Genomic DNA, 143,423 nt, shown 5'->3' on the forward strand with positions numbered 1-143,423 from the left:
GGGGCTGTCGCTCTCTTCTCCCAAGGCACGAGGGACAGGACAAGGGGAAACGGCCTCAAGTTGCGCCAGGGGAGGTTGACAGGGGAGACTGGGAAAGAGTTCTTCCCTGAAGGGCTTGACAAGCATTGGAACAGGCTGCCCAGGGAAGGGCTTGAGGCACCCTCCCGGGAGGGATTTCAAAGACCTGTAGATGTGGGCCTTAGGAACGTGGTTGAGCTGCGGACTTGGCGGTGCCAGGCTAACAGCTAGACTCCATGAGCTTCCATTTCTTTTCCAACGTAAACGATTCTGTGATTTCTCTTTCAGAGCCGCGGGGAAGAGGCGAGGAGAGGGGCTGCCATCTTCGGGCCGGCAGCCCCATAGGACCAGGAGGAGTCCCTTGGAGACGGCTGAGACTGCTGGAGAGCGTCGGAGACCACCAGAGACCGGCGGAGACCACAGGACACCATGGGAGACCACCGGAGAGGATCAGACACTGGCGGTGTCCTGCGGCCTCCGGTGGTCTCACACTGGAGACCGTCGGAGTCCGCTGGAAACCGCCAGAGTCCATCGAAGACCACCGCAGACTGCCAGCCACCGGTGGCCTCCGATGGTCTCCAGCGGTGTCCGGCGGTCTCATCAATGGAGACCACCGGACACCGCAAGAGAATGCTGGGGACCATCGGAGACCGCCGGACACCGCTGGAGACCGCCGGAGAACACCGGAGACCATCGCAGAACACCAGAGACCGCCGGAGACCGCCGGAAACCACTGCAGATCGCCACAGCCTGTTGGACTCCCCTGGAGCGCCACCCAGGTTATTGGGGCCTGGAGTTGGCATTGTTTCAGGCTGAGGATGAGAAAGCCAGTGGCAGGGGGCTGTCCTCAGCCAGACCTCGCCTCAGCTAACGCATGGGTGGGGGAAAAAAGCCAGACCCACCCTGGCCCTGCGCAGAGAACAGCAACAGATCATCAAAGACAGCAGATGCCAGAAACATTCCAGATGCAGAGACAGCTCTTCCTTTGGAGAATCAGAAGAGTTCCCTTCCGAGAGAAAGAAGTTTGGCCAAGACTGGCCAAGAAACAATACAAAAACCAATCAAATACAATAAAGAACCGCTAAAAACACAATCAAAAAGCCAGGAGAAAGGGTCAGCCCTTGGCATTGCACAGCTTCCTCCAAAGCATCCCCACCAAGCTCCTCGTCATCGACCTCTATGAGGACTGGATGCCAGCCATGGAGAGGAGGAGCAAGCAGGCCGACGCGGGAGAGCTGAAAGCGTAAGTGTGGGCAGCAGCCTGCCTGTTGAGCAGGAGCCCTGAGCGCTGGCTGAGAGCACCTGGAAAGCTGCGCAACACAGCCGCTGCTTCCCACCTGCCTTGGGCAAGCTTTGGCCATGGCTGTGGGCAACGTCTGCTTTCTTCACCTTGTGCTCCTGTTCCCTCAGGGTGGCCGAGAACTTGACAGCAGCACATGTCCTCCTCCTGAAGCGGCTACTCCCCGTCCTGCAGCACATCGGCCACAACGCCTGCACCAGCAGGATGAGCTGCAGCAACCTGGCCATCTGCCTTGGGCCAAACCTGCTGAGCCCACCCAAGGAGGACCTGCTCCCGCTGGAGGTCCCGCTGGAGGGCACTGGGAAGGTACGCTGGATGGAGCAGCCGGCTGCAGCCTTCCCGGCCCAGCAGAGCTTGGCGGTTGAGAGGTGCCTGGCTGCCTCCTTCCTCTCTATTGAGCAAATGCTGGTGGGGAGGGCTGGGCTGGGGGGGGGGTGGCTGCCTGGAAGAGCAGCCCCACAGCCACAGCCTTCTGCGTGGAGGCAAGGGTGAGGAGTGGGAAAGGCTGCTTGCCACCTTTTCAGCCACCTGCCCTGCAACCGAGGCTGTGACGTGTGCAGCTGAAGGTGCTGGTGGAGTTCCCCATGGAAAAGCCCTGTGAAATCTTTGGGGAAGAGATGGCCGGCCCTTCCAGTCCTTCAGCTGAGGAGTCGCCAGCACCCACGCACACAGCCACAGGTAGGAGGAGGGACTGAGCGTTGTTACAGCCCGAGCGGAAAGCTGGTCTAGGGCTTTGGGTGGCTTTGGCTTTAGCTGTTGTCCACTTCCAACAAGTCACTTTGCTGCATGTGCTTTTGCTTCCCAGAGCTGCCTTTGGAAGAGCAACGGGACCACGCAGGCGAGGCAGACGTGGAGCACGAAGCAAAAGCCTTCCTGGATGCACCACCCTCTCTGCTCGTCCTCCAGAAAGCAGCAGGGGTAGATACGGTGGAAGGATCGCCAACGGCAGAGGTAGGGCAGGTCCACAAACTCTGGGACAAGGCGTCTCCTGGAGGAGGAGTTCCTGAGGAGTCCAAGTAGCTGCTCTGCCTCTTCCTGGTATTTCAGCTCTTGTGCCTTTGGGTGGGGCTTGTTCATCCCCCTTGGAATGGTGCCTTGTAAGTAAAACTGGAAGGGGTCTTTCTCCAATGCGTTAGGCACGTCCTCAGCCAAAGGACAGGCCTACAAAAGACCTACAGAAGGACAGCTTCCAGAAGCAAAGCCACCACAGAAGGTGCTGTTGCACCAAAGGGACATGCGCAGAGCTCTGTCTCAGGAGGGTGAAGAAACTGCAGCAGAATGAAGCGGGCAAGGCTCTTCTTGCCTGGAGGGGGACCGCAGGCTCCCTGCTGAACGGCCCCCCAAATGAACTGAGTGTCACACCCCGCTGTGAACACTGTGTTCCCCCGGGAGGCCCCTGGGAGAAAGGGCTAATGCAAACCAGACCAGGGATCTTCTCTAGCGAGCGATTCGCCCAGCAGTGGCTTACTCCTCCAGGACGTCCCTTGTCACCTGCTAACGCCAACATTTCTGGTTTAGGCACCCGCCGCTTTGCCTCCAACCGCCCCAGAGACCACGCAAGACTCCCTGGGATGCGCCCAAGAACAAAGAAGGAGCCTTTCAGAGGAAAGAAGGTAAAAGGAGTCAGCTTGGGTTCAATCAAGAACTGGTTCACCCAGCTGATCCCGGCTAGAGCTATCTAACCACGCTGTGGGATGGAAAGGTTTGCAGGCTCCCTCCAGGAAACTGAAAACCCAAGAAAAAGAAAGAGAGAAGAGGCCTGCTCAGGGGAGAGGGAAGAGAAGAGACAGGAAGGAAGAGAGAGAAAAGACGGGCACTGCAACAAAGTGGCAAGGTCCAGAAGGTGCAGAAGCCCAGGTGTGTCCCAGGCTCTGCTGCTGCCCATCTTTCCCAACTCTGAGAACTGCTCCAAGGCAGTGCAAGTCCGCTGGCAAGGGAGGGCGAGGGATGGTGCTGCGCAGGGTCGGGAAAGAACTCCATGGCAGCTCCCCAGGGGCTCCCGATGGAGCCCTGCTGCGTGGCACAGGGCCACCGTGCATCTCCCCACACGCACAGTCTCTGAGGGCACTTCCCACGGGGAGAAGGTGCCAGAGCCATCCCCTGCTCCATGCCCGCAACAGCTCTCTCTTCTGGGCTAGAAACAGCTCCCTGTCAAGGGTGTTTCCCACAGAAAGGGGAAGCAAGTCCTGCCTCTTCCTGCCCTTGGGCTTTCATCAGGGCTTTCTGACTCTGTCCTTGTAGGTGCCCATTTCCTGTCACCGGCTGAACCCCTGCAACTCCTGGGCTCCTGCACCTGATGTCCCGCACCATTCCTGGGGTTCGGGTGGCAGCGAGCACTGGCCGTCATGAGCTGAGGATACCCGCTGTGAGAGTGCAAGAGTGGGAGACTGAGGAGAGCTGCTGGCGGTGAGTGACAGCTTCCCCTCCCTTCCTCTCTGTAGTGACCAGACTGTTATGCCTGGAAGAAGCCACCTGAGATGCCTCACCTCAGCTGAGGCATCTCAGCTCCTGAGATGCCCAAGGAAGGGAGGGGAAAGCGATGGATGCGAACAGCAGTGAAGGGAACACAAGAAGTGGACTAAACATTCCCTTTCTTCTTCAGGGATCCCTCCCCAGGCAGGCGGGAAGCCACAGAAGACCACAGCCTGGAGAAAGCCCTGCCTCAGGTGGAAGAGGAGCAGCAAAGGCAGAAGGAAGAAGCGTTCCCTCCTAGTGGGTGTCCTGGCTGCTCCTGGAAGGCAGGGAAAAGCTGTCAGTGCTCCCCAGTGGCCCCAAGGGAAGCGGTGGGGCAAGCCCTTTTGGAAGGAGAAAGGTCCACAACCTGTTGTGTGGGGCAGTAATAGGGGTGCTGCATGGCTCTGTTTTGAGCAGGGGGTTCCTCCGGCTGAGCTCCAAGGGTCCCTTCCCAGCCTAAGTCATGCCCTGGAGCAGTAGGTGAGGGAGTGGGGACAAGGCCAGAGAAAGGGGATGCATCCAGTGATGAGGCAGCACGAAGGGGAGGCAGCCGTTACCTGTGGGCATGGTCCGAGTTGAAGAGGAAGGGAAAGCAAAGCTGTAGAAGGACACGGAAGGCTAAAGGAGGAGCACATGAGTTTGCCAGCCCTGAGAGATCTCAGTTCATGCGAGAAAGCGCTTCTCCTGCCTCTCAGTTTGACACCAACGTCAGTGTTGGGGGAGCCGGGAAATCCCGGGGCTGCTGCTTGTGGACGGGGGTTGTTCAGTGACCTCCTGGCTGTTCCTCCCTTCCCAAGGTGTGAGGATCTGGCCAAAGGGAATGCTCTCCTGCGGGAGCACCTCGAGAAAGCGAGTGAGGTGACTTCAGCCCTTAAAGGAGATGTTGGAAAACTGAGGGCGGATTGGATGAGGGCGCAGGAGGAGCTGGAAGCGAAGGAGAGACAATGGCACTGGGAACGTGAGGTGAAGAGGGGCTGCGGGAATGTCCGAGGTGATGCCAGCGTGGCCTGAGAATGCGTTTTATTTCTGGCCTAGACACCTCGCTGTGAGAAGGTTGTGGCTCTGATGAGGATGTACTGGTGTTGAGGAGCAGAAGACGGGACTGGGTGTCAGCACCCAGTGTCAGCAAATGGGTCAGGAGGGGTGTCAGCAAATGGTGGTGATGGAAGAGGCCCCCCTGCTGTGGCCGTGCTGCTCGGTCCTAAAGGCCAGTGCTGCTGCTGCTGGGCGCTGTCGGGCAGTGACACAGGAGCGCTCGTCTCTCTGGTAGCTCTTCAATCTCCGCCTGGAGCCGTGAGAGCAGAGAGGTCTGTGTGTTTTCAGATTGCGAGCAGCCAAGGGAAGACCAAGAGGGGCCTCCCTCACCCACAGCAAACGTCTCAGCCATTTATCTTATTGCATTATAAGCCTTCCTTAATGCCGTGAGTGTGCCTGACCTACTGTTGAATGCTCCTCTTCTTTGTGCTGCTTTGTGGAAATCATCCCAACTGCCCTTTCTGGGCCATAGGATGTGCTCTTGGGTTTGGAAACGAGAATGTTTTTACATTCAGACCTTGTTTGTCTGGAGGGGCTTCTGTTTCTAAGCGAAGGCGTGTTAAGATCCCTCCTACGCTGAAATTCAAAGGGTTTAAGGTCAGTACAGTCAGAACCACCGGGCTGGTTTTCTACCACCTTCCCTGAGATAAGTGCTGCTGAGCCTCAAACAGGCTGGATTCCAGGTTCTCGTACACAGAAAGCCCGTTTCTGCCATTTCAAATAGCAACGTGGGCCCCTCGGAGGGAATGGCCGGGCTTCCCTTGTCACCTGGCAGAGCACAGAGAGCCCAGCCCAATGTGATGGCAATAACCGCATCTGAAATTGCTGCTCTCTGATCCCTGGCACACGGGGAGCTGCGCCCACACCCTCTGTGCCAGCAAGAAAAACAATGGATGGACAATGGAGGCTGTATCTTCCAGGAGGACAACAAGCCCCTGGTTCTGATGACACCACTCTCTGGCCCTCCAAAGTAAATATGCCAAAAAGGAGGCCAACACAGGCACAGCTTCACCCAGACAAGCAGCCAAACGCCCACCCAGAAGCACCAGCATTTTGGTCCCACCTGGATGAGTTTCTCTTGGCTTTCTTCCTTCTCCTCTGCCCGGATCCTCAGCGCTGCCCGCAGCCCCTCTTCTTGCTCCTCTGCTTCCTTCAGCAGCTGCTCCAGGGGGGCTTTCTCTGCGCAGAGCTCTCCATCTGTTCTTCTACACAAGCGCAGCTTCTCCTGGGCAGAGACCTTTGCTCTCTCCATCTCCTCCACTTTACCCGACAGAGCTCCATTCTCTTGCTCCAGCCACCGCCACGGAAGCACAGAGGAAATAAAATACAGTCAGGTTTACAGTCAAGAAGAGAGCAGCAACTCCCCATCCCCTGCGTGTCTCTGACATACTCCCAGTTCAGCGCTCCCAATCAGCACGTGAGGACAGACTGCCCCAAAGACCTGCCTGCTCTCACCACCATTTCCCAAGAAGGAGACCAACATTGTACTTAAACAACAGTGGGAGAACAGAAGAGGAGCAACACGGTAGTGAAAAGACGGGCAGAGGTGGAGCTGAGGGACAGGGGTCAGTGGAGGATTTGGCGGTGTGAGGGTAGCGGTTGGACTCGAGGACTCGAAAGGTCCCTCCCAACCTCCATGATTCTATGCGTCTATGATTGTCCCTGTCTGCTGCTGCCAGAAACAGCATCTGTGGTGGCCTTGCTATCACAAGGTGACCATACCTTCGCCAGGGCCATGGTAAGCTCATCTCTCTTTTGCTTCAGCAGATCCCTCTGAAGGTGCGATTGCTCCAGTGTCTCCCTCATGACCACCAACTCACGCTGTAATGAGGAATGTTTTTCTCCAAGTGCCTCCGAGTCCTTCAGTCTCTGCGAAGGGGAGAGACAAACAAGGTTTGAACATAAAAACATTCTCGTTTCCAAACCCAAGAGCACATCCTATGTCCCAGAAACGGCAGTTGGGATGATTTCCAACCCCTTTCTATTTACACCTCAAGAACGCTGGCATTTCCTGACCAGACCTGCATCACTCTTTGTCCTTGATGGAGGGGAAACATTCAGCACTGAGAAAGTAAAACAAGCTTCCAGAAATCACAGAACCTTTCCAAAACATTCAGGTGCTCACAAATTAACAGCTTCCTGCCTCCTGGTTCTCTCTCTCCTCTTTCCTACGCTGGATACCAGCCTGGCCAAAGTTCTTCTGGGGGTCAGACAGACGTTGAAAGTCCAGATGACTATTCCCACAATCACTTTTGCCTTCAGCGGGGAATGGATCAAAGAGCCTGCAAGCTCTTTGGGGAGACGGCTATGAATTTCCCATCCAATAATCACAGGATCACAGGATGATTCAGGTTAAGATGCTTCATGCTGCAAAATGGCCCTTCTTGCCCCCAAGGCCTTCTGCACTCAGGCTTGCAAGGAACACCCCGGCAAGTGGCTGCTCAGAGGCTGACGACAATATCTACAGAACAAACATTTCAGGAAGGTGGTGTGAGAATAAACCGAAAATGTTGTACCAACAAATCACAAAGAGGAGGAGAATTAAACAGTAGGTCAGGCACACTCGCGGCATTAAGGAAGGCTTATAATCCAATAAGATCAATGGCTGACGGTAACCCAGACTTTGAAATTGCCTCCTGACACCGGAGGCTGTGCTACTTCTGTTTGCAGAGAGAAAGGAACCCCAGAGAGATCTGAAGGGAAGCCACATTTTTTCTGCAGACATCTGGCCTCAGCTTCTACTCACCGGTGCGTGGCAGTCTTCATTTCCAGGAAACGGCGGCAGAAGGTGTCCACCTGATGCCACAGGCCGAGCAGACGGCCACGTTCACCCCTTCTGAACTTGTCATAAAGCTACAGATGCAAAGAGAAAAAGAAATGCCAGCTCAGCCTTCGCCGTCACTGCACAAGTCTTTCAGCTGGGAGAGGGTCACACCACCGTGGCCAGGTCTCCTTCAAGAACTACTCCAACAGGGCACTGGGGACTGAAGAGCCACCACAGGAGCAGCCTCAGCAGAGCTGCCACCCGACTGCACAGGAGGGAACACCCACCCTTGTCCTGCAGGAGGGGACATCAGCAAAGCAAGTGACCCTCATTCAGCATCTCCCCTTGCAGAGGTGTCTCACACACAGGTGTCTTGGGGGAGGACGACAAAGACAAGCCCCTCCAAGGCCACTCTCACATTTGCTGTCGGTGAGGGAGGCCCCTCTTGGTCTTCCCTTGGCTGCTCGCAATCTGAAAACACACAGACCTCTCTGCTCTCACGGCTCCAGGCGGAGATTGAACAACTACCAGAGAGAACTACCAGCAGCAGCAGCACTGGCCTTTAGGACTGAGCAGCACGGCCACAGCAGGGGGTACTCTTCCATCACCACCATTTGCTTCCATCACCACCACCCCTCCATCTCCCAGCCCTGTCTGCTCCTCAGCACCAACACATCCCCAACACCAGCACATCCCCAACACCAGCACATCCCCAGCACCAGCACATCCTCAACACCAACACATCCCCAACACCAGCACATCCCCAACACCAGCACATCCTCAACACCAACACACCCTCAACGCCAACACACCCTCAACACCAGTACATCCCCAACACCAGCACATCCCCAACACCAGCACATCCCCAGCACCAGCACATCCTCAACACCAACACATCCCCAACACCAGCACATCCCCAACACCAGCACATCCTCAACACCAACACACCCTCAACGCCAACACACCCTCAACACCAGTACATCCTCAACACCAGCACATCCCCAGCACCAACACATCCCCAACACCAGCACATCCCCAGCACCAACACATCCCCAAAACCGACACAACCTTCTCACAGGGAGGTCTCTGGGCCAAAAATAAAACACATTCTCGTGCCACGCTGGCATCACCTCTGACATTCCCGCAGCCCCTCCTCACCTCACGTCTGTTGTGTTAATAGGCAAAATAGTTTTGGCAGAAAATAAACCCCCTTGCGTTCTAACACTCCTCACCGAGGTGGGAGGCTAGGTGCGGCTAGGTTTAAATCCTGAGGGATGCCCAATTCACCACTATCAGTCCAGTCGTGTTTAATATATTTAACTGTCACGAGTCCAGATACAGTCATAGTGGACTGCACCTTCAGTCTAGTCGTGCTCATGAACTAGCACGGCCGCACTCTAATGTTTGGTGGCGTTCAATGGGAAACCGAAACGGCTAGCTACTTAAGCAGTGCAGTTTATTTCAGCAACAGATACAAAGGTTCTTATGGTTTGCCGGTGATAAATACACTGTCTGCAAAGCACGTGCAAGTAAAATATGGTTTGTTCATGGTACAAAGCGTGCGACAAAGTTCCAAACAATACAGCCTGGCTATAAATGTAACAAAAATAACCCTCTAGAGAGATTTCTAAGTTTCCCGAGGAAGCACTCGGTATAGTCTAAGTCTTACCCAAAGGCCTCCCTATGGGGGGGGAAGAAAGGCTCAGCCCCTCGACTGGTCCGGCAAGTCAAAGGCAGTCCGTGACGGGGTCCTCCCTGACCTCTTCACGATGGGGTCTTCCCTAGCATCCCCCCTTTCTTGGGCTAGTTTTATACTATGTTTTACCTTCAAGGTGGAGTTTGAGTGACTCTAGTCATAAATACCTTTATTAGGCTTGGTGTAAAATTCTCTCGCCTCGCTTTTAAAGGTATAGTTTACGAAAAATTCAGGGCGCAGACTCAAGGACGAGTGGTTGCACCTTGGAGGCGGGTAGCCTTTGGGCTGGAGGTGTGTTTTGGTATTATAATGACATTATAATGAGCAAAGTTCGCACAAAGGACAGCATTTCATCAAAATCTGACAGACTGTTGGCTCAGGGTAGCAAATATGCAGCTTATCACTTCCATAGGATCACCTCGTTCCCGTATCTGCTGTATTCTACCCTGGAAACGCTTCCATTTTATACCTTTCCTTAATGTGTGAACAATGCTATATTTTTAATAAAATTTTTATTTTAGGAATTATTCCACACACGTTCCCGGTGCCATTCTCTCTCCTTCGCTTCCAGCTCCTCCTGCGCCCTCATCCAATCCGCCCTCAGTTTTCCAACAGCTCCTTTAAGGGCTGAAGTCACCTCACTCGCTTTCTCGAGGTGCCCCCGCAAGAGGACGTTCCCTTTGGCCAGATCCTCACACCTTGGGAAGGGAGGAACAGCCAGGAGGTCACTGAACAACCCCCGTCCACAAGCAGCAGCCCCGGGATATAGCAGGAGGACCCCTGGGATCAAAAGATACTCTATACTGTGAAATACCACAGGATAATGAAACATGGGAAGGCCCATTCGCTAACGGGAATGGCTTTGGGCTTTGAAGGGCCATTACTGGATTTGTGGGCAACACGCCTACCAAAGGTTACCTCCAAAGCGCTCAGGGATACGTTCTATAGGATATATGAGACCGTTATTTTCCTTATTACCACAAGTTCAAGGAAACGAGTTAGGGGTTAATGGATAGGATGATCTGATAAGAGAACGACGAGCAACTGATAAATCCCTAACTAAAGGGGGTTCCCAATCATGGGGAGAAGATGAATTATACATCAGATGAACCTGAACGAATTATACGGTATTCTGGACCAGCAGCACGGAATCCCCACCAGGTGATTTCTGGAGCAAGAGACCCCATTTATAATTTAAATAGGATAGTTAGATTACAAGCCGGTTTTTGCAATTTTACCTAACCAGAGCGCTGAGGCTCTTGACTTTCTTGCAGACCAATCTGCTCAGATGAGGAATGCAATTTTCCAACACCCAAGGGTCCTAGATTATTTGCTAGCAGAAGAAGGGGGAGTTGGTGGAAAACTAAAGGAACCCAGCTCCTGTTTACAAATCCATGATCACGGGGCGGTAGTAAAACAGATAAGAAAAGGAATGAGAAAACTAGCTCACGTGCCAGTTCAAACCGGGAAAGGATGGGAATTAGACATGTTCTCGTGGTTGCCTGGTGGACCATGGGTTAAACGCATGGTGGTTTTCTCCCTTTGTGCGGTAGCAGCTCTGATTTTTGTACCATGTAGGATACCTTGTTTCATGCAGCTCATTCAGCATGGAGTCAGAAGAATGCAAGTCGTAGCTGTGCCCAGTGACCCAGAATTAGCTACAAGGGGACCGAAGATGATGGCTCTGCAAATAGCTCCAAAACCAAAAAGAAGACAAGAAGAAAAGGTCCAATGAACGGTGACTAAAGGTTGTAAAGACAAATAGTGAAATAAACAGAGGAGGGGCTGATAAGAAAATAGGGATAAGAGTGTCTCCACAAACAGGGAAGTTAACGGAAATGGCAGGAGTGAGACAACCAAAAGAAGAGGAGAGTTAATTGAAGCTGCAGGAGTGAGGTAACTGAAAACTAGGGGAAATAAGTGAAACCGCAAAAGTTGGACAATTAAAACCGGCAAAAGTTAAACTTTGATGTAATAGGCGGATCGAGAAGTCTGTACCTTCCAAGTACCTCAGCCAATGGGGAAAGGAAGAGGGTTACGTGCGGCCGGGGAATTAGGATAAAAGGGAGGCTGCGTCCTCCGGCAAATGGAGAGACCCCACAGGGATATGCCCCAGGGGACTCTCCCTTTATTCGAATAAAGCCTTTGCAGGACTCCTCTGTCTCCTTTGTGAACATCGACCTCTGGCAACGGGATCTTCTGCACATTGTCTTGTTCCCTTTGCTGTTCTGTTAAACTGCCTTTGTGCCAACCCACCAGTTTCCTTTTTTTCCTTCCAACTCTCCCCTCATGGCCGTGGAGGGGCCGAGAGCGTGGCTGCCACGTGGTTCTTTGTTGCCGTCTGAGGCCAAACCACGACAGTCCTTTTTGGCGCCCAACGTGGGGCACTCGGAAGGTTGAGAGAACGACAGATCTGACCAGAGCGTGTTAAAATGGATGTGTTATATGCATTTATGATATTAGTCAATAGTACTGGTCACAATGTTGCTTCGTTTGTTCCCACGGCCGTGTTATGTAAATTCTGACATGCTCTATGTACTCCCCGTGATGATGTTTATCACCTCTGGGAGAGGGATCAGCATCATAATTTTGCCGTCCTGTGTGATATCAACTTATGATACGATAGCATCACTGTTCAGATGGTTACGTTGGGCCATTTATGCAGCACCGCTGTCCTGCTGTGACCTCGGACACCGTCTCTCAGAATTTATTAATAATCACACTCAGTCTATGGGGGAAGCGGGGGCTGGTGGTGTTCCTTTCCCCAGCTCTTTCACCTCCCTTTTCTATTTTGGTCCAGCTATGCCAGTTTTTGAGAATTTTGAATACTCTTGGGACATGCAAACCAGCTTGGTCCTATTGCTAGGTCTCCTCAATGTGTTTCAGTTCTTGTTTAGGGTTAAGCAACTATTTAAGACTCCCACCCAGAGATCTGTCCCGAGACTGGAGAGTCATGGGTGGCACGGGACGTGGGAGAATACGGACAGGTACCTAGAGAGCTTTTCACCGCCAACGGTTTGGGGCTTCACCCCCGAACAATTACAGAACCCGTTTGTATTTCTGGAGTGACAGGGGGATCCCAAGAGTTGACTGTACCGTTTTTAAATCTTCTTTCAGCTTCTAATTTTCTAACAAGTCCCGATCAATCAAGGGCTTCGGTGCCCCTGGCAAGTCCAAAAGCTGATGTGTCACCCCTTGCTTTCCACTCTTGAATGTTAAAGGTTTAAAGAAAGGTCTGGTTTCTGGCTTCCCTCTCGCACCAATAACTCTTCCTTCCAGTGTCATAACCTCATTCATAGCTCTTTGTATTTAGAACTGAAGAGGCAGCTCCTGGATCAACCGAGCATTCTGCCTCTGTTTCATCTTCCCCAGCTTAATTTGAACCAGAGGTTCTGTGGGGGAAGATTCCTCCGGTCCCCGTCAATCTCTAGCTTCTCTAGCTAGAGGGAAGAGTCTGGTTCCCCAGATCTCGGTAAAGATGGGCATTCGCGTCTCCATCCTAACTCCAGAGAAGTTAGGGAATCCTCTGCCTCTGGGCTCCTCATCCTCATCCTCCATCATCCTCAATCCTCATCCTCTGGGCTGTGTCCAGTTTTGGGCCCCTCACGACAGGACAGACGTTGAGGGGCTGGAGCGTGTCCAGAGAAGGGCAATGGAGCTGGTGAGGGGTCTGGAGCACGAGTCTTGTGAGGAGCAGCTGAGGGAGCTGGGGATGTTCAGCCTGGAGAAAAGGAGGCTGAGGCGAGACCTTCTCGCTCTCTACAACTCCCTGAAAGGAGGGTGTAGCCGGGGGGGGGGGTCGGTCTCTTCTCCCAAGGCACAGGCAATGGCACAAGAGGCAACGGCCCCATGTTGCACCAGGGAAGATTTAGGATGGATACTAGGAACTATTTCTTCACACAAAGGGTTATTGAGCATTGGAACGGGCTGCCCAGGGAAGTGGTGGAGTCATCATCCCTGGTGGTATTTAAAAGACGGGTAGACGTGGTGCTGAGGCACGTGGGTTAGTGGTGGAGTGGGCAGTGTTAGCTCTATGGTTGGACTCGATGATCTTAAGGGTTTTTTACGACCTAAATGATTCCATGATGCTGTGACTTCTGTGACTGCGCCCTCATGCTGAGCTCCACCCGGCTCTGCCCTGGCCCTGGAAGCCAGGATGAGGCCCAGGGGACAGGGGAGAGGCAAAAAGGTGAGGGGCCATGAGGAGACCACACTCCCGGGTCAAGAGGGTGTCCCCACACAGACAGCAGTGACCCTGAGCTCTCAGCAACAGTTGTCCCATGGGACTGAGTTACGGGCTTTGTCCATCCCGCTCTCTTTAACAAGGATGAAGCGTGACAGCCATTTTCCCCAGGAAGCCAAGGCCTGGGCCTTCCATCACCCCTGGACAGCCTGTGCCCTGACACACCGATAGAATGCTGGAGGTGGCCATGTCACAAAGGGTTGCTGGGGAGGAACGGGCGGTGATCTGTCACAGCCTGGAGCCGAGCAGACCGGTGAGCAGCCAGACAGCCAGAGATTCTCTACCTTCTAAACGTACGCGGACACTAAGGTAAGGATTCAAGAGGGTGGCAGAGACCTTGACAGGGGTTCTCCGTGGTGAGGCACGGTGGATGCCCCATTGCTTTTATCCTCTCTCATAAACCACAGGCCCCTAAAAGCAGAGGAACAGACGATGGCACACAGCCACGCTCAGCCAGGGAGCAAGAGATTCTCTACCTTCTACAAGGACACAGACAAAAGTTAAGCATTCACGAGTCTGGCACAGATCTGGGCACAAGTTGTCCATTTTACTCATGCTCTCTGCTACCTTTCTTTGTTCATAATCTTCTGCCTTTTAATGCAGCAGGCCCAGAAACAAGACGGACAAGACCATGAGGAACTCCCATCCTCAACCACGTGGACAGTCTCTACCTTCTACAAAGACACAGACAAAAGATAAGGATTCAGGAGTCTGGCACAGACCTCGCAGGGCTTGTCCGTGCTGAGTGAGGATGGCTGACCTCTTGTTTGTTATCCTATCTCCTTACAAGAGCAGGCCCAGAAAGGGACAGGACCAGACCATGAGGAGCTCCCATCCTCAGCCACACACAGATTCTCTACCTTCGACAACGACACGAACACAAAGTTAAGGATTCAAGAGGGTGGCAGAGACCTGGGCAGGGGTGTCCATCGTGATTGACTGTCTCTAATGCCTTCTTTTTTTCACACTTTCCTGTCATTTACAGCTGCAGAGAGAGATGGGAAGCGGAGAAGAGCATGGTGCACTCCCATTCTCAAACACACACAGATTCTCTACCTTTTAAAGGACACGGACACAAAAGTAAGGATTCAGTAGGGTGGCAGAGACCTGGGCAGTGGTGTCCACTCTTATTGATCGTCTCTAATGCCTTTTTTCTTGACATTTTCCTGCCTTTTACAGCTGCAGGGAGAGATGCGAACCAGAGCAGAGCATGATGAACTCCCATCCTCAAACACACACAGATCCTCTACCTTCTACAAGGGCACAGACACAAAGTTAAGGATTCAAGAGGGTGGCAGAGACCTGGGCACAGATGTCAATGGCCACTGAGGGTCTCTGCTGCCTTAGTTTGCTCATATTCTCCTGCTTGCTATGGCAGAAGGCCAGACAGGGAAAGGACAAGACCATGGGGCACTCTCATCTTCAGGAACAGCGAGAGACATTCTCTACCTTCTACGAGGACACAGACAAAAGTTAAGCATTCACGAGTCTGGCACAGACCTGGGCAGAAGTTGTCCATTTTATTCATGGTCTCTGCTACCTTTCTTTGTTCATAATCTTCTGCCTTTTAATGCAGCAGGCCCGAAAACCAGAACGACAAGACCATGAGGAACTCCCATCCTCAACCACACGGACATTCTCTACCTTCTACAAGGATACAGACAAAAGTTAAGGATTCAGGAGTCTGGCAGTGACCTTGGCAGCAGTGTCCACTCTTGTTGATGGTCTCTAATACCTTTTTTCTTGACATTTTCCTGCCTTTTACAGCTGCAGGGACAGACACGAACCAGAGCAGAGCATGATGAACTCCCATCCTGCACGACACACAGATTCTCTACCTTCTACAAGGACACGGACACAAAGTTAAGGATTCAAGAGGGTGGCAGAGACCTGGGCAGGGTTGTCCATCGTGATTGATTGTCTCTAATGCCTTCTTTTTTTCACACTTTCCTGTCATTTACAGCTGCAGGGAGAGATGCGAACCAGAGCAGAGCATGGTGCACTCCCATCCTCAAACACACACAGATCCTCTACCTTCTACAAGGACACGGACACAAAGTTAAGGATTCAAGAGGGTGGCAGAGACCTGGGCAGAGGTTTCAATGGTGTGAATCAAATGGTCTTAAAGCTGTCGCATCTACTATCACTTCATTAAATCACTGTTTTATATCAAGAAATATAATGCTGCTTCTCTCCTATGAGTGAAGGCTATCGCTCTCCAGCTAGCGCCCTGCACACTCACCCCTCCTGCTTCCAGCTGCTGCTCCAGCTCTCGGCAGCGAGTCCGCTCCTGCAGGAGCCGGGGGGAGACTCGCCATGGAGAGGAGCGAGCGCCCCTGGGGACAGAGCCGGCTCCTCCGGCACCGGCTTTTCTCGGGCTCTCTGCAGCCCAAGCTCAGCACATAGAATCATACAATCATAGAATCGTCTAGGTTGGAAGAGACCCTTGGGATCATCGAGTCCAACCATCTACCCTACTCTACAAAGTTCTCCCCTATACCATATCCCCCAAGACCACATCTAAACGGCTCTTAAACACATCCAGGGATGGTGACTCAACCACCTCCCTGGGTAGCCTATTCCAATGCCCGACCACTCTTTCTGTGAAAAATTCTTTCCTAATGTTCAGTCTAAACCTACCCTGTTGGAGCTTGAAGCCATTCCATGTAACTGGGGAGGTTACACGCCACAGCGCTGCCCATCCCAGCCCGAGTCCTTACGGCACCGGGAAGCTTCGCTTCCCCCGAGCCCGCCCAGGCCCCGGCCAGCGGCTCGGGGGGGACGGCGGCCGCGGCGGCTCCCGGGGGGGGCCCCGCCGGGGCCGCGCCTTCGCCCCCCGAGGGCTCCGCCGCCGAGTCCCCTCTGCGGGCGGCGCGGGCGGCCCGGGCACCCCGGCCCCGCCACCGCGGCCCGGCCCGGCCCCGGGCAGCTCCCCCCGGGCAGGCGCCCCCGCTCCTCACCTTCGCCTGCAGCTTCCGCACCAGCACCGCTTGCCGGGGCCGCGCCTCCTGCCAGCTCTGCCGCCGGCGCTGCAGGGAGCCCGGGCCCGGCGCCGCCATGCCCCCGCTCGCCAGCCGGGCTCCGCCGCCGGACGGGCCCCGCGGCGGGGGCTGCTCCGCCGCCTGCCCCGGCGGACCGCGGCCCGGCGCCTGCCGGGGCGGGCGGAGCGGCTGCCCCTGCCCGCCGGGCGCCGCCGGGAGCCGCGGGGCGGGAGGGCCGGACTCGCTCGGGGCCGCTCTGCGGCGGCGCTGCCCTCGGGGCTGCGGGGCTGCCGCGGGGGAGAGGCCGCCCCGGCCGCGGGTGGCTCCGGCAGCTCCGCTCGGAGACCGGCCCCGGCCCCGGCCCCGGCCCCGGCCCCGGCGAAGGTTGGGGGCGGGAGGGGGGAGCGGGGGGAACCGGTCCCCGCCAGCGGGGGGTCCCCCGGGGGGGAGGGCGAGAGCCGGCGCCGCGGGGACGGGCCGCCGCCCGGCGAAGGCAGCGGCCCCGCCGGAGCCTCTGCCGGAGGCTCCAACTTCAGCCTCGGCTGCCGCGGGAGCGGGAGGCCCGGCCCGGTGCGAAACCCCGACGGGCCCGGGGGCAGCTCCCGAACCTTCTCCTCCCCGATGGGCAGCGGGAGGGGCCCCGGCTGCCGGCAGGGAACAGGGGGGTGGCGCTGTGCTCTCCCCTGCTTTCCCCCTCTGCCCCTCCCGGCTCCTGCTCAAGCCATAACCACCGGTGGCAGATGTGATGAGTTGCCCCCGCACTTTGCTGGGGGGGGACGCAACGGGGGGGGACGTGCTGGCAACGCAGCCAAAACACTGTCTGGAGTGGGGACCTCGGTGCTTGGTTCCCGTGGGAATATGACTCTAGGTCAGTTATCTCACTCCAGAAATAGCGGACAGCCCAAGAGCCCCTGGAGCTCTCCTGCAGGGCAGCGGCTGCAGGCCAGGATCTCCCCTTGAGTGGGGACGCTCGCTTAAGGTCCTGCCCCTCGAGGTGCAGAGATTCGTTGCCGCAACAGATTCTCGGGAAGTGACTACTAGCATGCTAAACTCTGAAATCTTAGCCAAGCGATAGAAAGGACGTGTGCGGAAAACCCCATAGCCAGAGGTCGATGTTCACAAAGGAGACAGAGGAGTCCTGCAAAGGCTTTATTCGAATAAAGGGAGAGTCCCCTGGGGCATATCCCTGTGGGGTCTCTCCATTTGCCGGAGGACGCAGCCTCCCTTTTATCCTAATTCCCCGGCCGCACGTAACCCTCTTCCTTTCCCCATTGGCTGAGGTACTTGGAAGGTACAGACTTCTCGATCCGCCTATTACATCAAAGTTTAACTTTTGCCGTTTTTAATTGTCCAACTTTTGCGGTTTCACTTATTTCCCCTAGTTTTCAGTTACCTCACTCCTGCAGCTTCAATTAACTCTCCTCTTCTTTTGGTTGTCTCACTCCTGCCATTTCCGTTAACTTCCCTGTTTGTGGAGACACTCTTATCCCTATTTTCTTATCAGCCCCTCCTCTGTTTATTTCACTATTTGTCTTTACAACTTTTAGTCACCGTTCATTGGACCTTCTTGTCTTCTTTTTGGTTTTGGAGCTATTTGCAGAGCCATCATCTTCGGTCCCCTTGTAGCTAATTCTGGGTCACTGGGCACAGCTACGACTTGCATTCTTCTGACTCCATGCTGAATGAGCTGCATGAAACAAGGTATCCTACATGGTACAAAAATCAGAGCTGCTACCGCACAAAGGGAGAAAACCACCATGCGTTTAACCCATGGTCCACCAGGCAACCACGAGAACATGTCTAATTCCCATCCTTTCCCGGTTTGAACTGGCACGTGAGCTAGTTTTCTCATTCCTTTTCTTATCTGTTTTACTACCGCCCCGTGATCATGGATTTGTAAACAAGAGCTGGGTTCCTTTAGTTTTCCACCAACTCCCCCTTCTTCTGCTAGCAAATAATCTAGGACCCTTGGGTGTTGGAAAATTGCATTCCTCATCTGAGCAGATTGGTCTGCAAGAAAGTCAAGAGCCTCAGCGCTCTGGTTAGGTAAAATTGCAAAAACCGGCTTGTAATCTAACTATCCTATTTAAATTATAAATGGGGTCTCTTGCTCCAGAAATCACCTGGTGGGGATTCCGTGCTGCTGGTCCAGAATACCGTATAATTCGTTCAGGTTCATCTGATGTATAATTCATCTTTTCCCCATGATTGGGAACCCCCTTTAGTTAGGGATTTATCAGTTGCTCGTCGTTCTCTTATCAGATCATCCTATCCATTAACCCCTAACTCGTTTCCTTGAACTTGTGGTAATAAGGAAAATAACGGTCTCATATATCCTATAGAACGTATCCCTGAGCGCTTTGGAGGTAACCTTTGGTAGGCGTGTTGCCCACAAATCCAGTAATGGCCCTTCAAAGCCCAAGCCCCGTTAGCGAATGGGCCTTCCCATGTTTCATTATCCTGTGGTATTTCACAGTATAGAGTATCTTTTGATCCCAGGGGTCCTCCTGCTATACTGAAATCGCCATAGGAATCGCAATAATCACATTCAAAGGCTCCCGCATCTGCGTGCCCTTTACAGTTACATCCCCTACCATTCTTAGTTCAATTTGTAGCCGACCAAAATTTTCTAAAATAGGTCCTAGTTCCACTTGAGTTTTGCCAGCCCCATTGATAAACCCTTATTACATGATTCTTGTTAATGGTATTGTCCCACTGACAAGCCAGGAATAAAGAATCTCTAAATCCCCCTTTTTGCATAATTTCTCTCGCAACTGCTTTGCATCCACTGTGCCAAGGTTCTTTGAAAGAGCACTTTACCCAGGTGCCACCTATAAGCTTAACATGCGTTTGGTTCCATCTTCCTCGGTACCTAAAGCAATTATAAGGTCTACAATATGGATCGTAACAACCCATTCCTGGTGACAATGTCCACTCACATTCGCTTTTACCTACATTTTTCCCTCCCAGCTTGGTTCTGTTCAGACAGTAATTTCCTTTTCCTGGGTACTGTATTTTCCATGTACCTCCGTCTTCCTTCCAGAACCCAGTTCCATTATGCACTCTACTTAAGTCACTCACCAACCATTTAGGCTGGACAGGCTGGGCTACCCACAGCCAATCTTCAGCTCCTCCTGGACCTCCACGGACCCAGCAATTACTGAGGTTAAAAGCTTTGGCTACCTCGTCCCCTAGAGTCAAAAATCGGTTTTCCCATCCCAGACTTCGATTTTGCCAATAGTATAGAAACATGATCATTACTAAAAATTTCATCTTGAGCTTATCATCTTTCTACACTTGATGTGGCAAGTGAATATACGGAAACAATTCAGTTAGTGTCTGCTCACCAGTTGCTGGAAGTTAAATAAGGGGCCTCTTTTCCTTATGGATCTATACCGTAGATCCTTTGGGTAAACACACGGAACTCCTCCCGAGGTCTACCTGATGGCTACCGGTCTGACCCACTCCTTGTAAGAGTTAGTTCTAGTCTCCCACCCTAAACTTCCATTTTTCACTTTTTCAAATCAAGGTCTGGTATGGCATGTGCTTCCACTGCTCAACGCCTACTGGGTTGCAGCCAGTAACGGAGTTTAGAATTTCTTATTGTGGCAATTGACAGAGGTCAATCCAGCCTTGCCCTTGATTTTTAACTTATCAAATACTACTAATGGAGTCTTTTTCTACGGAAGGCTAGCTGCAGTTTCCCCTCCTCTTCCTTTAGCTCCCAAGTCCAGTTTTCCAGGGCCTTGGACGTCTTGACTCGAATATGACGAGTCCACCCGTGTTCGAATATGACGAGTCCACCCGTGTTTGGCCGTCTTAACTGCTGTTTCCGCGGTTAATAACGCTTGGTACGGTCTCTGCCACTTTGCCACCAGTGGTGCTTCTTTCCATTCTTTAATTAGGACCCAACCTCCCCGTTGGATGCTCTAGACAGCAAAGTCCAAAGGCAGGGTCTGTGCCAGCTGAGCTTCCTGTCAAAGAGATTTCACAAGAGACAGTATCCCGGCCACATATTGTTTCAAGTAGACGTCACTTATTTCTACCTCCCCACTAGGTCGAGAGTTAGCAGGGTAAGGGATTCCAAACATTCATTCAAAGGGGGATAGTTGAGTATCTCCTCTGGGTTTGGCCCCTATGCTAGCTAAAGCTAATGGTAGAAGACATATCCATGGCATTTTGGTTTCCAAAAATAATTTCAAAAGATGCTGCTTAATTCCCCCATTCATCTTCTCTACTTTCGCTGAACTCCGGGGCTTCCACAGAGTACGGAAATCTCATTGTATTCCTAAGGCCACCACAACCCCTTGAAGAATTTTTCCAGTAAAATGTGTTCCTCTCTGTGAGTCTATTGCCTCTATTACTCCCTATCTAGGAATTATTTGTCCTAAAAGCACTTTAATAACTGATCCCGTAGTTGCTGAAGCAACTGGAAATGCTTCTGGCCACCCGGTTAGCTGGCATACTATTACCAAAAGATCCTGTTCAGGGAAAGGAAGAAATCTTCCTGTTCAGGGCATTTCAGTAAAATCCACCTGACATCGTTGGAATGGGCCCAAGGTCGCCCTCCTCTAGCACCTTCCCTTGTAAATTGACCTTAGCACAAATTAAACAACCCTCAATTGCCCTTTTTGCTTGTTTTGTGAGCACGACTAGCAGCAAGTGATAAGGACATAAGCAATAAAGACACGCAGAGCAACAGACACAGCAATCCTCTCCCTTTGTTCACGAACAAACTAAATCCCTAGGCACAAACGTTCAGCATCTTCGTGTCATGGGCCTGCGCTCAAAAAGGACACTTTTCTTCTCCAGACGGACACCAACTGAGGAAATAACACTCTCGGTAATGATGCTGAGGGGAAGAGGGATTGAGATAGGGAGTTCAAAAGTGAGCATGTCACACCTTGACCTGTGGAGGGGCTACCACTTCCCGTTGCAGGAAAACATCTGAAAAGGAGCATTTGCCTGGCAGTTTCGCCTTTAAAATGCTACAGGCACATTAACAGGTGACCCCATGAAGATACTGGAAGGAAAGAGACAGCTCCAGCTCCAATTTTTTTGCAGCCAGTTTAATGTTTGCATGATGTTAAGGGTTGCAAAACCAGTTTGCCATTAAGCAGAGGCATCTAGAAACAAGTGCTTCCTCCCACACCAATCTAAAGCTTGTATCCATCATTATTGGGGGAAATTGGGACCCAGTTACACTCGTACCAATCAGGAAAAACCTTCCTAGTTTTTCAGCTTCAAGGAAGTAGAATCGCTGTCATCTGAAAGGTATTCAAGGGGAATTTCTCTACATTTGTCTGAGCGAGAGTGAAAGGTTTTTCAGTGCAGTTTCCACCCAAACACTTTCCCCAGCACAAGCTTTGGGAATCACCTGGAGAAACGGGTGATGTTTCTGTCTCCAGGTGTGACTGGTGAAGAAGGAACGCTTTACGGCCGATGAAGAAGAGGATTTCAGCTTTCAAGCAGCAACTTCTGGACACTGCAATGGGGGAAAAAAGGCACTGGGCTTTCCAGGCCACACCTCTAGACCTGGACTGCAATTCCACAACCACGCTCTGCCCTTTTGCAAAGGGACAGAGTGCAAATGGCAGAAAAACCTGAGGCACAAGCGCTCAGGAAGAGGCAGAGCAAAGCCAGAGGACGCAGGCAGAACTCCGAGGGGACACGCCAGCTGGTCTGATGCCGCCACTTCAGAGCTTCTGGGCATCCTCTGGGCACAGGAGGGGAGCTGGAGGGCAGTCCCGCTGCCCCAGGGGCTGCCTTGCTCTCTGGCAAGCCAAAGGGCCGCCCGGCATGGGGCCTGCAGGGCCTCATGGGCCACCCTCCCAGACACAGAAAGGTCCGTTGGTGACGTCACCGGCCGGCCGTTGGCCAACTGGCACCCCTGTGGCTGACCCACAGCTCGCTCAGCAGCCAGAGATTCCTGCACCAAGCCTGCTTGGTAGAGGAGGAGGCGGCAAAGGGAGGCCAGTGCCCACATTGGGTGGGACGAGCGCCCACATTGAGTGGGCCCAGCCAGAAGGGGCTCCTCGGAAGCCCGGAGGATGCCCAAGCACCGAGAGAAACGCAAGTGGGCTGCGGCCAGCAGCAGCGGCAGCAGCAGCGATGGCCAAGGAGTTGAGCCCATGGAGGTCGACCCACCCCTGAAGAGGGAGAAGGAAGAGCCCATGGAGGTCGACCCACCCGCCAAGAGGGACGAGGGAGAGCCCATGGAGGTCGACCCACCGGCAGAGGAGCCAATGGAGGTGGATCCCTCTCCCGCAGGCCTGACGGGGCACACCTCCACCGTGGCCAGGCTGCCTCCAGCAGCAGCGGGCCCAAAGCGCCGCAGGACCCCCGCCGGCTCAAAGGGACCCTCCGCAAAGCCATGGTCCAGCAAGCGGCGCCGGCCCCGCGGCCGACACTAACCGTAAGTGGGCCATCCACACCGCCATGCGGCAGGCTCAGCAGGAACATCAGCCGGCTGTCAAGCCGCCGAGGAGCCCTGCTTTCCCTCCCCACACCCCCGCCCCTCAGCAAGGGGGGCTATCTCCTCTGCCCTCAGGCCTGGGCAAGAGGAGAGGAGAGGAGAGGGGCTGCCCTCTTCTGCCCGGCAGCCCCACAGCACCAGCACCAGACCTTACCGCTCCCGACAACTCCCCGAGAGGAGGCTGGAGCCAGGGGGCTGTCGCTCTCTTCTCCCAAGGCACGAGGGACAGGACAAGGGGAAACGGCCTCAAGTTGCGCCAGGGGAGGTTGAGAGGGGAGACTGGGAAAGAGTTCTTCCCTGAAGGGCTTGACAAGCATTGGAACAGGCTGCCCAGGGAAGGGCTTGAGGCACCCTCCCGGGAGGGATTTCAAAGACCTGTAGATGTGGGCCTTAGGAACGTGGTTGAGCTGCGGACTTGGCGGTGCCAGGCTAACAGCTAGACTCCATGAGCTTCCATTTCTTTTCCAACGTAAACGATTCTGTGATTTCTCTTTCAGAGCCGCGGGGAAGAGGCGAGGAGAGGGGCTGCCATCTTCGGGCCGGCAGCCCCATAGGACCAGGAGGAGTCCCTTGGAGACGGCTGAGACTGCTGGAGAGCGTCGGAGACCACCAGAGACCGGCGGAGACCACAGGACACCATGGGAGACCACCGGAGAGGATCAGACACTGGCGGTGTCCTGCGGCCTCCGGTGGTCTCACACTGGAGACCGTCGGAGTCCGCTGGAAACCGCCAGAGTCCATCGAAGACCACCGCAGACTGCCAGCCACCGGTGGCCTCCGATGGTCTCCAGTGGTGTCCGGCGGTCTCATCAATGGAGACCACCGGACACCGCAAGAGAATGCTGGGGACCATCGGAGACCGCCGGACACCGCTGGAGACCGCCGGAGAACACCAGAGACCATCGCAGAACACCAGAGACCGCCGGAGACCGCCGGAAACCACTGCAGATCGCCACAGCCTGTTGGACTCCCCTGGAGCGCCACCCAGGTTATTGGGGCCTGGAGTTGGCATTGCTTCAGGCTGAGGATGAGAAAGCCAGTGGCAGGGGGCTGTCCTCAGCCAGACCTCGCCTCAGCTAACGCATGGGTGGGGGAAAAAAGCCAGACCCACCCTGGCCCTGCGCAGAGAACAGCAACAGATCATCAAAGACAGCAGATGCCAGAAACATTCCAGATGCAGAGACAGCTCTTCCTTTGGAGAATCAGAAGAGTTCCCTTCCGAGAGAAAGAAGTTTGGCCAAGACTGGCCAAGAAACAATACAAAAACCAATCAAATACAATAAAGAACCGCTAAAAACACAATCAAAAAGCCAGGAGAAAGGGTCAGCCCTTGGCATTGCACAGCTTCCTCCAAAGCATCCCCACCAAGCTCCTCATCATCGACCTCTATGAGGACTGGATGCCAGCCATGGAGAGGAGGAGCAAGCAGGCCGACGCGGGAGAGCTGAAAGCGTAAGTGTGGGCAGCAGCCTGCCTGTTGAGCAGGAGCCCTGAGCGCTGGCTGAGAGCACCTGGAAAGCTGCGCAACACAGCCGCTGCTTCCCACCTGCCTTGGGCAAGCTTTGGCCATGGCTGTGGGCAACGTCTGCTTTCTTCACCTTGTGCTCCTGTTCCCTCAGGGTGGCCGAGAACTTGACAGCAGCACATGTCCTCCTCCTGAAGCGGCTACTCCCCGTCCTGCAGCACATCGGCCACAACGCCTGCACCAGCAGGATGAGCTGCAGCAACCTGGCCATCTGCCTTGGGCCAAACCTGCTGAGCCCACCCAAGGAGGACCTGCTCCCGCTGGAGGTCCCGCTGGAGGGCACTGGGAAGGTATGCTGGATGGAGCAGCCGGCTGCAGCCTTCCCGGCCCAGCAGAGCTTGGCGGTTGAGAGGTGCCTGGCTGCCTCCTTCCTCTCTATTGAGCAAATGCTGGTGGGGAGGGCTGGGCTTGGGGGGGGGTGGCTGCCTGGAAGAGCAGCCCCACAGCCACAGCCTTCTGCGTGGAGGCAAGGGTGAGGAGTGGGAAAGGCTGCTTGCCACCTTTTCAGCCACCTGCCCTGCAACCGAGGCTGTGACGTGTGCAGCTGAAGGTGCTGGTGGAGTTCCCCATGGAAAAGCCCTGTGAAATCTTTGGGGAAGAGATGGCCGGCCCTTCCAGTCCTTCAGCTGAGGAGTCGCCAGCACCCACGCACACAGCCACAGGTAGGAGGAGGGACTGAGCGTTGTCACAGCCTGAGCGGAAAGCTGGTCTAGGGCTTTGGGTGGCTTTGGCTTTAGCTGTTGTCCACTTCCAACAAGTCACTTTGCTGCATGTGCTTTTGCTTCCCAGAGCTGCCTTTGGAAGAGCAACGGGACCACGCAGGCGAGGCAGACGTGGAGCACGAAGCAAAAGCCTTCCTGGATGCACCACCCTCTCTGCTCGTCCTCCAGAAAGCAGCAGGGGTAGATACGGTGGAAGGATCGCCAACGGCAGAGGTAGGGCAGGTCCACAAACTCTGGGACAAGGCGTCTCCTGGAGGAGGAGTTCCTGAGGAGTCCAAGTAGCTGCTCTGCCTCTTCCTGGTATTTCAGCTCTTGTGCCTTTGGGTGGGGCTTGTTCATCCCCCTTGGAATGGTGCCTTGTAAGTAAAACTGGAAGGGGTCTTTCTCCAATGCGTTAGGCACGTCCTCAGCCAAAGGACAGGCCTACAAAAGACCTACAGAAGGACAGCTTCCAGAAGCAAAGCCACCACAGAAGGTGCTGTTGCACCAAAGGGACATGCGCAGAGCTCTGTCTCAGGAGGGTGAAGAAACTGCAGCAGAATGAAGCGGGCAAGGCTCTTCTTGCCTGGAGGGGGACCGCAGGCTCCCTGCTGAACGGCCCCCCAAATGAACTGAGTGTCACACCCCGCTGTGAACACTATGTTCCCCCGGGAGGCCCCTGGGAGAAAGGGCTAATGCAAACCAGACCAGGGATCTTCTCTAGCGAGCGATTCGCCCAGCAGTGGCTTACTCCTCCAGGACGTCCCTTGTCACCTGCTAACGCCAACATTTCTGGTTTAGGCACCCGCCGCTTTGCCTCCAACCGCCCCAGAGACCACGCAAGACTCCCTGGGATGTGCCCAAGAACAAAGAAGGAGCCTTTCAGAGGAAAGAAGGTAAAAGGAGTCAGCTTGGGTTCAATCAAGAACTGGTTCACCCAGCTGATCCCGGCTAGAGCTATCTAACCACGCTGTGGGATGGAAAGGTTTGCAGGCTCCCTCCAGGAAACTGAAAACCCAAGAAAAAGAAAGAGAGAAGAGGCCTGCTCAGGGGAGAGGGAAGAGAAGAGACAGGAAGGAAGAGAGAGAAAAGACGGGCACTGCAACAAAGCGGCAAGGTCCAGAAGGTGCAGAAGCCCAGGTGTGTCCCAGGCTCTGCTGCTGCCCATCTTTCCCAACTCTGAGAACTGCTCCAAGTCAGTGCAAGTCCGCTGGCAAGGGAGGGCGAGGGATGGTGCTGCGCAGGGTCTGGAAAGAACTCCATGGCAGCTCCCCAGGGGCTCCCGATGGAGCCCTGCTGCGTGGCACAGGGCCACCGTGCATCTCCCCACACGCACAGTCTCTGAGGGCACTTCCCACGGGGAGAAGGTGCCAGAGCCATCCCCTGCTCCATGCCCGCAACAGCTCTCTCTTCTGGGCTAGAAACAGCTCCCTGTCAAGGGTGTTTCCCACAGAAAGGGGAAGCAAGTCCTGCCTCTTCCTGCCCTTGGGCTTTCATCAGGGCTTTCTGACTCTGTCCTTGTAGGTGCCCATTTCCTGTCACCGGCTGAACCCCTGCAACTCCTGGGCTCCTGCACCTGATGTCCCGCACCATTCCCGGGGTTCGGGTGGCAGCGAGCACTGGCCGTCATGAGCTGAGGATACCCGCTGTGAGAGTGCAAGAGTGGGAGACTGAGGAGAGCTGCTGGCGGTGAGTGACAGCTTCCCCTCCCTTCCTCTCTGTAGTGACCAGACTGTTATGCCTGGAAGAAGCCACCTGAGATGCCTCACCTCAGCTGAGGCATCTCAGCTCCTGAGATGCCCAAGGAAGGGAGGGGAAAGCGATGGATGCGAACAGCAGTGAAGGGAACACAAGAAGTGGACTAAACATTCCCTTTCTTCTTCAGGGATCCCTCCCCAGGCAGGCGGGAAGCCACAGAAGACCACAGCCTGGAGAAAGCCCTGCCTCAGGTGGAAGAGGAGCAGCAAAGGCAGAAGGAAGAAGCGTTCCCTCCTAGTGGGTGTCCTGGCTGCTCCTGGAAGGCAGGGAAAAGCTGTCAGTGCTCCCCAGTGGCCCCAAGGGAAGCGGTGGGGCAAGCCCTTTTGGAAGGAGAAAGGTCCACAACCTGTTGTGTGGGGCAGTAATAGGGGTGTGTGCTGCATGGCTCTGTTTTGAGCAGGGGGTTCCTCCGGCTGAGCTCCAAGGGTCCCTTCCCAGCCTAAGTCATGCCCTGGAGCAGTAGGTGAGGGAGTGGGGACAAGGCCAGAGAAAGGGGATGCATCCAGTGATGAGGCAGCACGAAGGGGAGGCAGCCGTTACCTGTGGGCATGGTCCGAGTTGAAGAGGAAGGGAAAGCAAAGCTGTAGAAGGACACGGAAGGCTAAAGGAGAAGCACATGAGTTTGCCAGCCCTGAGAGATCTCAGTTCATGCGAGAAAGCGCTTCTCCTGCCTCTCAGTTTGACACCAACGTCAGTGTTGGGGGAGCCGGGAAATCCCGGGGCTGCTGCTTGTGGACGGGGGTTGTTCAGTGACCTCCTGGCTGTTCCTCCCTTCCCAAGGTGTGAGGATCTGGCCAAAGGGAATGCTCTCCTGCGGGAGCACCTCGAGAAAGCGAGTGAGGTGACTTCAGCCCTTAAAGGAGATGTTGGAAAACTGAGGGTGGATTGGATGAGGGCGCAGGAGGAGCTGGAAGCGAAGGAGAGAGAATGGCACCGGGAACGTGAGGTGAAGAGGGGCTGCGGGAATGTCCGAGGTGATGCCAGCGTGGCCTGAGAATGCGTTTTATTTCTGGCCTAGACACCTCGCTGTGAGAAGGTTGTGGCTCTGATGAGGATGTGCTGGTGTTGAGGAGCAGAAGACGGGACTGGGTGTCAGCACCCAGTGTCAGCAAATGGGTCAGGAGGGGTGTCAGCAAATGGTGGTGATGGAAGAGGCCCCCCTGCTGTGGCCGTGCTGCTCGGTCCTAAAGGCCAGTGCTGCTGCTGCTGGGCGCTGTCGGGCAGTGACACAGGAGCGCTCGTCTCTCTGGTAGCTCTTCAATCTCCGCCTGGAGCCGTGAGAGCAGAGAGGTCTGTGTGTTTTCAGATTGCGAGCAGCCAAGGGAAGACCAAGAGGGGCCTCCCTCACCCACAGCAAACGTCTCAGCCATTTATCTTATTGCATTATAAGCCTTCCTTAATGCCGTGAGTGTGCCTGACCTACTGTTGAATGCTCCTCTTCTTTGTGCTGCTTTGTGGAAATCATCCCAACTGCCCTTTCTGGGCCATAGGATGTGCTCTTGGGTTTGGAAACGAGAATGTTTTTACATTCAGACCTTGTTTGTCTGGAGGGGCTTCTGTTTCTAAGCGAAGGCGTGTTAAGATCCCTCCTACGCTGAAATTCAAAGGGTTTAAGGTCAGTACAGTCAGAACCACCGGGCTGGTTTTCTACCACCTTCCCTGAGATAAGTGCTGCTGAGCCTCAAACAGGCTGGATTCCAGGTTCTCGTACACAGAAAGCCCGTTTCTGCCATTTCAAATAGCAACGTGGGCCCCTCGGAGGGAATGGCCGGGCTTCCCTTGTCACCTGGCAGAGCACAGAGAGCCCAGCCCAATGTGATGGCAATAACCGCATCTGAAATTGCTGCTCTCTGATCCCTGGCACACGGGGAGCTGCGCCCACACCGTCTGTGCCAGCAAGAAAAACAATGGATGGACAATGGAGGCTGTATCTTCCAGGAGGACAACAAGCCCCTGGTTCTGATGACACCACTCTCTGGCCCTCCAAAGTAAATATGCCAAAAAGGAGGCCAACACAGGCACAGCTTCACCCAGACAAGCAGCCAAACGCCCACCCAGAAGCACCAGCATTTTGGTCCCACCTGGATGAGTTTCTCTTGGCTTTCTTCCTTCTCCTCTGCCCGGATCCTCAGCGCTGCCCGCAGCCCCTCTTCTTGCTCCTCTGCTTCCTTCAGCAGCTGCTCCAGGGGGGCTTTCTCTGCGCAGAGCTCTCCATCTGTTCTTCTACACAAGCGCAGCTTCTCCTGGGCAGAGACCTTTGCTCTCTCCATCTCCTCCACTTTACCCGACAGAGCTCCATTCTCTTGCTCCAGCCACCGCCACGGAAGCACAGAGGAAATAAAATACAGTCAGGTTTACAGTCAAGAAGAGAGCAGCAACTCCCCATCCCCTGCGTGTCTCTGACATACTCCCAGTTCGGCGCTCCCAATCAGCACGTGAGGACAGACTGCCCCAAAGACCTGCCTGCTCTCACCACCATTTCCCAAGAAGGAGACCAACATTGTACTTAAACAACAGTGGGAGAACAGAAGAGGAGCAACACGGTAGTGAAAAGACGGGCAGAGGTGGAGCTGAGGGACAGGGGTCAGTGGAGGATTTGGCGGTGTGAGGTTAGCGGTTGGACTCGAGGACTCGAAAGGTCCCTCCCAACCTCCATGATTCTATGCGTCTATGATTGTCCCTGTCTGCTGCTGCCAGAAACAGCATCTGTGGTGGCCTTGCTATCACAAGGTGACCATACCTTCGCCAGGGCCATGGTAAGCTCATCTCTCTTTTGCTTCAGCAGATCCCTCTGAAGGTGCGATTGCTCCAGTGTCTCCCTCATGACCACCAACTCACGCTGTAATGAGGAATGTTTTTCTCCAAGTGCCTCCGAGTCCTTCAGTCTCTGCGAAGGGGAGAGACAAACAAGGTTTGAACATAAAAACATTCTCGTTTCCAAACCCAAGAGCACATCCTATGTCCCAGAAACGGCAGTTGGGATGATTTCCAACCCCTTTCTATTTACACCTCAAGAACGCTGGCATTTCCTGACCAGACCTGCATCACTCTTTGTCCTTGATGGAGGGGAAACATTCAGCACTGAGAAAGTAAAACAAGCTTCCAGAAATCACAGAACCTTTCCAAAACATTCAGGTGCTCACAAATTAACAGCTTCCTGCCTCCTGGTTCTCTCTCTCCTCTTTCCTACGCTGGATACCAGCCTGGCCAAAGTTCTTCTGGGGGTCAGACAGACGTTGAAAGTCCAGATGACTATTCCCACAATCACTTTTGCCTTCAGCGGGGAATGGATCAAAGAGCCTGCAAGCTCTTTGGGGAGACGGCTATGAATTTCCCATCCAATAATCACAGGATCACAGGATGATTCAGGTTAAGATGCTTCATGCTGCAAAATGGCCCTTCTTGCCCCCAAGGCCTTCTGCACTCAGGCTTGCAAGGAACACCCCGGCAAGTGGCTGCTCAGAGGCTGACGACAATATCTACAGAACAAACATTTCAGGAAGGTGGTGTGAGAATAAACCGAAAATGTTGTACCAACAAATCACAAAGAGGAGGAGAATTACACAGTAGGTCAGGCACACTCGCGGCATTAAGGAAGGCTTATAATCCAATAAGATCAATGGCTGACGGTAACCCAGACTTTGAAATTGCCTCCTGACACCGGAGGCTGTGCTACTTCTGTTTGCAGAGAGAAAGGAACCCCAGAGAGATCTGAAGGGAAGCCACATTTTTTCTGCAGACATCTGGCCTCAGCTTCTACTCACCGGTGCGTGGCAGTCTTCATTTCCAGGAAACGGCGGCAGAAGGTGTCCACCTGACGCCACAGGCCGAGCAGACGGCCACGTTCACCCCTTCTGAACTTGTCATAAAGCTACAGATGCAAAGAGAAAAAGAAATGCCAGCTCAGCCTTCGCCGTCACTGCACAAGTCTTTCAGCTGGGAGAGGGTCACACCACCATGGCCAGGTCTCCTTCAAGAACTACTCCAACAGGGCACTGGGGACTGAAGAGCCACCACAGGAGCAGCCTCAGCAGAGCTGCCACCCGACTGCACAGGAGGGAACACCCACCCTTGTCCTGCAGGAGGGGACATCAGCAAAGCAAGTGACCCTCATTCAGCATCTCCCCTTGCAGAGGTGTCTCACACACAGGTGTCTTGGGGGAGGACGACAAAGACAAGCCCCTCCAAGGCCACTCTCACATTTGCTGTCGGTGAGGGAGGCCCCTCTTGGTCTTCCCTTGGCTGCTCGCAATCTGAAAACACACAGACCTCTCTGCTCTCACGGCTCCAGACGGAGATTGAACAACTACCAGAGAGAACTACCAGCAGCAGCAGCACTGGCCTTTAGGACCGAGCAGCACGGCCACAGCAGGGGGGACTCTTCCATCACCACCATTTGCTTCCATCACCACCACCCCTCCATCTCCCAGCCCTGTCTGCTCCTCAGCACCAACACATCCCCAACACCAGCACATCCCCAACACCAGCACATCCCCAAAACCGCCACAACCTTCTCACAGGGAGGTCTCTGGGCCAAAAATAAAACACATTCTCGTGCCACGCTGGCATCACCTCTGACATTCCCGCAGCCCCTCCTCACCTCACGTCTGTTGCGTTAATAGGCAAAATAGTTTTGGCAGAAAATAAACCTCCTTGCGTTCTAACACTCCTCACCGAGGTGGGAGGCTAGGTGCGGCTAGGTTTAAATCCTGAGGGATGCCCAATTCACCACTATCAGTCCAGTCGTGTTTAATATATTTAACTGTCACGAGTCCAGATACAGTCATAGTGGACTGCACCTTCAGTCTAGTCGTGCTCATGAACTAGCACGGCCGCACTCTAATGTTTGGTGGCGTTCAATGGGAAACCGAAACGGCTAGCTACTTAAGCAGTGCAGTTTATTTCAGCAACAGATACAAAGGTTCTTATGGTTTGCCGGTGATAAATACACTGTCTGCAAAGCACGTGCAAGTAAAATATGGTTTGTTCATGGTACAAAGCGTGCGACAAAGTTCCAAACAATACAGCCTGGCTATAAATGTAACAAAAATAACCCTCTAGAGAGATTTCTAAGTTTCCCGAGGAAGCACTCGGTATAGTCTAAGTCTTACCCAAAGGCCTCCCTATGGGGGGGAACAAAGGCTCAGCCCCTCGACTGGTCCGGCAAGTCAAAGGCAGTCCCTGACGGGGTCCTCCCTGACCTCTTCACGACGATGTCTTCCCTAGCATCCCCCCTTTCTTGGGCTAGTTTTATACTATGTTTTACCTTCAAGGTGGAGTTTGAGTGACTCTAGTCATAAATACCTTTATTAGGCTTGGTGTAAAATTCTCTCGCCTCGCTTTTAAAGGTATAGTTTACGAAAAATTCAGGGCGCAGACTCAAGGACGAGTGGTTGCACCTTGGAGGCGGGTAGCCTTCGGGCTGGAGGTGTGTTTTGGTATTATAATGACATTATAATGAGCAAAGTTCGCACAAAGGACAGCATTTTGTCAAAATCTGACAGACTGTTGGCTCAGGGTAGCAAATATGCAGCTTATCAGTTCCATAGGATCACCTCGTTCCCGTATCTGCTGTATTCTACCCTGGAAACGCTTCCATTTTATACCTTTCCTTAATGTGTGAACAATGCTATATTTTTAATAAAATTTTTATTTTAGGAATTATTCCACACATGTTCCCAGTGCCATTCTCTCTCCTTCGCTTCCAGCTCCTCCTGCGCCCCCATCCAATCCGCCCTCAGTTTTCCAACATCTCCTTTAAGGGCTGAAGTCACCTCACTCGCTTTCTCGAGGTGCCCCCGCAAGAGGACGTTCCCTTTGGCCAGATCCTCACACCTTGGGAAGGGAGGAACAGCCAGGAGGTCACTGAACAACCCCCGCCCACAAGCAGCAGCCCCGGGATATAGCAGGAGGACCCCTGGGATCAAAAGATACTCTATACTGTGAAATACCACAGGATAATGAAACATGGGAAGGCCCATTCGCTAACGGGAATGGCTTTGGGCTTTGAAGGGCCATTACTGGATTTGTGGGCAACACGCCTACCAAAGGTTACCTCCAAAGCGCTCAGGGATACGTTCTATAGGATATATGAGACCGTTATTTTCCTTATTACCACAAGTTCAAGGAAACGAGTTAGGGGTTAATGGATAGGATGATCTGATAAGAGAACGACGAGCAACTGATAAATCCCTAACTAAAGGGGGTTCCCAATCATGGGGAAAAGATGAATTATACATCAGATGAACCTGAACGAATTATACGGTATTCTGGACCAGCAGCACGGAATCCCCACCAGGTGATTTCTGGAGCAAGAGACCCCATTTATAATTTAAATAGGATAGTTAGATTACAAGCCGGTTTTTGCAATTTTACCTAACCAGAGCGCTGAGGCTCTTGACTTTCTTGCAGACCAATCTGCTCAGATGAGGAATGCAATTTTCCAACACCCAAGGGTCCTAGATTATTTGCTAGCAGAAGAAGGGGGAGTTGGTGGAAAACTAAAGGAACCCAGCTCCTGTTTACAAATCCATGATCACGGGGCGGTAGTAAAACAGATAAGAAAAGGAATGAGAAAACTAGCTCACGTGCCAGTTCAAACCGGGAAAGGATGGGAATTAGACACGTTCTCGTGGTTGCCTGGTGGACCATGGGTTAAACGCATGGTGGTTTTCTCCCTTTGTGCGGTAGCAGCTCTGATTTTTGTACCATGTAGGATACCTTGTTTCATGCAGCTCATTCAGCATGGAGTCAGAAGAATGCAAGTCGTAGCTGTGCCCAGTGACCCAGAATTAGCTACAAGGGGACCGAAGATGATGGCTCTGCAAATAGCTCCAAAACCAAAAAGAAGACAAGAAGAAAAGGTCCAATGAACGGTGACTAAAGGTTGTAAAGACAAATAGTGAAATAAACAGAGGAGGGGCTGATAAGAAAATAGGGATAAGAGTGTCTCCACAAACAGGGAAGTTAACGGAAATGGCAGGAGTGAGACAACCAAAAGAAGAGGAGAGTTAATTGAAGCTGCAGGAGTGAGGTAACTGAAAACTAGGGGAAATAAGTGAAACCGCAAAAGTTGGACAATTAAAACCGGCAAAAGTTAAACTTTGATGTAATAGGCGGATCGAGAAGTCTGTACCTTCCAAGTACCTCAGCCAATGGGGAAAGGAAGAGGGTTACGTGCGGCCGGGGAATTAGGATAAAAGGGAGGCTGCGTCCTCCGGCAAATGGAGAGACCCCACAGGGATATGCCCCAGGGGACTCTCCCTTTATTCGAATAAAGCCTTTGCAGGACTCCTCTGTCTCCTTTGTGAACTTCGACCTCTGGCAACGGGATCTTCTGCACATTGTCTTGTTCCCTTTGCTGTTCTGTTAAACTGCCTTTGTGCCAACCCACCAGTTTCCTTTTTTTCCTTCCAATTCTCCCCTCATGGCCGTGGGGGGGCCGAGAGCGTGGCTGCCACGTGGTTCTTTGTTGCCGTCTGAGGCCAAACCACGACAGTCCTTTTTGGCGCCCAACGTGGGGCACTCGGAAGGTTGAGAGAACGACAGATCTGACCAGAGCGTGTTAAAATGTATGTGTTATATGCATTTATGATATTAGTCAATAGTACTGGTCACAATGTTGCTTCGTTTGTTCCCACGGCCGTGTTATGTAAATTCTGACATGCTCTATGTACTCCCCGTGATGATGTTTATCACCTCTGGGAGAGGGATCAGCATCATAATTTTGCCGTCCTGTGTGATATCAACTTATGATACGATAGCATCACTGTTCAGATGGTTACGTTGGGCCATTTATGCAGCACCGCTGTCCTGCTGTGACCTCGGACACCGTCTCTCAGAATTTATTAATAATCACACTCAGTCTATGGGGGAAGCGGGGGCTGGTGGTGTTCCTTTCCCCAGCTCTTTCACCTCCCTTTTCTATTTTGGTCCAGCTATGCCAGTTTTTGAGAATTTTGAATACTCTTGGGACATGCAAACCAGCTTGGTCCTATTGCTAGGTCTCCTCAATGTGTTTCAGTTCTTGTTTAGGGTTAAGCAACTATTTAAGACTCCCACCCAGAGATCTGTCCCGAGACTGGAGAGTCATGGGTGGCACGGGACGTGGGAGAATACGGACAGGTACCTAGAGAGCTTTTCACCTCCAACGGTTTGGGGCTTCACCCCCGAACAATTACAGAACCCGTTTGTATTTCTGGAGTGACAGGGGGATCCCAAGAGTTGACTGTACCGTTTTTAAATCTTCTTTCAGCTTCTAATTTTCTAACAAGTCCCGATCAATCAAGGGCTTCGGTGCCCCTGGCAAGTCCAAAAGCTGATGTGTCACCCCTTGCTTTCCACTCTTGAATGTTAAAGGTTTAAAGAAAGGTCTCGTTTCTGGCTTCCCTCTCGCACCAATAACTCTTCCTTCCAGTGTCATAACCTCATTCATAGCTCTTTGTATTTAGAACTGAAGAGGCAGCTCCTGGATCAACCGAGCATTCTGCCTCTGTTTCATCTTCCCCAGCTTAATTTGAACCAGAGGTTCTGTGGGGGAAGATTCCTCCGGTCCCCGTCAATCTCTAGCTTCTCTAGCTAGAGGGAAGAGTCTGGTTCCCCAGATCTCGGTAAAGATGGGCATTCGCGTCTCCATCCTAACTCCAGAGAAGTTAGGGAATCCTCTGCCTCTGGGCTCCTCATCCTCATCCTCCATCATCCTCAATCCTCATCCTCTGGGCTGTGTCCAGTTTTGGGCCCCTCACGACAGGACAGACGTTGAGGGGCTGGAGCGTGTCCAGAGAAGGGCAATGGAGCTGGTGAGGGGTCTGGAGCACGAGTCTTGTGAGGAGCAGCTGAGGGAGCTGGGGATGTTCAGCCTGGAGAAAAGGAGGCTGAGGCGAGACCTTCTCGCTCTCTACAACTCCCTGAAAGGAGGGTGTAGCCGGGGGGGGGGGTCGGTCTCTTCTCCCAAGGCACAGGCAATGGCACAAGAGGCAACGGCCCCATGTTGCACCAGGGAAGATTTAGGATGGATACTAGGAACTATTTCTTCACACAAAGGGTTATTGAGCATTGGAACGGGCTGCCCAGGGAAGTGGTGGAGTCATCATCCCTGGTGGTATTTAAAAGACGGGTAGACGTGGTGCTGAGGCACGTGGGTTAGTGGTGGAGTGGGCAGTGTTAGCTCTATGGTTGGACTCGATGATCTTCTAAATGATTCCATGATGCTGTGACTTCTGTGACTGCGCCCTCATGCTGAGCTCCACCCGGCTCTGCCCTGGCCCTGGAAGCCAGGATGAGGCCCAGGGGACAGGGGAGAGGCAAAAAGGTGAGGGGCCATGAGGAGACCACACTCCCGGGTCAAGAGGGTGTCCCCACACAGACAGCAGTGACCCTGAGCTCTCAGCAACAGTTGTCCCATGGGACTGAGTTACGGGCTTTGTCCATCCCGCTCTCTTTAACAAGGATGAAGCGTGACAGCCATTTTCCCCAGGAAGCCAAGGCCTGGGCCTTCCATCACCCCTGGACAGCCTGTGCCCTGACACACCGATAGAATGCTGGAGGTGGCCATGTCACAAAGGGTTGCTGGGGAGGAACGGGCGGTGATCTGTCACAGCCTGGAGCCGAGCAGACCGGTGAGCAGCCAGACAGCCAGAGATTCTCTACCTTCTAAACGTACGCGGACACTAAGGTAAGGATTCAAGAGGGTGGCAGAGACCTTGACAGGGGTTCTCCGTGGTGAGGCACGGTGGATGCCCCATTGCTTTTATCCTCTCTCATAAACCACAGGCCCCTAAAAGCAGAGGAACAGACGATGGCACACAGCCACGCTCAGCCAGGGAGCAAGAGATTCTCTACCTTCTACAAGGACACAGACAAAAGTTAAGCATTCACGAGTCTGGCACAGATCTGGGCACAAGTTGTCCATTTTACTCATGCTCTCTGCTACCTTTCTTTGTTCATAATCTTCTGCCTTTTAATGCAGCAGGCCCAGAAACAAGACGGACAAGACCATGAGGAACTCCCATCCTCAACCACGTGGACAGTCTCTACCTTCTACAAAGACACAGACAAAAGATAAGGATTCAGGAGTCTGGCACAGACCTCGCAGGGCTTGTCCGTGCTGAGTGAGGATGGCTGACCTCTTGTTTGTTATCCTATCTCCTTACAAGAGCAGGCCCAGAAAGTGACAGGACCAGACCATGAGGAGCTCCCATCCTCAGCCACACACAGATTCTCTACCTTCGACAACGACACGAACACAAAGTTAAGGATTCAAGAGGGTGGCAGAGACCTGGGCAGGGGTGTCCATCGTGATTGACTGTCTCTAATGCCTTCTTTTTTTCACACTTTCCTGTCATTTACAGCTGCAGAGAGAGATGGGAAGCGGAGCAGAGCATGGTGCACTCCCATTCTCAAACACACACAGATTCTCTACCTTTTAAAGGACACGAACACAAAGTTAAGGATTCAGTAGGGTGGCAGAGACCTGGGCAGCGCTGTCCACTCTTCTTGATGGTCTCTAATGTCTTTTTTCTTGACATTTTCCTGCCTTTTACAGCTGCAGGGACAGACACAAACCAGAGCAGAGCATGATGAACTCCCATCCTGCATGACACACAGATTCTCTACCTTCTACAAGGACACGGACACAAAGTTAAGGATTCAAGAGGGTGGCAGAGACCTGGGCAGAGGTTTCAATGGTGTGTATCAAATGGTCTTAAAGCTGTCGCATCTACTATCACTTCATTAAATCACTGTTTTATATCAAGAAATATAATGCTGCTTCTCTCCTATGAGTGAAGGCTATCGCTCTCCAGCTAGCGCCCTGCACACTCACCCCTCCTGCTTCCAGCTGCTGCTCCAGCTCTCGGCAGCGAGTCCGCTCCTGCAGGAGCCGGGGGGAGACTCGCCATGGAGAGGAGCGAGCGCCCCTGGGGACAGAGCCGGCTCCTCCGGCACCGGCTTTTCTCGGGCTCTCTGCAGCCCAAGCTCAGCACATAGAATCATACAATCATAGAATCGTCTAGGTTGGAAGAGACCCTTGGGATCATCGAGTCCAACCATCTACCCTACTCTACAAAGTTCTCCCCTATACCATATCCCCCAAGACCACATCTAAACGGCTCTTAAACACATCCAGGGATGGTGACTCAACCACCTCCCTGGGTAGCCTATTCCAATGCCCGACCACTCTTTCTGTGAAAAATTCTTTCCTAATGTTCAGTCTAAACCTACCCTGTTGGAGCTTGAAGCCATTCCATGTAACTGGGGAGGTTACATGCCACAGCGCTGCCCATCCCAGTGATGCCGTGAAAGACGAAATCAGGACTCAATAGTCGGGATGACTATTAAGCAGGTATCCTTTATTGCAGCGCTGGACGCACAGGGGATAGCTCCTCCAAATGTGCGTGCCCGACAGAGTCAGTTTAACAACATATATGCACACCATACATACATATTCATGCAAGGAGTTTTAACATATTCATTAGTTTCCAGTAACTCATTACCATATGCTACCTCCCTCTTGGAGCCCCCCATTTGTCAGAGATAAGATAACATTGTGCTGGCCTCACAATTGCTATCTACATAGGTACCTTCCTGTCTTGTTACTTATCGTAGCTCTGCAGGGGTGTAGGCCCCTATTTGTGGTCAGCCAAGTTATATTTGCTAACTCATACTTAGGTAAGCAAACCTTCAAGCCATACCTAGCCTTATTCTTTAATTCAATCCCCCCTTTTCTTTATGCTATTGCAAATTCTTTTGCATAATTTTGTTTACAGTCCATAATACATGTACTTGTTGAGCAACAGTTCGTACTTTCCACCACAGCCAAATGTTGAGAATAGTCAGCAGTAGGGCTGCAAAAATCAGCACTAGTACAGGATGCACTAGGAAATTGAAAACCTGTGCAGCGGTTGGAGATTTTAGTGAGGTATTTAGAAAAATGTCCCACCAATGATGTTCACCAGTTTTCTCAATGGCTGTGATGATGTTCTTTATTTCTACAGTATCATGCTGGACTTGCCATAATGTTCGTTTCGAAGCTTCCTTCACCCTCTTTAGCAACATTTTAATGTCTGGGTGGGAAAGCATTTTCTTCAGGACATTAATGTCCATTCCAATCTGTAATTTAGGTATATCATTGTATAGCATGAAACTGTCAGAGATCAACTGAGAAGTGGTTATTGGAGCAGAATAATTAAAATCACAACCTTGTATCTTGGTAAAATTACAAACACAAAAGTTAGTTCCATTTGTTTCTTCTTCACAAGTATCAATGCTGACATTAACACAACTAGTCCTTATACAGACACATCCTTTTCCTACATAATACACCTGTGATTGAGCATGTTCTGAGGGAAGCATCTCAAACGTGCATGTACTGTCCTCTGTGTCTAAGCACAAATCTTCGTTTTCAATTACTGCATTCTCACAAACATATCCTAGTTGTTCCTTTGGGATGCAGGCTTCGGTACTAATGGTCTGCCATTTTCTTATATCATCATTATATTTTGCCCAAACATTATAGTTTATTGGTCTGACTACTACATCTTGATGGATTGCCCCTAGTGCTAAAATAGGGAAAATATCCCATGCCTTTGCCTTTTGAATTGTCAGCACGTAGGCTTCAATTCGTTCTTTTGTGTCATCATAGGTGAAATTAACTAATTGCCACCAAGCCTGATGTTTTAATTCGAATGGGGTGGTAGTATCGTTCTTAGCGATAATTTCTCTAATTTCCTGTGGTAGGTTTCCTGACATCCCTTCTCTGATTATATCAGAAACCACAGATTGTATCCAAAGTTGTGTTTGTATACACTGAATGGCAATAGAGACATTTCCTTGTAGTCCTTTTACAAAAGTTGCTACTGCTTGGAAATCCTCAGTAGTATGGTTAGATAATAGGGAAACGAAATCAACAGTTAATTGCTGAGTTTCAGCCAGAGTGACTAAAGATGACCTTAGTGGTACTTCTAGCCTTCCTAAATCAGAGGTGACTGTGCTCAGTTTATTAATTATTACTTCCTGATCAATCGAGTTTAAAACTCCTAGTCCAGATCCAAACCATCCTGTTAAATCTCTCTGTTTCCTTGAGTGGTGAGCTCTGGAATGTAACCATGCCTTCCATCCTTTAAGACTTTGCAAAATAAAAGGTAAGCATTCTGATTTAATCTGAGATATATCAGCTTGTACCTTTACCCGTACCTTCTTTAAAGAATATGTGGGGTCCAGAAATAATTTCTGCTCATTGGATTGTCTCACTACATAAGGGCCTGCGAACGAAAGGTTATGGTATTTCACAGCACATTTAGCTGGTTCAAACAGAGGGATGGTGGTTGGACTTGGAGTAATTATATTTCTCCGAGGCACATAGAGCACAAAGGGGAATAAGAATGTTGCTGCACGGCTTTCTAGACTCCATAGTGCGCATATCTTATAAACTGCTTCTCCTTTATTTACTATAGTAAGGCTACATTGAGGTTGCTGACATGTAGCCTTCAAAGCAGTTGTTGGTACTTCCCATATGGTAAATTTCCCTTTTTCAGTGCTATTGTATTTTATATTTATAGTGATGTTTTCAGCCTTTTCAGATGCATTACAAGTAACCCTACTCCTAAAGGTAAATGTTTGAGTGAAAGTTTTTATCTCCTTTTTGCATGCTATATTTTCCCTATATATTACATAATTTTTATATATTACTGGTGCATTATAATTGAGAATAGTATTTGAACGTTTCACTTCTGGAAAGGGGATAAGTTGGGGAGAGAGAGTATCCATACCATGTGTGGCGGTTATATCCTTTGGGACTAAAATCAAGGCCGCTTGTCAGTATGATCTTATAATTTCCCTTGCATCATGTATAACTCCTATGCACCTAATCATTGAACTAACTTTAGGTTGGACCTCTGCTCGACAGTAATCTTGGTGGAGTGTACATACTGCTGAAAATATGCATTGTTGTGGCTCTTCTAAATTATATACATAAATGCCAACCGTTATTACAGTGGTTAAGTACACTTGTGTCATATCAAATTTACATGCTTTATCAATCAAGCTGTTTTCTCTTATTTCAAAGGATGGTATCTGTTGTGAATCTCCCCAGTCTCTTTTAATCTGGCCATCAATTTTTAAAACTGTGTATACCTTAATCTTTTTATATGTGATATTCAGACCTGCATTGCCCAAATGTCCATTCCTGGTCCAGTCTTCGGGGTCGGGGACATCATCTAGGTCTTGATGGGTGGTGCAGTTCTCTGTCCATCCAGCTGTGATGTAGAAGATCACAATAATGATCTCCGGAATCGCAGTTTTGCTGATCCGGTACATTCGGAGGTCCATTTCTGCTCAAATTGGGGATCTTCCTTATGCCTCGGAGCCGTCTTTTGTAATCTTAGTTTTAAAGGTCCTAAAGGTTCAGAAGTCCACTGCTTGTCTGGAGCTTTTTTCACTCGAGAGTAGTGAATCCAGGACGGCTGCTCCTTCACCTTGATTGCAGTGAAGGTGGTCAGTAACATTTGAAATGGTCCGGTCCACCTCTCTTCCAGTGGATTGCCTGAAAAATTTTTGATATAAACCCAATTTCCAGGACTAAAGGGATGGATAGCGTGATCCAATCCCTTAACTCTAGTTCCTAGGACACTCTTATTGATTTTCTCTAATTGTTTTCCCAAAGAAATAACATATTTTTGTAAATAAGAATTACCCAACTGGTTTAAATCTTCTCCTTTATATTTTGTCTGGTATGGTCTCCCATATAATATTTCAAAAGGGCTTAGGTTTTCTTTAGCTCTTGGCTTTACACGTAGTCTAAGCAGAGCTATGGGTAATGCTTGATACCAATACAAATCTGCTTCTTGACATATTTTGGCTATCTGCTGTTTTATCATGTGATTCATTTTTTCTACTTGCCCACTGGCCTGCGGCCTATATGGGGTGTGTAACTGCCAATCAATTCCCAATAGTTTGCTAACTTGCTGCACTATTTGTGCACAAAAGTGAGTACCTCTATCTGATGAGATGACTATAGGTACCCCAAATCGAGGTATTATCTCGTTCAATAACACTTTAGTCACTTCTCTTGCCTGGTTTGTTCTACAGGGAAAAGCCTCTGGCCATCCAGAAAAGGTGTCTGTAAGCACCAATAAGTACTTATACCCCCCTTTTCTTGGGAGTTCGGAAAAATCGATTTGCCAATGGTCTCCTGGTATGTTTCCTTTCCCAATAGTTCCTAACTGTACTCGATTACCTGTGTTGGGGTTATTTCTCAAACATGTTTCACACTGCTGAGTCACCTGTCGAACAGTGGTATATAAATTCTTCCCTATCCATCTTTGGCCTAAAAATTTATATAACGAATCTGCTCCCCAATGTGTCTTATCATGTTCTTCTTTAACAAGTCCCCACACTAGTTTGGCAGGTATAATCATTCTACCATCACTCAAATGAGCCCATCCCCGGGAAGGAACTTGTCCTCCTAATTCTCGTATGAACTCCTCATCTAATCTAGAATATTTAATGCCCTCGTGGTCATCCAGGTCTTGATTTCTATTGTCTGGAATTAAGGCTAGAATTTGTTCTTTCTGTATTCTTTCTGCTGCCTGTTTAGCCTCATAATCAGCCAATCTGTTACCTCTTTCTTGGTCAGTGTTACCCCTCAGATGTCCTCGACAATGCATGATGGCGACGCTAGCTGGTAACCGTACTGCCTCCAGTAGACGAAGTATTTCTTCTGCATGTTTGATTTGTTTTCCTTGTGCGGTTAGCAATCCTCGTTCCTTCCAGACTGCTCCATGAGCATGAACAACTCCAAAGGCATATTTGGAGTCTGTCCATATATTTATCCTTTTCCCTTTCGCCAGTTCCAAAGCCCTAGTCAAGGCAATAATCTCAGCCTTTTGAGCTGATGTCCCGGTAGGCAATGGTTGGGATTCAATTACCTTATTTGTTGTGGTCACTGCATATCCAGCCTTACGGATACCTTGTCGGACAAAGCTACTTCCATCCGTAAACCAGGAGTCCTGTGCATCCTGCAGGGGTTCTTCTTTCAGATCTGGTCTGCTAGAATACACAGCCTCTATTGTTTCCAAACAGTCATGTGTTAGTGGTTCGGTTGTTGCTCCACTAAGGAAAGAAGCTGGGTTCACAATGTTAGTCCTGGTATTTCAGAAACCTGGATGGGGAAAGCCAGTGATTCCCTTTTTGTTCTAATACAGCGGATACAGTATGCGAAACCAACACTGTCATCTTCTGGCCCAAGGTAAATTTCCGGGCTTCCTCAATATTTAGTATTACGGCCGCTACCGCTCGTAAACATCCTGGCCATCCTTTACTTACTTCATCTAATTGTTTAGAGAAATAAGCTACAGCTCTTTTGTATGGTCCCAGCCGCTGAGCTAAAACTCCTAGAGCTATTCCTTGTTTCTCATGAGAAAAGAGCCAAAAAGGTTTGGTTACATCAGGCAAGCCCAAGGCCGGGGCTCTCATGAGTTCCTTTTTGAGTATTTCAAATGCGTTCTGAGCTTCTTTGGACCATATCAATCTAACGGGATTATTTTTCAAAAGTTCATATAAAGGTTTCACTATTATTCCGTAGTTATAAATCCATAATCGACACCAACCTGTCATTCCCAAGAAGGTTCTGAGTTCTTTTACCGTCTGAGGAAGTGGGGTTTTACAGATGGCTTCTTTTCGTTCAGTTCCCAACTCCCGTTGTCCTCCAGATAATTCATATCCCAGGTAGGTCACTTGCTGTTGTACCATTTGAACTTTCTGTTGAGAGACTCGATATCCATTTAGTCCAAGAAAGTTTAACAAGCTCACAGTCCATTGGATACACTCAGGTTTGGTTTCAGTTGCTATTAACAGGTCATCCACGTATTGTAAAAGGGTTCCATTTTTGGAAGGAGGCTTCCATCCCTCAAGCTCACGTGCTAATTGATTTCCGAAAATTGTTGGACTGTTTTTGAAACCTTGGGGTAACACTGTCCAAGTAAGCTGGGTTTTCCTACCAGTGGTAGGGCTTTCCCATTCAAAAGCAAACAACTTCTGACTTTCTTTAGCCAAAGGCAGACAAAAGAATGCATCTTTTAGGTCTAATACTGTAAACCATACCTGACTGTTTTTCAATTTGGTAAGTAATGTATAGGGATTGGCAACTACAGGGTGTAAATCTTTAACAATTTTGTTTATTTCTCTTAGGTCCTGAACTACCCGATAAGTTCCATTTGGTTTCTTTACCGGCAGTATGGGGGTGTTATATTCTGATTCACATTCCACTAGTAGTCCATGTTGTAAAAAGTTCTTAATTGGACCTTCTATCCCTCTGCGATCTTCTAATCTCAGGGGGTATTGTTTTTGACGTATTGGGCTTGCTCCCTCCTTAAGTTGTATTACTATGGGGGTAGCGTGTTTCGCCCTTCCTGGAGTCCCTGTAGCCCAAACCCCTGGATATACCTGATTAATGATTTCTTCAAGTTCGGGTGATGACACAGTGGGCTTTTCAGAGTGCATTAGGGCTAGGCTCAAAATTTCAATCAACTGATCTTCTTTCACTTTTAATTCCATGGCTCCTTGATTAAAAACTATCACTGCTCCTAATTGCTCTAATAAATCTCGCCCTAACAGTGATTTGGGGGAATGTGGCAAGTATAAAAATCGATGTATTCCGATCTGTTTTCCTAATTTAAATCTAAGGGGTTCCGAAAAGAACGCCTTTCTCTGCTGGCCAGTGGCTCCTATTACATTTACAAAATCCTTGCTTACAGGCATTAATTCTTGATTTCTAACTATCAATTCAAATCGTTTTGCCACCTTAGAGGGATCATCTCGATACCCTCTAGCTACCTCCTTCCAGTCATTTAAATCAGTGGTGGAAAACGGAATTTTCACTCTAGCTGGTCCACTAGATCCCATTACTTCCCGTAACGGGGCTAGGAGTTGTGGAGCTCTCTGAGTTTTACTCCTGGTTCTTGCAGTAACTGGAGTAAAAGCAGTTGCCGCTTCCCCTTCTTCCTCACCGCTACCGCCACCCTCTGTCTCAGGGAATGGCGACTGCGGTGGAGAAAGCAGATCTGGCAATGGAGGGGGGGGCATTCCCAAATCCTCAAGCTGATCTTCTGTTTCCTCTTTCCTCTTACTGGATTCTGTCACTTTTAAACACCTTTGTCCAATACTACATGCCGAGCAACATCTCTTCATTTTCTGCTGCCCCTTCCTTTTATCTTTATGTTCTTTCTCGAGGGACAAAACTAAAGGGTCTTGCGGTGGTATATTAAATCCGCAGTCCTTTTGCCATTCAGGATGATTTCGCAAAGTGAAAAACATATCCGCATACATAACCTCATCCCATTTTCCTTCTCTCCGTAAGAACAACATCAACTGCAACATAGTATTATAGTTTAGAGTCCCATTATGAGGCCAATTTTCTCCATCATCTAATTTGTATAAGGGCCACCATTGATTACAATATTTTATCAAAGTTTTCTTATTCACGTTCCCACCTGACGGTCCTCCTATATTTTTCCAATGTTTTAAAATACATCCTATGGGGCTCTTTTTCACAATTCCGCCACTTTGCTGTTCCCCCATATTTGCTAATTTAACACAGTACAGTTAGAAGATACAATCTGTCTCCTCAATATTCCTCCCACTGCATCCACAGCTGGCAATTAGGGCACTCAAGATCAGTACAATCTGGATTAGACCCAAACCAGTGAAAAAATCTTAAAACAATTTTAACGCTTAACACTTATTGTTTGCTTTACACCCGTTATCTGGGTGGAAAGGACAATATCCATTTATATGACCGATCATATTCATCCAGTCAACCAAATATACTCGCTTTGTTCATCTCCGGCCGCACCCCTCGCGGGATAACGGAACCGCGGATCAGAACTCCACACTCGCTTCGCAGCTGTGCCGCGTCTCAGTCATACAAGAGCTAGCTCAATTCATTCACACACCTTTTACCAAATCCAAATCAACTTTCAATAAACAATTCCTTTAAACAGTTCCAATTTCAATACCGATAAGTTACTACCACCACAAAGTACGTTAATGCAAAGGTACTTAGCTTTACTCGCGACCGTACCTAACGTACTAAAACCAAGTGTATGAAATACAAAAGTACAAAACACAGCATGTGCTCATACCCGCATACACAAACCAAACCAAGTGTACGAAATACAGGAGTACAAAGCACAAAATGTGCCTGTACCCGCGTACACAAACCAAGTGTATGAAATACAGAAGTACAAAGCACAAAATGTGCCTATACCCGCATACACAAACCAAACCAAGTGTACGTAATGCAAGAGAGCGCAGCACAACCTGAGTTGCGCAGCACAACTCACGTACACAGTATGCCCTCAGGCACTAGTAGCCTGGCATACAGCGCCCTGCGTAGGACGTCTCCTACGACTTATGGGAACCCCAAATGACCGGTTCCAAAAACCAAAACTCTTTTTTTTTTTTTTTTTTCTCTAATTTTTCTTAAAAGAATACCTTATTTTCTAGATGGTCCTTGTCTGCCCCCGCAGTGATCCGTATGAGGCGAGGAGTCCCTCCGGGAAGATCCCGGGGGTACCCTAGGGAGTCCTGTTCTCAGAGGGTCCTGCAGCCGAGCAGAGAGGGTCCCATCTGGGGTGCCAGAATTGATGCCGTGAAAGACGAAATCAGGACTCAATAGTCGGGATGACTATTAAGCAGGTATCCTTTATTGCAGCGCTGGACGCACAGGGGATAGCTCCTCCAAATGTGCGTGCCCGACAGAGTCAGTTTAACAACATATATGCACACCATACATACATATTCATGCAAGGAGTTTTAACATATTCATTAGTTTCCAGTAGCTCATTACCATATGATACCTCCCTCTTGGAGCCCCCCATTTGTCAGAGATAAGATAACATTGTGCTGGCCTCACAATTGCTATCTACATAGGTACCTTCCTGTCTTGTTACTTATCGTAGCTCTGCAGGGGTGTAGGCCCCTATTTGTGGTCAGCCAAGTTATATTTGCTAACTCATACTTAGGTAAGCAAACCTTCAAGCCATACCTAGCCTTATTCTTTAATTCACCAGCCCGAGTCCTTACGGCACCGGGAAGCTTCGCTTCCCCCGAGCCCGCCCAGGCCCCGGCCAGCGGCTCGGGGCGGACGGCGGCCGCGGCGGCTCCCGGGGGGGGCCCCGCCGGGGCCGCGCCTTCGCCCCCCGAGGGCTCCGCCGCCGAGTCCCCTCTGCGGGCGGCGCGGGCGGCCCGGGCACCCCGGCCCCGCCACCGCGGCCCGGCCCGGCCCCGGGCAGCTCCCCCCGGGCAGGCGCCCCCGCTCCTCACCTTCGCCTGCAGCTTCCGCACCAGCACCGCTTGCCGGGGCCGCGCCTCCTGCCAGCTCTGCCGCCGGCGCTGCAGGGAGCCCGGGCCCGGCGCCGCCATGCCCCCGCTCGCCAGCCGGGCTCCGCCGCCGGACGGGCCCCGCGGCGGGGGCTGCTCCGCCGCCTGCCCCGGCGGACCGCGGCCCGGCGCCTGCCGGGGCGGGCGGAGCGGCTGCCCCTGCCCGCCGGGCGCCGCCGGGAGCCGCGGGGCGGGAGGGCCGGGCTCGCTCGGGGCCGCTCTGCGGCGGCGCTGCCCTCGGGGCTGCGGGGCTGCCGCGGGGGAGAGGCCGCCCCGGCCGCGGGTGGCTCCGGCAGCTCCGCTCGGAGACCGGCCCCGGCCCCGGCCCCGGCCCCGGCCCCGGCCCCGGCGAAGGTTGGGGGCGGGAGGGGGGAGCGGGGGGAACCGGTCCCCGCCAGCGGGGGGTCCCCCGGGGGGGAGGGCGAGAGCCGGCGCCGCGGGGACGGGCCGCCGCCCGGCGAAGGCAGCGGCCCCGCCGGAGCCTCTGCCGGAGGCTCCAACTTCAGCCTCGGCTGCCGCGGGAGCGGGAGGCCCGGCCCGGTGCGAAACCCCGACGGGCCCGGGGGCAGCTCCCGAACCTTCTCCTCCCCGATGGGCAGCGGGAGGGGCCCCGGCTGCCGGCAGGGAACGGGGGGGTGGCGCTGTGCTCTCCCCTGCTTTCCCCCTCTGCCCCTCCCGGCTCCTGCTCAAGCCATAACCACCGGTGGCAGATGTGATGAGTTGCCCCCGCACTTTGCTGGGGGGGGACGCAACGGGGGGGGACGTGCTGGCAACGCAGCCAAAACACTGTCTGGAGTGGGGACCTCGGTGCTTGGTTCCCGTGGGAATATGACTCTAGGTCAGTTATCTCACTCCAGAAATAGCGGACAGCCCAAGAGCCCCTGGAGCTCTCCTGCAGGGCAGCGGCTGCAGGCCAGGATCTCCCCTTGAGTGGGGACGCTCGCTTAAGGTCCTGCCCCTCGAGGTGCAGAGATTCGTTGCCGCAACAGATTCTCGGGAAGTGACTACTAGCATGCTAAACTCTGAAATCTTAGCCAAGCGATAGAAAGGACGTGTGCGGAAAACCCCATAGCCAGAGGTCGATGTTCACAAAGGAGACAGAGGAGTCCTGCAAAGGCTTTATTCGAATAAAGGGAGAGTCCCCTGGGGCATATCCCTGTGGGGTCTCTCCATTTGCCGGAGGACGCAGCCTCCCTTTTATCCTAATTCCCCGGCCGCACGTAACCCTCTTCCTTTCCCCATTGGCTGAGGTACTTGGAAGGTACAGACTTCTCGATCCGCCTATTACATCAAAGTTTAACTTTTGCCGTTTTTAATTGTCCAACTTTTGCGGTTTCACTTATTTCCCCTAGTTTTCAGTTACCTCACTCCTGCAGCTTCAATTAACTCTCCTCTTCTTTTGGTTGTCTCACTCCTGCCATTTCCGTTAACTTCCCTGTTTGTGGAGACACTCTTATCCCTATTTTCTTATCAGCCCCTCCTCTGTTTATTTCACTATTTGTCTTTACAACCTTTAGTCACCGTTCATTGGACCTTTTCTTCTTGTCTTCTTTTTGGTTTTGGAGCTATTTGCAGAGCCATCATCTTCGGTCCCCTTGTAGCTAATTCTGGGTCACTGGGCACAGCAGCTACGACTTGCATTCTTCTGACTCCATGCTGAATGAGCTGCATGAAACAAGGTATCCTACATGGTACAAAAATCAGAGCTGCTACCGCACAAAGGGAGAAAACCACCATGCGTTTAACCCATGGTCCACCAGGCAACCACGAGAACATGTCTAATTCCCATCCTTTCCCGGTTTGAACTGGCACGTGAGCTAGTTTTCTCATTCCTTTTCTTATCTGTTTTACTACCGCCCCGTGATCATGGATTTGTAAACAAGAGCTGGGTTCCTTTAGTTTTCCACCAACTCCCCCTTCTTCTGCTAGCAAATAATCTAGGACCCTTGGGTGTTGGAAAATTGCATTCCTCATCTGAGCAGATTGGTCTGCAAGAAAGTCAAGAGCCTCAGCGCTCTGGTTAGGTAAAATTGCAAAAACCGGCTTGTAATCTAACTATCCTATTTAAATTATAAATGGGGTCTCTTGCTCCAGAAATCACCTGGTGGGGATTCCGTGCTGCTGGTCCAGAATACCGTATAATTCGTTCAGGTTCATCTGATGTATAATTCATCTTTTCCCCATGATTGGGAACCCCCTTTAGTTAGGGATTTATCAGTTGCTCGTCGTTCTCTTATCAGATCATCCTATCCATTAACCCCTAACTCGTTTCCTTGAACTTGTGGTAATAAGGAAAATAACGGTCTCATATATCCTATAGAACGTATCCCTGAGCGCTTTGGAGGTAACCTTTGGTAGGCGTGTTGCCCACAAATCCAGTAATGGCCCTTCAAAGCCCAAGCCCCGTTAGCGAATGGGCCTTCCCATGTTTCATTATCCTGTGGTATTTCACAGTATAGAGTATCTTTTGATCCCAGGGGTCCTCCTGCTATACTGAAATCGCCATAGGAATCGCAATAATCACATTCAAAGGCTCCCGCATCTGGGTGCCCTTTACAGTTACATCCCCTACCATTCTTAGTTCAATTTGTAGCCGACCAAAATTTTCTAAAATAGGTCCTAGTTCCACTTGAGTTTTGCCAGCCCCATTGATAAACCCTTATTACATGATTCTTGTTAATGGTATTGTCCCACTGACAAGCCAGGAATAAAGAATCTCTAAATCCCCCTTTTTGCGTAATTTCTCTCGCAACTGCTTTGCATCCACTGTGCCAAGGTTCTTTGAAAGAGCACTTTACCCAGGTGCCACCTATAAGCTTAACATGCGTTTGGTTCCATCTTCCTCGGTACCTAAAGCAATTATAATGTCTACAATATGGATCGTAACAACCCATTCCTGGTGACAATGTCCACTCACATTCGCTTTTACCTACATTTTTCCCTCCCAGCTTGGTTCTGTTCAGACAGTAATTTCCTTTTCCTGGGTACTGTATTTTCCATGTACCTCCGTCTTCCTTCCAGAACCCAGTTCCATTATGCACTCTACTTAAGTCACTCACCAACCATTTAGGCTGGACAGGCTGGGCTACCCACAGCCAATCTTCAGCTCCTCCTGGACCTCCACGGACCCAGCAATTACTGAGGTTAAAAGCTTTGGCTACCTCGTCCCCTAGAGTCAAAAATCGGTTTTCCCATCCCAGACTTCGATTTTGCCAATAGTATAGAAACATGATCATTACTAAAAATTTCATCTTGAGCTTATCATCTTTCTACACTTGATGTGGCAAGTGAATATACGGAAACAATTCAGTTAGTGTCTGCTCACCAGTTGCTGGAAGTTAAATAAGGGGCCTCTTTTCCTTATGGATCTATACCGTAGATCCTTTGGGTAAACACACGGAACTCCTCCCGAGGTCTACCTGATGGCTACCGGTCTGACCCACTCCTTGTAAGAGTTAGTTCTAGTCTCCCACCCTAAACTTCCATTTTTCACTTTTTCAAATCAAGGTCTGGTATGGCATGTGCTTCCACTGCTCAACGCCTACTGGGTTGCAGCCAGTAACGGAGTTTAGAATTTCTTATTGTGGCAATTGACAGAGGTCAATCCAGCCTTGCCCTTGATTTTTAACTTATCAAATACTACTAATGGAGTCTTTTTCTACGGAAGGCTACCTGCAGTTTCCCCTCCTCTTCCTTTAGCTCCCAAGTCCAGTTTTCCAGGGCCTTGGACGTCTTGACTCGAATATGACGAGTCCACCCGTGTTCGAATATGACGAGTCCACCCGTGTTTGGCCGTCTTAACTGCTGTTTCCGCGGTTAATAACGCTTGGTACGGTCTCTGCCACTTTGCCACCAGTGGTGCTTCTTTCCATTCTTTAATTAGGACCCAACCTCCCCGTTGGATGCTCTAGACAGCAAAGTCCAAAGGCAGGGTCTGTGCCAGCTGAGCTTCCTGTCAAAGAGATTTCACAAGAGACAGTATCCCGGCCACATATTGTTTCAAGTAGACGTCACTTATTTCTACCTCCCCACTAGGTCGAGAGTTAGCAGGGTAAGGGATTCCAAACATTCATTCAAAGGGGGATAGTTGAGTATCTCCTCTGGGTTTGGCCCCTATGCTAGCTAAAGCTAATGGTAGAAGACATATCCATGGCATTTTGGTTTCCAAAAATAATTTCAAAAGATGCTGCTTAATTCCCCCATTCATCTTCTCTACTTTCGCTGAACTCCGGGGCTTCCACAGAGTACGGAAATCTCATTGTATTCCTAAGGCCACCACAACCCCTTGAAGAATTTTTCCAGTAAAATGTGTTCCTCTCTGTGAGTCTATTGCCTCTATTACTCCCTATCTAGGAATTATTTGTCCTAAAAGCACTTTAATAACTGATCCCGTAGTTGCTGAAGCAACTGGAAATGCTTCTGGCCACCCGGTTAGCTGGCATACTATTACCAAAAGATCCTGTTCAGGGAAAGGAAGAAATCTTCCTGTTCAGGGCATTTCAGTAAAATCCACCTGACATCGTTGGAATGGGCCCAAGGTCGCCCTCCTCTAGCACCTTCCCTTGTAAATTGACCTTAGCACAAATTAAACAACCCTCAATTGCCCTTTTTGCTTGTTTTGTGAGCACGACTAGCAGCAAGTGATAAGGACATAAGCAATAAAGACACGCAGAGCAACAGACACAGCAATCCTCTCCCTTTGTTCACGAACAAACTAAATCCCTAGGCACAAACGTTCAGCATCTTCGTGTCATGGGCCTGCGCTCAAAAAGGACACTTTTCTTCTCCAGACGGACACCAACTGAGGAAATAACACTCTCGGTAATGATGCTGAGGGGAAGAGGGATTGAGATAGGGAGTTCAAAAGTGAGCATGTCACACCTTGACCTGTGGAGGGGCTACCACTTCCCGTTGCAGGAAAACATCTGAAAAGGAGCATTTGCCTGGCAGTTTCGCCTTTAAAATGCTACAGGCACATTAACAGGTGACCCCATGAAGATACTGGAAGGAAAGAGACAGCTCCAGCTCCAATTTTTTTGCAGCCAGTTTAATGTTTGCATGATGTTAAGGGTTGCAAAACCAGTTTGCCATTAAGCAGAGGCATCTAGAAACAAGTGCTTCCTCCCACACCAATCTAAAGCTTGTATCCATCATTATTGGGGGAAATTGGGACCCAGTTACACTCGTACCAATCAGGAAAAACCTTCCTAGTTTTTCAGCTTCAAGGAAGTAGAATCGCTGTCATCTGAAAGGTATTCAAGGGGAATTTCTCTACATTTGTCTGAGCGAGAGTGAAAGGTTTTTCAGTGCAGTTTCCACCCAAACACTTTCCCCAGCACAAGCTTTGGGAATCACCTGGAGAAACGGGTGATGTTTCTGTCTCCAGGTGTGACTGGTGAAGAAGGAACGCTTTACGGCCGATGAAGAAGAGGATTTCAGCTTTCAAGCAGCAACTTCTGGACACTGCAATGGGGGAAAAAAGGCACTGGGCTTTCCAGGCCACACCTCTAGACCTGGACTGCAATTCCACAACCACGCTCTGCCCTTTTGCAAAGGGACAGAGTGCAAATGGCAGAAAAACCTGAGGCACAAGCGCTCAGGAAGAGGCAGAGCAAAGCCAGAGGACGCAGGCAGAACTCCGAGGGGACACGCCAGCTGGTCTGATGCCGCCACTTCAGAGCTTCTGGGCATCCTCTGGGCACAGGAGGGGAGCTGGAGGGCAGTCCCGCTGCCCCAGGGGCTGCCTTGCTCTCTGGCAAGCCAAAGGGCCGCCCGGCATGGGGCCTGCAGGGCCTCATGGGCCACCCTCCCAGACACAGAAAGGTCCGTTGGTGACGTCACCGGCCGGCCGTTGGCCAACTGGCACCCCTGTGGCTGACCCACAGCTCGCTCAGCAGCCAGAGATTCCTGCACCAAGCCTGCTTGGTAGAGGAGGAGGCGGCAAAGGGAGGCCAGTGCCCACATTGGGTGGGACGAGCGCCCACATTGAGTGGGCCCAGCCAGAAGGGGCTCCTCGGAAGCCCGGAGGATGCCCAAGCACCGAGAGAAACGCAAGTGGGCTGCGGCCAGCAGCAGCGGCAGCAGCAGCGATGGCCAAGGAGTTGAGCCCATGGAGGTCGACCCACCCCTGAAGAGGGAGAAGGAAGAGCCCATGGAGGTCGACCCACCCGCCAAGAGGGACGAGGGAGAGCCCATGGAGGTCGACCCACCGGCAGAGGAGCCAATGGAGGTGGATCCCTCTCCCGCAGGCCTGACGGGGCACACCTCCACCGTGGCCAGGCTGCCTCCAGCAGCAGCGGGCCCAAAGCGCCGCAGGACCCCCGCCGGCTCAAAGGGACCCTCCGCAAAGCCACGGTCCAGCAAGCGGCGCCGGCCCCGCGGCCGACGCTAACCGTAAGTGGGCCATCCACACCGCCATGCGGCAGGCTCAGCAGGAACATCAGCCGGCTGTCAAGCCGCCGAGAAGCCCTGCTTTCCCTCCCCACACCCCCGCCCCTCAGCAAGGGGGGCTATCTCCTCTGCCCTCAGGCCTGGGCAAGAGGAGAGGAGAGGAGAGGGGCTGCCCTCTTCTGCCCGGCAGCCCCACAGCACCAGCACCAGACCTTACCGCTCCCGACAACTCCCCGAGAGGAGGCTGGAGCCAGGGGGCTGTCTCTCTCTTCTCCCAAGGCACGAGGGACAGGACAAGGGGAAACGGCCTCAAGTTGCGCCAGGGGAGGTTGAGAGGGGAGACTGGGAAAGAGTTCTTCCCTGAAGGGCTTGACAAGCATTGGAACAGGCTGCCCAGGGAAGGGCTTGAGGCACCCTCCCGGGAGGGATTTCAAAGACCTGTAGATGTGGGCCTTAGGAACGTGGTTGAGCTGCGGACTTGGCGGTGCCAGGCTAACAGCTAGACTCCATGAGCTTCCATTTCTTTTCCAACGTAAACGATTCTGTGATTTCTCTTTCAGAGCCGCGGGGAAGAGGCGAGGAGAGGGGCTGCCATCTTCGGGCCGGCAGCCCCATAGGACCAGGAGGAGTCCCTTGGAGACGGCTGAGACTGCTGGAGAGCGTCGGAGACCACCAGAGACCGGCGGAGACCACAGGACACCATGGGAGACCACCGGAGAGGATCAGACACTGGCGGTGTCCTGCGGCCTCCGGTGGTCTCACACTGGAGACCGTCGGAGTCCGCTGGAAACCGCCAGAGTCCATCGAAGACCACCGCAGACTGCCAGCCACCGGTGGCCTCTGATGGTCTCCAGCGGTGTCCGGCGGTCTCATCAATGGAGACCACCGGACACCGCAAGAGAATGCTGGGGACCATCGGAGACCGCCGGACACCGCTGGAGACCGCCGGAGAACACCGGAGACCATCGCAGAACACCAGAGACCGCCGGAGACCGCCGGAAACCACTGCAGATCGCCACAGCCTGTTGGACTCCCCTGGAGCGCCACCCAGGTTATTGGGGCCTGGAGTTGGCATTGTTTCAGGCTGAGGATGAGAAAGCCAGTGGCAGGGGGCTGTCCTCAGCCAGACCTCGCCTCAGCTAACGCATGGGTGGGGGAAAAAAGCCAGACCCACCCTGGCCCTGCGCAGAGAACAGCAACAGATCATCAAAGACAGCAGATGCCAGAAACATTCCAGATGCAGAGACAGCTCTTCCTTTGGAGAATCAGAAGAGTTCCCTTCCGAGAGAAAGAAGTTTGGCCAAGACTGGCCAAGAAACAATACAAAAACCAATCAAATACAATAAAGAACCGCTAAAAACACAATCAAAAAGCCAGGAGAAAGGGTCAGCCCTTGGCATTGCACAGCTTCCTCCAAAGCATCCCCACCAAGCTCCTCGTCATCGACCTCTATGAGGACTGGATGCCAGCCATGGAGAGGAGGAGCAAGCAGGCCGACGCGGGAGAGCTGAAAGCGTAAGTGTGGGCAGCAGCCTGCCTGTTGAGCAGGAGCCCTGAGCGCTGGCTGAGAGCACCTGGAAAGCTGCGCAACACAGCCGCTGCCTCCCGCCTGCCTTGGGCAAGCTTTGGCCATGGCTGTGGGCAACGTCTGCTTTCTTCACCTTGTGCTCCTGTTCCCTCAGGGTGGCCGAGAACTTGCCAGCAGCACATGTCCTCCTCCTGAAGCGGCTACTCCCCGTCCTGCAGCACATCGGCCACAACGCCTGCACCAGCAGGATGAGCTGCAGCAACCTGGCCATCTGCCTTGGGCCAAACCTGCTGAGCCCACCCAAGGAGGACCTGCTCCCGCTGGAGGTCCCGCTGGAGGGCACTGGGAAGGTACGCTGGATGGAGCAGCCGGCTGCAGCCTTCCCGGCCCAGCAGAGCTTGGCGGTTGAGAGGTGCCTGGCTGCCTCCTTCCTCTCTATTGAGCAAATGCTGGTGGGGAGGGCTGGGCTTGGGGGGGGGTGGCTGCCTGGAAGAGCAGCCCCACAGCCACAGCCTTCTGCGTGGAGGCAAGGGTGAGGAGTGGGAAAGGCTGCTTGCCACCTTTTCAGCCACCTGCCCTGCAACCGAGGCTGTGACGTGTGCAGCTGAAGGTGCTGGTGGAGTTCCCCATGGAAAAGCCCTGTGAAATCTTTGGGGAAGAGATGGCCGGCCCTTCCAGTCCTTCAGCTGAGGAGTCGCCAGCACCCACGCACACAGCCACAGGTAGGAGGAGGGACTGAGCGTTGTCACAGCCTGAGCGGAAAGCTGGTCTAGGGCTTTGGGTGGCTTTGGCTTTAGCTGTTGTCCACTTCCAACAAGTCACTTTGCTGCATGTGCTTTTGCTTCCCAGAGCTGCCTTTGGAAGAGCAACGGGACCACGCAGGCGAGGCAGACGTGGAGCACGAAGCAAAAGCCTTCCTGGATGCACCACCCTCTCTGCTCGTCCTCCAGAAAGCAGCAGGGGTAGATACGGTGGAAGGATCGCCAACGGCAGAGGTAGGGCAGGTCCACAAACTCTGGGACAAGGCGTCTCCTGGAGGAGGAGTTCCTGAGGAGTCCAAGTAGCTGCTCTGCCTCTTCCTGGTATTTCAGCTCTTGTGCCTTTGGGTGGGGCTTGTTCATCCCCCTTGGAATGGTGCCTTGTAAGTAAAACTGGAAGGGGTCTTTCTCCAATGCGTTAGGCACGTCCTCAGCCAAAGGACAGGCCTACAAAAGACCTACAGAAGGACAGCTTCCAGAAGCAAAGCCACCACAGAAGGTGCTGTTGCACCAAAGGGACATGCGCAGAGCTCTGTCTCAGGAGGGTGAAGAAACTGCAGCAGAATGAAGCGGGCAAGGCTCTTCTTGCCTGGAGGGGGACCGCAGGCTCTCTGCTGAACGGCCCCCCAAATGAACTGAGTGTCACACCCCGCTGTGAACACTATGTTCCCCCGGGAGGCCCCTGGGAGAAAGGGCTAATGCAAACCAGACCAGGGATCTTCTCTAGCGAGCGATTCGCCCAGCAGTGGCTTACTCCTCCAGGACGTCCCTTGTCACCTGCTAACGCCAACATTTCTGGTTTAGGCACCCGCCGCTTTGCCTCCAACCGCCCCAGAGACCACGCAAGACTCCCTGGGATGCGCCCAAGAACAAAGAAGGAGCCTTTCAGAGGAAAGAAGGTAAAAGGAGTCAGCTTGGGTTCAATCAAGAACTGGTTCACCCAGCTGATCCCGGCTAGAGCTATCTAACCACGCTGTGGGATGGAAAGGTTTGCAGGCTCCCTCCAGGAAACTGAAAACCCAAGAAAAAGAAAGAGAGAAGAGGCCTGCTCAGGGGAGAGGGAAGAGAAGAGACAGGAAGGAAGAGAGAGAAAAGACGGGCACTGCAACAAAGCGGCAAGGTCCAGAAGGTGCAGAAGCCCAGGTGTGTCCCAGGCTCTGCTGCTGCCCATCTTTCCCAACTCTGAGAACTGCTCCAAGTCAGTGCAAGTCCGCTGGCAAGGGAGGGCGAGGGATGGTGCTGCGCAGGGTCGGGAAAGAACTCCATGGCAGCTCCCCAGGGGCTCCCGATGGAGCCCTGCTGCGTGGCACAGGGCCACCGTGCATCTCCCCACACGCACAGTCTCTGAGGGCACTTCCCACGGGGAGAAGGTGCCAGAGCCATCCCCTGCTCCATGCCCGCAACAGCTCTCTCTTCTGGGCTAGAAACAGCTCCCTGTCAAGGGTGTTTCCCACAGAAAGGGGAAGCAAGTCCTGCCTCTTCCTGCCCTTGGGCTTTCATCAGGGCTTTCTGACTCTGTCCTTGTAGGTGCCCATTTCCTGTCACCGGCTGAACCCCTGCAACTCCTGGGCTCCTGCACCTGATGTCCCGCACCATTCCCGGGGTTCGGGTGGCAGCGAGCACTGGCCGTCATGAGCTGAGGATACCCAGCTGTGAGAGTGCAAGAGTGGGAGACTGAGGAGAGCTGCTGGCGGTGAGCGACAGCTTCCCCTCCCTTCCTCTCTGTAGTGACCAGACTGTTATGCCTGGAAGAAGCCACCTGAGATGCCTCACCTCAGCTGAGGCATCTCAGCTCCTGAGATGCCCAAGGAAGGGAGGGGAAAGCGATGGATGCGAACAGCAGTGAAGGGAACACAAGAAGTGGACTAAACATTCCCTTTCTTCTTCAGGGATCCCTCCCCAGGCAGGTGGGAAGCCACAGAAGACCACAGCCTGGAGAAAGCCCTGCCTCAGGTGGAAGAGGAGCAGCAAAGGCAGAAGGAAGAAGCGTTCCCTCCTAGTGGGTGTCCTGGCTGCTCCTGGAAGGGAGGGAAAAGCTGTCAGTGCTCCCCAGTGGCCCCAAGGGAAGCGGTGGGGCAAGCCCTTTTGGAAGGAGAAAGGTCCACAACCTGTTGTGTGGGGCAGTAATAGGGGTGTGTGCTGCATGGCTCTGTTTTGAGCAGGGGGTTCCTCCGGCTGAGCTCCAAGGGTCCCTTCCCAGCCTAAGTCATGCCCTGGAGCAGTAGGTGAGGGAGTGGGGACAAGGCCAGAGAAAGGGGATGCATCCAGTGATGACGCAGCACAAAGGGGAGGCAGCCGTTACCTGTGGGCATGGTCCGAGTTGAAGAGGAAGGGAAAGCAAAGCTGTAGAAGGACACGGAAGGCTAAAGGAGAAGCACATGAGTTTGCCAGCCCTGAGAGATCTCAGTTCATGCGAGAAAGCGCTTCTCCTGCCTCTCAGTTTGACACCAACGTCAGTGTTGGGGGAGCCGGGAAATCCCGGGGCTGCTGCTTGTGGACGGGGGTTGTTCAGTGACCTCCTGGCTGTTCCTCCCTTCCCAAGGTGTGAGGATCTGGCCAAAGGGAATGCTCTCCTGCGGGAGCACCTCGAGAAAGCGAGTGAGGTGACTTCAGCCCTTAAAGGAGATGTTGGAAAACTGAGGGCGGATTGGATGAGGGCGCAGGAGGAGCTGGAAGCGAAGGAGAGACAATGGCACCGGGAACGTGAGGTGAAGAGGGGCTGCGGGAATGTCCGAGGTGATGCCAGCGTGGCCTGAGAATGCGTTTTATTTCTGGCCTAGACACCTCGCTGTGAGAAGGTTGTGGCTCTGATGAGGATGTGCTGGTGTTGAGGAGCAGAAGACGGGACTGGGTGTCAGCACCCAGTGTCAGCAAATGGGTCAGGAGGGGTGTCAGCAAATGGTGGTGATGGAAGAGGCCCCCCTGCTGTGGCCGTGCTGCTCGGTCCTAAAGGCCAGTGCTGCTGCTGCTGGGCGCTGTCGGGCAGTGACACAGGAGCGCTCGTCTCTCTGGTAGTTCTTCAATCTCCGCCTGGAGCCGTGAGAGCAGAGAGGTCTGTGTGTTTTCAGATTGCGAGCAGCCAAGGGAAGACCAAGAGGGGCCTCCCTCACCCACAGCAAACGTCTCAGCCATTTATCTTATTGCATTATAAGCCTTCCTTAATGCCGTGAGTGTGCCTGACCTACTGTTGAATGCTCCTCTTCTTTGTGCTGCTTTGTGGAAATCATCCCAACTGCCCTTTCTGGGCCATAGGATGTGCTCTTGGGTTTGGAAACGAGAATGTTTTTACATTCAGACCTTGTTTGTCTGGAGGGGCTTCTGCTTCTAAGCGAAGGCGTGTTAAGATCCCTCCTACGCTGAAATTCAAAGGGTTTAAGGTCAGTACAGTCAGAACCACCGGGCTGGTTTTCTACCACCTTCCCTGAGATAAGTGCTGCTGAGCCTCAAACAGGCTGGATTCCAGGTTCTCGTACACAGAAAGCCCGTTTCTGCCATTTCAAATAGCAACGTGGGCCCCTCGGAGGGAATGGCCGGGCTTCCCTTGTCACCTGGCAGAGCACAGAGAGCCCAGCCCAATGTGATGGCAATAACCGCATCTGAAATTGCTGCTCTCTGATCCCTGGCACACGGGGAGCTGCGCCCACACCGTCTGTGCCAGCAAGAAAAACAATGGATGGACAATGGAGGCTGTATCTTCCAGGAGGACAACAAGCCCCTGGTTCTGATGACACCACTCTCTGGCCCTCCAAAGTAAATATGCCAAAAAGGAGGCCAACACAGGCACAGCTTCACCCAGACAAGCAGCCAAACGCCCACCCAGAAGCACCAGCATTTTGGTCCCACCTGGATGAGTTTCTCTTGGCTTTCTTCCTTCTCCTCTGCCCGGATCCTCAGCGCTGCCCGCAGCCCCTCTTCTTGCTCCTCTGCTTCCTTCAGCAGCTGCTCCAGGGGGGCTTTCTCTGCGCAGAGCTCTCCATCTGTTCTTCTACACAAGCGCAGCTTCTCCTGGGCAGAGACCTTTGCTCTCTCCATCTCCTCCACTTTACCCGACAGAGCTCCATTCTCTTGCTCCAGCCACCGCCACGGAAGCACAGAGGAAATAAAATACAGTCAGGTTTACAGTCAAGAAGAGAGCAGCAACTCCCCATCCCCTGCGTGTCTCTGACATACTCCCAGTTCAGCGCTCCCAATCAGCACGTGAGGACAGACTGCCCCAAAGACCTGCCTGCTCTCACCACCATTTCCCAAGAAGGAGACCAACATTGTACTTAAACAACAGTGGGAGAACAGAAGAGGAGCAACACGGTAGTGAAAAGACGGGCAGAGGTGGAGCTGAGGGACAGGGGTCAGTGGAGGATTTGGCGGTGTGAGGTTAGCGGTTGGACTCGAGGACTCGAAAGGTCCCTCCCAACCTCCATGATTCTATGCGTCTATGATTGTCCCTGTCTGCTGCTGCCAGAAACAGCATCTGTGGTGGCCTTGCTATCACAAGGTGACCATACCTTCGCCAGGGCCATGGTAAGCTCATCTCTCTTTTGCTTCAGCAGATCCCTCTGAAGGTGCGATTGCTCCAGTGTCTCCCTCATGACCACCAACTCACGCTGTAATGAGGAATGTTTTTCTCCAAGTGCCTCCGAGTCCTTCAGTCTCTGCGAAGGGGAGAGACAAACAAGGTTTGAACATAAAAACATTCTCGTTTCCAAACCCAAGAGCACATCCTATGTCCCAGAAACGGCAGTTGGGATGATTTCCAACCCCTTTCTATTTACACCTCAAGAACGCTGGCATTTCCTGACCAGACCTGCATCACTCTTTGTCCTTGATGGAGGGGAAACATTCAGCACTGAGAAAGTAAAACAAGCTTCCAGAAATCACAGAACCTTTCCAAAACATTCAGGTGCTCACAAATTAACAGCTTCCTGCCTCCTGGTTCTCTCTCTCCTCTTTCCTACGCTGGATACCAGCCTGGTCAAAGTTCTTCTGGGGGTCAGACAGACGTTGAAAGTCCAGATGACTATTCCCACAATCACTTTTGCCTTCAGCGGGGAATGGATCAAAGAGCCTGCAAGCTCTTTGGGGAGACGGCTATGAATTTCCCATCCAATAATCACAGGATCACAGGATGATTCAGGTTAAGATGCTTCATGCTGCAAAATGGCCCTTCTTGCCCCCAAGGCCTTCTGCACTCAGGCTTGCAAGGAACACCCCGGCAAGTGGCTGCTCAGAGGCTGACGACAATATCTACAGAACAAACATTTCAGGAAGGTGGTGTGAGAATAAACCGAAAATGTTGTACCAACAAATCACAAAGAGGAGGAGAATTAAACAGTAGGTCAGGCACACTCGCGGCATTAAGGAAGGCTTATAATCCAATAAGATCAATGGCTGACGGTAACCCAGACTTTGAAATTGCCTCCTGACACCGGAGGCTGTGCTACTTCTGTTTGCAGAGAGAAAGGAACCCCAGAGAGATCTGAAGGGAAGCCACATTTTTTCTGCAGACATCTGGCCTCAGCTTCTACTCACCGGTGCGTGGCAGTCTTCATTTCCAGGAAACGGCGGCAGAAGGTGTCCACCTGATGCCACAGGCCGAGCAGACGGCCACGTTCACCCCTTCTGAACTTGTCATAAAGCTACAGATGCAAAGAGAAAAAGAAATGCCAGCTCAGCCTTCGCCGTCACTGCACAAGTCTTTCAGCTGGGAGAGGGTCACACCACCGTGGCCAGGTCTCCTTCAAGAACTACTCCAACAGGGCATTGGGGACTGAAGAGCCACCACAGGAGCAGCCTCAGCAGAGCTGCCACCCGACTGCACAGGAGGGAACACCCACCCTTGTCCTGCAGGAGGGGACATCAGCAAAGCAAGTGACCCTCATTCAGCATCTCCCCTTGCAGAGGTGTCTCACACACAGGTGTCTTGGGGGAGGACGACAAAGACAAGCCCCTCCAAGGCCACTCTCACATTTGCTGTCGGGGAGGGAGGCCCCTCTTGGTCTTCCCTTGGCTGCTCGCAATCTGAAAACACACAGACCTCTCTGCTCTCACGGCTCCAGGCGGAGATTGAACAACTACCAGAGAGAACTACCAGCAGCAGCAGCACTGGCCTTTAGGACTGAGCAGCACGGCCACAGCAGGGGGTACTCTTCCATCACCACCATTTGCTTCCATCACCACCATTTGCTTCCATCACCACCACCCCTCCATCTCCCAGCCCTGTCTGCTCCTCAGCACCAACACATCCCCAACACCAGCACATCCCCAACACCAGCACATCCCCAGCACCAGCACATCCTCAACACCAACACATCCCCAACACCAGCACATCCCCAACACCAGCACATCCCCAACACCAGCACATCCTCAACACCAACACACCCTCAACGCCAACACACCCTCAACACCAGTACATCCTCAACACCAGCACATCCCCAGCACCAACACATCCCCAACACCAGCACATCCCCAGCACCAACACATCCCCAAAACCGCCACAACCTTCTCACAGGGAGGTCTCTGGGCCAAAAATAAAACACATTCTCGTGCCACGCTGGCATCACCTCTGACATTCCCGCAGCCCCTCCTCACCTCACGTCTGTTGTGTTAATAGGCAAAATAGTTTTGGCAGAAAATAAACCCCCTTGCGTTCTAACACTCCTCACCGAGGTGGGAGGCTAGGTGCGGCTAGGTTTAAATCCTGAGGGATGCCCAATTCACCACTATCAGTCCAGTCGTGTTTAATATATTTAACTGTCACGAGTCCAGATACAGTCATAGTGGACTGCACCTTCAGTCTAGTCATGCTCATGAACTAGCACGGCCGCACTCTAATGTTTGGTGGCGTTCAATGGGAAACCGAAACGGCTAGCTACTTAAGCAGTGCAGTTTATTTCAGCAACAGATACAAAGGTTCTTATGGTTTGCCGGTGATAAATACACTGTCTGCAAAGCACGTGCAAGTAAAATATGGTTTGTTCATGGTACAAAGCGTGCGACAAAGTTCCAAACAATACAGCCTGGCTATAAATGTAACAAAAATAACCCTCTAGAGAGATTTCTAAGTTTCCCGAGGAAGCACTCGGTATAGTCTAAGTCTTACCCAAAGGCCTCCCTATGGGGGGGAAGAAAGGCTCAGCCCCTCGACTGGTCCCGCAAGTCAAAGGCAGTCCGTGACGGGATCCTCCCTGACCTCTTCACGATGGGGTCTTCCCTAGCATCCCCCCTTTCTTGGGCTAGTTTTATACTATGTTTTACCTTCAAGGTGGAGTTTGAGTGACTCTAGTCATAAATACCTTTATTAGGCTTGGTGTAAAATTCTCTCGCCTCGCTTTTAAAGGTATAGTTTACGAAAAATTCAGGGCGCAGACTCAAGGACGAGTGGTTGCACCTTGGAGGCGGGTAGCCTTCGGGCTGGAGGTGTGTTTTGGTATTATAATGACATTATAATGAGCAAAGTTCGCACAAAGGACAGCATTTTGTCAAAATCTGACAGACTGTTGGCTCAGGGTAGCAAATATGCAGCTTATCAGTTCCATAGGATCACCTCGTTCCCATATCTGCTGTATTCTACCCTGGAAACGCTTCCATTTTATACCTTTCCTTAATGTGTGAACAATGCTATATTTTTAATAAAATTTTTATTTGAGGAATTATTCCACACACCTTCCCGGTGCCATTCTCTCTCCTTCGCTTCCAGCTCCTCCTGCGCCCTCATCCAATCCGCCCTCAGTTTTCCAACAGCTCCTTTAAGGGCTGAAGTCACCTCACTCGCTTTCTCGAGGTGCCCCCGCAAGAGGACGTTCCCTTTGGCCAGATCCTCACACCTTGGGAAGGGAGGAACAGCCAGGAGGTCACTGAACAACCCCCGTCCACAAGCAGCAGCCCCGGGATATAGCAGGAGGACCCCTGGGATCAAAAGATACTCTATACTGTGAAATACCACAGGATAATGAAACATGGGAAGGCCCATTCGCTAACGGGAATGACTTTGGGCTTTGAAGGGCCATTACTGGATTTGTGGGCAACACGCCTACCAAAGGTTACCTCCAAAGCGCTCAGGGATACGTTCTATAGGATATATGAGACCGTTATTTTCCTTATTACCACAAGTTCAAGGAAACGAGTTAGGGGTTAATGGATAGGATGATCTGATAAGAGAACGACGAGCAACTGATAAATCCCTAACTAAAGGGGGTTCCCAATCATGGGGAAAAGATGAATTATACATCAGATGAACCTGAACGAATTATACGGTATTCTGGACCAGCAGCACGGAATCCCCACCAGGTGATTTCTGGAGCAAGAGACCCCATTTATAATTTAAATAGGATAGTTAGATTACAAGCCGGTTTTTGCAATTTTACCTAACCAGAGCGCTGAGGCTCTTGACTTTCTTGCAGACCAATCTGCTCAGATGAGGAATGCAATTTTCCAACACCCAAGGGTCCTAGATTATTTGCTAGCAGAAGAAGGGGGAGTTGGTGGAAAACTAAAGGAACCCAGCTCTTGTTTACAAATCCATGATCACGGGGCGGTAGTAAAACAGATAAGAAAAGGAATGAGAAAACTAGCTCACGTGCCAGTTCAAACCGGGAAAGGATGGGAATTAGACATGTTCTCGTGGTTGCCTGGTGGACCATGGGTTAAACGCATGGTGGTTTTCTCCCTTTGTGCGGTAGCAGCTCTGATTTTTGTACCATGTAGGATACCTTGTTTCATGCAGCTCATTCAGCATGGAGTCAGAAGAATGCAAGTCGTAGCTGCTGTGCCCAGTGACCCAGAATTAGCTACAAGGGGACCGAAGATGATGGCTCTGCAAATAGCTCCAAAACCAAAAAGAAGACAAGAAGAAAAGGTCCAATGAACGGTGACTAAAGGTTGTAAAGACAAATAGTGAAATAAACAGAGGAGGGGCTGATAAGAAAATAGGGATAAGAGTGTCTCCACAAACAGGGAAGTTAACGGAAATGGCAGGAGTGAGACAACCAAAAGAAGAGGAGAGTTAATTGAAGCTGCAGGAGTGAGGTAACTGAAAACTAGGGGAAATAAGTGAAACCGCAAAAGTTGGACAATTAAAAACGGCAAAAGTTAAACTTTGATGTAATAGGCGGATCGAGAAGTCTGTACCTTCCAAGTACCTCAGCCAATGGGGAAAGGAAGAGGGTTACGTGCGGCCGGGGAATTAGGATAAAAGGGAGGCTGCGTCCTCCGGCAAATGGAGAGACCCCACAGGGATATGCCCCAGGGGACTCTCCCTTTATTCGAATAAAGCCTTTGCAGGACTCCTCTGTCTCCTTTGTGAACTTCGACCTCTGGCAACGGGATCTTCTGCACATTGTCTTGTTCCCTTTGCTGTTCTGTTAAACTGCCTTTGTGCCAACCCACCAGTTTCCTTTTTTTCCTTCCAATTCTCCCCTCATGGCCGTGGGGGGGCCGAGAGCGTGGCTGCCACGTGGTTCTTTGTTGCCGTCTGAGGCCAAACCACGACAGTCCTTTTTGGCGCCCAACGTGGGGCACTCGGAAGGTTGAGAGAACGACAGATCTGACCAGAGCGTGTTAAAATGTATGTGTTATATGCATTTATGATATTAGTCAATAGTACTGGTCACAATGTTGCTTCGTTTGTTCCCACGGCCGTGTTATGTAAATTCTGACATGCTCTATGTACTCCCCGTGATGATGTTTATCACCTCTGGGAGAGGGATCAGCATCATAATTTTGCCGTCCTGTGTGATATCAACTTATGATACGATAGCATCACTGTTCAGATGGTTACGTTGGGCCATTTATGCAGCACCGCTGTCCTGCTGTGACCTCGGACACCGTCTCTCAGAATTTATTAATAATCACACTCAGTCTATGGGGGAAGCGGGGGCTGGTGGTGTTCCTTTCCCCAGCTCTTTCACCTCCCTTTTCTATTTTGGTCCAGCTATGCCAGTTTTTGAGAATTTTGAATACTCTTGGGACATGCAAACCAGCTTGGTCCTATTGCTAGGTCTCCTCAATGTGTTTCAGTTCTTGTTTAGGGTTAAGCAACTATTTAAGACTCCCACCCAGAGATCTGTCCCGAGACTGGAGAGTCATGGGTGGCACGGGACGTGGGAGAATACGGACAGGTACCTAGAGAGCTTTTCACCTCCAACGGTTTGGGGCTTCACCCCCGAACAATTACAGAACCCGTTTGTATTTCTGGAGTGACAGGGGGATCCCAAGAGTTGACTGTACCGTTTTTAAATCTTCTTTCAGCTTCTAATTTTCTAACAAGTCCCGATCAATCAAGGGCTTCGGTGCCCCTGGCAAGTCCAAAAGCTGATGTGTCACCCCTTGCTTTCCACTCTTGAATGTTAAAGGTTTAAAGAAAGGTCTCGTTTCTGGCTTCCCTCTCGCACCAATAACTCTTCCTTCCAGTGTCATAACCTCATTCATAGCTCTTTGTATTTAGAACTGAAGAGGCAGCTCCTGGATCAACCGAGCATTCTGCCTCTGTTTCATCTTCCCCAGCTTAATTTGAACCAGAGGTTCTGTGGGGGAAGATTCCTCCGGTCCCCGTCAATCTCTAGCTTCTCTAGCTAGAGGGAAGAGTCTGGTTCCCCAGATCTCGGTAAAGATGGGCATTCGCGTCTCCATCCTAACTCCAGAGAAGTTAGGGAATCCTCTGCCTCTGGGCTCCTCATCCTCATCCTCCATCATCCTCAATCCTCATCCTCTGGGCTGTGTCCAGTTTTGGGCCCCTCACGACAGGACAGACGTTGAGGGGCTGGAGCGTGTCCAGAGAAGGGCAATGGAGCTGGTGAGGGGTCTGGAGCACGAGTCTTGTGAGGAGCAGCTGAGGGAGCTGGGGATGTTCAGCCTGGAGAAAAGGAGGCTGAGGCGAGACCTTCTCGCTCTCTACAACTCCCTGAAAGGAGGGTGTAGCCGGGGGGGGGGGTCGGTCTCTTCTCCCAAGGCACAGGCAATGGCACAAGAGGCAACGGCCCCATGTTGCACCAGGGAAGATTTAGGATGGATACTAGGAACTATTTCTTCACACAAAGGGTTATTGAGCATTGGAACGGGCTGCCCAGGGAAGTGGTGGAGTCATCATCCCTGGTGGTATTTAAAAGATGGGTAGACGTGGTGCTGAGGCACGTGGGTTAGTGGTGGAGTGGGCAGTGTTAGCTCTATGGTTGGACTCGATGATCTTAAGGGTTTTTTACGACCTAAATGATTCCATGATGCTGTGACTTCTGTGACTGCGCCCTCATGCTGAGCTCCACCCGGCTCTGCCCTGGCCCTGGAAGCCAGGATGAGGCCCAGGGGACAGGGGAGAGGCAAAAAGGTGAGGGGCCATGAGGAGACCACACTCCCGGGTCAAGAGGGTGTCCCCACACAGACAGCAGTGACCCTGAGCTCTCAGCAACAGTTGTCCCATGGGACTGAGTTACGGGCTTTGTCCATCCCGCTCTCTTTAACAAGGATGAAGCGTGACAGCCATTTTCCCCAGGAAGCCAAGGCCTGGGCCTTCCATCACCCCTGGACAGCCTGTGCCCTGACACACCGATAGAATGCTGGAGGTGGCCATGTCACAAAGGGTTGCTGGGGAGGAACGGGCGGTGATCTGTCACAGCCTGGAGCCGAGCAGACCGGTGAGCAGCCAGACAGCCAGAGATTCTCTACCTTCTAAACGTACGCGGACACTAAGGTAAGGATTCAAGAGGGTGGCAGAGACCTTGACAGGGGTTCTCCGTGGTGAGGCATGGTGGATGCCCCATTGCTTTTATCCTCTCTCATAAACCACAGGCCCCTAAAAGCAGAGGAACAGACGATGGCACACAGCCATGCTCAGCCAGGGAGCAAGAGATTCTCTACCTTCTACAAGGACACAGACAAAAGTTAAGCATTCACGAGTCTGGCACAGATCTGGGCACAAGTTGTCCATTTTACTCATGCTCTCTGCTACCTTTCTTTGTTCATAATCTTCTGCCTTTTAATGCAGCAGGCCCAGAAACAAGACGGACAAGACCATGAGGAACTCCCATCCTCAACCACGTGGACAGTCTCTACCTTCTACAAAGACACAGACAAAAGATAAGGATTCAGGAGTCTGGCACAGACCTCGCAGGGCTTGTCCGTGCTGAGTGAGGATGGCTGACCTCTTGTTTGTTATCCTGTCTCCTTACAAGAGCAGGCCCAGAAAAGGACAGGACCAGACCATGAGGAGCTCCCATCCTCAGCCACACACAGATTCTCTACCTTCGACAACGACACGAACACAAAGTTAAGGATTCAAGAGGGTGGCAGAGACCTGGGCAGGGGTGTCCATCGTGATTGACTGTCTCTAATGCCTTCTTTTTTTCACACTTTCCTGTCATTTACAGCTGCAGAGAGAGATGGGAAGCGGAGAAGAGCATGGTGCACTCCCATTCTCAAACACACACAGATTCTCTACCTTTTAAAGGACACGGACACAAAAGTAAGGATTCAGTAGGGTGGCAGAGACCTGGGCAGCGGTGTCCACTCTTATTGATCGTCTCTAATGCCTTTTTTCTTGACATTTTCCTGCCTTTTACAGCTGCAGGGAGAGATGCGAACCAGAGCAGAGCATGATGAACTCCCATCCTCAAACACACACAGATCCTCTACCTTCTACAAGGGCACGGACACAAAGTTAAGGATTCAAGAGGGTGGCAGAGACCTGGGCACAGATGTCAATGGCCACTGAGGGTCTCTGCTGCCTTAGTTTGCTCATATTCTCCTGCTTGCTATGGCAGAAGGCCAGACAGGGAAAGGACAAGACCATGGGGCACTCTCATCTTCAGGAACAGCGAGAGACATTCTCTACCTTCTACGAGGACACAGACAAAAGTTAAGCATTCACGAGTCTGGCACAGACCTGGGCAGAAGTTGTCCATTTTATTCATGGTCTCTGCTACCTTTCTTTGTTCATAATCTTCTGCCTTTTAATGCAGCAGGCCCGAAAACCAGAACGACAAGACCATGAGGAACTCCCATCCTCAACCACACGGACATTCTCTACCTTCTACAAGGATACAGACAAAAGTTAAGGATTCAGGAGTCTGGCAGTGACCTTGGCAGCAGTGTCCACTCTTGTTGATGGTCTCTAATACCTTTTTTCTTGACATTTTCCTGCCTTTTACAGCTGCAGGGACAGACACGAACCAGAGCAGAGCATGATGAACTCCCATCCTGCACGACACACAGATTCTCTACCTTCTACAAGGACACGGACACAAAGTTAAGGATTCAAGAGGGTGGCAGAGACCTGGGCAGGGTTGTCCATCGTGATTGATTGTCTCTAATGCCTTCTTTTTTTCACACTTTCCTGTCATTTACAGCTGCAGGGAGAGATGCGAACCAGAGCAGAGCATGGTGCACTCCCATCCTCAAACACACACAGATCCTCTACCTTCTACAAGGACACGGACACAAAGTTAAGGATTCAAGAGGGTGGCAGAGACCTGGGCAGAGGTTTCAATGGTGTGAATCAAATGGTCTTAAAGCTGTCGCATCTACTATCACTTCATTAAATCACTGTTTTATATCAAGAAATATAATGCTGCTTCTCTCCTATGAGTGAAGGCTATCGCTCTCCAGCTAGCGCCCTGCACACTCACCCCTCCTGCTTCCAGCTGCTGCTCCAGCTCTCGGCAGCGAGTCCGCTCCTGCAGGAGCCGGGGGGAGACTCGCCATGGAGAGGAGCGAGCGCCCCTGGGGACAGAGCCGGCTCCTCCGGCACCGGCTTTTCTCGGGCTCTCTGCAGCCCAAGCTCAGCACATAGAATCATACAATCATAGAATCGTCTAGGTTGGAAGAGACCCTTGGGATCATCGAGTCCAACCATCTACCCTACTCTACAAAGTTCTCCCCTATACCATATCCCCCAAGACCACATCTAAACGGCTCTTAAACACATCCAGGGATGGTGACTCAACCACCTCCCTGGGTAGCCTATTCCAATGCCCGACCACTCTTTCTGTGAAAAATTCTTTCCTAATGTTCAGTCTAAACCTACCCTGTTGGAGCTTGAAGCCATTCCATGTAACTGGGGAGGTTACACGCCACAGCGCTGCCCATCCCAGCTCGAGTCCTTACGGCACCGGGAAGCTTCGCTTCCCCCGAGCCCGCCCAGGCCCCGGCCAGCGGCTCGGGGGGGACGGCGGCCGCGGCGGCTCCCGGGGGGGGCCCCGCCGGGGCCGCGCCTTCGCCCCCCGAGGGCTCCGCCGCCGAGTCCCCTCTGCGGGCGGCGCGGGCGGCCCGGGCACCCCGGCCCCGCCACCGCGGCCCGGCCCGGCCCCGGGCAGCTCCCCCCCGGGCAGGCGCCCCCGCTCCTCACCTTCGCCTGCAGCTTCCGCACCAGCACCGCTTGCCGGGGCCGCGCCTCCTGCCAGCTCTGCCGCCGGCGCTGCAGGGAGCCCGGGCCCGGCGCCGCCATGCCCCCGCTCGCCAGCCGGGCTCCGCCGCCGGACGGGCCCCGCGGCGGGGGCTGCTCCGCCGCCTGCCCCGGCGGACCGCGGCCCGGCGCCTGCCGGGGCGGGCGGAGCGGCTGCCCCTGCCCGCCGGGCGCCGCCGGGAGCCGCGGGGCGGGAGGGCCGGGCTCGCTCGGGGCCGCTCTGCGGCGGCGCTGCCCTCGGGGCTGCGGGGCTGCCGCGGGGGAGAGGCCGCCCCGGCCGCGGGTGGCTCCGGCAGCTCCGCTCGGAGACCGGCCCCGGCCCCGGCCCCGGCCCCGGCCCCGGCGAAGGTTGGGGGCGGGAGGGGGGAGCGGGGGGAACCGGTCCCCGCCAGCGGGGGGTCCCCCGGGGGGGAGGGCGAGAGCCGGCGCCGCGGGGACGGGCCGCCGCCCGGCGAAGGCAGCGGCCCCGCCGGAGCCTCTGCCGGAGGCTCCAACTTCAGCCTCGGCTGCCGCGGGAGCGGGAGGCCCGGCCCGGTGCGAAACCCCGACGGGCCCGGGGGCAGCTCCCGAACCTTCTCCTCCCCGATGGGCAGCGGGAGGGGCCCCGGCTGCCGGCAGGGAACGGGGGGGTGGCGCTGTGCTCTCCCCTGCTTTCCCCCTCTGCCCCTCCCGGCTCCTGCTCAAGCCATAACCACCGGTGGCAGATGTGATGAGTTGCCCCCGCACTTTGCTGGGGGGGGACGCAACGGGGGGGGACGTGCTGGCAACGCAGCCAAAACACTGTCTGGAGTGGGGACCTCGGTGCTTGGTTCCCGTGGGAATATGACTCTAGGTCAGTTATCTCACTCCAGAAATAGCGGACAGCCCAAGAGCCCCTGGAGCTCTCCTGCAGGGCAGCGGCTGCAGGCCAGGATCTCCCCTTGAGTGGGGACGCTCGCTTAAGGTCCTGCCCCTCGAGGTGCAGAGATTCGTTGCCGCAACAGATTCTCGGGAAGTGACTACTAGCATGCTAAACTCTGAAATCTTAGCCAAGCGATAGAAAGGACGTGTGCGGAAAACCCCATAGCCAGAGGTCGATGTTCACAAAGGAGACAGAGGAGTCCTGCAAAGGCTTTATTCGAATAAAGGGAGAGTCCCCTGGGGCATATCCCTGTGGGGTCTCTCCATTTGCCGGAGGACGCAGCCTCCCTTTTATCCTAATTCCCCGGCCACACGTAACCCTCTTCCTTTCCCCATTGGCTGAGGTACTTGGAAGGTACAGACTTCTCGATCCGCCTATTACATCAAAGTTTAACTTTTGCCGGTTTTAATTGTCCAACTTTTGCGGTTTCACTTATTTCCCCTAGTTTTCAGTTACCTCACTCCTGCAGCTTCAATTAACTCTCCTCTTCTTTTGGTTGTCTCACTCCTGCCATTTCCGTTAACTTCCCTGTTTGTGGAGACACTCTTATCCCTATTTTCTTATCAGCCCCTCCTCTGTTTATTTCACTATTTGTCTTTACAACTTTTAGTCACCGTTCATTGGACCTTCTTGTCTTCTTTTTGGTTTTGGAGCTATTTGCAGAGCCATCATCTTCGGTCCCCTTGTAGCTAATTCTGGGTCACTGGGCACAGCTACGACTTGCATTCTTCTGACTCCATGCTGAATGAGCTGCATGAAACAAGGTATCCTACATGGTACAAAAATCAGAGCTGCTACCGCACAAAGGGAGAAAACCACCATGCGTTTAACCCATGGTCCACCAGGCAACCACGAGAACATGTCTAATTCCCATCCTTTCCCGGTTTGAACTGGCACGTGAGCTAGTTTTCTCATTCCTTTTCTTATCTGTTTTACTACCGCCCCGTGATCATGGATTTGTAAACAGGAGCTGGGTTCCTTTAGTTTTCCACCAACTCCCCCTTCTTCTGCTAGCAAATAATCTAGGACCCTTGGGTGTTGGAAAATTGCATTCCTCATCTGAGCAGATTGGTCTGCAAGAAAGTCAAGAGCCTCAGCGCTCTGGTTAGGTAAAATTGCAAAAACCGGCTTGTAATCTAACTATCCTATTTAAATTATAAATGGGGTCTCTTGCTCCAGAAATCACCTGGTGGGGATTCCGTGCTGCTGGTCCAGAATACCGTATAATTCGTTCAGGTTCATCTGATGTATAATTCATCTTTTCCCCATGATTGGGAACCCCCTTTAGTTAGGGATTTATCAGTTGCTCGTCGTTCTCTTATCAGATCATCCTATCCATTAACCCCTAACTCGTTTCCTTGAACTTGTGATAATAAGGAAAATAACGGTCTCATATATCCTATAGAACGTATCCCTGAGCGCTTTGGAGGTAACCTTTGGTAGGCGTGTTGCCCACAAATCCAGTAATGGCCCTTCAAAGCCCAAGCCCCGTTAGTGAATGGGCCTTCCCATGTTTCATTATCCTGTGGTATTTCACAGTATAGAGTATCTTTTGATCCCAGGGGTCCTCCTGCTATACTGAAATCGCCATAGGAATCGCAATAATCACATTCAAAGGCTCCCGCATCTGCGTGCCCTTTACAGTTACATCCCCTACCATTCTTAGTTCAATTTGTAGCCGACCAAAATTTTCTAAAATAGGTCCTAGTTCCACTTGAGTTTTGCCAGCCCCATTGATAAACCCTTATTACATGATTCTTGTTAATGGTATTGTCCCACTGACAAGCCAGGAATAAAGAATCTCTAAATCCCCCTTTTTGCATAATTTCTCTCGCAACTGCTTTGCATCCACTGTGCCAAGGTTCTTTGAAAGAGCACTTTACCCAGGTGCCACCTATAAGCTTAACATGCGTTTGGTTCCATCTTCCTCGGTACCTAAAGCAATTATAAGGTCTACAATATGGATCGTAACAACCCATTCCTGGTGACAATGTCCACTCACATTCGCTTTTACCTACATTTTTCCCTCCCAGCTTGGTTCTGTTCAGACAGTAATTTCCTTTTCCTGGGTACTGTATTTTCCATGTACCTCCGTCTTCCTTCCAGAACCCAGTTCCATTATGCACTCTACTTAAGTCACTCACCAACCATTTAGGCTGGACAGGCTGGGCTACCCACAGCCAATCTTCAGCTCCTCCTGGACCTCCACGGACCCAGCAATTACTGAGGTTAAAAGCTTTGGCTACCTCGTCCCCTAGAGTCAAAAATCGGTTTTCCCATCCCAGACTTCGATTTTGCCAATAGTATAGAAACATGATCATTACTAAAAATTTCATCTTGAGCTTATCATCTTTCTACACTTGATGTGGCAAGTGAATATACGGAAACAATTCAGTTAGTGTCTGCTCACCAGTTGCTGGAAGTTAAATAAGGGGCCTCTTTTCCTTATGGATCTATACCGTAGATCCTTTGGGTAAACACACGGAACTCCTCCCGAGGTCTACCTGATGGCTACCGGTCTGACCCACTCCTTGTAAGAGTTAGTTCTAGTCTCCCACCCTAAACTTCCATTTTTCACTTTTTCAAATCAAGGTCTGGTATGGCATGTGCTTCCACTGCTCAACGCCTACTGGGTTGCAGCCAGTAACGGAGTTTAGAATTTCTTATTGTGGCAATTGACAGAGGTCAATCCAGCCTTGCCCTTGATTTTTAACTTATCAAATACTACTAATGGAGTCTTTTTCTACGGAAGGCTAGCTGCAGTTTCCCCTCCTCTTCCTTTAGCTCCCAAGTCCAGTTTTCCAGGGCCTTGGACGTCTTGACTCGAATATGACGAGTCCACCCGTGTTCGAATATGACGAGTCCACCCGTGTTTGGCCGTCTTAACTGCTGTTTCCGCGGTTAATAACGCTTGGTACGGTCTCTGCCACTTTGCCACCAGTGGTGCTTCTTTCCATTCTTTAATTAGGACCCAACCTCCCCGTTGGATGCTCTAGACAGCAAAGTCCAAAGGCAGGGTCTGTGCCAGCTGAGCTTCCTGTCAAAGAGATTTCACAAGAGACAGTATCCCGGCCACATATTGTTTCAAGTAGACGTCACTTATTTCTACCTCCCCACTAGGTCGAGAGTTAGCAGGGTAAGGGATTCCAAACATTCATTCAAAGGGGGATAGTTGAGTATCTCCTCTGGGTTTGGCCCCTATGCTAGCTAAAGCTAATGGTAGAAGACATATCCATGGCATTTTGGTTTCCAAAAATAATTTCAAAAGATGCTGCTTAATTCCCCCATTCATCTTCTCTACTTTCCCTGAACTCTGGGGCTTCCACAGAGTACGGAAATCTCATTGTATTCCTAAGGCCACCACAACCCCTTGAAGAATTTTTCCAGTAAAATGTGTTCCTCTCTGTGAGTCTATTGCCTCTATTACTCCCTATCTAGGAATTATTTGTCCTAAAAGCACTTTAATAACTGATCCCGTAGTTGCTGAAGCAACTGGAAATGCTTCTGGCCACCCGGTTAGCTGGCATACTATTACCAAAAGATCCTGTTCAGGGAAAGGAAGAAATCTTCCTGTTCAGGGCATTTCAGTAAAATCCACCTGACATCGTTGGAATGGGCCCAAGGTCGCCCTCCTCTAGCACCTTCCCTTGTAAATTGACCTTAGCACAAATTAAACAACCCTCAATTGCCCTTTTTGCTTGTTTTGTGAGCACGACTAGCAGCAAGTGATAAGGACATAAGCAATAAAGACACGCAGAGCAACAGACACAGCAATCCTCTCCCTTTGTTCACGAACAAACTAAATCCCTAGGCACAAACGTTCAGCATCTTCGTGTCATGGGCCTGCGCTCAAAAAGGACACTTTTCTTCTCCAGACGGACACCAACTGAGGAAATAACACTCTCGGTAATGATGCTGAGGGGAAGAGGGATTGAGATAGGGAGTTCAAAAGTGAGCATGTCACACCTTGACCTGTGGAGGGGCTACCACTTCCCGTTGCAGGAAAACATCTGAAAAGGAGCATTTGCCTGGCAGTTTCGCCTTTAAAATGCTACAGGCACATTAACAGGTGACCCCATGAAGATACTGGAAGGAAAGAGACAGCTCCAGCTCCAATTTTTTTGCAGCCAGTTTAATGTTTGCATGATGTTAAGGGTTGCAAAACCAGTTTGCCATTAAGCAGAGGCATCTAGAAACAAGTGCTTCCTCCCACACCAATCTAAAGCTTGTATCCATCATTATTGGGGGAAATTGGGACCCAGTTACACTCGTACCAATCAGGAAAAACCTTCCTAGTTTTTCAGCTTCAAGGAAGTAGAATCGCTGTCATCTGAAAGGTATTCAAGGGGAATTTCTCTACATTTGTCTGAGCGAGAGTGAAAGGTTTTTCAGTGCAGTTTCCACCCAAACACTTTCCCCAGCACAAGCTTTGGGAATCACCTGGAGAAACGGGTGATGTTTCTGTCTCCAGGTGTGACTGGTGAAGAAGGAACGCTTTACGGCCGATGAAGAAGAGGATTTCAGCTTTCAAGCAGCAACTTCTGGACACTGCAATGGGGGAAAAAAGGCACTGGGCTTTCCAGGCCACACCTCTAGACCTGGACTGCAATTCCACAACCACGCTCTGCCCTTTTGCAAAGGGACAGAGTGCAAATGGCAGAAAAACCTGAGGCACAAGCGCTCAGGAAGAGGCAGAGCAAAGCCAGAGGACGCAGGCAGAACTCCGAGGGGACACGCCAGCTGGTCTGATGCCGCCACTTCAGAGCTTCTGGGCATCCTCTGGGCACAGGAGGGGAGCTGGAGGGCAGTCCCGCTGCCCCAGGGGCTGCCTTGCTCTCTGGCAAGCCAAAGGGCCGCCCGGCATGGGGCCTGCAGGGCCTCATGGGCCACCCTCCCAGACACAGAAAGGTCCGTTGGTGACGTCACCGGCCGGCCGTTGGCCAACTGGCACCCCTGTGGCTGACCCACAGCTCGCTCAGCAGCCAGAGATTCCTGCACCAAGCCTGCTTGGTAGAGGAGGAGGCGGCAAAGGGAGGCCAGTGCCCACATTGGGTGGGACGAGCGCCCACATTGAGTGGGCCCAGCCAGAAGGGGCTCCTCGGAAGCCCGGAGGATGCCCAAGCACCGAGAGAAACGCAAGTGGGCTGCGGCCAGCAGCAGCGGCAGCAGCAGCGATGGCCAAGGAGTTGAGCCCATGGAGGTCGACCCACCCCTGAAGAGGGAGAAGGAAGAGCCCATGGAGGTCGACCCACCCGCCAAGAGGGACGAGGGAGAGCCCATGGAGGTCGACCCACCGGCAGAGGAGCCAATGGAGGTGGATCCCTCTCCCGCAGGCCTGACGGGGCACACCTCCACCGTGGCCAGGCTGCCTCCAGCAGCAGCGGGCCCAAAGCGCCGCAGGACCCCCGCCGGCTCAAAGGGACCCTCCGCAAAGCCATGGTCCAGCAAGCGGCGCCGGCCCCGCGGCCGACGCTAACCGTAAGTGGGCCATCCACACCGCCATGCGGCAGGCTCAGCAGGAACATCAGCCGGCTGTCAAGCCGCCGAGGAGCCCTGCTTTCCCTCCCCACACCCCCGCCCCTCAGCAAGGGGGGCTATCTCCTCTGCCCTCAGGCCTGGGCAAGAGGAGAGGAGAGGAGAGGGGCTGCCCTCTTCTGCCCGGCAGCCCCACAGCACCAGCACCAGACCTTACCGCTCCCGACAACTCCCCGAGAGGAGGCTGGAGCCAGGGGGCTGTCGCTCTCTTCTCCCAAGGCACGAGGGACAGGACAAGGGGAAACGGCCTCAAGTTGCGCCAGGGGAGGTTGACAGGGGAGACTGGGAAAGAGTTCTTCCCTGAAGGGCTTGACAAGCATTGGAACAGGCTGCCCAGGGAAGGGCTTGAGGCACCCTCCCGGGAGGGATTTCAAAGACCTGTAGATGTGGGCCTTAGGAACGTGGTTGAGCTGCGGACTTGGCGGTGCCAGGCTAACAGCTAGACTCCATGAGCTTCCATTTCTTTTCCAACGTAAACGATTCTGTGATTTCTCTTTCAGAGCCGCGGGGAAGAGGCGAGGAGAGGGGCTGCCATCTTCGGGCCGGCAGCCCCATAGGACCAGGAGGAGTCCCTTGGAGACGGCTGAGACTGCTGGAGAGCGTCGGAGACCACCAGAGACCGGCGGAGACCACAGGACACCATGGGAGACCACCGGAGAGGATCAGACACTGGCGGTGTCCTGCGGCCTCCGGTGGTCTCACACTGGAGACCGTCGGAGTCCGCTGGAAACCGCCAGAGTCCATCGAAGACCACCGCAGACTGCCAGCCACCGGTGGCCTCCGATGGTCTCCAGCGGTGTCCGGCGGTCTCATCAATGGAGACCACCGGACACCGCAAGAGAATGCTGGGGACCATCGGAGACCGCCGGACACCGCTGGAGACCGCCGGAGAACACCGGAGACCATCGCAGAACACCAGAGACCGCCGGAGACCGCCGGAAACCACTGCAGATCGCCACAGCCTGTTGGACTCCCCTGGAGCGCCACCCAGGTTATTGGGGCCTGGAGTTGGCATTGTTTCAGGCTGAGGATGAGAAAGCCAGTGGCAGGGGGCTGTCCTCAGCCAGACCTCGCCTCAGCTAACGCATGGGTGGGGGAAAAAAGCCAGACCCACCCTGGCCCTGCGCAGAGAACAGCAACAGATCATCAAAGACAGCAGATGCCAGAAACATTCCAGATGCAGAGACAGCTCTTCCTTTGGAGAATCAGAAGAGTTCCCTTCCGAGAGAAAGAAGTTTGGCCAAGACTGGCCAAGAAACAATACAAAAACCAATCAAATACAATAAAGAACCGCTAAAAACACAATCAAAAAGCCAGGAGAAAGGGTCAGCCCTTGGCATTGCACAGCTTCCTCCAAAGCATCCCCACCAAGCTCCTCGTCATCGACCTCTATGAGGACTGGATGCCAGCCATGGAGAGGAGGAGCAAGCAGGCCGACGCGGGAGAGCTGAAAGCGTAAGTGTGGGCAGCAGCCTGCCTGTTGAGCAGGAGCCCTGAGCGCTGGCTGAGAGCACCTGGAAAGCTGCGCAACACAGCCGCTGCCTCCCGCCTGCCTTGGGCAAGCTTTGGCCATGGCTGTGGGCAACGTCTGCTTTCTTCACCTTGTGCTCCTGTTCCCTCAGGGTGGCCGAGAACTTGCCAGCAGCACATGTCCTCCTCCTGAAGCGGCTACTCCCCGTCCTGCAGCACATCGGCCACAACGCCTGCACCAGCAGGATGAGCTGCAGCAACCTGGCCATCTGCCTTGGGCCAAACCTGCTGAGCCCACCCAAGGAGGACCTGCTCCCGCTGGAGGTCCCGCTGGAGGGCACTGGGAAGGTACGCTGGATGGAGCAGCCGGCTGCAGCCTTCCCGGCCCAGCAGAGCTTGGCGGTTGAGAGGTGCCTGGCTGCCTCCTTCCTCTCTATTGAGCAAATGCTGGTGGGGAGGGCTGGGCTGGGGGGGGGGTGGCTGCCTGGAAGAGCAGCCCCACAGCCACAGCCTTCTGCGTGGAGGCAAGGGTGAGGAGTGGGAAAGGCTGCTTGCCACCTTTTCAGCCACCTGCCCTGCAACCGAGGCTGTGATGTGTGCAGCTGAAGGTGCTGGTGGAGTTCCCCATGGAAAAGCCCTGTGAAATCTTTGGGGAAGAGATGGCCGGCCCTTCCAGTCCTTCAGCTGAGGAGTCGCCAGCACCCACGCACACAGCCACAGGTAGGAGGAGGGACTGAGCGTTGTCACAGCCTGAGCGGAAAGCTGGTCTAGGGCTTTGGGTGGCTTTGGCTTTAGCTGTTGTCCACTTCCAACAAGTCACTTTGCTGCATGTGCTTTTGCTTCCCAGAGCTGCCTTTGGAAGAGCAACGGGACCACGCAGGCGAGGCAGACGTGGAGCACGAAGCAAAAGCCTTCCTGGATGCACCACCCTCTCTGCTCGTCCTCCAGAAAGCAGCAGGGGTAGATACGGTGGAAGGATCGCCAACGGCAGAGGTAGGGCAGGTCCACAAACTCTGGGACAAGGCGTCTCCTGGAGGAGGAGTTCCTGAGGAGTCCAAGTAGCTGCTCTGCCTCTTCCTGGTATTTCAGCTCTTGTGCCTTTGGGTGGGGCTTGTTCATCCCCCTTGGAATGGTGCCTTGTAAGTAAAACTGGAAGGGGTCTTTCTCCAATGCGTTAGGCACGTCCTCAGCCAAAGGACAGGCCTACAAAAGACCTACAGAAGGACAGCTTCCAGAAGCAAAGCCACCACAGAAGGTGCTGTTGCACCAAAGGGACACGCGCAGAGCTCTGTCTCAGGAGGGTGAAGAAACTGCAGCAGAATGAAGCGGGCAAGGCTCTTCTTGCCTGGAGGGGGACCGCAGGCTCCCTGCTGAACGGCCCCCCAAATGAACTGTGTCACACCCCGCTGTGAACACTGTGTTCCCCCGGGAGGCCCCTGGGAGAAAGGGCTAATGCAAACCAGACCAGGGATCTTCTCTAGCGAGCAATTCGCCCAGCAGTGGCTTACTCCTCCAGGACGTCCCTTGTCACCTGCTAACGCCAACATTTCTGGTTTAGGCACCCGCCGCTTTGCCTCCAACCGCCCCAGAGACCACGCAAGACTCCCTGGGATGCGCCCAAGAACAAAGAAGGAGCCTTTCAGAGGAAAGAAGGTAAAAGGAGTCAGCTTGGGTTCAATCAAGAACTGGTTCACCCAGCTGATCCCGGCTAGAGCTATCTAACCACGCTGTGGGATGGAAAGGTTTGCAGGCTCCCTCCAGGAAACTGAAAACCCAAGAAAAAGAAAGAGAGAAGAGGCCTGCTCAGGGGAGAGGGAAGAGAAGAGACAGGAAGGAAGAGAGAGAAAAGACGGGCACTGCAACAAAGCGGCAAGGTCCAGAAGGTGCAGAAGCCCAGGTGTGTCCCAGGCTCTGCTGCTGCCCGTCTTTCCCAACTCTGAGAACTGCTCCAAGGCAGTGCAAGTCCGCTGGCAAGGGAGGGCGAGGGATGGTGCTGCGCAGGGTCGGGAAAGAACTCCATGGCAGCTCCCCAGGGGCTCCCGATGGAGCCCTGCTGCGTGGCACAGGGCCACCGTGCATCTCCCCACACGCACAGTCTCTGAGGGCACTTCCCACGGGGAGAAGGTGCCAGAGCCATCCCCTGCTCCATGCCCGCAACAGCTCTCTCTTCTGGGCTAGAAACAGCTCCCTGTCAAGGGTGTTTCCCACAGAAAGGGGAAGCAAGTCCTGCCTCTTCCTGCCCTTGGGCTTTCATCAGGGCTTTCTGACTCTGTCCTTGTAGGTGCCCATTCCCTGTCACCGGCTGAACCCCTGCAACTCCTGGGCTCCTGCACCTGATGTCCCGCACCATTCCCAGGGTTCGGGTGGCAGCGAGCACTGGCCGTCATGAGCTGAGGATACCCAGCTGTGAGAGTGCAAGAGTGGGAGACTGAGGAGAGCTGCTGGCGGTGAGCGACAGCTTCCCCTCCCTTCCTCTCTGTAGTGACCAGACTGTTATGCCTGGAAGAAGCCACCTGAGATGCCTCACCTCAGCTGAGGCATCTCAGCTCCTGAGAGGCCCAAGGAAGGGAGGGGAAAGCGATGGATGCGAACAGCAGTGAAGGGAACACAAGAAGTGGACTAAACATTCCCTTTCTTCTTCAGGGATCCCTCCCCAGGCAGGCGGGAAGCCACAGAAGACCACAGCCTGGAGAAAGCCCTGCCTCGGGTGGAAGAGGAGCAGCAAAGGCAGAAGGAAGAAGCGTTCCCTCCTAGTGGGTGTCCTGGCTGCTCCTGGAAGGCAGGGAAAAGCTGTCAGTGCTCCCCAGTGGCCCCAAGGGAAGCGGTGGGGCAAGCCCTTTTGGAAGGAGAAAGGTCCACAACCTGTTGTGTGGGGCAGTAATAGGGGTGTGTGCTGCATGGCTCTGTTTTGAGCAGGGGGTTCCTCCGGCTGAGCTCCAAGGGTCCCTTCCCAGCCTAAGTCATGCCCTGGAGCAGTAGGTGAGGGAGTGGGGACAAGGCCAGAGAAAGGGGATGCATCCAGTGATGAGGCAGCACAAAGGGGAGGCAGCCGTTACCTGTGGGCATGGTCCGAGTTGAAGAGGAAGGGAAAGCAAAGCCGTAGAAGGACACGGAAGGCTAAAGGAGAAGCACATGAGTTTGCCAGCCCTGAGAGATCTCAGTTCATGCGAGAAAGCGCTTCTCCTGCCTCTCAGTTTGACACCAACGTCAGTGTTGGGGGAGCCGGGAAATCCCGGGGCTGCTGCTTGTGGACGGGGGTTGTTCAGTGACCTCCTGGCTGTTCCTCCCTTCCCAAGGTGTGAGGATCTGGCCAAAGGGAATGCTCTCCTGCGGGAGCACCTCGAGAAAGCGAGTGAGGTGACTTCAGCCCTTAAAGGAGATGTTGGAAAACTGAGGGCGGATTGGATGAGGGCGCAGGAGGAGCTGGAAGCGAAGGAGAGAGAATGGCACCGGGAACGTGAGGTGAAGAGGGGCTGCGGGAATGTCCGAGGTGATGCCAGCGTGGCCTGAGAATGCGTTTTATTTCTGGCCCAGACACCTCGCTGTGAGAAGGTTGTGGCTCTGATGAGGATGTGCTGGTGTTGAGGAGCAGAAGACGGGACTGGGTGTCAGCACCCAGTGTCAGCAAATGGGTCAGGAGGGGTGTCAGCAAATGGTGGTGATGGAAGAGGCCCCCCTGCTGTGGCCGTGCTGCTCGGTCCTAAAGGCCAGTGCTGCTGCTGCTGGGCGCTGTCGGGCAGTGACACAGGAGCGCTCGTCTCTCTGGTAGTTCTTCAATCTCCGCCTGGAGCCGTGAGAGCAGAGAGGTCTGTGTGTTTTCAGATTGCGAGCAGCCAAGGGAAGACCAAGAGGGGCCTCTCTCACCCACAGCAAACGTCTCAGCCATTTATCTTATTGCATTATAAGCCTTCCTTAATGCCGTGAGTGTGCCTGACCTACTGTTGAATGCTCCTCTTCTTTGTGCTGCTTTGTGGAAATCATCCCAACTGCCCTTTCTGGGCCATAGGATGTGCTCTTGGGTTTGGAAACGAGAATGTTTTTACATTCAGACCTTGTTTGTCTGGAGGGGCTTCTGCTTCTAAGCGAAGGCGTGTTAAGATCCCTCCTACGCTGAAATTCAAAGGGTTTAAGGTCAGTACAGTCAGAACCACCGGGCTGGTTTTCTACCACCTTCCCTGAGATAAGTGCTGCTGAGCCTCAAACAGGCTGGATTCCAGGTTCTCGTACACAGAAAGCCCGTTTCTGCCATTTCAAATAGCAACGTGGGCCCCTCGGAGGGAATGGCCGGGCTTCCCTTGTCACCTGGCAGAGCACAGAGAGCCCAGCCCAATGTGATGGCAATAACCGCATCTGAAATTGCTGCTCTCTGATCCCTGGCACACGGGGAGCTGCGCCCACACCCTCTGTGCCAGCAAGAAAAACAATGGATGGACAATGGAGGCTGTATCTTCCAGGAGGACAACAAGCCCCTGGTTCTGATGACACCACTCTCTGGCCCTCCAAAGTAAATATGCCAAAAAGGAGGCCAACACAGGCACAGCTTCACCCAGACAAGCAGCCAAACGCCCACCCAGAAGCACCAGCATTTTGGTCCCACCTGGATGAGTTTCTCTTGGCTTTCTTCCTTCTCCTCTGCCCGGATCCTCAGCGCTGCCCGCAGCCCCTCTTCTTGCTCCTCTGCTTCCTTCAGCAGCTGCTCCAGGGGGGCTTTCTCTGCGCAGAGCTCTCCATCTGTTCTTCTACACAAGCGCAGCTTCTCCTGGGCAGAGACCTTTGCTCTCTCCATCTCCTCCACTTTACCCGACAGAGCTCCATTCTCTTGCTCCAGCCACCGCCACGGAAGCACAGAGGAAATAAAATACAGTCAGGTTTACAGTCAAGAAGAGAGCAGCAACTCCCCATCCCCTGCGTGTCTCTGACATACTCCCAGTTCAGCGCTCCCAATCAGCACGTGAGGACAGACTGCCCCAAAGACCTGCCTGCTCTCACCACCATTTCCCAAGAAGGAGACCAACATTGTACTTAAACAACAGTGGGAGAACAGAAGAGGAGCAACACGGTAGTGAAAAGACGGGCAGAGGTGGAGCTGAGGGACAGGGGTCAGTGGAGGATTTGGCGGTGTGAGGGTAGCGGTTGGACTCGAGGACTCGAAAGGTCCCTCCCAACCTCCATGATTCTATGCGTCTATGATTGTCCCTGTCTGCTGCTGCCAGAAACAGCATCTGTGGTGGCCTTGCTATCACAAGGTGACCATACCTTCGCCAGGGCCATGGTAAGCTCATCTCTCTTTTGCTTCAGCAGATCCCTCTGAAGGTGCGATTGCTCCAGTGTCTCCCTCATGACCACCAACTCACGCTGTAATGAGGAATGTTTTTCTCCAAGTGCCTCCGAGTCCTTCAGTCTCTGCGAAGGGGAGAGACAAACAAGGTTTGAACATAAAAACATTCTCGTTTCCAAACCCAAGAGCACATCCTATGTCCCAGAAACGGCAGTTGGGATGATTTCCAACCCCTTTCTATTTACACCTCAAGAACGCTGGCATTTCCTGACCAGACCTGCATCACTCTTTGTCCTTGATGGAGGGGAAACATTCAGCACTGAGAAAGTAAAACAAGCTTCCAGAAATCACAGAACCTTTCCAAAACATTCAGGTGCTCACAAATTAACAGCTTCCTGCCTCCTGGTTCTCTCTCTCCTCTTTCCTACGCTGGATACCAGCCTGGCCAAAGTTCTTCTGGGGGTCAGACAGACGTTGAAAGTCCAGATGACTATTCCCACAATCACTTTTGCCTTCAGCGGGGAATGGATCAAAGAGCCTGCAAGCTCTTTGGGGAGACGGCTATGAATTTCCCATCCAATAATCACAGGATCACAGGATGATTCAGGTTAAGATGCTTCATGCTGCAAAATGGCCCTTCTTGCCCCCAAGGCCTTCTGCACTCAGGCTTGCAAGGAACACCCCGGCAAGTGGCTGCTCAGAGGCTGACGACAATATCTACAGAACAAACATTTCAGGAAGGTGGTGTGAGAATAAACCGAAAATGTTGTACCAACAAATCACAAAGAGGAGGAGAATTAAACAGTAGGTCAGGCACACTCGCGGCATTAAGGAAGGCTTATAATCCAATAAGATCAATGGCTGACGGTAACCCAGACTTTGAAATTGCCTCCTGACACCGGAGGCTGTGCTACTTCTGTTTGCAGAGAGAAAGGAACCCCAGAGAGATCTGAAGGGAAGCCACATTTTTTCTGCAGACATCTGGCCTCAGCTTCTACTCACCGGTGCGTGGCAGTCTTCATTTCCAGGAAACGGCGGCAGAAGGTGTCCACCTGACGCCACAGGCCGAGCAGACGGCCACGTTCACCCCTTCTGAACTTGTCATAAAGCTACAGATGCAAAGAGAAAAAGAAATGCCAGCTCAGCCTTCGCCGTCACTGCACAAGTCTTTCAGCTGGGAGAGGGTCACACCACCGTGGCCAGGTCTCCTTCAAGAACTACTCCAACAGGGCATTGGGGACTGAAGAGCCACCACAGGAGCAGCCTCAGCAGAGCTGCCACCCGACTGCACAGGAGGGAACACCCACCCTTGTCCTGCAGGAGGGGACATCAGCAAAGCAAGTGACCCTCATTCAGCATCTCCCCTTGCAGAGGTGTCTCACACACAGGTGTCTTGGGGGAGGACGACAAAGACAAGCCCCTCCAAGGCCACTCTCACATTTGCTGTCGGTGAGGGAGGCCCCTCTTGGTCTTCCCTTGGCTGCTCGCAATCTGAAAACACACAGACCTCTCTGCTCTCACGGCTCCAGGCGGAGATTGAACAACTACCAGAGAGAACTACCAGCAGCAGCAGCACTGGCCTTTAGGACCGAGCAGCACGGCCACAGCAGGGGGGACTCTTCCATCACAACCATTTGCTTCCATCACCACCACCCCTCCATCTCCCAGCCCTGTCTGCTCCTCAGCACCAACACATCCCCAACACCAGCACATCCCCAACACCAGCACATCCTCAGCACCAACACATCCCCAACACCAGCACATCCCCAGCACCAACACATCCCCAGCACCAACACATCCCCAAAACCGCCACAACCTTCTCACAGGGAGGTCTCTGGGCCAAAAATAAAACACATTCTCGTGCCACGCTGGCATCACCTCTGACATTCCCGCAGCCCCTCCTCACCTCACGTCTGTTGCGTTAATAGGCAAAATAGTTTTGGCAGAAAATAAACCTCCTTGCGTTCTAACACTCCTCACCGAGGTGGGAGGCTAGGTGCGGCTAGGTTTAAATCCTGAGGGATGCCCAATTCACCACTATCAGTCCAGTCGTGTTTAATATATTTAACTGTCACGAGTCCAGATACAGTCATAGTGGACTGCACCTTCAGTCTAGTCGTGCTCATGAACTAGCACGGCCGCACTCTAATGTTTGGTGGCGTTCAATGGGAAACCGAAACGGCTAGCTACTTAAGCAGTGCAGTTTATTTCAGCAACAGATACAAAGGTTCTTATGGTTTGCCGGTGATAAATACACTGTCTGCAAAGCACGTGCAAGTAAAATATGGTTTGTTCATGGTACAAAGCGTGCGACAAAGTTCCAAACAATACAGCCTGGCTATAAATGTAACAAAAATAACCCTCTAGAGAGATTTCTAAGTTTCCCGAGGAAGCACTCGGTATAGTCTAAGTCTTACCCAAAGGCCTCCCTATGGGGGGGGGAAGAAAGGCTCAGCCCCTCGACTGGTCCGGCAAGTCAAAGGCAGTCCGTGACGGGGTCCTCCCTGACCTCTTCACGATGGGGTCTTCCGTAGCATCCCCCCTTTCTTGGGCTAGTTTTATACTATGTTTTACCTTCAAGGTGGAGTTTGAGTGACTCTAGTCATAAATACCTTTATTAGGCTTGGTGTAAAATTCTCTCGCCTCGCTTTTAAAGGTATAGTTTACGAAAAATTCAGGGCGCAGACTCAAGGACGAGTGGTTGCACCTTGGAGGCGGGTAGCCTTTGGGCTGGAGGTGTGTTTTGGTATTATAATGACATTATAATGAGCAAAGTTCGCACAAAGGACAGCATTTCATCAAAATCTGACAGACTGTTGGCTCAGGGTAGCAAATATGCAGCTTATCACTTCCATAGGATCACCTCGTTCCCGTATCTGCTGTATTCTACCCTGGAAACGCTTCCATTTTATACCTTTCCTTAATGTGTGAACAATGCTATATTTTTAATAAAATTTTTATTTTAGGAATTATTCCACACACCTTCCCGGTGCCATTCTCTCTCCTTCGCTTCCAGCTCCTCCTGCGCCCTCATCCAATCCGCCCTCAGTTTTCCAACAGCTCCTTTAAGGGCTGAAGTCACCTCACTCGCTTTCTCGAGGTGCCCCCGCAAGAGGACGTTCCCTTTGGCCAGATCCTCACACCTTGGGAAGGGAGGAACAGCCAGGAGGTCACTGAACAACCCCCGTCCACAAGCAGCAGCCCCGGGATATAGCAGGAGGACCCCTGGGATCAAAAGATACTCTATACTGTGAAATACCACAGGATAATGAAACATGGGAAGGCCCATTCGCTAACGGGAATGGCTTTGGGCTTTGAAGGGCCATTACTGGATTTGTGGGCAACACGCCTACCAAAGGTTACCTCCAAAGCGCTCAGGGATACGTTCTATAGGATATATGAGACCGTTATTTTCCTTATTACCACAAGTTCAAGGAAACGAGTTAGGGGTTAATGGATAGGATGATCTGATAAGAGAACGACGAGCAACTGATAAATCCCTAACTAAAGGGGGTTCCCAATCATGGGGAAAAGATGAATTATACATCAGATGAACCTGAACGAATTATACGGTATTCTGGACCAGCAGCACGGAATCCCCACCAGGTGATTTCTGGAGCAAGAGACCCCATTTATAATTTAAATAGGATAGTTAGATTACAAGCCGGTTTTTGCAATTTTACCTAACCAGAGCGCTGAGGCTCTTGACTTTCTTGCAGACCAATCTGCTCAGATGAGGAATGCAATTTTCCAACACCCAAGGGTCCTAGATTATTTGCTAGCAGAAGAAGGGGGAGTTGGTGGAAAACTAAAGGAACCCAGCTCCTGTTTACAAATCCATGATCACGGGGCGGTAGTAAAACAGATAAGAAAAGGAATGAGAAAACTAGCTCACGTGCCAGTTCAAACCGGGAAAGGATGGGAATTAGACATGTTCTCGTGGTTGCCTGGTGGACCATGGGTTAAACGCATGGTGGTTTTCTCCCTTTGTGCGGTAGCAGCTCTGATTTTTGTACCATGTAGGATACCTTGTTTCATGCAGCTCATTCAGCATGGAGTCAGAAGAATGCAAGTCGTAGCTGCTGTGCCCAGTGACCCAGAATTAGCTACAAGGGGACCGAAGATGATGGCTCTGCAAATAGCTCCAAAACCAAAAAGAAGACAAGAAGAAAAGGTCCAATGAACGGTGACTAAAGGTTGTAAAGACAAATAGTGAAATAAACAGAGGAGGGGCTGATAAGAAAATAGGGATAAGAGTGTCTCCACAAACAGGGAAGTTAACGGAAATGGCAGGAGTGAGACAACCAAAAGAAGAGGAGAGTTAATTGAAGCTGCAGGAGTGAGGTAACTGAAAACTAGGGGAAATAAGTGAAACCGCAAAAGTTGGACAATTAAAAACGGCAAAAGTTAAACTTTGATGTAATAGGCGGATCGAGAAGTCTGTACCTTCCAAGTACCTCAGCCAATGGGGAAAGGAAGAGGGTTACGTGCGGCCGGGGAATTAGGATAAAAGGGAGGCTGCGTCCTCCGGCAAATGGAGAGACCCCACAGGGATATGCCCCAGGGGACTCTCCCTTTATTCGAATAAAGCCTTTGCAGGACTCCTCTGTCTCCTTTGTGAACATCGACCTCTGGCAACGGGATCTTCTGCACATTGTCTTGTTCCCTTTGCTGTTCTGTTAAACTGCCTTTGTGCCAACCCACCAGTTTCCTTTTTTTCCTTCCAATTCTCCCCTCATGGCCGTGGAGGGGCCGAGAGCGTGGCTGCCACGTGGTTCTTTGTTGCCGTCTGAGGCCAAACCACGACAGTCCTTTTTGGCGCCCAACGTGGGGCACTCGGAAGGTTGAGAGAACGACAGATCTGACCAGAGCGTGTTAAAATGTATGTGTTATATGCATTTATGATATTAGTCAATAGTACTGGTCACAATGTTGCTTCGTTTGTTCCCACGGCCGTGTTATGTAAATTCTGACATGCTCTATGTACTCCCCGTGATGATGTTTATCACCTCTGGGAGAGGGATCAGCATCATAATTTTGCCGTCCTGTGTGATATCAACTTATGATACGATAGCATCACTGTTCAGATGGTTACGTTGGGCCATTTATGCAGCACCGCTGTCCTGCTGTGACCTCGGACACCGTCTCTCAGAATTTATTAATAATCACACTCAGTCTATGGGGGAAGCGGGGGCTGGTGGTGTTCCTTTCCCCAGCTCTTTCACCTCCCTTTTCTATTTTGGTCCAGCTATGCCAGTTTTTGAGAATTTTGAATACTCTTGGGACATGCAAACCAGCTTGGTCCTATTGCTAGGTCTCCTCAATGTGTTTCAGTTCTTGTTTAGGGTTAAGCAACTATTTAAGACTCCCACCCAGAGATCTGTCCCGAGACTGGAGAGTCATGGGTGGCACGGGACGTGGGAGAATACGGACAGGTACCTAGAGAGCTTTTCACCTCCAACGGTTTGGGGCTTCACCCCCGAACAATTACAGAACCCGTTTGTATTTCTGGAGTGACAGGGGGATCCCAAGAGTTGACTGTACCGTTTTTAAATCTTCTTTCAGCTTCTAATTTTCTAACAAGTCCCGATCAATCAAGGGCTTCGGTGCCCCTGGCAAGTCCAAAAGCTGATGTGTCACCCCTTGCTTTCCACTCTTGAATGTTAAAGGTTTAAAGAAAGGTCTCGTTTCTGGCTTCCCTCTCGCACCAATAACTCTTCCTTCCAGTGTCATAACCTCATTCATAGCTCTTTGTATTTAGAACTGAAGAGGCAGCTCCTGGATCAACCGAGCATTCTGCCTCTGTTTCATCTTCCCCAGCTTAATTTGAACCAGAGGTTCTGTGGGGGAAGATTCCTCCGGTCCCCGTCAATCTCTAGCTTCTCTAGCTAGAGGGAAGAGTCTGGTTCCCCAGATCTCGGTAAAGATGGGCATTCGCGTCTCCATCCTAACTCCAGAGAAGTTAGGGAATCCTCTGCCTCTGGGCTCCTCATCCTCCATCATCCTCAATCCTCATCCTCTGGGCTGTGTCCAGTTTTGGGCCCCTCACGACAGGACAGACGTTGAGGGGCTGGAGCGTGTCCAGAGAAGGGCAATGGAGCTGGTGAGGGGTCTGGAGCACGAGTCTTGTGAGGAGCAGCTGAGGGAGCTGGGGATGTTCAGCCTGGAGAAAAGGAGGCTGAGGCGAGACCTTCTCGCTCTCTACAACTCCCTGAAAGGAGGGTGTAGCCGGGGGGGGTCGGTCTCTTCTCCCAAGGCACAGGCAATGGCACAAGAGGCAACGGCCCCATGTTGCACCAGGGAAGATTTAGGATGGATACTAGGAACTATTTCTTCACACAAAGGGTTATTGAGCATTGGAACGGGCTGCCCAGGGAAGTGGTGGAGTCATCATCCCTGGTGGTATTTAAAAGATGGGTAGACGTGGTGCTGAGGCACGTGGGTTAGTGGTGGAGTGGGCAGTGTTAGCTCTATGGTTGGACTCGATGATCTTAAGGGTTTTTTACGACCTAAATGATTCCATGATGCTGTGACTTCTGTGACTGCGCCCTCATGCTGAGCTCCACCTGGCTCTGCCCTGGCCCTGGAAGCCAGGATGAGGCCCAGGGGACAGGGGAGAGGCAAAAAGGTGAGGGGCCATGAGGAGACCACACTCCCGGGTCAAGAGGGTGTCCCCACACAGACAGCAGTGACCCTGAGCTCTCAGCAACAGTTGTCCCATGGGACTGAGTTACGGGCTTTGTCCATCCCGCTCTCTTTAACAAGGATGAAGCGTGACAGCCATTTTCCCCAGGAAGCCAAGGCCTGGGCCTTCCATCACCCCTGGACAGCCTGTGCCCTGACACACCGATAGAATGCTGGAGGTGGCCATGTCACAAAGGGTTGCTGGGGAGGAACGGGCGGTGATCTGTCACAGCCTGGAGCCGAGCAGACCGGTGAGCAGCCAGACAGCCAGAGATTCTCTACCTTCTAAACGTACGCGGACACTAAGGTAAGGATTCAAGAGGGTGGCAGAGACCTTGACAGGGGTTCTCCGTGGTGAGGCACGGTGGATGCCCCATTGCTTTTATCCTCTCTCATAAACCACAGGCCCCTAAAAGCAGAGGAACAGACGATGGCACACAGCCACGCTCAGCCAGGGAGCAAGAGATTCTCTACCTTCTACAAGGACACAGACAAAAGTTAAGCATTCACGAGTCTGGCACAGATCTGGGCACAAGTTGTCCATTTTACTCATGCTCTCTGCTACCTTTCTTTGTTCATAATCTTCTGCCTTTTAATGCAGCAGGCCCAGAAACAAGACGGACAAGACCATGAGGAACTCCCATCCTCAACCACGTGGACAGTCTCTACCTTCTACAAAGACACAGACAAAAGATAAGGATTCAGGAGTCTGGCACAGACCTCGCAGGGCTTGTCCGTGCTGAGTGAGGATGGCTGACCTCTTGTTTGTTATCCTGTCTCCTTACAAGAGCAGGCCCAGAAAGGGACAGGACCAGACCATGAGGAGCTCCCATCCTCAGCCACACACAGATTCTCTACCTTCGACAACGACACGAACACAAAGTTAAGGATTCAAGAGGGTGGCAGAGACCTGGGCAGGGGTGTCCATCGTGATTGACTGTCTCTAATGCCTTCTTTTTTTCACACTTTCCTGTCATTTACAGCTGCAGAGAGAGATGGGAAGCGGAGAAGAGCATGGTGCACTCCCATTCTCAAACACACACAGATTCTCTACCTTTTAAAGGACACGGACACAAAAGTAAGGATTCAGTAGGGTGGCAGAGACCTGGGCAGCGGTGTCCACTCTTATTGATCGTCTCTAATGCCTTTTTTCTTGACATTTTCCTGCCTTTTACAGCTGCAGGGAGAGATGCGAACCAGAGCAGAGCATGATGAACTCCCATCCTCAAACACACACAGATCCTCTACCTTCTACAAGGGCACGGACACAAAGTTAAGGATTCAAGAGGGTGGCAGAGACCTGGGCACAGATGTCAATGGCCACTGAGGGTCTCTGCTGCCTTAGTTTGCTCATATTCTCCTGCTTGCTATGGCAGAAGGCCAGACAGGGAAAGGACAAGACCATGGGGCACTCTCATCTTCAGGAACAGCGAGAGACATTCTCTACCTTCTACGAGGACACAGACAAAAGTTAAGCATTCACGAGTCTGGCACAGACCTGGGCAGAAGTTGTCCATTTTATTCATGGTCTCTGCTACCTTTCTTTGTTCATAATCTTCTGCCTTTTAATGCAGCAGGCCCGAAAACCAGAACGACAAGACCATGAGGAACTCCCATCCTCAACCACACGGACATTCTCTACCTTCTACAAGGATACAGACAAAAGTTAAGGATTCAGGAGTCTGGCAGTGACCTTGGCAGCAGTGTCCACTCTTGTTGATGGTCTCTAATACCTTTTTTCTTGACATTTTCCTGCCTTTTACAGCTGCAGGGACAGACACGAACCAGAGCAGAGCATGATGAACTCCCATCCTGCACGACACACAGATTCTCTACCTTCTACAAGGACACGGACACAAAGTTAAGGATTCAAGAGGGTGGCAGAGACCTGGGCAGGGTTGTCCATCGTGATTGATTGTCTCTAATGCCTTCTTTTTTTCACACTTTCCTGTCATTTACAGCTGCAGGGAGAGATGCGAACCAGAGCAGAGCATGGTGCACTCCCATCCTCAAACACACACAGATCCTCTACCTTCTACAAGGACACGGACACAAAGTTAAGGATTCAAGAGGGTGGCAGAGACCTGGGCAGAGGTTTCAATGGTGTGAATCAAATGGTCTTAAAGCTGTCGCATCTACTATCACTTCATTAAATCACTGTTTTATATCAAGAAATATAATGCTGCTTCTCTCCTATGAGTGAAGGCTATCGCTCTCCAGCTAGCGCCCTGCACACTCACCCCTCCTGCTTCCAGCTGCTGCTCCAGCTCTCGGCAGCGAGTCCGCTCCTGCAGGAGCCGGGGGGAGACTCGCCATGGAGAGGAGCGAGCGCCCCTGGGGACAGAGCCGGCTCCTCCGGCACCGGCTTTTCTCGGGCTCTCTGCAGCCCAAGCTCAGCACATAGAATCATACAATCATAGAATCGTCTAGGTTGGAAGAGACCCTTGGGATCATCGAGTCCAACCATCTACCCTACTCTACAAAGTTCTCCCCTATACCATATCCCCCAAGACCACATCTAAACGGCTCTTAAACACATCCAGGGATGGTGACTCAACCACCTCCCTGGGTAGCCTATTCCAATGCCCGACCACTCTTTCTGTGAAAAATTCTTTCCTAATGTTCAGTCTAAACCTACCCTGTTGGAGCTTGAAGCCATTCCATGTAACTGGGGAGGTTACACGCCACAGCGCTGCCCATCCCAGCCCGAGTCCTTACGGCACCGGGAAGCTTCGCTTCCCCCGAGCCCGCCCAGGCCCCGGCCAGCGGCTCGGGGGGGACGGCGGCCGCGGCGGCTCCCGGGGGGGGCCCCGCCGGGGCCGCGCCTTCGCCCCCCGAGGGCTCCGCCGCCGAGTCCCCTCTGCGGGCGGCGCGGGCGGCCCGGGCACCCCGGCCCCGCCACCGCGGCCCGGCCCGGCCCCGGGCAGCTCCCCCCGGGCAGGCGCCCCCGCTCCTCACCTTCGCCTGCAGCTTCCGCACCAGCACCGCTTGCCGGGGCCGCGCCTCCTGCCAGCTCTGCCGCCGGCGCTGCAGGGAGCCCGGGCCCGGCGCCGCCATGCCCCCGCTCGCCAGCCGGGCTCCGCCGCCGGACGGGCCCCGCGGCGGGGGCTGCTCCGCCGCCTGCCCCGGCGGACCGCGGCCCGGCGCCTGCCGGGGCGGGCGGAGCGGCTGCCCCTGCCCGCCGGGCGCCGCCGGGAGCCGCGGGGCGGGAGGGCCGGGCTCGCTCGGGGCCGCTCTGCGGCGGCGCTGCCCTCGGGGCTGCGGGGCTGCCGCGGGGGAGAGGCCGCCCCGGCCGCGGGTGGCTCCGGCAGCTCCGCTCGGAGACCGGCCCCGGCCCCGGCCCCGGCCCCGGCCCCGGCGAAGGTTGGGGGCGGGAGGGGGGAGCGGGGGGAACCGGTCCCCGCCAGCGGGGGGTCCCCCGGGGGGGAGGGCGAGAGCCGGCGCCGCGGGGACGGGCCGCCGCCCGGCGAAGGCAGCGGCCCCGCCGGAGCCTCTGCCGGAGGCTCCAACTTCAGCCTCGGCTGCCGCGGGAGCGGGAGGCCCGGCCCGGTGCGAAACCCCGACGGGCCCGGGGGCAGCTCCCGAACCTTCTCCTCCCCGATGGGCAGCGGGAGGGGCCCCGGCTGCCGGCAGGGAACGGGGGGGTGGCGCTGTGCTCTCCCCTGCTTTCCCCCTCTGCCCCTCCCGGCTCCTGCTCAAGCCATAACCACCGGTGGCAGATGTGATGAGTTGCCCCCGCACTTTGCTGGGGGGGGACGCAACGGGGGGGGACGTGCTGGCAACGCAGCCAAAACACTGTCTGGAGTGGGGACCTCGGTGCTTGGTTCCCGTGGGAATATGACTCTAGGTCAGTTATCTCACTCCAGAAATAGCGGACAGCCCAAGAGCCCCTGGAGCTCTCCTGCAGGGCAGCGGCTGCAGGCCAGGATCTCCCCTTGAGTGGGGACGCTCGCTTAAGGTCCTGCCCCTCGAGGTGCAGAGATTCGTTGCCGCAACAGATTCTCGGGAAGTGACTACTAGCATGCTAAACTCTGAAATCTTAGCCAAGCGATAGAAAGGACGTGTGCGGAAAACCCCATAGCCAGAGGTCGATGTTCACAAAGGAGACAGAGGAGTCCTGCAAAGGCTTTATTCGAATAAAGGGAGAGTCCCCTGGGGCATATCCCTGTGGGGTCTCTCCATTTGCCGGAGGACGCAGCCTCCCTTTTATCCTAATTCCCCGGCCACACGTAACCCTCTTCCTTTCCCCATTGGCTGAGGTACTTGGAAGGTACAGACTTCTCGATCCGCCTATTACATCAAAGTTTAACTTTTGCCGTTTTTAATTGTCCAACTTTTGCGGTTTCACTTATTTCCCCTAGTTTTCAGTTACCTCACTCCTGCAGCTTCAATTAACTCTCCTCTTCTTTTGGTTGTCTCACTCCTGCCATTTCCGTTAACTTCCCTGTTTGTGGAGACACTCTTATCCCTATTTTCTTATCAGCCCCTCCTCTGTTTATTTCACTATTTGTCTTTACAACCTTTAGTCACCGTTCATTGGACCTTTTCTTCTTGTCTTCTTTTTGGTTTTGGAGCTATTTGCAGAGCCATCATCTTCGGTCCCCTTGTAGCTAATTCTGGGTCACTGGGCACAGCAGCTACGACTTGCATTCTTCTGACTCCATGCTGAATGAGCTGCATGAAACAAGGTATCCTACATGGTACAAAAATCAGAGCTGCTACCGCACAAAGGGAGAAAACCACCATGCGTTTAACCCATGGTCCACCAGGCAACCACGAGAACATGTCTAATTCCCATCCTTTCCCGGTTTGAACTGGCACGTGAGCTAGTTTTCTCATTCCTTTTCTTATCTGTTTTACTACCGCCCCGTGATCATGGATTTGTAAACAAGAGCTGGGTTCCTTTAGTTTTCCACCAACTCCCCCTTCTTCTGCTAGCAAATAATCTAGGACCCTTGGGTGTTGGAAAATTGCATTCCTCATCTGAGCAGATTGGTCTGCAAGAAAGTCAAGAGCCTCAGCGCTCTGGTTAGGTAAAATTGCAAAAACCGGCTTGTAATCTAACTATCCTATTTAAATTATAAATGGGGTCTCTTGCTCCAGAAATCACCTGGTGGGGATTCCGTGCTGCTGGTCCAGAATACCGTATAATTCGTTCAGGTTCATCTGATGTATAATTCATCTTTTCCCCATGATTGGGAACCCCCTTTAGTTAGGGATTTATCAGTTGCTCGTCGTTCTCTTATCAGATCATCCTATCCATTAACCCCTAACTCGTTTCCTTGAACTTGTGGTAATAAGGAAAATAACGGTCTCATATATCCTATAGAACGTATCCCTGAGCGCTTTGGAGGTAACCTTTGGTAGGCGTGTTGCCCACAAATCCAGTAATGGCCCTTCAAAGCCCAAAGCCATTCCCGTTAGCGAATGGGCCTTCCCATGTTTCATTATCCTGTGGTATTTCACAGTATAGAGTATCTTTTGATCCCAGGGGTCCTCCTGCTATACTGAAATCGCCATAGGAATCGCAATAATCACATTCAAAGGCTCCCGCATCTGCGTGCCCTTTACAGTTACACCCCCTACCATTCTTAGTTCAATTTGTAGCCGACCAAAATTTTCTAAAATAGGTCCTAGTTCCACTTGAGTTTTGCCAGCCCCATTGATAAACCCTTATTACATGATTCTTGTTAATGGTATTGTCCCACTGACAAGCCAGGAATAAAGAATCTCTAAATCCCCCTTTTTGCATAATTTCTCTCGCAACTGCTTTGCATCCACTGTGCCAAGGTTCTTTGAAAGAGCACTTTACCCAGGTGCTCCCTATAAGCTTAACATGCGTTTGGTTCCATCTTCCTCGGTACCTAAAGCAATTATAAGGTCTACAATATGGATCGTAACAACCCATTCCTGGTGACAATGTCCACTCACATTCGCTTTTACCTACATTTTTCCCTCCCAGCTTGGTTCTGTTCAGACAGTAATTTCCTTTTCCTGGGTACTGTATTTTCCATGTACCTCCGTCTTCCTTCCAGAACCCAGTTCCATTATGCACTCTACTTAAGTCACTCACCAACCATTTAGGCTGGACAGGCTGGGCTACCCACAGCCAATCTTCAGCTCCTCCTGGACCTCCACGGACCCAGCAATTACTGAGGTTAAAAGCTTTGGCTACCTCGTCCCCTAGAGTCAAAAATCGGTTTTCCCATCCCAGACTTCGATTTTGCCAATAGTATAGAAACATGATCATTACTAAAAATTTCATCTTGAGCTTATCATCTTTCTACACTTGATGTGGCAAGTGAATATACGGAAACAATTCAGTTAGTGTCTGCTCACCAGTTGCTGGAAGTTAAATAAGGGGCCTCTTTTCCTTATGGATCTATACCATAGATCCTTTGGGTAAACACACGGAACTCCTCCCGAGGTCTACCTGATGGCTACCGGTCTGACCCACTCCTTGTAAGAGTTAGTTCTAGTCTCCCACCCTAAACTTCCATTTTTCACTTTTTCAAATCAAGGTCTGGTATGGCATGTGCTTCCACTGCTCAACGCCTACTGGGTTGCAGCCAGTAACGGAGTTTAGAATTTCTTATTGTGGCAATTGACAGAGGTCAATCCAGCCTTGCCCTTGATTTTTAACTTATCAAATACTACTAATGGAGTCTTTTTCTACGGAAGGCTACCTGCAGTTTCCCCTCCTCTTCCTTTAGCTCCCAAGTCCAGTTTTCCAGGGCCTTGGACGTCTTGACTCGAATATGACGAGTCCACCCGTGTTCGAATATGACGAGTCCACCCGTGTTTGGCCGTCTTAACTGCTGTTTCCGCGGTTAATAACGCTTGGTACGGTCTCTGCCACTTTGCCACCAGTGGTGCTTCTTTCCATTCTTTAATTAGGACCCAATCTCCCCGTTAGATGCTCTAGACAGCAAAGTCCAAAGGCAGGGTCTGTGCCAGCTGAGCTTCCTGTCAAAGAGATTTCACAAGAGACAGTATCCCGGCCACATATTGTTTCAAGTAGACGTCACTTATTTCTACCTCCCCACTAGGTCGAGAGTTAGCAGGGTAAGGGATTCCAAACATTCATTCAAAGGGGGATAGTTGAGTATCTCCTCTGGGTTTGGCCCCTATGCTAGCTAAAGCTAATGGTAGAAGACATATCCATGGCATTTTGGTTTCCAAAAATAATTTCAAAAGATGCTGCTTAATTCCCCCATTCATCTTCTCTACTTTCCCTGAACTCTGGGGCTTCCACAGAGTACGGAAATCTCATTGTATTCCTAAGGCCACCACAACCCCTTGAAGAATTTTTCCAGTAAAATGTGTTCCTCTCTGTGAGTCTATTGCCTCTATTACTCCCTATCTAGGAATTATTTGTCCTAAAAGCACTTTAATAACTGATCCCGTAGTTGCTGAAGCAACTGGAAATGCTTCTGGCCACCCGGTTAGCTGGCATACTATTACCAAAAGATCCTGTTCAGGGAAAGGAAGAAATCTTCCTGTTCAGGGCATTTCAGTAAAATCCACCTGACATCGTTGGAATGGGCCCAAGGTCGCCCTCCTCTAGCACCTTCCCTTGTAAATTGACCTTAGCACAAATTAAACAACCCTCAATTGCCCTTTTTGCTTGTTTTGTGAGCACGACTAGCAACAAGTGATAAGGACATAAGCAATAAAGACACGCAGAGCAACAGACACAGCAATCCTCTCCCTTTGTTCACGAACAAACTAAATCCCTAGGCACAAACGTTCAGCATCTTCGTGTCATGGGCCTGCGCTCAAAAAGGACACTTTTCTTCTCCAGACGGACACCAACTGAGGAAATAACACTCTCGGTAATGATGCTGAGGGGAAGAGGGATTGAGATAGGGAGTTCAAAAGTGAGCATGTCACACCTTGACCTGTGGAGGGGCTACCACTTCCCGTTGCAGGAAAACATCTGAAAAGGAGCATTTGCCTGGCAGTTTCGCCTTTAAAATGCTACAGGCACATTAACAGGTGACCCCATGAAGATACTGGAAGGAAAGAGATAGCTCCAGCTCCAATTTTTTTGCAGCCAGTTTAATGTTTGCATGATGTTAAGGGTTGCAAAACCAGTTTGCCATTAAGCAGAGGCATCTAGAAACAAGTGCTTCCTCCCACACCAATCTAAAGCTTGTATCCATCATTATTGGGGGAAATTGGGACCCAGTTACACTCGTACCAATCAGGAAAAACCTTCCTAGTTTTTCAGCTTCAAGGAAGTAGAATCGCTGTCATCTGAAAGGTATTCAAGGGGAATTTCTCTACATTTGTCTGAGCGAGAGTGAAAGGTTTTTCAGTGCAGTTTCCACCCAAACACTTTCCCCAGCACAAGCTTTGGGAATCACCTGGAGAAACGGGTGATGTTTCTGTCTCCAGGTGTGACTGGTGAAGAAGGAACGCTTTACGGCCGATGAAGAAGAGGATTTCAGCTTTCAAGCAGCAACTTCTGGACACTGCAATGGGGGAAAAAAGGCACTGGGCTTTCCAGGCCACACCTCTAGACCTGGACTGCAATTCCACAACCACGCTCTGCCCTTTTGCAAAGGGACAGAGTGCAAATGGCAGAAAAACCTGAGGCACAAGCGCTCAGGAAGAGGCAGAGCAAAGCCAGAGGACGCAGGCAGAACTCCGAGGGGACACGCCAGCTGGTCTGATGCCGCCACTTCAGAGCTTCTGGGCATCCTCTGGGCACAGGAGGGGAGCTGGAGGGCAGTCCCGCTGCCCCAGGGGCTGCCTTGCTCTCTGGCAAGCCAAAGGGCCGCCCGGCATGGGGCCTGCAGGGCCTCATGGGCCACCCTCCCAGACACAGAAAGGTCCGTTGGTGACGTCACCGGCCGGCCGTTGGCCAACTGGCACCCCTGTGGCTGACCCACAGCTCGCTCAGCAGCCAGAGATTCCTGCACCAAGCCTGCTTGGTAGAGGAGGAGGCGGCAAAGGGAGGCCAGTGCCCACATTGGGTGGGACGAGCGCCCACATTGAGTGGGCCCAGCCAGAAGGGGCTCCTCGGAAGCCCGGAGGATGCCCAAGCACCGAGAGAAACGCAAGTGGGCTGCGGCCAGCAGCAGCGGCAGCAGCAGCGATGGCCAAGGAGTTGAGCCCATGGAGGTCGACCCACCCCTGAAGAGGGAGAAGGAAGAGCCCATGGAGGTCGACCCACCCGCCAAGAGGGACGAGGGAGAGCCCATGGAGGTCGACCCACCGGCAGAGGAGCCAATGGAGGTGGATCCCTCTCCCGCAGGCCTGACGGGGCACACCTCCACCGTGGCCAGGCTGCCTCCAGCAGCAGCGGGCCCAAAGCGCCGCAGGACCCCCGCCGGCTCAAAGGGACCCTCCGCAAAGCCACGGTCCAGCAAGCGGCGCCGGCCCCGCGGCCGACGCTAACCGTAAGTGGGCCATCCACACCGCCATGCGGCAGGCTCAGCAGGAACATCAGCCGGCTGTCAAGCCGCCGAGGAGCCCTGCTTTCCCTCCCCACACCCCCGCCCCTCAGCAAGGGGGGCTATCTCCTCTGCCCTCAGGCCTGGGCAAGAGGAGAGGAGAGGAGAGGGGCTGCCCTCTTCTGCCCGGCAGCCCCACAGCACCAGCACCAGACCTTACCGCTCCCGACAACTCCCCGAGAGGAGGCTGGAGCCAGGGGGCTGTCGCTCTCTTCTCCCAAGGCACGAGGGACAGGACAAGGGGAAACGGCCTCAAGTTGCGCCAGGGGAGGTTGACAGGGGAGACTGGGAAAGAGTTCTTCCCTGAAGGGCTTGACAAGCATTGGAACAGGCTGCCCAGGGAAGGGCTTGAGGCACCCTCCCGGGAGGGATTTCAAAGACCTGTAGATGTGGGCCTTAGGAACGTGGTTGAGCTGCGGACTTGGCGGTGCCAGGCTAACAGCTAGACTCCATGAGCTTCCATTTCTTTTCCAACGTAAACGATTCTGTGATTTCTCTTTCAGAGCCGCGGGGAAGAGGCGAGGAGAGGGGCTGCCATCTTCGGGCCGGCAGCCCCATAGGACCAGGAGGAGTCCCTTGGAGACGGCTGAGACTGCTGGAGAGCGTCGGAGACCACCAGAGACCGGCGGAGACCACAGGACACCATGGGAGACCACCGGAGAGGATCAGACACTGGCGGTGTCCTGCGGCCTCCGGTGGTCTCACACTGGAGACCGTCGGAGTCCGCTGGAAACCGCCAGAGTCCATCGAAGACCACCGCAGACTGCCAGCCACCGGTGGCCTCCGATGGTCTCCAGCGGTGTCCGGCGGTCTCATCAATGGAGACCACCGGACACCGCAAGAGAATGCTGGGGACCATCGGAGACCGCCGGACACCGCTGGAGACCGCCGGAGAACACCGGAGACCATCGCAGAACACCAGAGACCGCCGGAGACCGCCGGAAACCACTGCAGATCGCCACAGCCTGTTGGACTCCCCTGGAGCGCCACCCAGGTTATTGGGGCCTGGAGTTGGCATTGTTTCAGGCTGAGGATGAGAAAGCCAGTGGCAGGGGGCTGTCCTCAGCCAGACCTCGCCTCAGCTAACGCATGGGTGGGGGAAAAAAGCCAGACCCACCCTGGCCCTGCGCAGAGAACAGCAACAGATCATCAAAGACAGCAGATGCCAGAAACATTCCAGATGCAGAGACAGCTCTTCCTTTGGAGAATCAGAAGAGTTCCCTTCCGAGAGAAAGAAGTTTGGCCAAGACTGGCCAAGAAACAATACAAAAACCAATCAAATACAATAAAGAACCGCTAAAAACACAATCAAAAAGCCAGGAGAAAGGGTCAGCCCTTGGCATTGCACAGCTTCCTCCAAAGCATCCCCACCAAGCTCCTCGTCATCGACCTCTATGAGGACTGGATGCCAGCCATGGAGAGGAGGAGCAAGCAGGCCGACGCGGGAGAGCTGAAAGCGTAAGCGTGGGCAGCAGCCTGCCTGTTGAGCAGGAGCCCTGAGCGCTGGCTGAGAGCACCTGGAAAGCTGCGCAACACAGCCGCTGCCTCCCACCTGCCTTGGGCAAGCTTTGGCCATGGCTGTGGGCAACGTCTGCTTTCTTCACCTTGTGCTCCTGTTCCCTCAGGGTGGCCGAGAACTTGCCAGCAGCACATGTCCTCCTCCTGAAGCGGCTACTCCCCCTCCTGCAGCACATCGGCCACAACGCCTGCACCAGCAGGATGAGCTGCAGCAACCTGGCCATCTGCCTTGGGCCAAACCTGCTGAGCCCACCCAAGGAGGACCTGCTCCCGCTGGAGGTCCCGCTGGAGGGCACTGGGAAGGTACGCTGGATGGAGCAGCCGGCTGCAGCCTTCCCGGCCCAGCAGAGCTTGGCGGTTGAGAGGTGCCTGGCTGCCTCCTTCCTCTCTATTGAGCAAATGCTGGTGGGGAGGGCTGGGCTGGGGGGGGGGGTGGCTGCCTGGAAGAGCAGCCCCACAGCCACAGCCTTCTGCGTGGAGGCAAGGGTGAGGAGTGGGAAAGGCTGCTTGCCACCTTTTCAGCCACCTGCCCTGCAACCGAGGCTGTGATGTGTGCAGCTGAAGGTGCTGGTGGAGTTCCCCATGGAAAAGCCCTGTGAAATCTTTGGGGAAGAGATGGCCGGCCCTTCCAGTCCTTCAGCTGAGGAGTCGCCAGCACCCACGCACACAGCCACAGGTAGGAGGAGGGACTGAGCGTTGTCACAGCCTGAGCGGAAAGCTGGTCTAGGGCTTTGGGTGGCTTTGGCTTTAGCTGTTGTCCACTTCCAACAAGTCACTTTGCTGCATGTGCTTTTGCTTCCCAGAGCTGCCTTTGGAAGAGCAACGGGACCACGCAGGCGAGGCAGACGTGGAGCACGAAGCAAAAGCCTTCCTGGATGCACCACCCTCTCTGCTCGTCCTCCAGAAAGCAGCAGGGGTAGATACGGTGGAAGGATCGCCAACGGCAGAGGTAGGGCAGGTCCACAAACTCTGGGACAAGGCGTCTCCTGGAGGAGGAGTTCCTGAGGAGTCCAAGTAGCTGCTCTGCCTCTTCCTGGTATTTCAGCTCTTGTGCCTTTGGGTGGGGCTTGTTCATCCCCCTTGGAATGGTGCCTTGTAAGTAAAACTGGAAGGGGTCTTTCTCCAATGCGTTAGGCACGTCCTCAGCCAAAGGACAGGCCTACAAAAGACCTACAGAAGGACAGCTTCCAGAAGCAAAGCCACCACAGAAGGTGCTGTTGCACCAAAGGGACATGCGCAGAGCTCTGTCTCAGGAGGGTGAAGAAACTGCAGCAGAATGAAGCGGGCAAGGCTCTTCTTGCCTGGAGGGGGACCGCAGGCTCCCTGCTGAACGGCCCCCCAAATGAACTGAGTGTCACACCCCGCTGTGAACACTATGTTCCCCCGGGAGGCCCCTGGGAGAAAGGGCTAATGCAAACCAGACCAGGGATCTTCTCTAGCGAGCGATTCGCCCAGCAGTGGCTTACTCCTCCAGGACGTCCCTTGTCACCTGCTAACGCCAACATTTCTGGTTTAGGCACCCGCCGCTTTGCCTCCAACCGCCCCAGAGACCACGCAAGACTCCTTGAGATGCGCCCAAGAACAAAGAAGAGACTTTCAGAGGAAAGAAGGTAAAAGGAGTCAGCTTGGGTTCAATCAAGAACTGGTTCACCCAGCTGATCCCGGCTAGAGCTATCTAACCACGCTGTGGGATGGAAAGGTTTGCAGGCTCCCTCCAGGAAACTGAAAACCCAAGAAAAAGAAAGAGAGAAGAGGCCTGCTCAGGGGAGAGGGAAGAGAAGAGACAAGAAGGAAGAGAGAGAAAAGACGGGCACTGCAACAAAGCGGCAAGGTCCAGAAGGTGCAGAAGCCCAGGTGTGTCCCAGGCTCTGCTGCTGCCCATCTTTCCCAACTCTGAGAACTGCTCCAAGGCAGTGCAAGTCCGCTGGCAAGGGAGGGCGAGGGATGGTGCTGCGCAGGGTCGGGAAAGAACTCCATGGCAGCTCCCCAGGGGCTCCCGATGGAGCCCTGCTGCGTGGCACAGGGCCACCGTGCATCTCCCCACACGCACAGTCTCTGAGGGCACTTCCCACGGGGAGAAGGTGCCAGAGCCATCCCCTGCTCCATGCCCGCAACAGCTCTCTCTTCTGGGCTAGAAACAGCTCCCTGTCAAGGGTGTTTCCCACAGAAAGGGGAAGCAAGTCCTGCCTCTTCCTGCCCTTGGGCTTTCATCAGGGCTTTCTGACTCTGTCCTTGTAGGTGCCCATTCCCTGTCACCGGCTGAACCCCTGCAACTCCTGGGCTCCTGCACCTGATGTCCCGCACCATTCCCGGGGTTCGGGTGGCAGCGAGCACTGGCGGTCATGAGCTGAGGATACCCAGCTGTGAGAGTGCAAGAGTGGGAGACTGAGGAGAGCTGCTGGCGGTGAGCGACAGCTTCCCCTCCCTTCCTCTCTGTAGTGACCAGACTGTTATGCCTGGAAGAAGCCACCTGAGATGCCTCACCTCAGCTGAGGCATCTCAGCTCCTGAGAGGCCCAAGGAAGGGAGGGGAAAGCGATGGATGCGAACAGCAGTGAAGGGAACACAAGAAGTGGACTAAACATTCCCTTTCTTCTTCAGGGATCCCTCCCCAGGCAGGCGGGAAGCCACAGAAGACCACAGCCTGGAGAAAGCCCTGCCTCAGGTGGAAGAGGAGCAGCAAAGGCAGAAGGAAGAAGCGTTCCCTCCTAGTGGGTGTCCTGGCTGCTCCTGGAAGGGAGGGAAAAGCTGTCAGTGCTCCCCAGTGGCCCCAAGGGAAGCGGTGGGGCAAGCCCTTTTGGAAGGAGAAAGGTCCACAACCTGTTGTGTGGGGCAGTAATAGGGGTGTGTGCTGCATGGCTCTGTTTTGAGCAGGGGGTTCCTCCGGCTGAGCTCCAAGGGTCCCTTCCCAGCCTAAGTCATGCCCTGGAGCAGTAGGTGAGGGAGTGGGGACAAGGCCAGAGAAAGGGGATGCATCCAGTGATGAGGCAGCACGAAGGGGAGGCAGCCGTTACCTGTGGGCATGGTCCGAGTTGAAGAGGAAGGGAAAGCAAAGCTGTAGAAGGACACGGAAGGTTAAAGGAGAAGCACATGAGTTTGCCAGCCCTGAGAGATCTCAGTTCATGCGAGAAAGCGCTTCTCCTGCCTCTCAGTTTGACACCAACGTCAGTGTTGGGGGAGCCGGGAAATCCCGGGGCTGCTGCTTGTGGACGGGGGTTGTTCAGTGACCTCCTGGCTGTTCCTCCCTTCCCAAGGTGTGAGGATCTGGCCAAAGGGAATGCTCTCCTGCGGGAGCACCTCGAGAAAGCGAGTGAGGTGACTTCAGCCCTTAAAGGAGATGTTGGAAAACTGAGGGTGGATTGGATGAGGGCGCAGGAGGAGCTGGAAGCGAAGGAGAGAGAATGGCACCGGGAACGTGAGGTGAAGAGGGGCTGCGGGAATGTCCGAGGTGATGCCAGCGTGGCCTGAGAATGCGTTTTATTTCTGGCCTAGACACCTCGCTGTGAGAAGGTTGTGGCTCTGATGAGGATGTGCTGGTGTTGAGGAGCAGAAGACGGGACTGGGTGTCAGCACCCAGTGTCAGCAAATGGGTCAGGAGGGGTGTCAGCAAATGGTGGTGATGGAAGAGGCCCCCCTGCTGTGGCCGTGCTGCTCGGTCCTAAAGGCCAGTGCTGCTGCTGCTGGGCGCTGTCGGGCAGTGACACAGGAGCGCTCGTCTCTCTGGTAGCTCTTCAATCTCCGCCTGGAGCCGTGAGAGCAGAGAGGTCTGTGTGTTTTCAGATTGCGAGCAGCCAAGGGAAGACCAAGAGGGGCCTCCCTCACCCACAGCAAACGTCTCAGCCATTTATCTTATTGCATTATAAGCCTTCCTTAATGCCGTGAGTGTGCCTGACCTACTGTTGAATGCTCCTCTTCTTTGTGCTGCTTTGTGGAAATCATCCCAACTGCCCTTTCTGGGCCATAGGATGTGCTCTTGGGTTTGGAAACGAGAATGTTTTTACATTCAGACCTTGTTTGTCTGGAGGGGCTTCTGTTTCTAAGCGAAGGCGTGTTAAGATCCCTCCTACGCTGAAATTCAAAGGGTTTAAGGTCAGTACAGTCAGAACCACTGGGCTGGTTTTCTACCACCTTCCCTGAGATAAGTGCTGCTGAGCCTCAAACAGGCTGGATTCCAGGTTCTCGTACACAGAAAGCCCGTTTCTGCCATTTCAAATAGCAACGTGGGCCCCTCGGAGGGAATGGCCGGGCTTCCCTTGTCACCTGGCAGAGCACAGAGAGCCCAGCCCAATGTGATGGCAATAACCGCATCTGAAATTGCTGCTCTCTGATCCCTGGCACACGGGGAGCTGCGCCCACACCCTCTGTGCCAGCAAGAAAAACAATGGATGGACAATGGAGGCTGTATCTTCCAGGAGGACAACAAGCCCCTGGTTCTGATGACACCACTCTCTGGCCCTCCAAAGTAAATATGCTCCAGTTCAACAGACATCAGCGACGGGCAAGAAGCCCTGAAGACTGGCGAGAATTCCAGAGAGGTTCCCGTGCTGCTGGTGCCACCAGTTCTAGGTCCTGCACCACACTTAACATGCCTTCGCTTAGAAACAGGAGCCCCTCCAGATTTTCTGCGGGAGGCTCTGGCTTCACCCTGAAGGGCAGCGTCCTGCTCACAACGTCCACAAGCAACAGCCTCGAATTCTGAAGATCCCACGTCAAACTCCTGCATAAGGCAAGACCGATGTTCAAAGGCACAGAAAAACAATCCAAGACCAGAGAGAAACTTCAGGTTTCAGGAAACATCTCCATGGTTTGATTATGGCTCAACTCAGAGCCAAGTTTTGCTGGCCATGGAAGTGGAAAGCACACAGGATGCAATAAACCCTGGTGGAACGATGACCACCTTTATCATCACGGACATCAAACAACGCCCTGCCCCAGGGTCTCCTCCCTGCCCTTACCTGGCCTCTGCCAGCTGCTCGGAAAGGCCTTCTCTGTCCCGCTCCACGGCTGCCAGTGGCACCTCCAGGGCAGCTTTCTCCCGCAGCAGCAATTCCTTCTCTGCGGACACCTCGGCCAGTGCCTGCCCTTGGCCAGAGGACTCCTGGCACAACTGCTCCAGGCCACTGCGAGCCCACTCTTGCTGCCGGGGAACCTGAAGGCGGGACCAAATGCAGCCAAAGCCCTTGATGCAGCCCTGGGCTTTCCCTCAGACAAAGGACTCAGAGCTACACAGTTTGTCTTTTTTGCCACGGGTGAGAATAGTGGATTCATGGATTCCATCCTCTCTCGGCAGCTTATCAAAGCCAAAAAGGAGGCCAACACAGGCACAGCTTCACCCAGACAAGCAGCCAAACGCCCACCCAGAAGCACCAGCATTTTGGTCCCACCTGGATGAGTTTCTCTTGGCTTTCTTCCTTCTCCTCTGCCCGGATCCTCAGCGCTGCCCGCAGCCCCTCTTCTTGCTCCTCTGCTTCCTTCAGCAGCTGCTCCAGGGGGGCTTTCTCTGCGCAGAGCTCTCCATCTGTTCTTCTACACAAGCGCGGCTTCTCCTGGGCAGAGACCTTTGCTCTCTCCATCTCCTCCACTTTACCCGACAGAGCTCCATTCTCTTGCTCCAGCCACCGCCACGGAAGCACAGAGGAAATAAAATACAGTCAGGTTTACAGTCAAGAAGAGAGCAGCAACTCCCCATCCCCTGCGTGTCTCTGACATACTCCCAGTTCAGCGCTCCCAATCAGCACGTGAGGACAGACTGCCCCAAAGACCTGCCTGCTCTCACCACCATTTCCCAAGAAGGAGACCAACATTGTACTTAAACAACAGTGGGAGAACAGAAGAGGAGCAACACGGTAGTGAAAAGACGGGCAGAGGTGGAGCTGAGGGACAGGGGTCAGTGGAGGATTTGGCGGTGTGAGGTTAGCGGTTGGACTCGAGGACTCGAAAGGTCCCTCCCAACCTCCATGATTCTACGCGTCTATGATTGTCCCTGTCTGCTGCTGCCAGAAACAGCAACTGTGGTGGCCTTGCTATCACAAGGTGACCATACCTTCGCCAGGGCCATGGTAAGCTCATCTCTCTTTTGCTTCAGCAGATCCCTCTGAAGGTGCGATTGCTCCAGTGTCTCCCTCACGACCACCAACTCACGCTGTAATGAGGAATGTTTTTCTCCAAGTGCCTCCGAGTCCTTCAGTCTCTGCGAAGGGGAGAGACAAACAAGGTTTGAACATAAAAACATTCTCGTTTCCAAACCCAAGAGCACATCCTATGTCCCAGAAACGGCAGTTGGGATGATTTCCAACCCCTTTCTATTTACACCTCAAGAACGCTGGCATTTCCTGACCAGACCTGCATCACTCTTTGTCCTTGATGGAGGGGAAACATTCAGCACTGAGAAAGTAAAACAAGCTTCCAGAAATCACAGAACCTTTCCAAAACATTCAGGTGCTCACAAATTAACAGCTTCCTGCCTCCTGGTTCTCTCTCTCCTCTTTCCTACGCTGGATACCAGCCTGGCCAAAGTTCTTCTGGGGGTCAGACAGACGTTGAAAGTCCAGATGACTATTCCCACAATCACTTTTGCCTTCAGCAGGGAATGGATCAAAGAGCCTGCAAGCTCTTTGGGGAGACGGCTATGAATTTCCCATCCAATAATCACAGGATCACAGGATGATTCAGGTTAAGATGCTTCATGCTGCAAAATGGCCCTTCTTGCCCCCAAGGCCTTCTGCACTCAGGCTTGCAAGGAACACCCCGGCAAGTGGCTGCTCAGAGGCTGACGACAATATCTACAGAACAAACATTTCAGGAAGGTGGTGTGAGAATAAACCGAAAATGTTGTACCAACAAATCACAAAGAGGAGGAGAATTAAACAGTAGGTCAGGCACACTCGCGGCATTAAGGAAGGCTTATAATCCAATAAGATCAATGGCTGACGGTAACCCAGACTTTGAAATTGCCTCCTGACACAGGAGGCTGTGCTACTTCTGTTTGCAGAGAGAAAGGAACCCCAGAGAGATCTGAAGGGAAGCCACATTTTTTCTGCAGACATCTGGCCTCAGCTTCTACTCACCGGTGCGTGGCAGTCTTCATTTCCAGGAAACGGCGGCAGAAGGTGTCCACCTGACGCCACAGGCCGAGCAGACGGCCACGTTCACCCCTTCTGAACTTGTCATAAAGCTACAGATGCAAAGAGAAAAAGAAATGCCAGCTCAGCCTTCGCCGTCACTGCACAAGTCTTTCAGCTGGGAGAGGGTCACACCACCATGGCCAGGTCTCCTTCAAGAACTACTCCAACAGGGCATTGGGGACTGAAGAGCCACCACAGGAGCAGCCTCAGCAGAGCTGCCACCCGACTGCACAGGAGGGAACACCCACCCTTGTCCTGCAGGAGGGGACATCAGCAAAGCAAGTGACCCTCATTCAGCATCTCCCCTTGCAGAGGTGTCTCACACACAGGTGTCTTGGGGGAGGACGACAAAGACAAGCCCCTCCAAGGCCACTCTCACATTTGCTGTCGGTGAGGGAGGCCCCTCTTGGTCTTCCCTTGGCTGCTCGCAATCTGAAAACACACAGACCTCTCTGCTCTCACGGCTCCAGACGGAGATTGAACAACTACCAGAGAGAACTACCAGCAGCAGCAGCACTGGCCTTTAGGACCGAGCAGCACGGCCACAGCAGGGGGGACTCTTCCATCACCACCATTTGCTTCCATCACCACCACCCCTCCATCTCCCAGCCCTGTCTGCTCCTCAGCACCAACACATCCCCAACACCAGCACATCCCCAACACCAGCACATCCCCAGCACCAACACATCCCCAGCACCAACATATTCCCAACACCAGCACATCCTCAACACCAACATATCCCCAACACCAGCACATCCCCAACACCAGCACATCCCCAGCACATCCTCAACACCAACACACCCTCAACGCCAACACACCCTCAACACCAGTACATCCTCAACACCAGCACATCCCCAGCACCAACACATCCCCAACACCAGCACATCCCCAGCACCAACACATCCCCAAAACCGCCACAACCTTCTCACAGGGAGGTCTCTGGGCCAAAAATAAAACACATTCTCGTGCCACGCTGGCATCACCTCTGACATTCCCGCAGCCCCTCCCTCACCTCACGTCTGTTGCGTTAATAGGCAAAATAGTTTTGGCAGAAAATAAACCCCCTTGCGTTCTAACACTCCTCACCGAGGTGGGAGGCTAGGTGCGGCTAGGTTTAAATCCTGAGGGATGCCCAATTCACCACTATCAGTCCAGTCGTGTTTAATATATTTAACTGTCACGAGTCCAGATACAGTCATAGTGGACTGCACCTTCAGTCTAGTCGTGCTCATGAACTAGCACGGCCGCACTCTAATGTTTGGTGGCGTTCAATGGGAAACCGAAACGGCTAGCTACTTAAGCAGTGCAGTTTATTTCAGCAACAGATACAAAGGTTCTTATGGTTTGCCGGTGATAAATACACTGTCTGCAAAGCACGTGCAAGTAAAATATGGTTTGTTAATGGTACAAAGCGTGCGACAAAGTTCCAAACAATACAGCCTGGCTATAAATGTAACAAAAATAACCCTCTAGAGAGATTTCTAAGTTTCCCGAGGAAGCACTCGGTATAGTCTAAGTCTTACCCAAAGGCCTCCCTATGGGGGGGAAGAAAGGCTCAGCCCCTCGACTGGTCCCGCAAGTCAAAGGCAGTCCGTGACGGGGTCCTCCCTGACCTCTTCACGATGGGGTCTTCCCTAGCATCCCCCCTTTCTTGGGCTAGTTTTATACTATGTTTTACCTTCAAGGTGGAGTTTGAGTGACTCTAGTCATAAATACCTTTATTAGGCTTGGTGTAAAATTCTCTCGCCTCGCTTTTAAAGGTATAGTTTACGAAAAATTCAGGGCGCAGACTCAAGGACGAGTGGTTGCACCTTGGAGGCGGGTAGCCTTCGGGCTGGAGGTGTGTTTTGGTATTATAATGACATTATAATGAGCAAAGTTCGCACAAAGGACAGCATTTTGTCAAAATCTGACAGACTGTTGGCTCAGGGTAGCAAATATGCAGCTTATCAGTTCCATAGGATCACCTCGTTCCCGTATCTGCTGTATTCTACCCTGGAAACGCTTCCATTTTATACCTTTCCTTAATGTGTGAACAATGCTATATTTTTAATAAAATTTTTACTTTAGGAATTATTCCACACACGTTCCCGGTGCCATTCTCTCTCCTTCGCTTCCAGCTCCTCCTGCGCCCCCATCCAATCCGCCCTCAGTTTTCCAACATCTCCTTTAAGGGCTGAAGTCACCTCACTCGCTTTCTCGAGGTGCCCCCGCAAGAGGACGTTCCCTTTGGCCAGATCCTCACACCTTGGGAAGGGAGGAACAGCCAGGAGGTCACTGAACAACCCCCGTCCACAAGCAGCAGCCCCGGGATATAGCAGGAGGACCCCTGGGATCAAAAGATACTCTATACTGTGAAATACCACAGGATAATGAAACATGGGAAGGCCCATTTGCTAACGGGAATGGCTTTGGGCTTTGAAGGGCCATTACTGGATTTGTGGGCAACACGCCTACCAAAGGTTACCTCCAAAGCGCTCAGGGATACGTTCTATAGGATATATGAGACCGTTATTTTCCTTATTACCACAAGTTCAAGGAAACGAGTTAGGGGTTAATGGATAGGATGATCTGATAAGAGAACGACGAGCAACTGATAAATCCCTAACTAAAGGGGGTTCCCAATCATGGGGAAAAGATGAATTATACATCAGATGAACCTGAACGAATTATACGGTATTCTGGACCAGCAGCACGGAATCCCCACCAGGTGATTTCTGGAGCAAGAGACCCCATTTATAATTTAAATAGGATAGTTAGATTACAAGCCGGTTTTTGCAATTTTACCTAACCAGAGCGCTGAGGCTCTTGACTTTCTTGCAGACCAATCTGCTCAGATGAGGAATGCAATTTTCCAACACCCAAGGGTCCTAGATTATTTGCTAGCAGAAGAAGGGGGAGTTGGTGGAAAACTAAAGGAACCCAGCTCTTGTTTACAAATCCATGATCACGGGGCGGTAGTAAAACAGATAAGAAAAGGAATGAGAAAACTAGCTCACGTGCCAGTTCAAACCGGGAAAGGATGGGAATTAGACATGTTCTCGTGGTTGCCTGGTGGACCATGGGTTAAACGCATGGTGGTTTTCTCCCTTTGTGCGGTAGCAGCTCTGATTTTTGTACCATGTAGGATACCTTGTTTCATGCAGCTCATTCAGCATGGAGTCAGAAGAATGCAAGTCGTAGCTGTGCCCAGTGACCCAGAATTAGCTACAAGGGGACCGAAGATGATGGCTCTGCAAATAGCTCCAAAACCAAAAAGAAGACAAGAAGAAAAGGTCCAATGAACGGTGACTAAAGGTTGTAAAGACAAATAGTGAAATAAACAGAGGAGGGGCTGATAAGAAAATAGGGATAAGAGTGTCTCCACAAACAGGGAAGTTAACGGAAATGGCAGGAGTGAGACAACCAAAAGAAGAGGAGAGTTAATTGAAGCTGCAGGAGTGAGGTAACTGAAAACTAGGGGAAATAAGTGAAACCGCAAAAGTTGGACAATTAAAAACGGCAAAAGTTAAACTTTGATGTAATAGGCGGATCGAGAAGTCTGTACCTTCCAAGTACCTCAGCCAATGGGGAAAGGAAGAGGGTTACGTGCGGCCGGGGAATTAGGATAAAAGGGAGGCTGCGTCCTCCGGCAAATGGAGAGACCCCACAGGGATATGCCCCAGGGGACTCTCCCTTTATTCGAATAAAGCCTTTGCAGGACTCCTCTGTCTCCTTTGTGAACTTCGACCTCTGGCTATGGGGTTTTCCGCACACGTCCTTTCTATCGCTTGGCTAAGATTTCAGAGTTTAGCATGCTAGTAGTCACTTCCCGAGAATCTGTTGCGGCAACGAATCTCTGCACCTCGAGGGGCAGGACCTTAAGCGAGCGTCCCCACTCAAGGGGAGATCCTGGCCTGCAGCCGCTGCCCTGCAGGAGAGCTCCAGGGGCTCTTGGGCTGTCCGCTATTTCTGGAGTGAGATAACTGACCTAGAGTCATATTCCCACGGGAACCAAGCACCGAGGTCCCCACTCCAGACAGTGTTTTGGCTGCGTTGCCAGCACGTCCTCCCCCGTTGCGTCCCCCCCCAGCAAAGTGCGGGGGCAGCTCATCACATCTGCCACCGGTGGTTATGGCTTGAGCAGGAGCCGGGAGGGGCAGAGGGGGAAAGCAGGGGAGAGCACAGCGCCACCCCCCCGTTCCCTGCCGGCAGCCGGGGCCCCTCCCGCTGCCCATCGGGGAGGAGAAGGTTCGGGAGCTGCCCCCGGGCCCGTCGGGGTTTCGCAGCGGGCCGGGCCTCCCGCTCCCGCGGCAGCCGAGGCTGAAGTTGGAGCCTCCGGCAGAGGCTCCGGCGGGGCCGCTGCCTTCGCCGGGCGGCGGCCCGTCCCCGCGGCGCCGGCTCTCGCCCTCCCCCCCGGGGGACCCCCCGCTGGCGGGGACCGGTTCCCCCCGCTCCCCCCTCCCGCCCCCAACCTTCGCCGGGGCCGGGGCCGGGGCCGGGGCCGGTCTCCGAGCGGAGCTGCCGGAGCCACCCGCGGCCGGGGCGGCCTCTCCCCCGCGGCAGCCCCGCAGCCCCGAGGGCAGCGCCGCCGCAGAGCGGCCCCGAGCGAGCCCGGCCCTCCCGCCCCGCGGCTCCCGGCGGCGCCCGGCGGGCAGGGGCAGCCGCTCCGCCCGCCCCGGCAGGCGCCGGGCCGCGGTCCGCCGGGGCAGGCGGCGGAGCAGCCCCCGCCGCGGGGCCCGTCCGGCGGCGGAGCCCGGCTGGCGAGCGGGGGCATGGCGGCGCCGGGCCCGGGCTCCCTGCAGCGCCGGCGGCAGAGCTGGCAGGAGGCGCGGCCCCGGCAAGCGGTGCTGGTGCGGAAGCTGCAGGCGAAGGTGAGGAGCGGGGGCGCCTGCCCGGGGGGAGCTGCCCGGGGCCGGGCCGGGCCGCGGTGGCGGGGCCGGGGTGCCCGGGCCGCCCGCGCCGCCCGCAGAGGGGACTCGGCGGCGGAGCCCTCGGGGGGCGAAGGCGCGGCCCCGGCGGGGCCCCCCCCGGGAGCCGCCGCGGCCGCCGTCCGCCCCGAGCCGCTGGCCGGGGCCTGGGCGGGCTCGGGGGAAGCGAAGCTTCCCGGTGCCGTAAGGACTCGGGCTGGTGAATTAAAGAATAAGGCTAGGTATGGCTTGAAGGTTTGCTTACCTAAGTATGAGTTAGCAAATATAACTTGGCTGACCACAAATAGGGGCCTACACCCCTGCAGAGCTACGATAAGTAACAAGACAGGAAGGTACCTATGTAGATAGCAATTGTGAGGCCAGCACAATGTTATCTTATCTCTGACAAATGGGGGGCTCCAAGAGGGAGGTATCATATGGTAATGAGTTACTGGAAACTAATGAATATGTTAAAACTCCTTGCATGAATATGTATGTATGGTGTGCATATATGTTGTTAAACTGGCTCTGTCGGGCACGCACATTTGGAGGAGCTATCCCCTGTGCGTCCAGCGCTGCAATAAAGGATACCTGCTTAATAGTCATCCCGACTATTGAGTCCTGATTTCGTCTTTCACGGCATCAATTCTGGCACCCCAGATGGGACCCTCTCTGCTCGGCTGCAGGACCCTCTGAGAACAGGACTCCCTAGGGTACCCCCGGGATCTTCCCGGAGGGACTCCTCGCCTCATACGGATCACTGCGGGGGCAGACAAGGACCATCTAGAAAATAAGGTATTCTTTTAAGAAAAATTAGAGAAAAAAAAAAAAAAAAAAAAAAAAAAAAGAGTTTTGGTTTTTGGAACCGGTCATTTGGGGTTCCCATAAGTCGTAGGAGACGTCCTACGCAGGGCGCTGTATGCCAGGCTACTAGTGCCTGAGGGCATACTGTGTACGTGAGTTGTGCTGCGCAACTCAGGTTGTGCTGCGCTCTCTTGCATTACGTACACTTGGTTTGGTTTGTGTATGCGGGTATAGGCACATTTTGTGCTTTGTACTTCTGTATTTCATACACTTGGTTTGTGTACGCGGGTACAGGCACATTTTGTGCTTTGTACTCCTGTATTTCGTACACTTGGTTTGGTTTGTGTATGCGGGTATGAGCACATGCTGTGTTTTGTACTTTTGTATTTCATACACTTGGTTTTAGTACGTTAGGTACGGTCGCGAGTAAAGCTAAGTACCTTTGCATTAACGTACTTTGTGGTGGTAGTAACTTATCGGTATTGAAATTGGAACTGTTTAAAGGAATTGTTTATTGAAAGTTGATTTGGATTTGGTAAAAGGTGTGTGAATGAATTGAGCTAGCTCTTGTATGACTGAGACGCGGCACAGCTGCGAAGCGAGTGTGGAGTTCTGATCCGCGGTTCCGTTATCCCGCGAGGGGTGCGGCCGGAGATGAACAAAGCGAGTATATTTGGTTGACTGGATGAATATGATCGGTCATATAAATGGATATTGTCCTTTCCACCCAGATAACGGGTGTAAAGCAAACAATAAGTGTTAAGCGTTAAAATTGTTTTAAGATTTTTTCACTGGTTTGGGTCTAATCCAGATTGTACTGATCTTGAGTGCCCTAATTGCCAGCTGTGGATGCAGTGGGAGGAATATTGAGGAGACAGATTGTATCCTCTAACTGTACTGTGTTAAATTAGCAAATATGGGGGAACAGCAAAGTGGCGGAATTGTGAAAAAGAGCCCCATAGGATGTATTTTAAAACATTGGAAAAATATAGGAGGACCGTCAGGTGGGAACGTGAATAAGAAAACTTTGATAAAATATTGTAATCAATGGTGGCCCTTATACAAATTAGATGATGGAGAAAATTGGCCTCATAATGGGACTCTAAACTATAATACTATGTTGCAGTTGATGTTGTTCTTACGGAGAGAAGGAAAATGGGATGAGGTTATGTATGCGGATATGTTTTTCACTTTGCGAAATCATCCTGAATGGCAAAAGGACTGCGGATTTAATATACCACCGCAAGACCCTTTAGTTTTGTCCCTCGAGAAAGAACATAAAGATAAAAGGAAGGGGCAGCAGAAAATGAAGAGATGTTGCTCGGCATGTAGTATTGGACAAAGGTGTTTAAAAGTGACAGAATCCAGTAAGAGGAAAGAGGAAACAGAAGATCAGCTTGAGGATTTGGGAATGCCCCCCCCTCCATTGCCAGATCCGCTTTCTCCACCCCAGTCGCCATTCCCTGAGACAGAGGGTGGCGGTAGCGGTGAGGAAGAAGGGGAAGCGGCAACTGCTTTTACTCCAGTTACTGCAAGAACCAGGAGTAAAACTCAGAGAGCTCCACAACTCCTAGCCCCGTTACGGGAAGTAATGGGATCTAGTGGACCAGCTAGAGTGAAAATTCCGTTTTCCACCACTGATTTAAATGACTGGAAGGAGGTAGCTAGAGGGTATCGAGATGATCCCTCTAAGGTGGCAAAACGATTTGAATTGATAGTTAGAAATCAAGAATTAATGCCTGTAAGCAAGGATTTTGTAAATGTAATAGGAGCCACTGGCCAGCAGAGAAAGGCGTTCTTTTCGGAACCCCTTAGATTTAAATTAGGAAAACAGATCGGAATACATCGATTTTTATACTTGCCACATTCCCCCAAATCACTGTTAGGGCGAGATTTATTAGAGCAATTAGGAGCAGTGATAGTTTTTAATCAAGGAGCCATGGAATTAAAAGTGAAAGAAGATCAGTTGATTGAAATTTTGAGCCTAGCCCTAATGCACTCTGAAAAGCCCACTGTGTCATCACCCGAACTTGAAGAAATCATTAATCAGGTATATCCAGGGGTTTGGGCTACAGGGACTCCAGGAAGGGCGAAACACGCTACCCCCATAGTAATACAACTTAAGGAGGGAGCAAGCCCAATACGTCAAAAACAATACCCCCTGAGATTAGAAGATCGCAGAGGGATAGAAGGTCCAATTAAGAACTTTTTACAACATGGACTACTAGTGGAATGTGAATCAGAATATAACACCCCCATACTGCCGGTAAAGAAACCAAATGGAACTTATCGGGTAGTTCAGGACCTAAGAGAAATAAACAAAATTGTTAAAGATTTACACCCTGTAGTTGCCAATCCCTATACATTACTTACCAAATTGAAAAACAGTCAGGTATGGTTTACAGTATTAGACCTAAAAGATGCATTCTTTTGTCTGCCTTTGGCTAAAGAAAGTCAGAAGTTGTTTGCTTTTGAATGGGAAAGCCCTACCACTGGTAGGAAAACCCAGCTTACTTGGACAGTGTTACCCCAAGGTTTCAAAAACAGTCCAACAATTTTCGGAAATCAATTAGCACGTGAGCTTGAGGGATGGAAGCCTCCTTCCAAAAATGGAACCCTTTTACAATACGTGGATGACCTGTTAATAGCAACTGAAACCAAACCTGAGTGTATCCAATGGACTGTGAGCTTGTTAAACTTTCTTGGACTAAATGGATATCGAGTCTCTCAACAGAAAGTTCAAATGGTACAACAGCAAGTGACCTACCTGGGATATGAATTATCTGGAGGACAACGGGAGTTGGGAACTGAACGAAAAGAAGCCATCTGTAAAACCCCACTTCCTCAGACGGTAAAAGAACTCAGAACCTTCTTGGGAATGACAGGTTGGTGTCGATTATGGATTTATAACTACGGAATAATAGTGAAACCTTTATATGAACTTTTGAAAAATAATCCCATTAGATTGATATAGTCCAAAGAAGCTCAGAACGCATTTGAAATACTCAAAAAGGAACTCATGAGAGCCCCGGCCTTGGGCTTGCCTGATGTAACCAAACCTTTTTGGCTCTTTTCTCATGAGAAACAAGGAATAGCTCTAGGAGTTTTAGCTCAGCGGCTGGGACCATACAAAAGAGCTGTAGCTTATTTCTCTAAACAATTAGATGAAGTAAGTAAAGGATGGCCAGGATGTTTACGAGCGGTAGCGGCCGTAATACTAAATATTGAGGAAGCCCGGAAATTTACCTTGGGCCAGAAGATGACAGTGTTGGTTTCGCATACTGTATCCGCTGTATTAGAACAAAAAGGGAATCACTGGCTTTCCCCATCCAGGTTTCTGAAATACCAGGACTAACATTGTGAACCCAGCTTCTTTCCTTAGTGGAGCAACAACCGAACCACTAACACATGACTGTTTGGAAACAATAGAGGCTGTGTATTCTAGCAGACCAGATCTGAAAGAAGAACCCCTGCAGGATGCACAGGACTCCTGGTTTACGGATGGAAGTAGCTTTGTCCGACAAGGTATCCGTAAGGCTGGATATGCAGTGACCACAACAAATAAGGTAATTGAATCCCAACCATTGCCTACCGGGACATCAGCTCAAAAGGCTGAGATTATTGCCTTGACTAGGGCTTTGGAACTGGCGAAAGGGAAAAGGATAAATATATGGACAGACTCCAAATATGCCTTTGGAGTTGTTCATGCTCATGGAGCAGTCTGGAAGGAACGAGGATTGCTAACCGCACAAGGAAAACAAATCAAACATGCAGAAGAAATACTTCGTCTACTGGAGGCAGTACGGTTACCAGCTAGCGTCGCCATCATGCATTGTCGAGGACATCTGAGGGGTAACACTGACCAAGAAAGAGGTAACAGATTGGCTGATTATGAGGCTAAACAGGCAGCAGAAAGAATACAGAAAGAACAAATTCTAGCCTTAATTCCAGACAATAGAAATCAAGACCTGGATGACCACGAGGGCATTAAATATTCTAGATTAGATGAGGAGTTCATACGAGAATTAGGAGGACAAGTTCCTTCCCGGGGATGGGCTCATTTGAGTGATGGTAGAATGATTATACCTGCCAAACTAGTGTGGGGACTTGTTAAAGAAGAACATGATAAGACACATTGGGGAGCAGATTCGTTATATAAATTTTTAGGCCAAAGATGGATAGGGAAGAATTTATATACCACTGTTCGACAGGTGACTCAGCAGTGTGAAACATGTTTGAGAAATAACCCCAACACAGGTAATCGAGTACAGTTAGGAACTATTGGGAAAGGAAACATACCAGGAGACCATTGGCAAATCGATTTTTCCGAACTCCCAAGAAAAGGGGGGTATAAGTACTTATTGGTGCTTACAGACACCTTTTCTGGATGGCCAGAGGCTTTTCCCTGTAGAACAAACCAGGCAAGAGAAGTGACTAAAGTGTTATTGAACGAGATAATACCTCGATTTGGGGTACCTATAGTCATCTCATCAGATAGAGGTACTCACTTTTGTGCACAAATAGTGCAGCAAGTTAGCAAACTATTGGGAATTGATTGGCAGTTACACACCCCATATAGGCCGCAGGCCAGTGGGCAAGTAGAAAAAATGAATCACATGATAAAACAGCAGATAGCCAAAATATGTCAAGAAGCAGATTTGTATTGGTATCAAGCATTACCCATAGCTCTGCTTAGACTACGTGTAAAGCCAAGAGCTAAAGAAAACCTAAGCCCTTTTGAAATATTATATGGGAGACCATACCAGACAAAATATAAAGGAGAAGATTTAAACCAGTTGGGTAATTCTTATTTACAAAAATATGTTATTTCTTTGGGAAAACAATTAGAGAAAATCAATAAGAGTGTCCTAGGAACTAGAGTTAAGGGATTGGATCACGCTATCCATCCCTTTAGTCCTGGAAATTGGGTTTATATCAAAAATTTTTCAGGCAATCCACTGGAAGAGAGGTGGACCGGACCATTTCAAATGTTACTGACCACCTTCACTGCAATCAAGGTGAAGGAGCAGCCGTCCTGGATTCACTACTCTCGAGTGAAAAAAGCTCCAGACAAGCAGTGGACTTCTGAACCTTTAGGACCTTTAAAACTAAGATTACAAAAGACGGCTCCGAGGCATAAGGAAGATCCCCAATTTGAGCAGAAATGGACCTCCGAATGTACCGGATCAGCAAAACTGCGATTCCGGAGATCATTATTGTGATCTTCTACATCACAGCTGGATGGACAGAGAACTGCACCACCCATCAAGACCTAGATGATGTCCCCGACCCCGAAGACTGGACCAGGAATGGACATTTGGGCAATGCAGGTCTGAATATCACATATAAAAAGATTAAGGTATACACAGTTTTAAAAATTGATGGCCAGATTAAAAGAGACTGGGGAGATTCACAACAGATACCATCCTTTGAAATAAGAGAAAACAGCTTGATTGATAAAGCATGTAAATTTGATATGACACAAGTGTACTTAACCACTGTAATAACGGTTGGCATTTATGTATATAATTTAGAAGAGCCACAACAATGCATATTTTCAGCAGTATGTACACTCCACCAAGATTACTGTCGAGCAGAGGTCCAACCTAAAGTTAGTTCAATGATTAGGTGCATAGGAGTTATACATGATGCAAGGGAAATTATAAGATCATACTGACAAGCGGCCTTGATTTTAGTCCCAAAGGATATAACCGCCACACATGGTATGGATACTCTCTCTCCCCAACTTATCCCCTTTCCAGAAGTGAAACGTTCAAATACTATTCTCAATTATAATGCACCAGTAATATATAAAAATTATGTAATATATAGGGAAAATATAGCATGCAAAAAGGAGATAAAAACTTTCACTCAAACATTTACCTTTAGGAGTAGGGTTACTTGTAATGCATCTGAAAAGGCTGAAAACATCACTATAAATATAAAATACAATAGCACTGAAAAAGGGAAATTTACCATATGGGAAGTACCAACAACTGCTTTGAAGGCTACATGTCAGCAACCTCAATGTAGCCTTACTATAGTAAATAAAGGAGAAGCAGTTTATAAGATATGCGCACTATGGAGTCTAGAAAGCCGTGCAGCAACATTCTTATTCCCCTTTGTGCTCTATGTGCCTCGGAGAAATATAATTACTCCAAGTCCAACCACCATCCCTCTGTTTGAACCAGCTAAATGTGCTGTGAAATACCATAACCTTTCGTTCGCAGGCCCTTATGTAGTGAGACAATCCAATGAGCAGAAATTATTTCTGGACCCCACATATTCTTTAAAGAAGGTACGGGTAAAGGTACAAGCTGATATATCTCAGATTAAATCAGAATGCTTACCTTTTATTTTGCAAAGTCTTAAAGGATGGAAGGCATGGTTACATTCCAGAGCTCACCACTCAAGGAAACAGAGAGATTTAACAGGATGGTTTGGATCTGGACTAGGAGTTTTAAACTCGATTGATCAGGAAGTAATAATTAATAAACTGAGCACAGTCACCTCTGATTTAGGAAGGCTAGAAGTACCACTAAGGTCATCTTTAGTCACTCTGGCTGAAACTCAGCAATTAACTGTTGATTTCGTTTCCCTATTATCTAACCATACTACTGAGGATTTCCAAGCAGTAGCAACTTTTGTAAAAGGACTACAAGGAAATGTCTCTATTGCCATTCAGTGTATACAAACACAACTTTGGATACAATCTGTGGTTTCTGATATAATCAGAGAAGGGATGTCAGGAAACCTACCACAGGAAATTAGAGAAATTATCGCTAAGAACGATACTACCACCCCATTCGAATTAAAACATCAGGCTTGGTGGCAATTAGTTAATTTCACCTATGATGACACAAAAGAACGAATTGAAGCCTACGTGCTGACAATTCAAAAGGCAAAGGCATGGGATATTTTCCCTATTTTAGCACTAGGGGCAATCCATCAAGATGTAGTAGTCAGACCAATAAACTATAATGTTTGGGCAAAATATAATGATGATATAAGAAAATGGCAGACCATTAGTACCGAAGCCTGCATCCCAAAGGAACAACTAGGATATGTTTGTGAGAATGCAGTAATTGAAAACGAAGATTTGTGCTTAGACACAGAGGACAGTACATGCACGTTTGAGATGCTTCCCTCAGAACATGCTCAATCACAGGTGTATTATGTAGGAAAAGGATGTGTCTGTATAAGGACTAGTTGTGTTAATGTCAGCATTGATACTTGTGAAGAAGAAACAAATGGAACTAACTTTTGTGTTTGTAACTTTACCAAGATACAAGGTTGTGATTTTAATTATTCTGCTCCAATAACCACTTCTCAGTTGATCTCTGACAGTTTCATGCTATACAATGATATACCTAAATTACAGATTGGAATGGACATTAATGTCCTGAAGAAAATGCTTTCCCACCCAGACATTAAAATGTTGCTAAAGAGGGTGAAGGAAGCTTCGAAACGAACATTATGGCAAGTCCAGCATGATACTGTAGAAATAAAGAACATCATCACAGCCATTGAGAAAACTGGTGAACATCATTGGTGGGACCTTTTTCTAAATACCTCACTAAAATCTCCAACCGCTGCACAGGTTTTCAATTTCCTAGTGCATCCTGTACTAGTGCTGATTTTTGCAGCCCTACTGCTGACTATTCTCAACATTTGGCTGTGGTGGAAAGTACGAACTGTTGCTCAACAAGTACATGTATTATGGACTGTAAACAAAATTATGCAAAAGAATTTGCAATAGCATAAAGAAAAGGGGGGATTGAATTAAAGAATAAGGCTAGGTATGGCTTGAAGGTTTGCTTACCTAAGTATGAGTTAGCAAATATAACTTGGCTGACCACAAATAGGGGCCTACACCCCTGCAGAGCTACGATAAGTAACAAGACAGGAAGGTACCTATGTAGATAGCAATTGTGAGGCCAGCACAATGTTATCTTATCTCTGACAAATGGGGGGCTCCAAGAGGGAGGTAGCATATGGTAATGAGTTACTGGAAACTAATGAATATGTTAAAACTCCTTGCATGAATATGTATGTATGGTGTGCATATATGTTGTTAAACTGACTCTGTCGGGCACGCACATTTGGAGGAGCTATCCCCTGTGCGTCCAGCGCTGCAATAAAGGATACCTGCTTAATAGTCATCCCGACTATTGAGTCCTGATTTCGTCTTTCACGGCATCACTGGGATGGGCAGCGCTGTGGCATGTAACCTCCCCAGTTACATGGAATGGCTTCAAGCTCCAACAGGGTAGGTTTAGACTGAACATTAGGAAAGAATTTTTCACAGAAAGAGTGGTCGGGCATTGGAATAGGCTACCCAGGGAGGTGGTTGAGTCACCATCCCTGGATGTGTTTAAGAGCCGTTTAGATGTGGTCTTGGGGGATATGGTATAGGGGAGAACTTTGTAGAGTAGGGTAGATGGTTGGACTCGATGATCCCAAGGGTCTCTTCCAACCTAGACGATTCTATGATTGTATGATTCTATGTGCTGAGCTTGGGCTGCAGAGAGCCCGAGAAAAGCCGGTGCCGGAGGAGCCGGCTCTGTCCCCAGGGGCGCTCGCTCCTCTCCATGGCGAGTCTCCCCCCGGCTCCTGCAGGAGCGGACTCGCTGCTGAGAGCTGGAGCAGCAGCTGGAAGCAGGAGGGGTGAGTGTGCAGGGCGCTAGCTGGAGAGCGATAGCCTTCACTCATAGGAGAGAAGCAGCATTATATTTCTTGATATAAAACAGTGATTTAATGAAGTGATAGTAGATGCGACAGCTTTAAGACCATTTGATACACACCATTGAAACCTCTGCCCAGGTCTCTGCCACCCTCTTGAATCCTTAACTTTGTGTCCGTGTCCTTGTAGAAGGTAGAGAATCTGTGTGTCATGCAGGATGGGAGTTCATCATGCTCTGCTCTGGTTTGTGTCTGTCCCTGCAGCTGTAAAAGGCAGGAAAATGTCAAGAAAAAAGACATTAGAGACCATCAAGAAGAGTGGACACCGCTGCCCAGGTCTCTGCCACCCTACTGAATCCTTAACTTTGTGTCCGTGTCCTTTAAAAGGTAGAGAATCTGTGTGTGTTTGAGAATGGGAGTGCACCATGCTCTGCTCCGCTTCCCATCTCTCTCTGCAGCTGTAAATGACAGGAAAGTGTGAAAAAAAGAAGGCATTAGAGACAGTCAATCACGATGGACACCCCTGCCCAGGTCTCTGCCACCCTCTTGAATCCTTAACTTTGTGTTCGTGTCGTTGTCGAAGGTAGAGAATCTGTGTGTGGCTGAGGATGGGAGCTCCTCATGGTCTGGTCCTGTCCCTTTCTGGGCCTGCTCTTGTAAGGAGACAGGATAACAAACAAGAGGTCAGCCATCCTCACTCAGCACGGACAAGCCCTGCGAGGTCTGTGCCAGACTCCTGAATCCTTATCTTTTGTCTGTGTCTTTGTAGAAGGTAGAGACTGTCCACGTGGTTGAGGATGGGAGTTCCTCATGGTCTTGTCCGTCTTGTTTCTGGGCCTGCTGCATTAAAAGGCAGAAGATTATGAACAAAGAAAGGTAGCAGAGAGCATGAGTAAAATGGACAACTTGTGCCCAGATCTGTGCCAGACTCGTGAATGCTTAACTTTTGTCTGTGTCCTTGTAGAAGGTAGAGAATCTCTTGCTCCCTGGCTGAGCGTGGCTGTGTGCCATCGTCTGTTCCTCTGCTTTTAGGGGCCTGTGGTTTATGAGAGAGGATAAAAGCAATGGGGCATCCACCGTGCCTCACCACGGAGAACCCCTGTCAAGGTCTCTGCCACCCTCTTGAATCCTTACCTTAGTGTCCGCGTACGTTTAGAAGGTAGAGAATCTCTGGCTGTCTGGCTGCTCACCGGTCTGCTCGGCTCCAGGCTGTGACAGATCACCGCCCGTTCCTCCCCAGCAACCCTTTGTGACATGGCCACCTCCAGCATTCTATCGGTGTGTCAGGGCACAGGCTGTCCAGGGGTGATGGAAGGCCCAGGCCTTGGCTTCCTGGGGAAAATGGCTGTCACGCTTCATTCTTGTTAAAGAGAGCGGGATGGACAAAGCCCGTAACTCAGTCCCATGGGACAACTGTTGCTGAGAGCTCAGGGTCACTGCTGTCTGTGTGGGGACACCCTCTTGACCCGGGAGTGTGGTCTCCTCATGGCCCCTCACCTTTTTGCCTCTCCCCTGTCCCCTGGGCCTCATCCTGGCTTCCAGGGCCAGGGCAGAGCCGGGTGGAGCTCAGCATGAGGGCGCAGTCACAGAAGTCACAGCATCATGGAATCATTTAGAAGATCATCGAGTCCAACCATAGAGCTAACACTGCCCACTCCACCACTAACCCACGTGCCTCAGCACCACGTCTACCCATCTTTTAAATACCACCAGGGATGATGACTCCACCACTTCCCTGGGCAGCCCGTTCCAATGCTCAATAACCCTTTGTGTGAAGAAATAGTTCCTAGTATCCATCCTAAATCTTCCCTGGTGCAACATGGGGCCGTTGCCTCTTGTGCCATTGCCTGTGCCTTGGGAGAAGAGACCGACCCCCCCCCCCCCCGGCTACACCCTCCTTTCAGGGAGTTGTAGAGAGCGAGAAGGTCTCGCCTCAGCCTCCTTTTCTCCAGGCTGAACATCCCCAGCTCCCTCAGCTGCTCCTCACAAGACTCGTGCTCCAGACCCCTCACCAGCTCCATTGCCCTTCTCTGGACACGCTCCAGCCCCTCAACGTCTGTCCTGTCGTGAGGGGCCCAAAACTGGACACAGCCCAGAGGATGAGGATTGAGGATGATGGAGGATGAGGATGAGGAGCCCAGAGGCAGAGGATTCCCTAAATTCTCTGGAGTTAGGATGGAGACGCGAATGCCCATCTTTACCGAGATCTGGGGAACCAGACTCTTCCCTCTAGCTAGAGAAGCTAGAGATTGACGGGGACCGGAGGAATCTTCCCCCACAGAACCTCTGGTTCAAATTAAGCTGGGGAAGATGAAACAGAGGCAGAATGCTCGGTTGATCCAGGAGCTGCCTCTTCAGTTCTAAATACAAAGAGCTATGAATGAGGTTATGACACTGGAAGGAAGAGTTATTGGTGCGAGAGGGAAGCCAGAAACCAGACCTTTCTTTAAACCTTTAACATTCAAGAGTGGAAAGCAAGGGGTGACACATCAGCTTTTGGACTTGCCAGGGGCACCGAAGCCCTTGATTGATCGGGACTTGTTAGAAAATTAGAAGCTGAAAGAAGATTTAAAAACGGTACAGTCAACTCTTGGGATCCCCCTGTCACTCCAGAAATACAAACGGGTTCTGTAATTGTTCGGGGGTGAAGCCCCAAACCGTTGGAGGTGAAAAGCTCTCTAGGTACCTGTCCGTATTCTCCCACGTCCCGTGCCACCCATGACTCTCCAGTCTCGGGACAGATCTCTGGGTGGGAGTCTTAAATAGTTGCTTAACCCTAAACAAGAACTGAAACACATTGAGGAGACCTAGCAATAGGACCAAGCTGGTTTGCATGTCCCAAGAGTATTCAAAATTCTCAAAAACTGGCATAGCTGGACCAAAATAGAAAAGGGAGGTGAAAGAGCTGGGGAAAGGAACACCACCAGCCCCCGCTTCCCCCATAGACTGAGTGTGATTATTAATAAATTCTGAGAGACGGTGTCCGAGGTCACAGCAGGACAGCGGTGCTGCATAAATGCCCCAGCGTAACCATCTGAACAGTGATGCTATCGTATCATAAGTTGATATCACACAGGACGGCAAAATTATGATGCTGATCCCTCTCCCAGAGGTGATAAACATCATCACAGGGAGTACATAGAGCATGTCAGAATTTACATAACACGGCCGTGGGAACAAACGAAGCAACATTGTGACCAGTACTATTGACTAATATCATAAATGCATATAACACATACATTTTAACACGCTCTGGTCAGATCTGTCGTTCTCTCAACCTTCCGAGTGCCCCACGTTGGGCGCCAAAAAGGACTGTCGTGGTTTGGCCTCAGACGGCAACAAAGAACCACGTGGCAGCCACGCTCTCGGCCCCCCCACGGCCATGAGGGGAGAATTGGAAGGAAAAAAAGGAAACTGGTGGGTTGGCACAAAGGCAGTTTAACAGAACAGCAAAGGGAACAAGACAATGTGCAGAAGATCCCGTTGCCAGAGGTCGAAGTTCACAAAGGAGACAGAGGAGTCCTGCAAAGGCTTTATTCGAATAAAGGGAGAGTCCCCTGGGGCATATCCCTGTGGGGTCTCTCCATTTGCCGGAGGACGCAGCCTCCCTTTTATCCTAATTCCCCGGCCGCACGTAACCCTCTTCCTTTCCCCATTGGCTGAGGTACTTGGAAGGTACAGACTTCTCGATCCGCCTATTACATCAAAGTTTAACTTTTGCCGTTTTTAATTGTCCAACTTTTGCAGTTTCACTTATTTCCCCTAGTTTTCAGTTACCTCACTCCTGCAGCTTCAATTAACTCTCCTCTTCTTTTGGTTGTCTCACTCCTGCCATTTCCGTTAACTTCCCTGTTTGTGGAGACACTCTTATCCCTATTTTCTTATCAGCCCCTCCTCTGTTTATTTCACTATTTGTCTTTACAACCTTTAGTCACCGTTCATTGGACCTTTTCTTCTTGTCTTCTTTTTGGTTTTGGAGCTATTTGCAGAGCCATCATCTTCGGTCCCCTTGTAGCTAATTCTGGGTCACTGGGCACAGCTACGACTTGCATTCTTCTGACTCCATGCTGAATGAGCTGCATGAAACAAGGTATCCTACATGGTACAAAAATCAGAGCTGCTACCGCACAAAGGGAGAAAACCACCATGCGTTTAACCCATGGTCCACCAGGCAACCACGAGAACATGTCTAATTCCCATCCTTTCCCGGTTTGAACTGGCACGTGAGCTAGTTTTCTCATTCCTTTTCTTATCTGTTTTACTACCGCCCCGTGATCATGGATTTGTAAACAAGAGCTGGGTTCCTTTAGTTTTCCACCAACTCCCCCTTCTTCTGCTAGCAAATAATCTAGGACCCTTGGGTGTTGGAAAATTGCATTCCTCATCTGAGCAGATTGGTCTGCAAGAAAGTCAAGAGCCTCAGCGCTCTGGTTAGGTAAAATTGCAAAAACCGGCTTGTAATCTAACTATCCTATTTAAATTATAAATGGGGTCTCTTGCTCCAGAAATCACCTGGTGGGGATTCCGTGCTGCTGGTCCAGAATACCGTATAATTCGTTCAGGTTCATCTGATGTATAATTCATCTTTTCCCCATGATTGGGAACCCCCTTTAGTTAGGATTTATCAGTTGCTCGTCGTTCTCTTATCAGATCATCCTATCCATTAACCCCTAACTCGTTTCCTTGAACTTGTGGTAATAAGGAAAATAACGGTCTCATATATCCTATAGAACGTATCCCTGAGCGCTTTGGAGGTAACCTTTGGTAGGCGTGTTGCCCACAAATCCAGTAATGGCCCTTCAAAGCCCAAAGCCATTCCCGTTAGCGAATGGGCCTTCCCATGTTTCATTATCCTGTGGTATTTCACAGTATAGAGTATCTTTTGATCCCAGGGGTCCTCCTGCTATATCCCAGGGCTGCTGCTTGTGGACGGGGGTTGTTCAGTGACCTCCTGGCTGTTCCTCCCTTCCCAAGGTGTGAGGATCTGGCCAAAGGGAACGTCCTCTTGCGGGGGCACCTCGAGAAAGCGAGTGAGGTGACTTCAGCCCTTAAAGGAGCTGTTGGAAAACTGAGGGCGGATTGGATGAGGGCGCAGGAGGAGCTGGAAGCGAAGGAGAGAGAATGGCACCGGGAAGGTGTGTGGAATAATTCCTCAAATAAAAATTTTATTAAAAATATAGCATTGTTCACACATTAAGGAAAGGTATAAAATGGAAGCGTTTCCAGGGTAGAATACAGCAGATACGGGAACGAGGTGATCCTATGGAACTGATAAGCTGCATATTTGCTACCCTGAGCCAACAGTCTGTCAGATTTTGACAAAATGCTGTCCTTTGTGCGAACTTTGCTCATTATAATGTCATGATAATACCAAAACACACCTCCAGCCCGAAGGCTACCCGCCTCCAAGGTGCAACCACTCGTCCTTGAGTCTGCGCCCTGAATTTTTCGTAAACTATACCTTTAAAAGCGAGGCGAGAGAATTTTACACCAAGCCTAATAAAGGTATTTATGACTAGAGTCACTCAAACTCCACCTTGAAGGTAAAACATAGTATAAAACTAGCCCAAGAAAGGGGGGATGCTACGGAAGACATCGTCGTGAAGAGGTCAGGGAGGACCCCGTCAGGGACTGCCTTTGACTTGCGGGACCAGTCGAGGGGCTGAGCCTTTCTTCCCCCCCATAGGGAGGCCTTTGGGTAAGACTTAGACTATACCGAGTGCTTCCTCGGGAAACTTAGAAATCTCTCTAGAGGGTTATTTTTGTTACATTTATAGCCAGGCTGTATTGTTTGGAACTTTGTCGCACGCTTTGTACCATGAACAAACCATATTTTACTTGCACGTGCTTTGCAGACAGTGTATTTATCACCGGCAAACCATAAGAACCTTTGTATCTGTTGCTGAAATAAACTGCACTGCTTAAGTAGCTAGCCGTTTCGGTTTCCCATTGAACGCCACCAAACATTAGAGTGCGGCCGTGCTAGTTCATGAGCACGACTAGACTGAAGGTGCAGTCCACTATGACTGTATCTGGACTCGTGACAGTTAAATATATTAAACACGACTGGACTGATAGTGGTGAATTGGGCATCCCTCAGGATTTAAACCTAGCCGCACCTAGCCTCCCACCTCGGTGAGGAGTGTTAGAACGCAAGGAGGTTTATTTTCTGCCAAAACTATTTTGCCTATTAACGCAACAGACGTGAGGTGAGGAGGGGCTGCGGGAATGTCAGAGGTGATGCCAGCGTGGCACGAGAATGTGTTTTATTTTTGGCCCAGAGACCTCCCTGTGAGAAGGTTGTGGCGGTTTTGGGGATGTGCTGGTGCTGGGGATGTGTTGGTGCTGGGGATGTGTTGGTGCTGGGGATGTGCTGGTGTTGGGGATGTGTTGGTGCTGAGGAGCAGACAGGGCTGGGAGATGGAGGGGTGGTGGTGATGGAAGCAAATGGTTGTGATGGAAGAGTCCCCCCTGCTGTGGCCGTGCTGCTCGGTCCTAAATGCCAGTGCTGCTGCTGCTGGTAGTTCTCTCTGGTAGTTGTTCAATCTCCGTCTGGAGCCGTGAGAGCAGAGAGGTCTGTGTGTTTTCAGATTGCGAGCAGCCAAGGGAAGACCAAGAGGGGCCTCCCTCACCGACAGCAAATGTGAGAGTGGCCTTGGAGGGGCTTGTCTTTGTCGTCCTCCCCCAAGACACCTGTGTGTGAGACACCTCTGCAAGGGGAGATGCTGAATGAGGGTCACTTGCTTTGCTGATGTCCCCTACTGCAGGACAAGGGTGGGTGTTCCCTCCTGTGCAGTCGGGTGGCAGCTCTGCTGAGGCTGCTCCTGTGGTGGCTCTTCAGTCCCCAGTGCCCTGTTGGAGTAGTTCTTGAAGGAGACCTGGCCACGGTGGTGTGACCCTCTCCCAGCTGAAAGACTTGTGCAGTGACGGCGAAGGCTGAGCTGGCATTTCTTTTTCTCTTTGCATCTGTAGCTTTATGACAAGTTCAGAAGGGGTGAACGTGGCCGTCTGCTCGGCCTGTGGCGTCAGGTGGACACCTTCTGCCGCCGTTTCCTGGAAATGAAGACTGCCACGCACCGGTGAGTAGAAGCTGAGGCCAGATGTCTGCAGAAAAAATGTGGCTTCCCTTCAGATCTCTCTGGGGTTCCTTTCTCTCTGCAAACAGAAGTAGCACAGCCTCCGGTGTCAGGAGGCAATTTCAAAGTCTGGGTTACCGTCAGCCATTGATCTTATTGGATTATAAGCCTTCCTTAATGCCGCGAGTGTGCCTGACCTACTGTTTAATTCTCCTCCTCTTTGTGATTTGTTGGTACAACATTTTCGGTTTATTCTCACACCACCTTCCTGAAATGTTTGTTCTGTAGATATTGTCGTCAGCCTCTGAGCAGCCACTTGCCGGGGTGTTCCTTGCAAGCCTGAGTGCAGAAGGCCTTGGGGGCAAGAAGGGCCATTTTGCAGCATGAAGCATCTTAACCTGAATCATCCTGTGATCCTGTGATTGTTGGATGGGAAATTCATAGCCGTCTCCCCAAAGAGCTTGCAGGCTCTTTGATCCATTCCCCGCTGAAGGCAAAAGTGATTGTGGGAATAGTCATCTGGACTTTCAACGTCTGTCTGACCCCCAGAAGAACTTTGGCCAGGCTGGTATCCAGCGTAGGAAAGAGGAGAGAGAGAACCAGGAGGCAGGAAGCTGTTAATTTGTGAGCACCTGAATGTTTTGGACAGGTTCTGTGATTTCTGGAAGCTTGTTTTACTTTCTCAGTGCTGAATGTTTCCCCTCCATCAAGGACAAAGAGTGATGCAGGTCTGGTCAGGAACGTTCTTGAGGTGTAAATAGAAAGGGGTTGGAAATCATCCCAACTGCCGTTTCTGGGACATAGGATGTGCTCTTGGGTTTGGAAACGAGAATGTTTTTATGTTCAAACCTTGTTTGTCTCTCCCCTTCGCAGAGACTGAAGGACTCGGAGGCACTTGGAGAAAAACATTCCTCATTACAGCGTGAGTTGGTGGTCGTGAGGGAGACACTGGAGCAATCGCACCTTCAGAGGGATCTGCTGAAGCAAAAGAGAGATGAGCTTACCATGGCCCTGGCGAAGGTATGGTCACCTTGTGATAGCAAGGCCACCACAGATGCTGTTTCTGGCAGCAGCAGACAGGGACAATCATAGACGCATAGAATCATGGAGGTTGGGAGGGACCTTTCGAGTCCTCGAGTCCAACCGCTACCCTCACACCGCCAAATCCTCCACTGACCCCTGTCCCTCAGCTCCACCTCTGCCCGTCTTTTCACTACCGTGTTGCTCCTCTTCTGTTCTCCCACTGTTGTTTAAGTACAATGTTGGTCTCCTTCTTGGGAAATGGTGGTGAGAGCAGGCAGGTCTTTGGGGCAGTCTGTCCTCACGTGCTGATTGGGAGCGCTGAACTGGGAGTATGTCAGAGACACGCAGGGGATGGGGAGTTGCTGCTCTCTTCTTGACTGTAAACCTGACTGTATTTTATTTCCTCTGTGCTTCCGTGGCGGTGGCTGGAGCAAGAGAATGGAGCTCTGTCGGGTAAAGTGGAGGAGATGGAGAGAGCAAAGGTCTCTGCCCAGGAGAAGCTGCGCTTGTGTAGAAGAACAGATGGAGAGCTCTGCGCAGAGAAAGCCCCCCTGGAGCAGCTGCTGAAGGAAGCAGAGGAGCAAGAAGAGGGGCTGCGGGCAGCGCTGAGGATCCGGGCAGAGGAGAAGGAAGAAAGCCAAGAGAAACTCATCCAGGTGGGACCAAAATGCTGGTGCTTCTGGGTGGGCGTTTGGCTGCTTGTCTGGGTGAAGCTGTGCCTGTGTTGGCCTCCTTTTTGGCATATTTACTTTGGAGGGCCAGAGAGTGGTGTCATCAGAACCAGGGGCTTGTTGTCCTCCTGGAAGATACAGCCTCCATTGTCCATCCATTGTTTTTCTTGCTGGCACAGAGGGTGTGGGCGCAGCTCCCCGTGTGCCAGGGATCAGAGAGCAGCAATTTCAGATGCGGTTATTGCCATCACATTGGGCTGGGCTCTCTGTGCTCTGCCAGGTGACAAGGGAAGCCCGGCCATTCCCTCCGAGGGGCCCACGTTGCTATTTGAAATGGCAGAAACGGGCTTTCTGTGTACGAGAACCTGGAATCCAGCCTGTTTGAGGCTCAGCAGCACTTATCTCAGGGAAGGTGGTAGAAAACCAGCCCGGTGGTTCTGACTGTACTGACCTTAAACCCTTTGAATTTCAGCGTAGGAGGGATCTTAACACGCCTTCGCTTAGAAACAGAAGCCCCTCCAGACAAACAAGGTCTGAATGTAAAAACATTCTCGTTTCCAAACCCAAGAGCACATCCTATGGCCCAGAAAGGGCAGTTGGGATGATTTCCACAAAGCAGCACAAAGAAGAGGAGCATTCAACAGTAGGTCAGGCACACTCACGGCATTAAGGAAGGCTTATAATGCAATAAGATAAATGGCTGAGACGTTTGCTGTGGGTGAGGGAGGCCCCTCTTGGTCTTCCCTTGGCTGCTCGCAATCTGAAAACACACAGACCTCTCTGCTCTCACGGCTCCAGGCGGAGATTGAACAACTACCAGAGAGACGAGCGCTCCTGTGTCACTGCCCGACAGCGCCCAGCAGCAGCAGCACTGGCCTTTAGGACCGAGCAGCACGGCCACAGCAGGGGGGCCTCTTCCATCACCACCATTTGCTGACACCCCTCCTGACCCATTTGCTGACACTGGGTGCTGACACCCAGTCCCGTCTTCTGCTCCTCAACACCAGCACATCCTCATCAGAGCCACAACCTTCTCACAGCGAGGTGTCTGGGCCAGAAATAAAACGCATTCTCAGGCCACGCTGGCATCACCTCGGACATTCCCGCAGCCCCTCTTCACCTCACGTTCCCGGTGCCATTCTCTCTCCTTCGCTTCCAGCTCCTCCTGCGCCCTCATCCAATCCGCCCTCAGTTTTCCAACATCTCCTTTAAGGGCTGAAGTCACCTCACTCGCTTTCTCGAGGTGCTCCCGCAGGAGAGCATTCCCTTTGGCCAGATCCTCACACCTTGGGAAGGGAGGAACAGCCAGGAGGTCACTGAACAACCCCCGTCCACAAGCAGCAGCCCCGGGATTTCCCGGCTCCCCCAACACTGACGTTGGTGTCAAACTGAGAGGCAGGAGAAGCGCTTTCTCGCATGAACTGAGATCTCTCAGGGCTGGCAAACTCATGTGCTTCTCCTTTAGCCTTCCGTGTCCTTCTACAGCTTTGCTTTCCCTTCCTCTTCAACTCGGACCATGCCCACAGGTAACGGCTGCCTCCCCTTCGTGCTGCCTCATCACTGGATGCATCCCCTTTCTCTGGCCTTGTCCCCACTCCCTCACCTACTGCTCCAGGGCATGACTTAGGCTGGGAAGGGACCCTTGGAGCTCAGCCGGAGGAACCCCCTGCTCAAAACAGAGCCATGCAGCACACACCCCTATTACTGCCCCACACAACAGGTTGTGGACCTTTCTCCTTCCAAAAGGGCTTGCCCCACCGCTTCCCTTGGGGCCACTGGGGAGCACTGACAGCTTTTCCCTGCCTTCCAGGAGCAGCCAGGACACCCACTAGGAGGGAACGCTTCTTCCTTCTGCCTTTGCTGCTCCTCTTCCACCCGAGGCAGGGCTTTCTCCAGGCTGTGGTCTTCTGTGGCTTCCCGCCTGCCTGGGGAGGGATCCCTGAAGAAGAAAGGGAATGTTTAGTCCACTTCTTGTGTTCCCTTCACTGCTGTTCGCATCCATCGCTTTCCCCTCCCTTCCTTGGGCCTCTCAGGAGCTGAGATGCCTCAGCTGAGGTGAGGCATCTCAGGTGGCTTCTTCCAGGCATAACAGTCTGGTCACTACAGAGAGGAAGGGAGGGGAAGCTGTCACTCACCGCCAGCAGCTCTCCTCAGTCTCCCACTCTTGCACTCTCACAGCGGGTATCCTCAGCTCATGACGGCCAGTGCTCGCTGCCACCCGAACCCCGGGAATGGTGCGGGACATCAGGTGCAGGAGCCCAGGAGTTGCAGGGGTTCAGCCGGTGACAGGAAATGGGCACCTACAAGGACAGAGTCAGAAAGCCCTGATGAAAGCCCAAGGGCAGGAAGAGGCAGGACTTGCTTCCCCTTTCTGTGGGAAACACCCTTGACAGGGAGCTGTTTCTAGCCCAGAAGAGAGAGCTGTTGCGGGCATGGAGCAGGGGATGGCTCTGGCACCTTCTCCCCGTGGGAAGTGCCCTCAGAGACTGTGCGTGTGGGGAGATGCACGGTGGCCCTGTGCCACGCAGCAGGGCTCCATCGGGAGCCCCTGGGGAGCTGCCATGGAGTTCTTTCCCGACCCTGCGCAGCACCATCCCTCGCCCTCCCTTGCCAGCGGACTTGCACTGCCTTGGAGCAGTTCTCAGAGTTGGGAAAGATGGGCAGCAGCAGAGCCTGGGACACACCTGGGCTTCTGCACCTTCTGGACCTTGCCGCTTTGTTGCAGTGCCCGTCTTTTCTCTCTCTTCCTTCCTGTCTCTTCTCTTCCCTCTCCCCTGAGCAGGCCTCTTCTCTCTTTCTTTTTCTTGGGTTTTCAGTTTCCTGGAGGGAGCCTGCAAACCTTTCCATCCCACAGCGTGGTTAGATAGCTCTAGCCGGGATCAGCTGGGTGAACCAGTTCTTGATTGAACCCAAGCTGACTCCTTTTACCTTCTTTCCTCTGAAAGGCTCCTTCTTTGTTCTTGGGCGCATCCCAGGGAGTCTTGCGTGGTCTCTGGGGCGGTTGGAGGCAAAGCGGCGGGTGCCTAAACCAGAAATGTTGGCGTTAGCAGGTGACAAGGGACGTCCTGGAGGAGTAAGCCACTGCTGGGCGAATCGCTCGCTAGAGAAGATCCCTGGTCTGGTTTGCATTAGCCCTTTCTCCCAGGGGCCTCCCGGGGGAACATAGTGTTCACAGCGGGGTGTGACACTCAGTTCATTTGGGGGGCCGTTCAGCAGGGAGCCTGCGGTCCCCCTCCAGGCAAGAAGAGCCTTGCCCGCTTCATTCTGCTGCAGTTTCTTCACCCTCCTGAGACAGAGCTCTGCGCGTGTCCGTTTGGTGCAACAGCACCTTCTGTGGTGGCTTTGCTTCTGGAAGCTGTCCTTCTGTAGGTCTTTTGTAGGCCTGTCCTTTGGCTGAGGACGTGCCTAACGCATTGGAGAAAGACCCCTTCCAGTTTTACTTACAAGGCACCATTCCAAGGGGGATGAACAAGCCCCACCCAAAGGCACAAGAGCTGAAATACCAGGAAGAGGCAGAGCAGCTACTTGGACTCCTCAGGAACTCCTCCTCCAGGAGACGCCTTGTCCCAGAGTTTGTGGACCTGCCCTACCTCTGCCGTTGGCGATCCTTCCACCGTATCTACCCCTGCTGCTTTCTGGAGGACGAGCAGAGAGGGTGGTGCATCCAGGAAGGCTTTTGCTTCGTGCTCCACGTCTGCCTCGCCTGCGTGGTCCCGTTGCTCTTCCAAAGGCAGCTCTGGGAAGCAAAAGCACATGCAGCAAAGTGACTTGTTGGAAGTGGACAACAGCTAAAGCCAAAGCCACCCAAAGCCCTAGACCAGCTTTCCGCTCAGGCTGTGACAACGCTCAGTCCCTCCTCCTACCTGTGGCTGTGTGCGTGGGTGCTGGCGACTCCTCAGCTGAAGGACTGGAAGGGCCGGCCATCTCTTCCCCAAAGATTTCACAGGGCTTTTCCATGGGGAACTCCACCAGCACCTTCAGCTGCACACGTCACAGCCTCGGTTGCAGGGCAGGTGGCTGAAAAGGTGGCAAGCAGCCTTTCCCACTCCTCACCCTTGCCTCCACGCAGAAGGCTGTGGCTGTGGGGCTGCTCTTCCAGGCAGCCACCCCCCCCCAAGCCCAGCCCTCCCCACCAGCATTTGCTCAATAGAGAGGAAGGAGGCAGCCAGGCACCTCTCAACCGCCAAGCTCTGCTGGGCCGGGAAGGCTGCAGCCGGCTGCTCCATCCAGCGTACCTTCCCAGTGCCCTCCAGCGGGACCTCCAGCGGGAGCAGGTCCTCCTTGGGTGGGCTCAGCAGGTTTGGCCCAAGGCAGATGGCCAGGTTGCTGCAGCTCATCCTGCTGGTGCAGGCGTTGTGGCCGATGTGCTGCAGGACGGGGAGTAGCCGCTTCAGGAGGAGGACATGTGCTGCTGGCAAGTTCTCGGCCACCCTGAGGGAACAGGAGCACAAGGTGAAGAAAGCAGACGTTGCCCACAGCCATGGCCAAAGCTTGCCCAAGGCAGGTGGGAAGCAGCGGCTGTGTTGCGCAGCTTTCCAGGTGCTCTCAGCCAGCGCTCAGGGCTCCTGCTCAACAGGCAGGCTGCTGCCCACACTTACGCTTTCAGCTCTCCCGCGTCGGCCTGCTTGCTCCTCCTCTCCATGGCTGGCATCCAGTCCTCATAGAGGTCGATGATGAGGAGCTTGGTGGGGATGCTTTGGAGGAAGCTGTGCAATGCCAAGGGCTGACCCTTTCTCCTGGCTTTTTGATTGTGTTTTTAGCGGTTCTTTATTGTATTTGATTGGTTTTTGTATTGTTTCTTGGCCAGTCTTGGCCAAACTTCTTTCTCTCGGAAGGGAACTCTTCTGATTCTCCAAAGGAAGAGCTGTCTCTGCATCTGGAATGTTTCTGGCATCTGCTGTCTTTGATGATCTGTTGCTGTTCTCTGCGCAGGGCCAGGGTGGGTCTGGCTTTTTTCCCCCACCCATGCGTTAGCTGAGGCGAGGTCTGGCTGAGGACAGCCCCCTGCCACTGGCTTTCTCATCCTCAGCCTGAAGCAATGCCAACTCCAGGCCCCAATAACCTGGGTGGCGCTCCAGGGGAGTCCAACAGGCTGTGGCGATCTGCAGTGGTTTCCGGCGGTCTCCGGCGGTCTCTGGTGTTCTGCGATGGTCTCCGGTGTTCTCCGGCGGTCTCCAGCGGTGTCCGGCGGTCTCCGATGGTCCCCAGCATTCTCTTGCGGTGTCCGGTGGTCTCCATTGATGAGACCGCCGGACACCGCTGGAGACCATCGGAGGCCACCGGTGGCTGGCAGTCTGCGGCGGTCTTCGATGGACTCTGGCGGTTTCCAGCGGACTCCGACGGTCTCCAGTGTGAGACCACCGGAGGCCGCAGGACACCGCCAGTGTCTGATCCTCTCCGGTGGTCTCCCATGGTGTCCTGTGGTCTCCGCCGGTCTCTGGTGGTCTCCGACGCTCTCCAGCAGTCTCAGCCGTCTCCAAGGGACTCCTCCTGGTCCTATGGGGCTGCCGGCACGAAGATGGCAGCCCCTCTCCTCGCCTCTTCCCCGCGGCTCTGAAAGAGAAATCACAGAATCGTTTACGTTGGAAAAGAAATGGAAGCTCATGGAGTCTAGCTGTTAGTCTGGCACCGCCAAGTCCGCAGCTCAACCACGTTCCTAAGGCCCACATCTACAGGTCTTTGAAATCCCTCCCGGGAGGGTGCCTCAAGCCCTTCCCTGGGCAGCCTGTTCCAATGCTTGTCAAGCCCTTCAGGGAAGAACTCTTTCCCAGTCTCCCCTCTCAACCTCCCCTGGCGCAACTTGAGGCCGTTTCCCCTTGTCCTGTCCCTCATGCCTTGGGAGAAGAGAGCGACAGCCCCCTGGCTCCAGCCTCCTCTCGGGGAGTTGTCGGGAGCGGTAAGGTCTGGTGCTGGTGCTGTGGGGCTGCCGGGCAGAAGAGGGCAGCCCCTCTCCTCTCCTCTCCTCTTGCCCAGGCCTGAGGGCAGAGGAGATAGCCCCCCTTGCTGAGGGGCGGGGGTGTGGGGAGGGAAAGCAGGGCTCCTCGGCGGCTTGACAGCCGGCTGATGTTCCTGCTGAGCCTGCCACATGGCGGTGTGGATGGCCCACTTACGGTTAGTGTCGGCCGCGGGGCCGGCGCCGCTTGCTGGACCGTGGCTTTGCGGAGGGTCCCTTTGAGCCGGCGGGGGTCCTGCGGCGCTTTGGGCCCGCTGCTGCTGGAGGCAGCCTGGCCACGGTGGAGGTGTGCCCCGTCAGGCCTGCGGGAGAGGGATCCACCTCCATTGGCTCCTCTGCCGGTGGGTCGACCTCCATGGGCTCTCCCTCGTCCCTCTTGGCGGGTGGGTCGACCTCCATGGGCTCTTCCTTCTCCCTCTTCAGGGGTGGGTCGACCTCCATGGGCTCAACTCCTTGGCCATCGCTGCTGCTGCCGCTGCTGCTGGCCGCAGCCCACTTGCGTTTCTCTCGGTGCTTGGGCATCCTCCGGGCTTCCGAGGAGCCCCTTCTGGCTGGGCCCACTCAATGTGGGCGCTCGTCCCACCCAATGTGGGCACTGGCCTCCCTTTGCCGCCTCCTCCTCTACCAAGCAGGCTTGGTGCAGGAATCTCTGGCTGCTGAGCGAGCTGTGGGTCAGCCACAGGGGTGCCAGTTGGCCAACGGCCGGCCGGTGACGTCACCAACGGACCTTTCTGTGTCTGGGAGGGTGGCCCATGAGGCCCTGCAGGCCCCATGCCGGGCGGCCCTTTGGCTTGCCAGAGAGCAAGGCAGCCCCTGGGGCAGCGGGACTGCCCTCCAGCTCCCCTCCTGTGCCCAGAGGATGCCCAGAAGCTCTGAAGTGGCGGCATCAGACCAGCTGGCGTGTCCCCTCGGAGTTCTGCCTGCGTCCTCTGGCTTTGCTCTGCCTCTTCCTGAGCGCTTGTGCCTCAGGTTTTTCTGCCATTTGCACTCTGTCCCTTTGCAAAAGGGCAGAGCGTGGTTGTGGAATTGCAGTCCAGGTCTAGAGGTGTGGCCTGGAAAGCCCAGTGCCTTTTTTCCCCCATTGCAGTGTCCAGAAGTTGCTGCTTGAAAGCTGAAATCCTCTTCTTCATCGGCCGTAAAGCGTTCCTTCTTCACCAGTCACACCTGGAGACAGAAACATCACCCGTTTCTCCAGGTGATTCCCAAAGCTTGTGCTGGGGAAAGTGTTTGGGTGGAAACTGCACTGAAAAACCTTTCACTCTCGCTCAGACAAATGTAGAGAAATTCCCCTTGAATACCTTTCAGATGACAGCGATTCTACTTCCTTGAAGCTGAAAAACTAGGAAGGTTTTTCCTGATTGGTACGAGTGTAACTGGGTCCCAATTTCCCCCAATAATGATGGATACAAGCTTTAGATTGGTGTGGGAGGAAGCACTTGTTTCTAGATGCCTCTGCTTAATGGCAAACTGGTTTTGCAACCCTTAACATCATGCAAACATTAAACTGGCTGCAAAAAAATTGGAGCTGGAGCTGTCTCTTTCCTTCCAGTATCTTCATGGGGTCACCTGTTAATGTGCCTGTAGCATTTTAAAGGCGAAACTGCCAGGCAAATGCTCCTTTTCAGATGTTTTCCTGCAACGGGAAGTGGTAGCCCCTCCACAGGTCAAGGTGTGACATGCTCACTTTTGAACTCCCTATCTCAATCCCTCTTCCCCTCAGCATCATTACCGAGAGTGTTATTTCCTCAGTTGGTGTCCGTCTGGAGAAGAAAAGTGTCCTTTTTGAGCGCAGGCCCATGACACGAAGATGCTGAACGTTTGTGCCTAGGGATTTAGTTTGTTCGTGAACAAAGGGAGAGGATTGCTGTGTCTGTTGCTCTGCGTGTCTTTATTGCTTATGTCCTTATCACTTGCTGCTAGTCGTGCTCACAAAACAAGCAAAAAGGGCAATTGAGGGTTGTTTAATTTGTGCTAAGGTCAATTTACAAGGGAAGGTGCTAGAGGAGGGCGACCTTGGGCCCATTCCAACGATGTCAGGTGGATTTTACTGAAATGCCCTGAACAGGAAGATTTCTTCCTTTCCCTGAACAGGATCTTTTGGTAATAGTATGCCAGCTAACCGGGTGGCCAGAAGCATTTCCAGTTGCTTCAGCAACTACGGGATCAGTTATTAAAGTGCTTTTAGGACAAATAATTCCTAGATAGGGAGTAATAGAGGCAATAGACTCACAGAGAGGAACACATTTTACTGGAAAAATTCTTCAAGGGGTTGTGGTGGCCTTAGGAATACAATGAGATTTCCGTACTCTGTGGAAGCCCCAGAGTTCAGGGAAAGTAGAGAAGATGAATGGGGGAATTAAGCAGCATCTTTTGAAATTATTTTTGGAAACCAAAATGCCATGGATATGTCTTCTACCATTAGCTTTAGCTAGCATAGGGGCCAAACCCAGAGGAGATACTCAACTATCCCCCTTTGAATGAATGTTTGGAATCCCTTACCCTGCTAACTCTCGACCTAGTGGGGAGGTAGAAATAAGTGACGTCTACTTGAAACAATATGTGGCCGGGATACTGTCTCTTGTGAAATCTCTTTGACAGGAAGCTCAGCTGGCACAGACCCTGCCTTTGGACTTTGCTGTCTAGAGCATCCAACGGGGAGGTTGGGTCCTAATTAAAGAATGGAAAGAAGCACCACTGGTGGCAAAGTGGCAGAGACCGTACCAAGCGTTATTAACCGCGGAAACAGCAGTTAAGACGGCCAAACACGGGTGGACTCGTCATATTCGAGTCAAGACGTCCAAGGCCCTGGAAAACTGGACTTGGGAGCTAAAGGAAGAGGAGGGGAAACTGCAGCTAGCCTTCCGTAGAAAAAGACTCCATTAGTAGTATTTGATAAGTTAAAAATCAAGGGCAAGGCTGGATTGACCTCTGTCAATTGCCACAATAAGAAATTCTAAACTCCGTTACTGGCTGCAACCCAGTAGGCGTTGAGCAGTGGAAGCACATGCCATACCAGACCTTGATTTGAAAAAGTGAAAAATGGAAGTTTAGGGTGGGAGACTAGAACTAACTCTTACAAGGAGTGGGTCAGACCGGTAGCCATCAGGTAGACCTCGGGAGGAGTTCCGTGTGTTTACCCAAAGGATCTACGGTATAGATCCATAAGGAAAAGAGGCCCCTTATTTAACTTCCAGCAACTGGTGAGCAGACACTAACTGAATTGTTTCCGTATATTCACTTGCCACATCAAGTGTAGAAAGATGATAAGCTCAAGATGAAATTTTAGTAATGATCATGTTTCTATACTATTGGCAAAATCGAAGTCTGGGATGGGAAAACCGATTTTTGACTCTAGGGGACGAGGTAGCCAAAGCTTTTAACCTCAGTAATTGCTGGGTCCGTGGAGGTCCAGGAGGAGCTGAAGATTGGCTGTGGGTAGCCCAGCCTGTCCAGCCTAAATGGTTGGTGAGTGACTTAAGTAGAGTGCATAATGGAACTGGGTTCTGGAAGGAAGACGGAGGTACATGGAAAATACAGTACCCAGGAAAAGGAAATTACTGTCTGAACAGAACCAAGCTGGGAGGGAAAAATGTAGGTAAAAGCGAATGTGAGTGGACATTGTCACCAGGAATGGGTTGTTACGATCCATATTGTAGACATTATAATTGCTTTAGGTACCGAGGAAGATGGAACCAAACGCATGTTAAGCTTATAGGTGGCACCTGGGTAAAGTGCTCTTTCAAAGAACCTTGGCACAGTGGATGCAAAGCAGTTGCGAGAGAAATTATGCAAAAAGGGGGATTTAGAGATTCTTTATTCCTGGCTTGTCAGTGGGACAATACCATTAACAAGAATCATGTAATAAGGGTTTATCAATGGGGCTGGCAAAACTCAAGTGGAACTAGGACCTATTTTAGAAAATTTTGGTCGGCTACAAATTGAACTAAGAATGGTAGGGGATGTAACTGTAAAGGGCACCCAGATGCGGGAGCCTTTGAATGTGATTATTGCGATTCCTATGGCGATTTCAGTATAGCAGGAGGACCCCTGGGATCAAAAGATACTCTATACTGTGAAATACCACAGGATAATGAAACATGGGAAGGCCCATTCGCTAACGGGGCTTGGGCTTTGAAGGGCCATTACTGGATTTGTGGGCAACACGCCTACCAAAGGTTACCTCCAAAGCGCTCAGGGATACGTTCTATAGGATATATGAGACCGTTATTTTCCTTATTACCACAAGTTCAAGGAAACGAGTTAGGGGTTAATGGATAGGATGATCTGATAAGAGAACGACGAGCAACTGATAAATCCCTAACTAAAGGGGGTTCCCAATCATGGGGAAAAGATGAATTATACATCAGATGAACCTGAACGAATTATACGGTATTCTGGACCAGCAGCACGGAATCCCCACCAGGTGATTTCTGGAGCAAGAGACCCCATTTATAATTTAAATAGGATAGTTAGATTACAAGCCGGTTTTTGCAATTTTACCTAACCAGAGCGCTGAGGCTCTTGACTTTCTTGCAGACCAATCTGCTCAGATGAGGAATGCAATTTTCCAACACCCAAGGGTCCTAGATTATTTGCTAGCAGAAGAAGGGGGAGTTGGTGGAAAACTAAAGGAACCCAGCTCTTGTTTACAAATCCATGATCACGGGGCGGTAGTAAAACAGATAAGAAAAGGAATGAGAAAACTAGCTCACGTGCCAGTTCAAACCGGGAAAGGATGGGAATTAGACATGTTCTCGTGGTTGCCTGGTGGACCATGGGTTAAACGCATGGTGGTTTTCTCCCTTTGTGCGGTAGCAGCTCTGATTTTTGTACCATGTAGGATACCTTGTTTCATGCAGCTCATTCAGCATGGAGTCAGAAGAATGCAAGTCGTAGCTGCTGTGCCCAGTGACCCAGAATTAGCTACAAGGGGACCGAAGATGATGGCTCTGCAAATAGCTCCAAAACCAAAAAGAAGACAAGAAGAAAAGGTCCAATGAACGGTGACTAAAGGTTGTAAAGACAAATAGTGAAATAAACAGAGGAGGGGCTGATAAGAAAATAGGGATAAGAGTGTCTCCACAAACAGGGAAGTTAACGGAAATGGCAGGAGTGAGACAACCAAAAGAAGAGGAGAGTTAATTGAAGCTGCAGGAGTGAGGTAACTGAAAACTAGGGGAAATAAGTGAAACCGCAAAAGTTGGACAATTAAAACCGGCAAAAGTTAAACTTTGATGTAATAGGCGGATCGAGAAGTCTGTACCTTCCAAGTACCTCAGCCAATGGGGAAAGGAAGAGGGTTACGTGCGGCCGGGGAATTAGGATAAAAGGGAGGCTGCGTCCTCCGGCAAATGGAGAGACCCCACAGGGATATGCCCCAGGGGACTCTCCCTTTATTCGAATAAAGCCTTTGCAGGACTCCTCTGTCTCCTTTGTGAACATCGACCTCTGGCTATGGGGTTTTCCGCACACGTCCTTTCTATCGCTTGGCTAAGATTTCAGAGTTTAGCATGCTAGTAGTCACTTCCCGAGAATCTGTTGCGGCAACGAATCTCTGCACCTCGAGGGGCAGGACCTTAAGCGAGCGTCCCCACTCAAGGGGAGATCCTGGCCTGCAGCCGCTGCCCTGCAGGAGAGCTCCAGGGGCTCTTGGGCTGTCCGCTATTTCTGGAGTGAGATAACTGACCTAGAGTCATATTCCCACGGGAACCAAGCACCGAGGTCCCCACTCCAGACAGTGTTTTGGCTGCGTTGCCAGCACGTCCCCCCCCGTTGCGTCCCCCCCCAGCAAAGTGCGGGGGCAACTCATCACATCTGCCACCGGTGGTTATGGCTTGAGCAGGAGCCGGGAGGGGCAGAGGGGGAAAGCAGGGGAGAGCACAGCGCCACCCCCCCGTTCCCTGCCGGCAGCCGGGGCCCCTCCCGCTGCCCATCGGGGAGGAGAAGGTTCGGGAGCTGCCCCCGGGC

Source organism: Numenius arquata, chromosome 12 (assembly GCF_964106895.1).
Source record: "Numenius arquata chromosome 12, bNumArq3.hap1.1, whole genome shotgun sequence".
Classification (NCBI taxonomy): domain Eukaryota; kingdom Metazoa; phylum Chordata; class Aves; order Charadriiformes; family Scolopacidae; genus Numenius; species Numenius arquata.